The 112,232-nt window shown below is 37.2% G+C and overlaps 3 protein-coding genes and 1 long non-coding RNA gene across 5 annotated transcripts in view; 2 read left to right on the forward strand and 2 right to left on the reverse strand.

The window, feature by feature from the left end:
• Positions 1-33,571: 33,571 nt before the first annotated feature.
• LOC125263567 lies at positions 33,572-40,668 on the reverse strand. The gene is made up of 3 exons (XR_007183847.1): positions 39,756-40,668; positions 39,597-39,650; positions 33,572-34,119 (listed from the first exon to the last, which is right to left on the reverse strand). It is a non-coding gene; the product is annotated as an uncharacterized LOC125263567 (long non-coding RNA).
• A 321-nt stretch (positions 40,669-40,989) lies between these two features.
• Positions 40,990-92,430, forward strand: LOC125263272 (gastrula zinc finger protein XlCGF57.1-like). 2 transcript variants are annotated; one of them, XM_048182282.1, is made up of 6 exons: positions 40,990-41,141; positions 63,637-63,736; positions 64,235-64,397; positions 69,452-70,643; position 72,591; positions 90,351-92,430. In XM_048182282.1, exons 3-6 carry the CDS (start codon positions 64,235-64,237, stop codon positions 91,632-91,634), a joined length of 2,640 nt encoding a protein of 879 aa, XP_048038239.1. In that variant the 5' UTR covers positions 40,990-41,141; positions 63,637-63,736; the 3' UTR covers positions 91,635-92,430. The 2 variants fall into 2 exon arrangements, with proteins under 2 accessions (XP_048038239.1, XP_048038232.1); XM_048182275.1 differs by lacking the exons at positions 40,990-41,141; positions 63,637-63,736; positions 64,235-64,397; positions 69,452-70,643; position 72,591 and adding an exon at positions 80,529-81,154 and having other exon boundaries at positions 90,187-92,430.
• On the reverse strand, positions 44,462-56,812 carry LOC125263429 (gastrula zinc finger protein XlCGF8.2DB-like). Its single transcript, XM_048182429.1, has 4 exons — positions 56,757-56,812; positions 52,625-53,458; positions 50,240-51,952; positions 44,462-47,398 (listed from the first exon to the last, which is right to left on the reverse strand). Exons 2-3 carry the CDS (start codon positions 53,451-53,453, stop codon positions 51,903-51,905), a joined length of 879 nt encoding a protein of 292 aa, XP_048038386.1. The 5' UTR covers positions 53,454-53,458; positions 56,757-56,812; the 3' UTR covers positions 44,462-47,398; positions 50,240-51,902.
• Positions 92,431-108,742: 16,312 nt separating the features above from the next.
• LOC125272074 (gastrula zinc finger protein XlCGF7.1-like) overlaps positions 108,743-112,232 on the forward strand; it is a 4,808-nt gene continuing 1,318 nt past the window's right edge. Inside the window, exons 1-2 of the mRNA XM_048197051.1 lie at positions 108,743-109,251; positions 111,613-112,229. Coding sequence (XP_048053008.1) covers positions 108,978-109,251; positions 111,613-112,229 — 891 coding nt within the window. The 5' untranslated portion in view covers positions 108,743-108,977. The remainder of the gene's footprint in view (positions 109,252-111,612; positions 112,230-112,232) is intronic.

A 112,232-nucleotide genomic window follows, 5' to 3' on the forward strand; every position in this document is an offset into this window, starting at 1 on the left:
TCAGATAATGTCAGATTCGAGAATGAATCATTCTTGGTCAAACGGCTTTTAAAAACTGTCCATAATTCAGTTTTGGCGAGTGTGACAGAAGTTTGATGCTGTCGTGGAACAAACAACGGCAGCCTCATCTTCTTAATCTCCTCACATAAATGATTACATTTCGATGACTTACGTTTTTTCCCCACTGCAGAAACCACCACATGTTCATCAATGCCGTCAAAATGATTAATTTTTATGTTTTTGTTGATCACAAAGCAAATAAGGAAAACTAGGATTCCGGGGGCTTGTTTCAGAAAGGAGGTTAAGTGAAAACTCTGAGTATGTTAACCCTGAAATGAGGGAAACTCTGGGTTTTCTGTATAACATCAGAGATGCAAAGCACATTAGTAAGGCCACTGTGTGCAGAACAGTCAGGAAAGTGTGCCTCGCTCTCAAGTGCTTTCTGTGAATTTTTGTGGTGTTTCCTGGGCACAAACCCATGAGAGCCATAAAAGAGGAGTTTCACAGGATATAGTGGTGTAGAAATCGGTTTAAATGAGGCTAATCTTAAAAATGATGATCAGTTAATAACATGTTGTTGTGACCTCTGTAAATTAATAATCAGAATTCCCTTTAGGATTTCCAAATGTGGTTGGATGCATTGATGGCACACATGTTCCCATCATTGCACCTTCTGAAAATGTCAACAGGAAGTCCATCCACAGTATTAATGTGCAGGTACACTGACTAGCCCATTCCAATGGTCAAATACTACATCACAATAACTTATATGTGTAATTCTTTGCACTGTCAAGACCATATGTGATGCTGCACATATCATCACGAATGTGGAGGCCATTTTATGAAGGCACTCGTTTGTGGTTAGATATTGGACGCCTGCCAAGTACTGAAGCGATGATGTTTTCAAAATTAGTTGCTCATTTGGACTTGATGTACCTTTATATCAAAATATGTCCGTTTCCATTTCTTTAGAAATGTGATAATGCAAAATTCCCTAAAGGGTGTCAAAACAACTCATTTTGTATCTATTTTCATCTATTTGTTGACATTTGACCAGTCACTCTGACCTAGCCGTTACACCAACTATGACATCTGTTTGACCTTTTCTTATTAGACCAAAACATGAGTTTGAGTGGGATGTAAGTTTTCCTATGCTTATGGTATAAAACGGACTGGGTCTTTGATAATTTAGCTTATTCTTTGCTTTTTCCTTTGCTCTTTTTGCTTCTCGCATCTCTTCTGCGTCTTCTACTTCTGGCCGCTTTTGCTTCTTCTCTTCTATCATTTCATTCTGCGAATTAAATGCGTAGGCTATTCTTGGACCTCATTATTGAATTGATTTTGAAACACAAAATAATAAAGTCTCAAACACCAAAAGCAGCCCATACTAGCTACTTCTCTTTAATTGAAAATTATACATTTTCCATTTATTTATATAAAATTGTTTTATACAAAATTATGTTCAAAGATGTTCAATTATTGTGCTTTAATATTTTATGCCATAAATGTAGGCCTATCTTCCTGACAACTTTTTTTTAAATAAAGTTTATGGTTTTGAATAATGGTTATTTAATATTTTTCGGTGTAGCTCTATATGGGGTAAAATTCCACAATTTGAACATAGAGCCATATCTATGGGACTGAATCATATTATAGGGCCTTTAAAATGAAGATTACGAAATTAAAGTTTATTAAGAATGAGAATATAGATGGATATTGAGATATCTTTAATACTTTTAGAATTACAGGCACACAAACTTTGGAAAAAAATGTTTAATTTTGTTTTGTGTTGATAGAAAAACAAAAGATATTTCGACATTATTTGTTCTTCAGAAAAATGTGCGACCATTGAAAATGTGTAACAATTTAGTTACGGAGGTGCATTGAGATCCATATCTCTGGAAATTAACCATATTGGGCCTTAAACTTTTCTTAATTTTTAAGAATTAGAATCTTGTCATGAATCTAGTCTATTAACTTCTGTTCACCCACCACCAGAGGTCACCCGCTTACCACATGGACTCTTGCACCACACTAACTTTTGTATTTCACCCCGGACTACAGTTCCCATGATCCACTGCACTGATGACACACTGCTGAATGCACTGATTACACAGCTGATTCCCATCAGACATGCTACATAACCATGAACTTCCTCTTTCTTACTGCCAAGTATTGTCTGGACATATCACTACGTTAGGGATAGCAATGTTTTGGAGCCCTCTCCTAGTTTTTGTGTAAAGTTCCTAGTTCTAGTTTCGATGTATTGCCTTGTTGACTGTTTTCCTGTTTGCCTTTGATTCTCTTGCCTTGTCGCTTGCTCCTTGCCCAGACTGCTCTCTGGATACTGTGTGCTGATCTGTAATATGCGTTACAGAAATGCAAACGTTGGGTGAAAAACTTATGTTGGCATAAACAGCAACAAAGATGGCTAACATCAACAGATTTAACTAACAGGCCTAACAATCTCTGTGTAAAAATAAAATGACGTTGTTCTAAAGTCATTTTACCCCCCTGTAAACCGACTCTCTGTTAAATGGAAGCAAAGATAAGTCATGCAATTGTGATTCTAAGTGATGTATTCTTTTTAATCCTAAAAGGGTACAGTACAATAATGTTATATAAACAAAAAGGAAGTACAACAGGAAGTTCAAAGGACAAAAGGAAAATTTTAAAGATGTACACATTAACTACTGACTCAAAAAGACAGTGTGCCACTACTCATCCATACTGCCTGCCATCACAGACTAAACATTCTGCTGAGTATTAACCCTCAAAGTCCTTCAGAGAGTAAATCCCACAAAGGATTCATCTTCATCCATCTCCAACATAACCTGGTGGTTATTCTTTGAAAATATCTCCACACCATCCACAATATCTGAGATGATGCAACACTGAAAGGCTTCATAATGGAGCAGTATTCCTTCAGAAATTCCATGTCATTCATACATTTAATCTGAAGCTGTGTGCATAGATTGTTAATGTCAGTTAGTGGCATGCTACATAACACCCTTATTCCTCGTCTGGTATCGTTTAAAGCCCTTTGAAGCTGCACTGAAACTGTAATTTTGACCTTCAACCATTTGGTGCCCATTGAAGTCCACTATAAGGAGAAAAATCCTGGAATGTTTTCATCAAAAACCTTAATTTCTTTTCGACTGAAGAAAGAAGGACATGAACATCTTGGATGACATGGGGGTGAGTAAATTATCAGGAAAATTTTATTTCAAAGTGAACTAATCCTTTAAGGTGGTTAATTTGCCGCCCTGATTGTACTCGCTATGTACAATTACACTGCAGGCTCATTGTCGCTTTTTATATGCTCACATTGTTCGGATAGTTGAGATGTGACTTGACTGCGTTTTAAATATGCACAATAATCTCCCGTCCTCAGTTGTGCCGATTAACCATAAGTTTCCAGATATTTTGTCAAAAGCATCAGCTGTGGTTGTCAAGAGGATTCAGCGTTTCAAATTTATATATTAAAGGTGCCCTAGAATTGAAAATTGAATTTACCTCGGCATAGTTGAATAACAAGAGTTCAGTACATGGAAATGACATACAGTGAGTCTCAAACTCCATTGTTTCCTCCTTCTTATGTAAATAAGAAGACAAAAGACCTCTGAAGAACAGGTGAATCTCAACATAACACAGACTGTTACATAACAGTCGGGATCATTAATATGTACGCCCCCAATATTTGCATATGCCAGCCCATGTTCAAGGCATTAGACAAGGGCAGCCAGTATTAACGTCTGGATCTGTGCACAGCTGAATCAACAGACTAGGTAAGCAAGCAAGAACAACAGCGAAAATGGCAGATGGAGCAATAATAACTGACATGATCCATGATATCATGATATTTTTAGTGATATTTGTAAATTGTCTTTCGAAATGTTTCGTTAGCATGTTGCTAATGTACTGTTAAATGTGGTTAAAGTTACCATCGTTTCTTACTGTATTCACGGACACCAGAGCCATGTTGTTATTTTCATTTTCACTTGCAGTCTGTATAAACGCATCTTCATTGTTTATAAATCTCTCCAACAGTGTAGCGTTAGCCATGGAGCATAGCCTACTATCAAACTCATTCAGAATCAAATGTAAACATCCAAATAAATAATTACCATACTTACATGTTCTGATATGCTGCATCAAACACTTTGTAAAGATCCATTTTGAGGGAGCTGTGTGAATTTATTCTATTGTTAATAAAATGTATTATGGAGTTGCGACTCTTGCCAGCTTGGGGGCGGGGAACGTGAGCATTTAAAGGGGACACGCACTGAATCGGCGCATATTTAATTACGCCCCAAAATAGGCAGTTAAAACATTGTATAATAAAAAATCTATGGTGTATTTTGAGCTGAAACTTCACAGACACATTCAGGGGACACCTTAGACTTATATTTCATCTTGTGAAATAGTGTTCTAGGGCACCTTTAAATAATAGTAATTATTATTATTATTAGGGTAGGCCTACTTTTATTATTACAAGATAGTAGAGTTTTCTTTCAAGCATACATGTTTCACAATAACAATACATTTGATTGTGGTGCATGAAAAATACCTTTTTCTTCTTGATGCGTGACCCTCCAAGTGAGTCAAGCAGAATGTTTTTTTTGTTGGGATGGGTAAATAGGTTGTTTGCAATCATGTGGTTTTGGTAACACGCAAAATATGGTGGAGGGCAAGCAGTGAAAATTAGAATGGAAGAGATGGGGAAAAGTCCGTACTGTGCTGGTTTAGAAAGGTATAAACAGAAAATCACAACATATGTTGGACGCGATCCTTGTGTTATGAAGAGGAGCGACTTTTCCACTGAATTGAAAGACTTGCTTGCCACCGAGGAGGTAGATATAGAGAATAAAGCTGCTGTCACGCCGCATTCAGTTCTAGTCTGGTTTGTTTATATCGCGCTGCCTTTCTGCTAGTGAAGTTAGGGCAGTATTTTGATTTTCTGTCGTGATTGTGAAAAATGTCGCCATTGTAGGTCATTTATGCTGAATCGAGAATTGGAACAGGAGCTCACGTCATCGTTCAGGAAAAAAATTGGACAATGTAATACAATTTTCACCTTTTCTACGTGTAAAAACATTAAGGGAAGTAGGCTGAGGAGGTGACGGGAAGACGCCGTATAGCAAATGTAGTTATAATGTCACTGATTGAACCCACTCCCTATCACTCAATAAAATAATCACATTATTGAAGATTTTGTGTTTTGTTTTGATGTAATTAACATTACATTTGCGAGTATGACTCTCATTCAGCTTGTGAATGATTATAACTTGCACACAGCCACTTCAAAACTGTTCATGGGCTTCTATGGGTTTGATTTTGGTTGTCATTTGTTGAAATAAATACAAAAATACAGTGTGTCCATTGTGTGTCGTTGTCTGTCCGCTGAATGTGACTCCGATTCTCCTCCATGGTCATATGTGAATATTTACAAAGACAGCATTAAAACTACAGTTACATTTATACCCTTCCAAAAAAGAAATGGATCGACTTCTGTAAGCTTGTTGAACTTTTTTATTTTGACATTTTCAACAAAACATACGAATATTGAGTTTTTGTTGGGATTCCTATAAAAATCACTCCTTGCCCTCCAGCCGGAATCACGCTGCAGCTATGTCATATGCAAACAACCTTATAGCCTAGGTTATATGGAAAAATATCCAGACAACACGATAGGGGAAGATTGTGGAAATCAAGGGGAAGATTTTAGTGCAAATCAACATTAAGGGAAGAAGGTAAAACTTCTTCTGTTCTATACCACAAATACTTACAACTAGGAACCAGTGGTTTTGCTCATTTACAATGCCCACTATTACCTCATAGTTTCCTGGGTGCAACTGAAAACTACAACAACAAAAAAAGAACACCACACCATTATGATCTATACCTTGCTAATGAAAACCTTGAGAATGCACCAACAACACAAATTAATTTACACACAGCCAGAACAAAATAGGCATTAGCACAAGTAATAAAATGCAAAATAACAGAGCATTAAAATCTGCAGGACACCTTGAGCTTCTCATGTTTTCCCTTCCACATGTGTGTCATGGCAAATGTGTCCATGTGGTATGCTTTGCCCGGAGAGGTGATATTGTGCTGCCTCACCTTCAGTGACAGATATGCATTTATAACCTTGACAAACAGCAGAATTAAACATTAATACAGATTATTAATAAAGCAGTTGAAAGGCTTGTTTCAACATCAATAAAATGTGTAATCCAACTCCTTCCCAGGCCTGATCTGCATTTCTTTGAAAAATAATTTATAGGGTCCCACTCTGGACAGCAGTACATAACTGTCGTCTCCATCCCAGCCACTTTTGATTTCTACAGAGGATGACCAAAAACAGCATTGCACTTACCGTCGCACAAATATATTAGGATTCAGACTAATATTGATATATTATAAGATCTGACTTTACATCAACACTTACAACCAGGGCTTAAAAATGAAAAAAATTATCAATCGTTTCACTTCGAGCAGAATCAATATTTTAACGTTTCCATTTTGTGTTCCTCATTGAACATTGCCGTCCCGAAAACGTTTTGTTTAGAAAAAATACTGGTTAATAATGTTATTTTAATTAAGGCTATACTTTAAACCAGTGGTTCCCAACCACATTCCTGGAGTACCCCCAACACTGCACATTTTGCATGTCTCCTTGATCAAGCACACCTGAATCAAGTCATCAATTCATTAGCAGAGACTCCAAGACCAGAAATGGGTGTGTCAGACAAAGGAGACATGGAAAATGTGCAGTGTTGGGGGTACTCCAGGAATGTGGTTGGGAACCACTGCTTTAAACAAATGTATGCATACAGACTCCTTTTCACTCAAAAATCACATAACACATGATAATTAAACTTGAACATTTAATGCATAACATTGTTAAAACCACAACAGAAATACCCGCATTAATTTAAAGTATGAACAGCTGAAAAAAAAAAGACTCATTTTACTGGACCATTAGACAATCGAAAGTGGCCATTTTATGCCCAGTTCTTTTCAGAAGAGGGATAACATTTTCTGTACATAACTTTTTTTTTGCAACACAACTTGTTTTAAGAAATTACATGAATAAAAAATAAACCAGATAACCATTGCTCTTTTAATGCACCGTCAACTGCTAAATTCAAAGCAAACACTGTATTTCTTTGAATATTGCACTCCCACAAAGCAACCCATTAATGGAGGTTCACCTCTGAAAGGTTCCATTAAGTTTTTCTACAAGCCCGTTTGTTTGTGGATGGTATGGTGCACAGAGGCTTCTCTCCACATTGAGGAATGCAGAGTTCTTCATTGATCTGTTTGCAAAACATGCATTAATATGAATCTACAAAGAATCATAAATGTTGTGTGCATATCAGAATCCAACAAATCTTTTGCGCACATGAAATTACTCATGCATACTGAATTTGATACATTCAAACTACAAACCTGGTTCACAAACTCAGTGCCTTGGTCAGTGAGTATTCTCTTTGGTGCCCCAAACCTGTAGAAAAAGTTAACGATGCAGCGCAAGTAATGTTCAAAAGGAATGATTTAGTATTTACCCATTTGTCAATGTCCAGGCCAGTAGAACATAGCTGAAATGGCAAGCGTTGTTTTTTCTGTCCCAAAGTGGGCTCCGTAGGGACTGTCATGAAATTCTGAGAATACTTGGTTGGCCTCTTTTTGTCCAACAACCACTTTTCTTCTCAAACCCATACTATTTCTTGAGGAGATGTAGTAAAGTTTGCCATCTATTGAAATAGCTTTGTTAGTAGAATCTAAACAATAACCTGCAAGGATGTTCTGAAGGCCCAGTGAAAGAAACAGGCTCATTTAAACTGAAATTGGACAACAGGTTATTTTTAATGTTCTAGTTGCTGGCAAGTCAATCATATTGTTCATTGACTAGTTCATATGGTACTTTTTCTTGGTGCATCACTATAACTCACTCCTGTCTGTGGAGTTATCTTCAGTGTCTAAAAAATAATTTTGAATAATTTCTTACCATCAGCTTAGAATTTGGAGCAAAATTATCTGCGAATGATATATTTATCCTCTTTTTTTTTTTTATGCCAATTGGGTATGTGCTCTGAGTTTTATAACTCATTATTTTCTCAAACATTTTCGGATTCATTGTTGAAATGTGCCAGCAAGAATAGATATTCTGGTGACAATGTTGTCTTCCAATTTATAACACCATTTATTAACCTAATTGACTGATTGATTAATTTCATTAGTGCCCTTTGAAATTCTACTTTAATTATGATAAAAATGTTATATTGTATCCTTGCATTTTGCATGTGAAAAATATTAAAAAAGAAGGCAATGATGACAACATATAGTTTTATTCATATATATTTATTCATTTTTATTTCATATAACGAACAAAATGCATACATACACAATGAGTTTCCCTTGAGACAATAATTTGAGGAACTCAGATTTTATCATGTGTACTTTGGTGACAGTGAACATTGTTAAAGGGGACCTATTACGCCCCATTTTACAAGATGTAAAATAAGTCTCTGATGTCCCCATAGCGTGTATGTTAAGTTTTAGCTCAAAATACCCCACAGATATTTTTTTAAAGCATGTTAAAATTGCCACTTTTAGTGGTTGAGCAAAAACGTGCCGTTTCAGTGCAGTCCCTTTAAATGCAAATGAGCTGCTGCACTTGGCCTAAGAGGGCGGAGCTTCAAGAGTTCGTTCTCCGGTGTCAGGATTCAGTCAGGACGCACTATAAAGTCAGAAACTGCGAATATATGCTGCATGGAGAACAGGTATCCTTTAGTTAAATTACAGTTATAACTTATATTGTCTTCTTGTTTTTAATCTACTATATTAGTACAGGCCTGTTGTACCGTCCGAATGATGGCCAAAACTATACAGATGAGTTTTATGACGTTTATTGTACTTCACACAAAAGATGAAGCATCTGTTTTAACTCTAGAAAATTACTGTAAGAGCTTAATAAAACACTGCAAGTGTGCATTAAAATATTATCCATAAACTCTCTCTTTCCCTTAACAGTAAACAAATATATAAAGACTTTATGCCTTTCGGGTGGTGCTTAATAAACTGATGCATTTTATATCTGTAAATCAACTCCGATGAACTGTAATAAAGTGCTCTCACCTTCATTACTGCAGTATCCAGTATCACTCTGGAGGCTGTAAGCTGGATCACGAACAGTTTTTACTTGTATATCCTTGAGTAGCACATTTTTAGCACAGTCTCTGTTTTTATTGTCCCTTTGTATTGATATTCGTTCACTAAGCAGTCCGGTGGGAAATGATTAGGTGTGATGATGATCAGACATAAACGAATTTTGGCAGAATTGTCCTGGAAAACCAAGTTAATGCACCTCATTTTCAGCGGCTCAGATTTCAGGAGTAAATGGAGAGAGCTATGTGGATTAATCCATCCAGCTACAGAACTCCTAAAACGCTTGGGAGACATTCTCGTCAGTGCAGCAATGGCGGACTCGCCGTGAACGCACTCAGGGCAGTTCTATGTTCTGTTTTATGGTGTGTAACTTTTACCTTAACACCTTTAACCTTATTGTTTATTATTCTCAGGTTAGGTTGAGTAAGTCAAATCTGACCTAAATCATAAGCATTCAAACAGTACTTACAATTTGTTCAGAAGACTTCTCTGTGGTCTGTTCGTGCTCAAGTGTTTAGTAATAAAAATATCGGTAGACAGTTATTTGCAATTAATGTAGTAATAGTTTTAATTACAATTTAACAAAAGTAAAGGCAAACAAAGGTTATTAACAAAGTTAACAAAACAAAACAAAGTTTCAATCAAAGGTGTAATAAGCTGGGTTTCTCGTTTCGAGAGACAATGCTCAGTCAGTATCTACCTAGCCTAGTCTTCTCATCAGTCTTTTATACTCAAACAGTTCACTGCCGATGTTAAATTCTCTTCTGCTGTCATCAGTCCACAATCCTTTTAAGGTGTTTCTGACGTAGCCTGCGTTTTCTCCTGTTAGCTCTCCTCTTGGCTCTTCTCCTCCGTGTCCGTCTCCTTTTTGTCTGTAAAATATGCCTTATCTACAGCATTACAATTCCCTTGTATCTAATACATAAATGTTCTCTACTCTGTTACTTTAATATAAATTTCATATTATACACTACAGTTTAATATTTCCTTTTAACATAAACATATACTGGAAGTAAAGTAGTCATATACAAATTACTTTAAAGGTGCCCTAGAACATGTTTTCACAAGATGTAATATAAGTCTAAGGTGTCCCCTGAATGTTTTTTTTTTTAATTGCTTTAAACAACAAAATACAACAACATATATTTTGGAGCCAGGGGAGCAAAGAGAACACAATACAGGAAGGAAAAAAAAAAAAAAAACATTCACAGAAAAACAAGACCTTTATATCATTCAAAAAGTTTGAAGATATTACACAGATAAACAGTCTTTATAGCTTTTCCATTATTACTATTCTGAATAGTGGACAAGTACTTTTCAAATTCTTTAAGAACTACTGAGAAAAGGGGCTTTTTGTTAGAAAACTTACACTTATGAATGTGAAATTTGACTAATAAAATTAACAGATTAATTACAAAAGCTTCCTTATTCACCCTGCTATCATACTTCGTAAATCCAAAAACTACATTTTCAAAATGCAAAACAAAAGTAAAGAGTACCTTTTTCTTAATAAACAGAGATACATCATACCAAAGTTTTTTCACATGACTACAATTCCAAAAAATGTGGGGCACCGTTTCTAAATGCAAAGAGCAAAATGAACAGTTAACATCAATATCTTTCTTAAACTTACTAAGGAAATGTTTGACAGGGTAGAATTTGTGTATTCTCTTAAAAGAAATTTCTTTTACCTTGTTTGTAATAAAAAACTTATGAGGTAATAACCAAACACTTACCCAATCAATGTCCTGGACAAATTTAGTCCAATAAACAGTAGAACAAGACTTAGTAACAGCCTCCATTAGAAATAGAGAACGAATAGATTTGTTTTTGCTTTTGGACTGTGAAAAACAGATTTTACCACATACTGTATCAGTTGGGTCAATTACGGGCATATCAACCGGTGACAACACATCTCTACATAAAGAAATGATACCAGAATTGATTGCAGAGAATACAAGGGAGTATTCTTTGGGAGTCACAGGAAAATTGAAATGCACAAGAAACTCGTCATATGTCATAAGATATCCCTGAGTGTTAAACAACTGACAAACTAAAATAATACCCTTATCAAACCAACTTTAAAAAAAAACACTTTTGTGCTTATACAAAATACAACGATTATTCCAAACAAAGTAATGTTGTGGAGAGAAGTTGTGCTTGTAGATCGATTTCCAAGCCAACAAAGCTTGCGCATGAAAGGCAGATAGTTTCACAGGCAACTTGTCAATCTTGTAATCACACATTAGTAAAAAAGAAAGACCCCCAAGATGGTCAAAAATAAAATTTGGAATAAAATTCCATAAAGAAGGTTGTTTTAGACAAAATTTTAACCAATTAATTTTGAGGGTTTTATTTAACGTAGAGAAATCTAGAAAATCAAGGCCACCATATTTAATTGAATTCATAACAACAGATTTGCGAATATAGTGTACACGATTCTTCCATAGAAAATTAAATAAAATCTGATCAATAGTTTTGATAGTTTTATTGTCTAAATGTATAGATGAAGCAATATAGGTTAGTCTAGAAATTCCTTCTGCCTTCGACAAAAGAACTCTTCCTCTAAGGGAAAGGTCTCTTAACAACCATAGATTAAATTTGCTTTTAATCTTTTTACAGGCAGGATCATAATTCAGAGAAACTCTGTCTTTTTCATTCTTTGAGACTGCTACACCTAATTAATTAACAGTATCTTTAACAGGGATACCATCCACAGACACAGTGGAGGAGTTTTTCAAGGCTAATATTTCACATTTTTTTAATATTCAAAAACAAACCTGAAGCATTTGAAAACAACTGAATATTTTTAATTGCCTGATGAACCTGGCTAGAATTTTTTAAAAATAAGGCTGTGTCATCCGCAAGTTGACTAATTAAAATGCTTCTACCAGCAATATGAATTCCTTCTAGCTGACTATCTTTAATAAAATGACAGAAGACCTGTGCAACAATCAGAAAGAGATACACAGAGACTGGACAGCCTTGCCGAATCCCTCTTTCTAGAAAAAATCTTTCTGTTGTACCATGTGCTAATTTCACAGAGCTATTTCCCCCAGTATACAGAGTTTTCATAGCGTTACAAAAATAGGGCCCAAAACCAAAACGCTCTAGACAAAAAAAAGATAAATGGATGCTCAATAGTATCAAAGGCTTTGAAGAAGTCTAAAAAAAGAATCAAGCTGTCATCCTCAATAAGATCTGAGTAATCAATGAGGTCAAAGACAAGTCTAATATTATTAAAAATATGGCGGTTTTTCATAAAACCTGACTGATTCTCATCAATAATGGAGCTCAAAATCAACTTAAAACGCCTTGAGAAAATTAGGGCAAACAGCTTATAATCATTATTAAGAAGGCTGATTGGTCTCCAATTATCTAAAAAAAGAGTATCCTTTTTAGGTTTAGGTACTAAACATATGACACCCTGCTTCATACTAGCTGTAAGCTCAGAGCAATTTAAGATTTCTGTATAGACTTCAAGAAGAAAAGGGGATAGAAGTTCAGAGTGAAACTTATAAAATTCGGCCGTTATTCCATCATTACCAGGCGACTTGTTATTTTTTAATTGAGAAATTGCTTCCTTAACCTCATCAACAGTAATAGGCAAAATTTTTTTTTTTTCATCTAGATTTATAGCATTGACATAACCAAGATGCCTACAAAAAGAATCTAAATTAGCTTGATTAAATTTAGATTTATACAAATTTGAATAAAAGTTATAGCAAAATTGGGAAATTTCTTTAGGATTTTCTGAAACAGAACTACCAATATTTAATTGAGAAATAGAATTGTATTTCGCCCTATTTTTCTCAAGTTTAAAAAAATAAGACGACATCTGTTCTCCATATTCTAGCCACCTTTGCCTTGACCTAATGAAAGCACCATTCGCTCTTAATTTATACAAATCATCTAACTTAATTTGTAAATCAACTAAATACGCTTTCTGACTATCCGTCAAATTTTGGTGTCCCCTGAATGTGTCTGTGAAGTTTCAGCTCAAAATACCCCATAGATTTTTTTTTTATTAATTTTTTTAACTGCCTATTTTGGGGCATCATTATAAATGCACCGATTCAGGCTGCTTCCCCTTTAAATGTTTGCACTCCCCGCCCCCAAGCTCGCGACTGCCTTAAACAGCATAAACATCACATAGCTAATATAAATAACACACAGCATAAAGTTCACACAGCTAATATAACCCTCAAAATGGATCTTTACAAAGTGTTTGTCATGCAGCATATCAGATCATGTAAGTATAGTATTTATTTGGATGTTTACATTTGATTCTGAATGAGTTTGATAGTGCTCCGTGGCTAAAGCTAACGATACACACTGTTGGAGAGATTTATAAAGAATGAAGTTGTGTTTATGAATTATACAGACTGCAAGTGTTTAATAATGAAAATAGTGACGGCTCTCTTGTCTCCGTGAATACAGTAAGAAACGATGGTAACTTTAACCACATTTAACAGTACATTAGCAACATGCTAACGAAACATTTAGAAAGACAGTTTACAAATATCACTAAAAATATCATGATATCATGGATCATGTCAGTTATTATTGCTCCATCTGCCATTTTTCGCTATTGTTCTTGCTTGCTTACCTAGTCTGATGATTCAGCTGTGCACAGATCCAGACGTTAATTCTGCCTTGTGTCTTGAACATGGGCTGGCATATGCAAATATTGGGGGCGTACATATTAATGATCCAGACTGTTGCGTCACAGTCAGTGTTATGTTGAGATTCGCCTGTTCTTCAGAGGTCTTTTAAACAAATGAGATTTATATAAGAAGGAGGAAACAATGGTGTTTGAGACTCACTGTATGTCATTTCCATGTACTGAACTCTTGTTACTCAACTATGCCAAGGTAAATTCAAATTTCCATTCGATGGCACCTTTAACATGGTTAAGTATACATTCATACATAATAGCAATTAATATCATTCTTAGACATAGTTTGCTTTTCTACATTCCATCATTTCAATACATTTTAATGCATCATCACTAATTGGGTTACATAAAACTACTACAAAGCAAAAACAATTTTAAACAAAATAAAATAATTGCATAATCATCATGTTCATCAACAGTTCAAACTTCAGTGTCTGTCAACATGGGCGGGGCCTGTGGCTTTTGTGACGTCACACTGCCAGGGATCTGAAAAACAGCTTGTTCTGAGACTGCTTATGATTTATGGGGATTTAAAAAAAGGAGTGGGTGGATTTTTATCATTATAGAGTGGTTGTGTACCAACACACATTTATGTCCAAACACCATGCAAAAGTGAATTTTGCATAATAGGTCCCCTTTAATACATTTTGTATACTGTATACAAAGTTATATATCATAAACATGTCATCTCTGTATTTTTGCAATAACAATAATAATGCTAAAATATTTCTACAAGCAGCAAGGGCGGGCCCAAGCCCGGTGGGACTGCCACCCCGGTGCCGTCAGGGCAACTGTGCTTGGCAGAAAATGGGCATTTAAAATGGTTAAACATAAAAGGTCAATGTCAAATTCACACCACAGAGAGAGTGAAGCAGAGTGAGATTCAAGAACCAGTTGAAGATGATTCAGTAACATTTTAACCAATAGGAATAAAATCTATACTGTGACAGAAATTAGTCTTTGGTAATCTCTTATTATATACATTCAAATGTTATACTAACTAAAGGCATTTATAGCAAAGTTATCATTAAGCAGTTAAAAATGTTAGACATCCAGATGAATCTTAAGGTCTTTTATTATTAACTAAATTATTAAACTATTTATATAAAACTACATAGTCAGTGCACTACAAATGAACTTGTTCTATGCCTTTATTTTGTCACACAAATTTATAGAAGAGAAGGCCTAAGAGATTCCCTATCCTATAATGCAGTCAAAAGGACACGGCAATGAAAGGGTTAAACCTGCAAGACTCTAAAACACACAGACGGAGAGACACACACACACACACACACACACACGCACACACGTTTTTATACTGTACAAACTGTATTTACTATTCCCCTACACTACCCTTACCCCTAAACCTAACCATAACAGGAAACTGTGCACACTTTTACTCTCTCTAGGTAGTCCGAGAAGTCGTCAAATCGCCCGAATCCCCATTACATAAAGGGTCCTCGGGCGTGTTTTTTTTTTTTATGGATGAAACCAACTGTACCATGCTTGGTGCACTCTGTCGGATGCATTCCACTAAGTTTCAGGTGATTTGGGGCTTTCTCGTACAAATGGGACCCGGGAACAAAAAAACATCCCATTTCCCGATTATGTAGTGGCTGCCAAATAATGGGTTCCTGGAAACAGTGTTTATTGATGCTCTTTACATTTTATATAAAGGTTTATGGACTAAGGCCCTTTAACTGTACTAAGCACACTCAACCTAACAGATTTATCTGGTTTCCAAGTCATTTGAATGCTTGACTGGCATAGAAAAGGCAGTGTCCGCGGACCCGTTTTTTTTTTGGCCACTACATAATTGGCAAGTGGGATGCTTTTGTTGTGTGGGCTCTAGCTCCCGAACCCCAAGGCCCCCGACCTCGTGGTTGGGCTCGTTCGACAGGGGCCCCCGAGACCTTTCCAACGAGACCCTCCACCAGCTACGGGGCCACTGAGTTCTGAATTTTTAAATAAAATAGATATGAATTTTTAAAGTTTCGACAGGAAAAAAGACCATAACTCTGGAACCCAAAAAGCTATCCAAGCACCACCAGTCTCATTTGAACCGTCTAATCGAGGTCTACACACGGTTTCAGATTTCAGAACGATCCGCTGCGTTTCCACTGAGATATTTGACCAAAACAATCCAGCACTTTTCAAAATGGCGGCCCCCATAGAAAAGCGCTATTCTCGGCCAACTTTTGCTCATAACTCGGGAACGCAAAGCTTCAGAACGCTAAAACTTTGGTCAAAAACTCCCCTCTGGCTAATGACCTGAACACATCCATCGCGGGTCCTAACAGATCCGCAGGGGTCCCTAACTTTGTGTTAGGGACCCCTGTGTTTTGAAACTTGCAAAGTATGAGCTGGGAAATAAGGTGAAAAAACACGAGCGACCCCAGCCATCAGAAGCAGAGCAGGCAGAGTTAATGCAAGCGAACAGTGATCATCGAGTTTTCCTATTCCTATTGTGTGCAACAGTAATGCAAACAAACTTTAAATCTACGTTTAAATAACGTCAGCAGCCATGTCACTGCCCTTTTGAACTAATAACGATTGCTTGTTCAAACAGTCAAAGTTATTTTATAATAATTATTACATTATTTTCCCAATAATGTAATGGCTGCTAATTAATGGGTTCCTGGACACAGTGTTTATAGATGATGTTTCATATTTTGAATAAAGTTTTATGGATTAAAACCCTATAACTGTACTAAGCACACTCAGTCGGATGCATTCCACTAACATTTAAGTCATTTGGGACCTTAAGGTACGAACGGGAGCTGGGAACACAAAGACATCCCACTTACCAATTATGAAGTGGCTGCCAAATAATGGGTTCCTGGACACAGTGTTTACATAAAATATGAAATATCACCTATAAAGTTTTATGGATTAAAACCCTTTAACTAACCACGCTCAGTCGGGTGCATTCCATTACCTTTCAAGTCATTTGGGACCTTTTAAATGTCAAATGGGGTTTTTTAAATTAAATGTGTATAAGAAATGTGTTTTGCATCAAAAAAAGACATAACAGTAGGAACGTTTAAAAACATTTATTGAACAACAAAAAACAATAAACAGAACAATAAAAGAACAACCGGTCAATAAAAAATTTGAAAAAGATGGTCTGTTTCCGGGCCCTCTTGGCAACCTTCAGTAACATCATCCACTTTAAGGGGGACAGCTGCGTCCGAGGGAATCCCTTCCTCGGCATGGCCACTTTGCGCCGCTTGGACGGCGTAGTTGGCTCCTGAAAAAAACGAGCAAAGAGTCAGCAAACACACCTACTCGTCGCACAAACGGATTAAACAAGCCCCCCGTGAGAAGACGGACTTACGGAAGCGGATTCCCTCGGGTCGTGGTCCCCCGATGGGCTGCCAGAGGGCGAGGAGCTGGAGGAGGTCTGCAGGCTGGCGGCGGGTGCCGGCTTTGTCCGTCCTTTGGCGGACCTCTTGCCGGCCTTCGGGGGCCCCGGGGCTGTGTCCTCACCCTCAGCCGTGGAGGTGTCGTGGCACATGAACTGCGCCACCTTCTGCCGATCCCCGGGGGTGTGCGAGTTCTTGGCCTGTGCGGAGAGAGAAAAGCGTAGTTAGAAACGACAAACGCACGCACGTCAGAAACTGGCGGAAAGCCGCAGGGGAACGCTTACGTGAGTGGTGATGGAGGTCCGGATATCGGTAAAGGTGGGACTCCCCGGGAGGCCCATCCCAGCCCATGCTTCCTGAAAGTATCGGTTCAGGTTCTTGCATGAGCTGGGTTTGGAGGTGAAAAATAAGCAGTGCGTGGATTCACCTCCCACCAAGTAGGGCCTCATCTCCAGGAAGTCCGTCAGCCACCTGTACTCCTCGCCACTCAAGGCCAGCTGGGCCGCCCCAAAGGCCTGGTTCGTCTTGTGAGATGAGATCTGCGGAAACAGAGACAAGCGTGCAGCGTGAGATGGCGAACCGTGCAGAGAGAGAGATGGAGAGACAGAGAGAAATAAAACAAAACTCACGTTGATGACGAAGCACCCCTCCTTGGATCCGGCCTGGGCCGCCTCCACCTCCCCAGTGGTCATGTTTTGGAACATCCCACCGCGATGGCCGTATATGCAGGCCAGGTACACGGTGAGGTGTCCGTAGAACGACCATTGGACCGCCCTGTTGGCCGTCTCTCGGAGACGGGCTGCGAGAAAAGAGAGAGAAGCGTTAAGTGTCGAGGTATGCGCGAGGTCGGAGAGGAGGCAAAAACTCACCCAGAATGTCAGGGATGACGGCCTTGACGGAGGCGATGCACTTGCGGAGAGGGGCCTTGGCGATGAGGCGGCCCTCCTTGGCCTGCTTCACCTTCACCTTGTGCATCACCACTCTCCGCTGCACAGACCGGATCATGGTCTTGATCTCCTGGTTCAGTCCGACCATGACTGTCCAGGAGAGTTGGCAGGTGGGCGGCGGGGTCTCTGCCACGTAGGCCAGGAACTGGGCGACGTTCTTGAGGTAATGGTGAACCATCAGCTCCGCGATCTTGGCCTGGTTGAGGCTGTTGAGCCAAGACCGCATCCTCGCCGTGTGATTCAGGAAGCCCAGGCTGGCCAGGTCGGTCTGCCCCGCCGCCATGTAGCCGATGAAATGCCCCCTCCTGATGGCCCTGGTACTCCTTGAGGAGGATGTCTACGAAAAGAAAACACACAAGAACAACGGGGTCAGAACAGAGAGAGAAACTGTGGCCACAGAGCAAAACATGGAGAAGCAACTGAGTGCGGTACTCACTCAGGGCCGCCACGTGGTCCGGGAAGGGGTGCTTCTCTTGGTCCTGCTGCTGCTGTTGTCGAGAGGAGGAGGTCGACGTCTTGGCCAGCGGCTGGGGGGCAGGGGCCTGGGGACCCGGGTCCTGGCAGGTCGGATCCTCCAAGGGGAGGGCCAGGGGCTCATCTTCCTCCAAGGGGGAGCGCAGGGACGACAGCAGTCTGCCGGTCACCCAGGCGAGCTGGCTGGAGGGGGCGCCCCGCGACCTCCTCTGCAGCAGGCGGCAGCGGCGAGTCACCTTCCTGAGTGCCTCGCTCAGCGTATCCACCTGCTTCCGGAGGTCGTCTCGCTCCTCCTTGCAGCTTGGGTTGTTGCAGGCCCTCTCCGGCTCCCCCGCCGCCACCTCCTCCGCAGCAGCAAAGGTGGGGTCCTCCAGGTGCTCCATACCTAGCAAGTCCAGGCTGGAGGCCATGGCCACAGCCGGGTTGCTGGCCTGCAGCTTAGTGAGACCCTCCACAATCCTCTTCCTTTTGAGGGTCTCTATGGCATGCCAGCGGACTGCGGCCGTGACCTCGGTGTGGGCGGCCAGGTGGCGGTCCATCCGGGAGGTGAACTTGCCGCAGGCGGGCAGGGGGCAGGTGCCCTTGCAGACGTCCACCCTCCTGGAAGGAATAGCAAGCAGCAGCCTCCTCTTCTCCTTGTTGCGCACACCGTGGCTCACGCCTAGATGCTGGCTCAGCTGGCTGTAGCCACGGTGGCACAATGGGCAGTCGCTGGTCGGCATTGCCGTATGCGTATGTAGATGATAATAAGTGTATAATAAAATATAAATATAGATATATTTATAGATAAATATAGATAATAAAATATATAACGATAACAAAAGCAAAAATATATAATAATAACAGCAGTGCAAAAGAGCAGACGTGCAAAAGCAAAGAGCAAAACAAAAGTGCGGAAGGCGTCAACAACCGTGGTGCAGTGAGTGAGCGTGTAGGGTGATAAAGTGTGGTGCAGGTGAAAAAAAGTGGAAATGAATGACAAAGATTGTCGGGGCAGAAGCCTTTTATACCCTTTCAGGGTCCAACCTCAGTTCAAAGGGATAAGAAAGAGGATCAAGGAAAAGGCCAACCAATCAGGGATGGGGCACATCGAGACCTCTCTGTTAGTTCCTGGAATGTCACATGGTATGCCTGTTCTTCATTAGGAGTAATTTGTGGACTAAAGGTGCACAGAGCGCCCTCCGGCTGCAAGTATGAATTGAAAACACAGTATCCAGCGCTCATAGTGATGACAATAAATAATGAATAAATATTACTCCTCTGTATAGAAAATTGACATAAACATATGAGAATCCATCAATATTTTTCCAAATGTGCATGCTTTTAAGCATATTAAGCAATATAAGATTTTAATATAAGATTTTAGGAGTAAAACAGAGGTCAAAATGTGAAGATTGAGTTTTAGATCTTTTTAATGATGTATAGTTTGTCAACTGCACATTAACATTTAGGCTATATAATATAACAAATATAGTAGCCTATATGAAATGCCATAGAGGTAGGAATGTTCAGATGCTTTGTATCACAGAAATACATTATATTTTAAAGTGTATTAAAATAGAAATCCTTTATTTGGTTTTTAACTTAAGACTTCTTTTAAAAACATTAGTAATGCGTCCAAATCTTTTGACTGGTACTGTAATTTACTGTAATTTTGTAATTCTGATAAGACCAATAGCAAGAGTTTCGATATTTTTCCTATTTAAAACGTGACTCTTCTGTAGTTACATCGTGTACGAACACCGACGGAGAAAGAAAAGTTGTGATTTTCTAGGGTGATATGGCTAGGAACTATATTCTCATTCCGGTGTAATAATCAAGGAAACTTGGCTGCCATACCATGGGTGCAGCAGGCGCAATGATATTACGCAGCGTCTCTCACAAATGTCTCCATGGTTGCAAGGCACGCTCCCTGTGCAAGCAGGGGGTTACAACCGCTGCGTAATATCATTGCGGCAACGGCAGCAAAGTTCCTTGATTATTACGCCTCATCAGATTCAATGAACTACACTAAGCTATGCTAAAAGTGGTACCCCCAGACCCAGAGATCGGCTGAATGGATTTGAAAATGGTAAAACTCAACTTTTTAACTCAAGGGGAGTTGGAAAATGAGTGTTCCTTTAAGTAATGTATATAATAATAATAATAATATAAAAAACTTCAAGTAGTATTTTAGAGAAATTCTAATAGATGTGGGTTTTTTTTTGTTTGTTTGTTTAAATCATTTCATTTCAGGGAGTGTAGAGCTGTAATGTATGCTGAATGATTACCCTAGAGGGTTGTGTCGTTGCAAAAATTCTGAGAATAGCAACAATGTTTGCTTTATTCTATGTATTCAACCTACAGTATCCTGAGGAGGCACATGGCACGTTGGAATTCTTTCAAAGGTATTTTATCACCTTTTATAGTACTCTTTTATTTGCTTTATTTTCTTTTATTGATCCCTAATTTAGCAAATCTATATTTAATGCAATATTTAAATTGATAATAGGTAAGTTTTGTAAGTTTTCTCTTACAAGTGTGTGTGTGTGTATGTGTGTATATATATATATATATTATTATCTTTAGATGATTCGTCGGGATAATCTCTGTAAGAGGTTCAAAGACCAGCCGAGGCAAGGTGGATTCAAAGAAGACTGGAAGAATTGTCAACAAGAAATCTACCACTGTCAACCCCAAAGTTGCTTCTCTGCTAAGGAACCTCATGGATTTCTAATGGGATTTTGTCTAAGTAACTAAACTTAAATGCCTACTGACACTCACATTGGTGCAAGAAAGTGTGTGAACCCGTTAAACTGCCCACTGTTCTTCAGAAAAACCTGCACATTCTTTGGTTTTCCAGCATATTCTGCACAATTGAACCCTTTACAATAGTTGATTATTAATTTTAATAATATTAATGATTTAAGATCCATCTTTTCACAATAAGAACTACTGATGGACTCCCACATATTTTTGATGAAATCTGAGGGTTTCTGATCCACACATAGGGAGCTACGTCATTGCTCATTTTGACATCCAGAAACGTAGTTGAAAACATGGTTAAAATAGCCAACGTGACTACAGTGGTTCAACCTTAATGTAATGAAGTGCCAAGAATACTTTTTGTGCGCAAAAAACGCCCCAAAAACAAATGACTTTATTCAACAATTTGAACCGTTGTCATACATAGTGAAGTCAGTGCAGGCTTACTTGTGTACATCCATATGCCAACTCAGCAAATTATAATTGCATAAATTATGTTAAGAGATTAATGTTTTTAATGTTAAAAATGTAATGAAATGACTGAAAAAATTAAACGTCTACTTTTTAACTATGAAACTAACACTGCCAGTAGGTGGTGGTAAGCCTCTAACTTAATGAGAGAGTTGAATCCTTTATTCAAACGAGTCGTTCAAAAATCCTAATTAATTTAACCTAGCAAACGACTCTGGGTAGCCTACTTGAATCATTTACTCGTCTGACTCTGTCAAAAATGCAGATATTTTGAGGATCAAAACGCGTGTTGCTCGGAGACGCAGCGGTTCTGCTGTTTGTTCTGTTTTCTTGGATGGAGCAAAAACAATGTAGCCTATCTATAAAAGTTACTCAGTAACTTTATTGAACTGTTCTATAAATGTCACATATGCGATTGTGCAGATGTTCAAACAGCACTCTTGCTGGTGTGATAACTTGCATAACATAGGCTTGTGTTGTAGCTAAGGCCCCATTTACACTGCACGGTTCAAGTGACACAATTCCAATTTTTTCCTCCCATGTGGCACAGATCGGATATGAGTCACGACCGTGTAAGCAGGAAAAAAGCGCATGGATTCCGATTTTCACAGATCGGATTCAGGCCTCACTCATATGTGGTAATAAATCCGATATGATTCGGATACGTGCATTTGCGTCTGCCATGTAAGCGGTCAAATCGGATATTCCCCAGTAAATGCGCGTCGTACGCAATTGAAAAAGGGACGGAGGCGAATGACGTCAACTCAGGTGGACACGAACTGCGATCACATGACACTAATGGCGCGAAGGAAGATGAAAGCACGACACAGTGGAGTAATGCGGAGGTTTCTTGTCTTTTAAGCCTTTGGGGCGAAGACACTGTACAGGGAAAAACGCAGGGTTGTTATAGGAACAAATCTGTGTTTGAAGATATTGCAGGCGAGATGGTGAGACGTGGATTTAAGCGCTCGTGGCTTCAGTGCCAACGAAAGATCAAAAGCCTAAAATCCAAGTACAAAACGGTGAAAGACCACAATAACAAAAGTGGCAATGGCCGTATTACTTTTCCATTTTATGATCAAATGGACGCCATATTAGGGGACAAGCCGAGCTGCCAACCACCTGAAATACTGGATAGTTTCAGAGAAGATGATGTCGCGTCATCATTGGACTTTGAAGAGCCGGAGAACATTAACGTTACAGGTAAGGATATACTTTTTTTTTTTTCTTATATATTAGCAAAAGTAGTTTCAGCAGTCGTCAAATTAGAAAAGTTTATGTATTATTTTAGGATACAGCATTCGAAGGGTGTAATGATATGAGTGGCTACCTAGCTATAATCATTACAAAGAATGATACCTAACATGACTTTCTAATTTGATGAATGCTACAATAGTGTAGATAATATGCTAGTACTTCAGTTGTCTATAATATATTACATTGTTTATCATACACTGACTTAACTGTTAGTAATACAACTAAGTAATTTCTAATATCTTTAGTTCATAACAGCCACAATTTTTATTACATGTCAACATTTGTCCTTAAACAGATGATCCCCCTGACACGCCACAGACCGCCTTGAGTGAGAGCAGTGGTTCATCCAACACTTCATTCAGTGTGAGCACCACAGAAGTCTCTACAAGGGCCTCAACACCAACACCTGGCTCAAACCAACAGGAGCGAATTAAAGATGATGACAATGTTTACACAGTTTCTTGCAGGAAGACAACCATACCAGCCACACCCTCACCCAGGCCATGCCACCGGGTCAAGCTATTACCCAGATCAGGTTAACCCACCTAGGTTTGGTCAAGATTATTCCCACCCTGGTCCCTTTACCCAGGATCACACACACACACGCCCACCCAAGCTTCTCCCAAAATGATGGCCACCCCTGTCCCCCCTTTTACCAGGATTATGTCTCTGCTGGTCCCCTTCACTATTCCTACCCTCCATTCTTTTCAACCGATCGTACACCTGTCCTTCCTCCTGATACCCCAACTCCAAAAACCTTCACTAGCCTTCAACCTCCACCCTCTCAACAGGGCCGCATCAGCTCTAAGCCAGTCAGTTCACCCCAGCCAACTCAAAACATTCCCGAATTACAATTTTCATCACCCCCACCATTAGAGGATGACTAGTCATTGTCTCATGTTTTTTTAGTTTTTTCAGGGTTACATTGTTTTGTATTACATGTTTGTGATGTTCAGTCACATTTAAGTACAGTGTAAAAAAAAAAAAAAAGCCTGTTTTTGAAAGGCTGGATTGGATATTTATGTTCAGAATATATTTTTTTATATATACACTGGGAAATGTTATATGTTTGAATACAGTTAAAATAAATACAATTACAGCATTAGGTATGTTGTCTTATCTTTTATTACATTGTTTATAATTATTATTCAGCAAAATATTGGGTCAGTGCCTCACGGATTCGTAGTGGCTGGGTGTCTGCTGCACTGCTCAACGGGTCAACAGCCTCTGCTGGTACATCAGGAGGTCCAGCTGCACTAGAATCTTCACTGTAGGCCTCATTGTGTTTTTCACAGATGTTATGCAGCGTGCAGCATGTGGAGATAATTGTGGGGACCAGTGATATGTCCACATCTAGACGTTTTGCCAGGCACCTCCACCGACCTTTTAATCTTCCGAAAGCACACTCCACCGTCATTCTAGCCCCGCTTAGTCTTTTGTTAAAATGTCGCTGGTCTTCGGTCAGATTTCCAGTCTCTGGGTACCCCTTCATTAGCCAGGACCTAAGTGGGTAAGCTGGATCCCCCAACAGCATGATGGGCACTGGATCTCCTCAGTGGTCTTTGGTCATGAAAAAAACAAATTACTGCTCTTACTGAAGAGAAATTCTGTGATAATGACATTACTAAGCAAATCAAAGGTTTTCAGTTAAATAATTGCACATCAATATGTATATGTAATCACAACTTTATTAGCATGATTAATGCATATGATTGCATAAAGCTGAGATAGGTATTTATGGTATGTTAGGTATGTACATATGTGGAACTCTCTATACTATAAATATTGTATGAACACCTTGTAGGCTGAATTTAAATTTACAACAAAAAATAACTCACTTTTGGAAAGAGGACTCCTCTTTCTGCCTTCTCGTAGAGGATAGAATTCCGAAGAACTCTGGAGTCGTGGACACTTCCTGGCCATCCTATGTTGATGTTTGTGAAACTGTTGGTGTGGAGGTATTATTTGTACATTATTTGAGAGAAAAACACGATACACAAGTAAAGACAGTGAAAAAACAAATGAGGCAAAACGCAAGTTAATACACACACACACACACACACACACACATCAGTCCTTACCAGTATTTGTGGTCCACAACTGCTTGTAAGATCACTGAATGCCACCCCTTCCGATTGAAATAATCTGAGTGGTTCTCAGGTGGAGCGATGATCGGGATATGACTCCCGTCAATAGCACCGGCACACTGAGGGAAGCCCCAGCGATTCTTGAATCCAAGAAGGATGGTTTGGAGCTCCTCACTTTCTGGCAGCTTGCTGTACTCTCGCATCATTTCATCTCGAACGGCATGTGAAAATTCCCGAACTATTAGGCATACTGATGCGTCACTTATGCCAAACAGATGTGCCAGTGTTCTATAACCAGCTCCTGTCGCAAGCCACCATAATCCAACTCCAACGCGCTTCTGCACTGAGATTGCCTGGCGAAAAGTTGTGTCCTCATGAGAAAGCCTCGGCGACAACCGCTCACACAACATATCAAAGGTTTCTCGTTTCATACGGAAATTGCTGACCCACTATTCCTGGCCCCAGGTTCCAACAACTCGATCCCACCAATCTTGAGTCCTTTGCCACATCCACACATCCCTCTGAACCGATGTTGCAGCGATAATCGCAAAATTTGCCCAGGCTGCAACAAGGGCTCTCCTCTTTTTTTCTCCGCCTTGCGAGAGCATTCAGAGCAATGTTTTGCTGACCTTTAAGGATAGTGCGGAAAGCAAAACATTGAATAATCATTTCATATGCATCCATTGCATCCACTGCATATCGCGCCATTTAATTCCTTTTCCGGTTCAGAACGTCTTGGGCTGTTTCGCCAGTGTGTAGTGTAAATGCAAATATCGGATACGGGTCGCTTTTAAAAAATGATGTAAGCAGGTCGTCAAAAAAATCGGATATAGTCACTAAATCGGAATTGTGCATTAAGACTTGCAGTGTAAATGCGGCCTAAATAAATAAAACGGAACTCGTTAGGCCTAAATGTTTTTTTTTTTTTTTCATTTTGATTTATACCTATTCCTATTGTGATGGCAGTGGAGAGAGCGCTGAAAACTCTCGAGAGCACATAATTTAGTGAACAAATTTATAGAAATGATCATTCTCTGTAAAGCAATGAGACGTGAACATATGAGAATTTATCAAGGTTTTTCTAAATGTGCACTCTTTTGGACTAAGCCTGATTGAAGCGGTTTAAAGTAGCCGATCGCAATGGAGTTGATGCGCTCAAGTCACTACTTTGGGCTGATTATAGCCCTCGCTCGCACATGGCCAGACAGTGGAAATACGGCATACAAGTTAGCCTCATTGTTCTGAGCTTATACATCTTGAATTCGATCGAGTACTAAAAATCATCATTGCTGGATGATGAATAAATAAGCAGATGAAACATAGTAGCCTATACCGTTTATCACAGATTACTTTGGGCCAAATTTACCAAGGACATTTGTTTAGAAACCAAAGTAACACCTGTTTGGGTCAAAAGTGAGAGATTTTTTCTGTCACTTTGGAAAAAGAGAGAGACTCTGAGAAATTGTTCGCGTAGTAGGCGTGAAAAAAGCAGGGTAATATTTGAAACATAGCCTATTAAAAATAATAAAATGATCTATGGAAAGGAGTGCCATGTCCTTTTGGTACATGATAAAGTTTCTGCATTCAGGAAAAAGTTGGACCTGTGTTGGGCCAGGGAGGCGCTGGCGCGAACACTTGCATTTTCCTATCAACAGTGGAAACAACTTAAAATACTCTATAACTTCTGGTCATACAGAAAATAATAATACATTATTTGCAACTACTTTTATTTGTGTAAACTCAACAAGAAAACGTTGTGCTTTTGTAAAATAATCATGATCTCCGTGAACTGAAGCACGAGAACTGAAACAAAATAGCCTATGTGGGCTAAAGCTTGAAATGTCCACTTTAAAACGAACAAATTTGAATCGAAATCTAATACCTTCTGATTGTGTAATCCGTATTTTTCTCTAAAGGCGCATTCGCTTAACAGCAGAGATGGAGATATATTTTTAGCCGACCCTGATTTAGAAAACAATAGTTTATTAATAAACAATTAAATTAAAATGCCTCGTTATTTTTTCAGACACATTTATTATCATTAGCCTATAACTCATCTATAAATCACCTTTCTGTAAGCTGTGGTTCCAGAGACATATAGCCTATGGCTCTTCTCATTCAGCACTGCGGGAAAAATATAATTTCCAGGTTATAGTTTGGCCTTAGAACACCAGTAAAATCTAAATTTTTTTCCATATTAATTTGTGAATATTTTAAATGTTTAATAAAGGGGCAAAAAGTCATAAACAAAAGTCTGAAAAATCGTCGATAGGCCTATTTATTTTTTTGTGCAGCATTTGGTGTAGTAAAATGGTGTTCAACTTTACGTTTTAAAAATAGGCCAAGAACAACCATTCATTTTTCGTTTTGCAAATACGGGTTAAAAAAACAAAATCGAATGGACACAAAAGTACACCGTTTAGACAGAATACGAGACAGAGTTCTTTATTAAATTCATAAAAGAAACAATAATTATAGGAATACTGGATTCTAACCTCAAAGAAATGCCACAATCAAGACCTCGGAGCAGAAATGAGGGAGAAACAACCAGAAACTTTATAAAAAATATATTATTCATAAGAATTAATAAAAACATCTAAAACAAAGAATAAATTTATTATTTAAATTTGCATGATGACAACTGTCAATGCGTGACCATGTTTACATTTAGGCTATTTCAATAGATTTTTTTCAGTCAGTGAAGCCAAATAATTGGGTGACAAATAGCATATATAGACTATTAATTTTACAGGCTAAAAAATACAGTGTTGGGAAAACTCTTATTTTGAAAAACAATGACCAATCAGATTTAGCACCACCCACAGGACCCAATCGAAATATCAAGTGTTTTTTCTGATTTCCATGCAAGAACGGGAAAACCAAAAATCAAGTCATAATTTCATTTTTCTAAAAAAAACGAAAAAAGGAGTTGTTTTCTCATTTTTTCGTTTTCCTATGTGAAAGCAAAAACAAATGAACGAATGATACCTGGACCGAATACATACACACTTATAATATACAGACACTCAATCACACTCCTTTCCGGTTATCTGGAAAGCACAATCACTTACTTTTACACACAGCTAAACTGTCTGGTCTTGTCTTGACCCCTGCTTCTGTTAGTATTTTTTCTTCTATGCTATAACAAACATACACCCTTTTTGCTCTCTAAGATTATAGTAGTAAGTTCATTAACATACTCTGCAAAAACTTTTAAATGAGACAGAAAATGAACATATGATCACTAGCTTTTGTCATGTGCTATATTTTGCCACTAACATTTTCTTAATTTTTTTCTTTTCAGACCTGGACTTCCTCTTACCAGAGCTCAAAAGCTGCATGGGATGTGTTTTGGCTGTTTTTTGCCTCTTTGAAAGTTTTTTTCACACATTGGTTCTCAATGTTTTCCTCTCAGACATGGATTTTCTCCCAGGCATCAAAAGCGTATGTTACATGTTGGCTATTTTTGACTCTTGTAAGGTGTTTTCCTGTCATGTTATTATGTATTTTCAAATGTTTTCTCTGACATTTTTTTTTTTCTTAACTGTTAACTTAATGTTAAGATTTTTATTTGTGAACTTACTGATTATATTTCTTCTGAAAATCAGTTTGTCATTTTAAAAATGCCTATTTTTTCAGTTTTAATAAATGGCAAACAATATACTGTAATTTCTCCTTTGAGCAAAAAAGTCCGTTTGCAATGTCTGTAAACATTATATGCTACATATATTAGGTATGTTAATATATCAGACAATAGAGTAAATAGAAAACAGTATTTGTATTCTAAATTTTTTATATTGTAGAATTATAGCTGGACCCTATGCTGCCATTACTTTTAGCACAGCCATGAAATGGAAAACAGTATTAAAACTGTAGGATTGCGGTAAATGGCTGGAACCACAGCTGCCAGAATTTTACCGTAAATTTACGGGGAAATTTTTTTTACAGTGTAGCCATTCTTTGGCATGCACTGCCCTCAAGCATGGCGCCATGGATATATCATTCCCCAAAGTGTGTCAAATGTAGTCTTGAGTTCCCTTTCGAAAGGGAACGTCTTAGGTTACATATTTAACCATGGTTCCCTGAGAACAGGGAACGAGACATTGTTTTCTAGCCATGCATCAGGGCTGCCTGCTGAACAGTCCCTTCAGAAAATAAGGTACTGACTGCTTCTCTAGGCACTCCATTTATATTTCTGGGTCTCCGGCCAATAGGATTAGCATGATTTGATAATTGTTTTCAGAGGCATTTCCCAAAGTGTGTCAAACGCAGTGTCTCGTTCCCTGTTCTCAGGGAACCATGGTTACATACGTAACCTGAGACGATTTCTTTGCTGGCCAAAATATTGAGCAGTTAAATCCTTTTACCTCACATTTTTCCTTGAAATTTTCAGGTCATGGATTCCATATGTAGCAAGTTAGGTGTAATTTTATCAGAAATAAAAGAGGATACATAACAAAATAAAATAATTAAATCTTAATAATATGCAAAGGAATGTAATTTGTAAACTGTACTGTTAGGCTTCATGGGAAACATGTTTATTTCTTTAACTTCAGGGATATTTTGTTCGTCTACCTTAAATCAGGATCGCCCAAGGGTTGTGCATGTCAATTCCCAGGTACTGACAAAAATACTGGATTGATCTAAAAGGGCAAAGAGCCACTATTTTTTCAAGGTATGATGCAATGGTTCTGTTACTTTATTTATTTATTTATGTATGTATGTATGTATTATGTTGGGTATGAAGAATAGCTGATAGGCTTCAGTGAGCTAAATTAAACCACATTCTGATTCTGTAGATGATTGTCGAATGCACTTCTATTTCTCTGAATTACAGAACAACAATCACTGGAGCTTTTTTGTGACTCAAACCTTTTTAAGAATAAAACATTTTCACACATGGGTTTCTGTTTATTCAAGTCACCTTTATATATAAAGCACTTTTTACAATGCAGATTGTGTCAACGCAGCTTAACAGTTGTAGCAAATTAGCTCAAAATAAATATGAATAATTAATCATAACTAGTTATAATTAATTATTAATATTTTAATCAGTTAATAAAATTAACTTAATGTAATAAAATTAATATTACAATCAATTAACCTGTTGTTCAATGAACACACAGTGTTAATTGTTTATTAATTCTAAGAAATGTTCATTTCCAGGTTACGGGAAATAACAATCTTATTCTACTAAAAGCCTGTAGTCAGGACCGACATGAATAGGGACTCCCGTATATGAGCACAAAACACGGACAACCTTACGTGTGACATGAACAAGACTTTATTAACTAGACTAAACACTTAAACTACTCTAACATTCACACACACATACATGCATACAGTTTACCAAGAGAGAGAGAGAAAAGCAGAGTACAGAAAGCAAGAAGTTACAGCATTGTTTGACATTCAGCAGATCAACAGCCTTGAGCAAACCATCAGTTTAGTTTTAACAGGCCCTTCTTTCAAAGGGGTAAGGATACTCAATGTATCCGATAATGAGACTAAGTTTGATACTTGCATGTCTCTCCAAGTTGAATTAAAACTGTCCTGATGCAATTTGTGGAGGCTCCCGTTGAATCTTTGCTGATATTGTCTTGATGAAAGAGAACCAGTTGGATTCAGAGGATCTTTGGTGAATGGAAGGTCTAGGCCGAGGCCTGGCACAAGCTTGGGGTTCCTTAGAAGCTTCTAGCTTCTTAAAGCATCATCTTGACGTCAGCATTTGTCAGTAAAAAAAGAAGAAGAGGAGGACGAGCAGGAAGAGAGGGGGTTCCTTGTGATCAGTGAATATAAGGGGTGAAGATGTCACACCCTCTTGAGGTGTCTGAGCCAATAAGGAGTTCCCCTTTCAGAGAGAAGTTTTACGAGTCTTTGTTCTGTAGCAAGATATTAGCATAAGACACTGGATTGGATGTTTGAGAGAAGAACCCTCTAGATTCCTATAATACTAACATGTCACAGAGTTAGTAACATGTAACATAAATTACCAAATAGGAAATGAAAGTTGGAGTCCGTAGATACCAAACATGCTGCCAATGTGATCTCAGTTAACTATACATTTGCAACTATGGAACATTAATACCAAAATAGTTCAAAAGAGAGAATTAATACATAGAATAAAGCCTATAAAAGGAAAGTCATGAGATGGGAAACTTGGATACATGTTTATACATTTCCCAAGTGGTTATATAGAGAATACATAAAATTAAGAGAGTTTATTTGTCCTTCTCAGGAAGGATGAGTCACTAGTCTCTCCAGAATTCTTCTGGATCATAAAAGTACCATATAACTGTAACAGGACACCTAGGTTGGCCTGTGTGCTAGCTAACCTTGGGATGTTGGTTGCAGTTTTAGGGGGATGAGTTCAGAGAACTTTGATAGTGAGAGTGAGTTTATGGGTAATTCATTAAATACCATGAATAATTGTGTGGCTGATTGGTCCAGACGCTACACAGTGGTAACAGGTACATATTTTTGGCAGCTCTTAAAGAAAATGGTGTCATTGTCCAGCTTAAGTAAATTCTGTATTGATTCATTCTGTTGTAAAATCAATAGTTATTAATTTAGTTAATTTATCTATATCAGCACTGGAGTAAACAGTGATGTCATCGTCCATCTCAGTTCAGTTCACATACAATGGTGTCAATGCAGGCAGATCAAAAACATTATTGAATATCAAGTGTCCCCAACTAAGCAAGCCAAAGGTGACAGGAGCAAGGAGCCCAAATTCCATTAGGTGACAATGACAATTTATTTATACAGCACAATTAATTTTAACTTCTGTCGATCAATGTGCTTTCCAATAAGTAACTAAAAACTAAAAAAACACACACAAACAGACAGTAAAGTTATAAAATCATACAGCTATCCCGTCAACAATAAGCTTTAGAAAATAAAAAAATGTATTTAGCCTGAACTTAAAAATATTAACAGAAGAAAAAATCTTTAAAAGAAAGAAAAGGCTTTGCTTTAGTAAGCAAACGCAGCTGAAAAAAAGCAGGCTTTAACTACCAAATTTATTTGACGGTCAAACTTTAAGACATCAAAAATGAAACCCAGGTTTTTTACCCATGATTTCAGACACAGAGACATCTCACCCAAGTCCAATTTCGGGGAATCTGAAAATTCAGAAGGGCTAAAAATAATAATTTTGGTTTTCTTTTCATTAAAAATTTAAAAAATTTTAACGAAAGCCAAGCCTTCACATGCCATAAGAGACACCCACAGAATTTCATTTAACAGGCAGATAAACCTGAGTGTCATCTGCATAACAGTGAAATGACAGCCCATGTTTTCTAAAAATTGAGTCAAGAGGGAGCATATAGAGAGAAAAAAGCAAAGGAGCCAAAATAGAACCCTGGGGAACCCCATAGGGCAAAAACGCATTACTCCAGTAATGTTCACCCATCTTGACTGAAAAACTCCTATTTGCAAAATACGATTTAAACCAATCTAGAGCTACACATCTTAAGCCAATGCAATGTTCTAATCGATCAATAAGAATAGCATTGTTGACTGTATCGAAAGCGGCCATCAAATCTATAGCACTCACCGTTGTGAGCTGTATAATAGAGTTGATTGGTCGTCATTATCAACACGCAGGTACCTTTTTATTTATAAATCTATCTTGGACCAGTTGCCTCCATATCTTTGCTCCCTCACCCAAAAATAAATCTTTTGGGGCTTATTCTTTGCATTCACAAGATTTGTACATCCTTTCAATCCCATCTATACGAACTGAATGTGGAAAACAAGCCTTTCGGTACGCGGCACCCAATGATTGGAACTTCTTACAAAATGATTTGAAATTACAGACCCCGGTGTCGATGAAAACTTTTAATTCTTTTATTAGTGAGCTGTTAAAGGAAGAAATGATTTGTAAATGTTTTTGATTTGTACTGATGATGTGTCTTTATTGTGTTTGAAGTGTTTTTTTTTAAGAATGCTGTGCTGCTCATCTTGGCCAGGTCACTTCTGTAAAAGAGATTTTTAATATCAGAAAGTTTTTATCTGGTTAAATAAAGGAAAGAAAGAAAGAAAGAAAGAAAAATCTAAGTGCACAAAGACCGCAAAATCCCCAGAATCACATGATATTAACCTCTTAGAACCTTCAAAAGCGCAGTCTCTGTGGAATGGCTTTTACGAAAACCTGACTGAAATGTTTCAAACATTCACTGTAAAAAAAATTCCATTGTTTTTACAAAAAAAAAATTGGCAGCTGTGGTTGCCAGAATAATTTTGTAAAAATTAGTCAATGTAAAAAGAAAATCCAGTAAAATTTACAGGGATTTACATTTAAAGTGTATTCATACAGAAAAAATACATTAAAATTGTAAACAACTTTACACTGCATAAAAACATCCATTTTCTGCTGAATTGAAATTAAAAACTCAGAAAACCTGTCTTGTGAAGAATTTATTAAACAAAGCAGTTAACAAAACTGTCATTTCTCAACATACTGTACAAGTTTGTAATATGTAGTGTACTTCTTTTACATACAATACAATAAGAGCATATGACAGATTAATGATCATCTTATTGGAACTGAAAGAGGAAAGATGGAGGGAAAGAGATGGAAGGAAACAGATGAGAGAGTGTAAAAAAATAGAGAAAGAGAGGGCAAGAAAGAGGAAAATGCTTTCTCTTTTAAACTCTGTAACAGTTGTATACAAACTCATCTGTTACAATTTTGTCTGAAAAATTATCTTGCCTCCTAATCTTGAAGAACCTAACATAGGAGCTAAAACAAATCTTTAAGCTGGTAGTGTGGCACTAAATCCTACTGACCATATCTAGAGTTTCAGACATCACGCCACTCATGATCTGAAAGTTCCTGAATCAAGGTAAGGACTCTTGGGTTCACGTAAAGTTCACGGGATGTGTTTGTCGTCTTCAGGTTGATGTAGAAAAAACACCTTGGAAAAGAAAAACACAACTGTATCAATTATAAAATAGCTTCATTAACAGAAACAATAACATCACAATCTTCTTTATTCAAGTTATAAATAATTATATATTTGAAGTATTAAAAGGGGTCAAGATTAGACTTTTAGTCACTGGACTAAAAATAACATTACCTTCCAAAGGATCCTAAAGCTTATGTTTTTGTTTGGTAAAATCAGCCGCAATTTCAGGGCAGAGATTTTGCAAACCGAAGACAGTAATGACACAACATGTAAGTAACCATGTTAATTATAAGGCCTAATCTGCAATTAGTCATTTTTGATATGTAATGATTCACCGTGTGCAGAATTATTAGGCGAATTGATTTTCTGATCATGTATTTTTTCCAAGAACATTTGCAGAAGCAGAAGCTGACTTCATCCTGGCCCAGCTGAAATATATGCCTGAAACATCTGGGGCCGTATTCACAAAACATTTTATCTTACCACTAAGAGTTCTCCTAAATAGCAGTAAAAGTTCTTAGCTAAGAGTTTTCTCTTAACACCTATTCACAAACCTGCTGAGACCAACTTGAAGTCTTAAGCTAAGAGTAAGGGCGGGGTTGACCTCGTTGCTATGGAGTATACACACAGTGATTGGCTGATAGGGGAGGAGTCAGCGATTTAATCATAGAAATATTGTAGAATGAGGTGTCATGTTTCCATATTAAAATAAAGGTTTAAAAATACAAATGTTGCCCTATTCAAAATAAAATGTTGCCATATTGTTGCCATAAAGGTTTTAAAATATAGGCTAAGTGTCACTAATTAAACTAGTATATACATTAAAAAAAAAAATAATATATATATATATATATATATATATATTTATGTATGTATGTGTGTTTTTTTTTTTTTTTTTTTACTCTATTCGATCATTTGTAAGTGTGAACTAATGAAAATCACTGGCACAGGTAATCAGACAATCTTTATTTATTTGTTAAAGATTTTTTTTGGCGTCTCATCGTAGATTTAAATCTATAAATCAAAATGTATTGCATTTATGAAGAAAAGGTTCAGCACCTAAGGCTCTGTTGCTATTGCCTCAATGGTGTTCAGTGTCTTTGGGTGGATTAGGACTGTTTGTGATTTGGTCTTACCCACGTAGAAGGCAACGTTCTCAGGACCTTACGCAATGTTCCCTAAAAGTTCTCAAAAGGTGATGAAATTTCTGAACCTTTACAGAACATTCGGGGCGTTCCTAAAACGTCCTCTTTTGGTAATGAAAGTGCTGCAGTTCAAGGTTCCTTATATGACTTTAGGAGGACGTTCCATTTTGGTTAGTTTATGGTCAAAAAAAGAACGTTACAAAGAGGACATTTGGGACATTAACAGAACGTTCCCACACGGTCCTCTGTTGATCATTTAATAACGTTCCCGATATGAGTTTAGGGGAACTTCCCATTTTGGTTATTTTATGGTCATGCAAGAACGTTACAAAGAGGACATTTGGGAAGTTATCAGAACCTATAGTAATAGTACCCTCAACATTCCCAGAACGTCCTGAATGTTCCCTGAAGGTCCACCAAATAACGTTCCCCAAACCTTAAAAGAACTCCACATCGTGACCGTCTCTGAACGTTCTGGGAACGTTACTAGGTGACAGGTTGTCCTGCTAAAAATTTTACGTTCCCAGAACATTCTCAGAATGTCCACTGGTATTAAGAACGTTGTCTAGTAACGTTCCCAGAACATTCAGAGACGGTCACGATGTGGAGTTCTTTTAAGGTTTGGGGAATGTTATTTGGTGGACCTTCAGGGAACATTCAGGACGTTCTGGGAATGTTTAGGGGACTATCACTATAGGACGTTCTGTTAACTTCCCAAATGTCCTCTTTGTAACGTTCTTGCGCGACCATAAAATAACCAAAATAGAACGTTCCCCTAAACTCATATCGGGAACGTTATTAGATGACCAACAGAAGACTATGTAGCAACGTTCAGTTTAATTTCCTAAATATCCTCATTGTAACGTTCTTATGTGACCATAAAATAAACCAAATTGGAATGTCCCCCTAAAGTCATATAAAGAACCTTGAACTGCAGCACTTTCATTACCAAAAGAGGACGTTTCATGTCCCAAATGTACTGTAAAATTTCAGAATTTTTGTCACTTTTAGACAAAGTTGCACAAGAACTTCCCCTTCTGTGTGTGTGTTTTATAGAAAATAATAAAGTTTGAAGTCGCCGTTATAGAGGAGAGCGTTTGCTTTAGATGGGCTCTTGATTTTTGCAATTTAATTATTAGATTTTCTTTGGCTGCTTTAACTTTTCAAAACACGTTTGTTATAGCAAAAGATGCAGGAGAAAGTCTGATCGGATGAATTTGGTTGTTTAGTGCTGGTCTTCTCCAGAGTCTAAACTATGAGTGTGTTAAATGTCAGTTTTGCATCAACTTTTTTTCTCTCCTTTTTATTATTATTATTTTTTTTAAATATTATATACAGAGTTTTGAGCAGTGTCTTTTAGACTCACACAGACATCATGAATCAGCATATGATCCTCAACAATGGTGACACTAGCTTGTTTTGTGATGTTCAGAGTTAATCTGTTTATCTGAAAATTTTGTCACCATTGTTGAGGATCATACGCAGAATCTTGATGTCTGTGTGAATCTGAATAATTTCTGCATAAGAACAAAAACTTTCAAAGAAGGACAAGATCTTATGCATTATCATATGTCTACATAAAGAAAAACACAACATTCGAAGATCAGTGAATAAGGTCACTGTATGATGATCAAATCAACATCAATGACTAAGCATCCAAACCCAATTTATCATATTTGCTTTCTCACAATATTTTATAGTAACAAATGCTTTAGAAAAACACAGTTACAACAATTGGGGAAAAAATAAAGCCAAATTGTTAAGGGTCAGGAGCCCAACTACAGCAAGTGCTTACCTCCGTAACGGTGATATATAAATTTTGATAAAACATCAACACCTCATTAAGAAGATTTGTATGAAAGAAACACAGTCAGAGTGGTTTGTAATAAGTGAAGATGCAGATATCTAGAGAGATCTGGGGCCGTATTCACAAAACATCTTAAGGCTAAAAGTAGCTCCTAAATTGCCGATTTAGGAGAAACTCTTAAAAATAATGGGCGTGTCAGTCCTAATTTTAGGACTCCTAAATTTTTGCTCTAAGAGTATTTCACAAAGCATTTTAGCGCTAAAACTAGCTCCTAAATCTGCAAAACGTTAGGAGTAGTCAAGAGGACTCCTAAGTCACTAAGACCAAATCACAAACAGTCCTAATCCACCCAAAACACTGAACACCATTGAGACAATAGTGATAGAGCCTTGGGTGCTGAACCTTTTCTTCATAAATGCAATAAAATGCAATGCAATAAAAAAAATTTGATTTATAAATTTGAATCTATGATGAGATGCCAAAAATGAATCTTTAACAAATAAATAAATATTGTCTGATTACCTGTGGCAGTGGTTTTCATGGGTTCACACTTACAAATAATTTATATATATATCGTCTGTGTATTTATTCCTCTTCTCGTGCTGATTAGAAAGACCGTTTGAATGTGTTTCTCCCAAACTTTGTTTATAAAACATAATTTGTCGGTTGAATTCTGCATTGTCTTGAGATGCAGACATCCAAGAGGTGGACAATTAACTTTATAGTTTAATTAGTGACACTTCGCCTACATTTTAAAACCTTTATGGCAACAATATGTCAACATTTTATTTTGACTGTGGGAACATTTTTATTAAAAATATTTATTTGAATAGGGCAACATTTGTATTTTAAAACCTTTATTTTAATATGGAAACATGACACCTCATTCTACAATATTTCTGTGATTAAATCACTGACTCCTCCCCCATCAGCCAATCACTGTGTGTTTACTCCATAGCAACGAGGTCAACCCCGCCCTTACTCTTAGCTTAAGACTTCAGTCTATTCCTTAGTAAAAGTTTGTCTCAGCAGCTTTGTGAATAGGTTTTAAGAGAAAACTCTTAGCTAAGAACTTTTACTGCTATTTAGGAGAACTCTTAGTTGTAAGATAAAATGTTTTGTGAATATGGCCCCTGTTATTGTTTAATGTTGTTTGTGTTATCTGTTTTTTATGTGTCACCATTGTGCTGAAGGGTAGCTCCTGTGCTTCAGTCAGTGATGATCCAGAAGCACTGATGTTCTGCTGCATGTTGCTTTATTTAAAGACAGTAACTGTGTAGTTGCTGGTGCAGTGATACAGCAGTTACATTAGTTCATGTGTGTGTTTTTGTCAGCTAATGACTTACTGCAAGAGATTTGCAATTTAAAGAAAAGGTTTCATAATATTAATCCAGGAAATACCTGTAGAGAGCTTTAAATGAAAATAGTTTTTGTTTGAACAGCCACTTTTATTAGTCAATTTTTTGATAAGGGCAGCGGGGACGTTCTGAGAACATTTCCAAATAAAGTATGGTTCCCTAAACGTTCAGAGAATGTCTTGAATGTTCCCTGAAGGTCCACCAAATAACGTCCCCCAAACCTTAAAAGAACTCCACATCGTGACCGTCTGTGAACATAATGGGAACGTTACTCAACACCAGTGGGGACGTCCTGAGAATGTTCTGGGAACGTAAAATTTCTAGCGGGGTAGTGACTTAGGAGTCCTCTTGACTACTCCTAACGTTTCACAGGTTTAGGAGCTAGTTTTAACGCTAAAATGCTTTGTGAAATACTCTTAGAGCAAAAATTTAGGAGTCCTAAAATTAGGACTGACACGCCCATTATTTTTAAGAGTTTCTCCTAAATCGGCAAGTTAGGAGCTACTTTTAGCCTTAAGATGTTTTGTGAATACGGCCCCTGATGTCTTTCAGATAAAGTTAGGCAGATGTTTTTGAAGTTTTTCAAATGCCTGGTGCATCTCTTGAAGTAGCTGTGTTTGCTTTCGAAACGGATCGTCCATAATCGAATCAAGGGCCCAAATTTAAAAATGAGTGCTGGATAGTGAAGCAAGTAATGATGTTTTGGTTTTAGTGGACTCTCAGGAAATAAAGACTTTCTTGATTCCAAATATTCTTGTATTAGAAAGTCAAGATAGGCTACCTGTGCTGATGAAAACTTTTGCGCACAAATCATATCAACAATATCTTTAAGCTGGAGAGTTAACTGCCACACATCATCTTCTGGATTTTGCACTTTGTCACCAATTAATACAGGAAGCAATCTTAAGAAATTCAGATTCTGAATGGCTTGGCCTGAAAGCTTGGGCACCTCAGAATTGACAACACATGGCTTTGTGAGAGCATCAGCTCCTTTGTACTTGAACTGCTTGATGCGCCGGTTCAAAATTGAATATGTAAGCCATTGCTTACTCTTAATTAAATACTTTAAGTACAATGCAACATCATTGGACAAGACACCCTCAAATATGCCATGGCCTAAACAAGGTGGGAGACCAGAACATGAAAAGATTTCAAAGTATTGAAAACAGAGTTTACCTTTATGCCTTTATTGTCTTCGCTGTCCGCAGAATTGTAAATGTCAGGGGTGCGCTGTGGACCACAAACATTTGGGTCATCATTTTGAAACACATTTCACGTGATTTCACAATACCTGCAGAAGTACTTAGAACGACATGAAATTTTTGGTAAACCCACCAATGCTGTGTGACTAACACTAACGACCCTTGAAGTTTGTCAAAATGGCTGCTTCCATGATAATCCGAAATCTGCTGATATTCAAATGCAGACATTCATTTACACAGGAATGTAAATTTTACATGGACAAAAGGCATTATAAATATTACTAAATGAATTTATTCTGTAAATAAAAAAAAAAAATAAAAAAATTTATTTACATCTTATTAACAATCAATTCATTTTTCTATAATATTGTACTAACCCTTAACTTTCCATTTGGAAAACAGATAAAAATTTATGCAATTTCTGATTTTGTTAGGCCTTTAACAGACCCATTGCCTATTTTACACCCCTCACAGGCCTTTTAACAATTTTTGAACTTGAACATATTATCATCTGTAAAGTATAGCTAACATGAATTTATAAATAGTATGTATTATGTATAGTCTATTGAAAATCTGCATGACAAAAAACTTTAACACTCATGTTGTCATTTTAATTGCAATGTATTGCTTTTTTGTATATTAGTTTTTTCTGTTTAAATTGCAGTAATCTGTAAATTCTGTAAATAAATATAATTATTTTAACATTCTTACTGTAAAATTAACTGTTTTGTTTGGTTCACTGTTTTACAACAGTATTTTTAGTTTTTTTTCCAAAATATTACTGTAAATTCAATTGTTTTTCTATTTACAAAATTTTGATGTCATGAATTTGCAGAATTTTACAGTTAATTTTACAGACATTTTATATCCCCAGTCCCGCTGCATTTACATCTTTATCCATCAATCCAGTGTCAAGAGAAATGGAGTGTTCTCTTCCAAACTATTTGATAAAGACTTTAAAAGATAGCAGAAAAAGCAGAAAATTGCTGAACTTGGAGAATCTCTGGGGTCTATGAAGTTTTCATAAACGAGACATTCAAAAACATGCTGTGGGCTTGAGTGAAGTGAATACCACATCCTGTAAGATGACAAATGTTGCATTATGTGTGTAGGTGAACATGGGTTCAGTTAGGAAATAAATGTCTAGTAAGGTAGAAATCTGATAAAAATGTATAATAAAAATGTGTGCATTGCTTAAGCCATTGACACAAATAGGAAATGCATTGACGCAAGTAAAAAAGGTGATGGACAAGTAACATAGCAATTGACGCATGCAGGAAATATGTTAACGCAAGTAGAAACCACATGTGCGTAAATGAAAAGATAACGTGCGTCAAAAGAGAATATAAATACAGGGGCCTTTATAGCTCTCGGAGTAGTAGTTGTGTAGTTTTGCTGAAGAAAGAAAAAGCATACAAGCAAGCAGCAAGAGGAAGCCTTCGCCAGACCACAGCCCTCAGAAGATCAAAGACGACACCTGATTTTCTTAGAGAAGAACATATACTGAATAGAGAAGAGGGTAAGCTTTAAAATTTAATTATTTATCTGGCCCATGGAGCTTCCAGCTTAGCTGGCATAGAGTGGTGTATTTAGCTTTTGCCTTTGCAAGAAATAATAAAATGAGAATGAGGACTGCCCTCAAACTCTGATAGTATTGTCTCAGTCTGTTTATTGTTGTAGAGTGCGAATCCATTTGGGGTATCAGAAGCTGACTGTCTGAAAAAGATAGATTTTTATAAAGATATCCCGATGGACTTTACAAAGTCAGTCAAGGTTGCCAACCAGTCGCAACAGAGTGGGCCGTGGGAGTGCATTAGCAGGCATAGCTGTCCTCTGAGGGCGAAGAGCCAGCTGTGGTGCACTGAACGGGAGGCTAACCCACCCCACCCAGGTAGGCTTGGTTGAACCGTAGGCCTAGGAGGTACGGTAGGGATCAGAAGTAGACCCTGAGATAATATAATCTAAAGCCCTATTCGGATGGGATTAGTTTGACATGGGGAGGTGGGGGTAAAGTAATTATTACCAGAGCTTCTCTGTGATTTTAGTCCCGTCCGAATGTGCCATCTCGGTAATCATTACGGACAATGTCAGTAAAGTGTGAAAGAGACTCAAAATACTCCATTAATGTTGCACATACAATTAAGAGTTATACACCATTTTAATCTGTGGAATATCTTCTTTCATTTGTGTACACTCAGAGTAAAAACAAAATGTTGTGCTTTTTGTAAAATAAAGAAAACTAACATGATGCGTGATCTCTCGTCTCCCTCTGAAGGAAGTCCAATCTGATAGTTCTCAGAAAATGAACTGTAACTTAGTGAATACTAATCACAAAAAAATTAGACTTATGTCTAAAAAAACGTTGAAATGTCAGGTTTTAAATCGTGTAAGTCAAATCGAAAACAAACATTCTGTGTTTATGTAATCTGTATGAAAAGAGAGCCATGTCAGAAATCCGTGATTCAGCTCATTATCCGCTAATGCGGCCACGCCCACGGAGCCAGCGCTATTCAGACGCAAATTCAGTCAATACATGCATTCATCGTCTCAATCGTGTATTTATTGTCTTGAAAAGTGTTTTGAATAGCCATAGTTAGCGATCTCTGGCCTCTGTTAGTTCGGTTAGTTCCTGGATTGCCTATTCTTCTTTAGCAGGCATTTGTGGACTAAAGGTGCACAGAGCGCCCTCCGGCTGCAAGTATGAATTGAAAACACAGTATCCAGCACTCATAGTGATGACAATAAATCCTGAATAATTATTACTCTTCTGTATAGAAAATTGACAAACATATGAGAATCCATCAATATTTCTCCAAATGTGCATGCTTTTAAGCTAAAAGCCTATATGAAATGCCACAGAGGTAACATAATTGTTCAGACACTTTGCATCACAGAAATACATTATATTTTAAAGTATATAATAGAATACCATTATTTTATATTGTAATAATATTTCACAGTATTGCTGTTTTTTCTGTATGTTTGATTTACACCATGATGAGATTTGAATCATGATCACAGATGGTTTTTTCACAGCCTACCTGACTGAAAGGCCTCATTAATATGCAAGTCATTTCAGGTCATTATTATGTAATTCTTTTGTCTTCTCAGGTGAGAATCACCCATTATACATGAGGATTCACGTCTCCACGCATACTGTGTTTCTTGACCAAAGATGTTTTAGAAAATTTAAATCTCTCTATTGTTTTATATGAACAAGCAGGCAGCATAATTTTTACCTCATTTTGAAGCAAAAACTCTAGTCTACATCCTCAAATACCCAGAAGTCTTGTGAACAAAGATTTAATATGTATTTTTTGGCTTTATTTCAGTGACATAAGTTTTTTGTTTTTTCAATAACCACGCATAAACGTTATTCCTTCAAAAACACAAACATGTACATACATGTTCCTTACATATTATTGTAGCCTAGTTTGTGCTGAATTCAGTGTAATGACACTTTTTTTCATTAATATGTTTATGAACAACTGAAAAAAGCACAAATGTCAGGGCATGTCAAAACTTCTCCAGGGTCCCAAAAATCCTCAGACCCCTGAGGGTTAATATTACTCTTCAGCTGATGCTTTATGCCAATGCTCCACCAAAGACAATCTTCAGAAATGGCCATTTGTGGGATATAGATGTACAACATTTTGATGATGATGGCTGGTACCTCAATTTCAGGATGCCAAAAACAGCATTTCATCAACTTTGCAATGACCTTACACCTCTCATTCACCCACAAATAACTGCAATGAAAAGTCCTGTATCCCTGGAAAAGAGAATGGCCATCACTCTCTATAAATTGCAAGCTATCATTGATGGCTTTGAAAGAAAGAGTGGATTCCCGATGTGTGGGGGTGCCCTAGATGGCACACACATCCCCATCATTGCACCTTCAGCGTACCACACTGACTACCACAACCGTAAAGGTTGGTACAGTGTACTGCTTCAAGGCCTTGTAGACAGCAATTACAAGTTCCTTGACTTTGATGTTGGCTATTTATATCCAAAAGTAACAAGAAAGATTAACGGGGTTGATATACCTGTAGTGACTGTGGCCGACTCTGCATACAGTCTTAACAAGAATGTTATGAAGCCTTTCCCTGAAGGCACAGCAACTGCTTCACAGCGCAGCTTCAGCGAGCACCTGAGTCGGGCACGCATCCATGTGGAGCACGCATTTGGACGCCTTAAGGGCAGATGGCGGACTCTGATGAAAATACATTGTCACAGCATGTATTGTGCTACACAACTTCTGTGAGAACTAGGGGTGGGACATATTGACAAAAATGAATATCTCGATATATTTTTTTCAATATCTTGATATCGATATTCAGAAGATATTTTTGCAATCCTTCAAAGAAATGTGTGCAAACTGGCAAAGAAGGTCCAAGTTGGTCTTTTGACTTGCTGCATTTGACCTATTATTGTATAGAATTACTAGTACATAAAGATATGAGACATTATTGATTTAAACATGAACCAAGTTACTGTACTAAATATTTATTTTAATACAAGAACAGTGCTTTTTCAGTACAATATATGTACGTAATAAATTAACTTTGTGCTTTGCAAACAGTACTCTATTAGTAATAGACTAACAACAATGTGACTACCTCTTTAAACTGTTAACTGTCACGGGCCCATTTTGAAATGGCGATGAACATGAAAAATCATTAAAGACTGGTTGAAACATGTTTGTTTTCATGCCAAGAGTTCAAAAGATAACATTCATTCAATTTTTTGAGAAAAAAAGGTCTGAAAATGTTTTTAATAGTATCATTGTGGTGGCAATCTATAACCCACCTACATGTTGTTTTTATGTTTATTAGAGGCTGAATTCATATCAAATTCTGCCAAACTTCCCATACTACTTCTATATAGGATGTCTACTTCATACATTGTATGAAAATGATGGAAATATATGGTTCAGATCACTCAAACCATATATGGAAATGGAGGCGCCTTTATATGGTCAGTAATGGAGCTCGGATGTCATCTAGTGAAAAAGCGTGGTACTGCACCCCAACACAATCTTACTGAAAGCTCATTTTTTGAGGTATCAACCTGAAATTTGGAACACAACTTGTTCAGATATTTGGCTTTGATTTCCTTGCAGTTTTAGAGTAAAACTTGTTTTGTAAAATATATATTTTATATAAAATATAAAATATTATATTTTTTACATTTTCATAAACAAACTTCTATAACTTTTTTTCTGTTTGACTTACATAAGTTATTTCACATCTACAATAATCTGCCAAATTTCATCTTTAAAACAAGACCAGCCTTATGTCTATACTCCAAAGTATTCTTGAATTACAACCATTTAAGTTTGGATAGTGCATTTTCTTGTCTAAAACAAAAAGTGGGGGTGACAGTTAACAGGTTAAAAAAAGTTGTGTTTTGCAAAATGTAAACATTAGAACACAACGCAATATAACATTTTTGCACATTATATTAATATAAAAGATGAGGCTAAAAAAAAAAAAGACAAAAGGAACAAAATAAATAACACAGACACTGCTCTGCAGGTAAAATGTGCAATAAAGCAAACATGCTTTTGAAATTACAAAACACTTCTTTGGTAAACACCAGTGTAAACTGTAAGTGTAAACATGCAGTACTGTAGAGGTGGTCAGTAACAGTAACAAAGTAAATTTACTTGAGATTTTTTTTTTTTTTGAGAACTGATTACTTTTATGCCTCTATATTTGAAAGATTAATATAATACTTTCTACTCTCCTACATTTTTCCAAAGGTTCCAAAGTAAAAAGCATGAAAGTATTTTCTACAGCAAGTAGAACTAGTTGTACTTTTACTCAAGTATTAAATTATGTACTTTAATCAACACTGGTAATAAGTTTAGTTATACTGCACTGTCTGTAACATAATATGAACATAAAGACCAAAATGTAGATGTCTATAATATAAATATAAATCTTAACCTTTTACTTTTAAACTTCAAGTATTATAAACTTCCACACAAAAAACTAAAGCAGCCAACTGTTTCTTTGACTTACATTTTCTTCATGTTGTGGGACAAAAACACCAGCCTGTGGCTTCAGAGAAGCTCTCTGACATGTAACTACATTTCCACCTGTGCTAAATGCCCTCTCTGAAGGGCTGCTTGAAGCAAGGATGCACAGATACTTCCTGGCTAATTTCCCAATTCTAGGGAAATTTACCTCTTGAGTTTTCCACCAGCTTAATGGATCTGTGTCACTGTCTATCTCCGGTATCATGAGGTAGCTCTGCATTTCCTTTTCAACTGCACTTTGGAGAGACTCCTCTACCCTGTTGGCTTGCTGTCTTTTTTTAAAATAACTTCCAAAAGATTTCTTTGTCTTTTTTGCAGACTCCTACCTAAGGCTCTGTCAATGCGGGGATCTCGCATGCTCCGCTCTGCGGGGGATAAAACAAAAACACTTAACTTTTTTAAAATAATAAAATATTATTCAATAAAGTCTTTATTGCTCTTTTATATTTTTAACCTTCTAAGCTTCAAACCCACTTTTGAAAAATCCACAGAAATGGCATACCCAAACTAAAGCAGATACAGTTCATGAACCCTTGGTACTAAAAGCACAAGTATGATCTCATTTGAAAGCTGACACTTTGCAGTTTGTTGTAAATTTAGAATAAATTATTGCCATAATGAAAAAAATAGTTATAAATATCTTCAAATTTTTTGAAGATATGGCAATAATGGCAATTCACACTGTGATAATCACTAATTTCTTTTGTCAAAGTGCTCGCTTCACAGTTGAAACTGTATCAACTGAAAACTAAAAAAGAAACATTTCAGTAAACATCGCTATTATTTTTTCTTAAATATAAAAATTACAGCTAACTTAGGTGGCAGATGCATCTGAGGGCTAGGTAGCATGTTAGCTTAGCACACATCAATACACGACAATTTATGAGATTAAAACCATGTTTTTGCTCCAAACTTACTTTATAACGCAAGTCGAGTGTTTTAAATAACCTTCTGTGATCTGATTTGGCTTCGGATAAAAACATTTGTCTGAAAATATATTATTTTATAGTATTCTGCACAATGATAACGTTAATATCAATTAACATTACATTATAAATATAATCTATAAATATTATATAAAAACAATTATATAAATATATTATATAAATATAATATAATTATACATCTCAACAACAATAAAATGTAACTCAAATATCAATAATTGGATATAGTCCATTTCAAATTTAAATACTTATGTGTAGTCTGTGGCCAAAACATGGAAGTCGCTGACTCATCATTATACAACGCAATTTTCTAATGATGCAATCACGAAGCTCACCACTTAAGGACGCCACAGACTTTTAAGAAAAACTTTTTAACTTCAGACTTCAGTTTTCCGCAAACAACGCATATTTTGCCTTTTCTAGCAGCTATTTTATTAATCGTACATCGGCTTTACTCTTTACGTTTTTGGATTGTTGCTTCAACCTAAGAAACGTCATAACACACTGGTAAGAACTCCGTAGTTGTATTGCAAATTAGTAGCAGCTTACTCTCGTGCAATTGAGGAACGATCGTGATTTTGTTTAAATAAAACAGCTTGTTCTTAAAGTTTTGTGCAAATACTTAATAAAAAAAATATATATATACTGTTGGATCTGGCCCTGGTGATGGTTGTGGACATCTTGCTGGAATTGTGCTGGGTCCTGTAACATCCTCTTGATTGTCAGGTAAAGATTCTGTTGTGCTAGATGTAGAATCTTGCTCGAGATGGTCAGAAGGAGTGCTAGGCGCTGTGAAGACAAGAAAATATACTTGCAATTATTGATCTCTAAACAAGAGTAGCAGACAACTACGAGTGTCTTTTTTATAGACCTTAAGTAGAACAATGACCATTTGTTTATATTTAACTATACTATACCTATAATGTTATTTCATGTTATCAACAGCTTCCTACCCATACGCAAAAAAAAATTTAAAAAAATTTTGCAAAGTATATGCTGTAAACAGTGAAGCTCAATGAAATATGTATTTTGAAATAGAAAATGTGTAGTTTCAACCTTCATATACCGAAATATATTTCATGTTCCTTGCTAAATTTTCTACAATTGTTAATGATAAGAATATTTTGTTGTACTTAAATATATAGCACAAAATATATTTTGCAATGTTTTTTAAAAACATTTTCAAAAATATATATTTACACATCTTGAAGAACACACACACACACATATATACGGAAGAGGATTAGGGCCAAGCTATAATAAAAAAAATAAATTTCGAGAAAAAACTCGTTAAATTTCGAGAAAAAAGTTGAGATAAAATGTTGAGAATAAAGTCATTAAATTAAGGAATTTATTCTCGTAATTTAACTACTTTTTTCTCTTAATTTAATGAGTTTATTCTCATAATTTAATGACTTTATTCTCAACATTTTATCTCGACTTTTTTCTTGAAATTTAACGAGTTTGTTCTCGTAATTTAATGAGTTTGTTCTCGTAATTTAATGAGTTTATTCTCATAATTTAATGAGTTTATTCTCGTAATTTAATGACTTTATTCTCGTAATTTAATGACTTTATTCTCGTAATTTAATAACTTTATTCTCAACATTTTATCTCGACTTTTTTCTCGAAATTTAACGAGTTTGTTCTCGTAATTTAATGACTTTATTCTCAACATTTTATCTCGACTTTTTTCTCGAAATTTAACGAGTTTTTTCTCGTAATTTAACTAGTTTATTGTCAACATTTTATTTAGACTTTTTTCTCGAAATTTAACGAGTTTGTTCTCGTAATTTAATGACTTTATTCTCAACATTTTATCTCAACTTTTTTCTCGAAATTTAACGAGTTTTTTCTCATAATTTAAGGAATTTGTTCTCGTAATTTAACTACTTTTTTCTCGTAATTTAATGACTTTTTTCTCTTAATTTAATGAGTTTATTCTCGTAATTTACTGACTTTATTCTCGTAATTTAATAACTTTATTCTCAACATTTTATCTCAACTTTTTTCTCGAAATTTAACGAGTTTTTTCTTATAATTTAAGGAATTTGTTCTCGTAATTTAACTACTTTTTTCTCGTAATTTAATGACTTTTTTCTCTTAATTTAATGAGTTTATTCTCGTAATTTAATAACTTTATTCTCAACATTTTATCTCGACTTTTTTCTCGAAATTTAACGAGTTTGTTCTCGTAATTTAATGAGTTTATTCTCGTAATTTAATGAGTTTATTCTCGTAATTTAAAGAGTTTATTCTCGTAATTTACTGACTTTATTCTCGTAATTTAATAACTTTATTCTCAACATTTTATCTCGACTTTTTTCTCGAAATTTAACGAGTTTGTTCTCGTAATTTAATGAGTTTATTCTCGTAATTTAATGAGTTTATTCTCGTAATTTATTCTCGTAATTTACTGACTTTATTCTCGTAATTTAATAACTTTATTCTCAACATTTTATCTCGACTTTTTTCTCGTAATTTAACTACTTTTTTCTTGTAATTTAACGACTTTTTTCTCTTAATTTAATGAGTTTATTCTCGTAATTTAATGACTTTATTCTCGTAATTTACTGACTTTATTCTCGTAATTTAATAACTTTATTCTCAACATTTTATCTCGACTTTTTTCTCGAAATTTAACGAGTTTTTTCTCGTAATTTAACTAGTTTATTCTCAACATTTTATTTCGACTTTTTTCTCGAAATTTAACGAGTTTGTTCTCGTAATTTAATGACTTTATTCTCAACATTTTATCTCGAGTTTTTTCTCGTAATTTAACTAGTTTATTCTCAACATTTTATTTAGACTTTTCTCAAAATTTAACGAGTTTGTTCTCGTAATTTAATGACTTTATTCTCAACATTATCTCAACTTTTTTCTCGAAATTTAAGGAATTTGTTCTCGTAATTTAACTACTTTTTCTCGTAATTTAACGACTTTTTTCTCTTAATTTAATGAGTTTATTCTCGTAATTTAATGAGTTTATTCTCGTAATTTACTGACTTTATTCTCGTAATTTAATAACTTTATTCTCACCATTTTATCTCGACTTTTTTCTCGAAATTTAACGAGTTTGTTCTCGTAATTTAATGACTTTATTCTCGTAATTTAATGACTTTATTCTCAACATTTTATCTTGACTTTTTTCTCGAAATTTAACGAGTTTGTTCTCATAATTTAACAACTTTTTTCTCGTAATTTAACGAGTTTATTCTCAACATTTTATCTCGAGTTTTTTCTCGTAATTTAACTAGTTTATTCTCAACATTTTATTTTGATTTTTTTTCTCGTAATTTAACAACTTTAATCTCGAGATGGTTTTATTTTTTTTTTTATTGCTTGGCCCTAATCCTCTTCTGTACATTTTATATATATATATATATATACATATATATATATATATATATATATATATACATACACATACGCATACATATATATACACATTATATATATATACACATATTATATATATATATATATATATATATATATATATATATATATATATATAAAACATTGTTTTGCTGTATGGTTAACTTGGCCAATTATTGAAATCATCAATGCCAACAGCATATACCAGTTGATAGAAATTAGGCAAAATAAATAACTAAATAGTACGCCTACCTACGAGTTCAGACTGGCGCTCATCCTCCAAACTTCAATTATCCATATGATCCTCGCCCCGGGTCTGTTATTGGTCGGCAACCTAAAGGAGAGAAAAGTTTACTCAGATAATGTTGTAGGAAGCTAATGGCTACCAGAGAAATTAACTGATAACAAATTATTCTAACCCAAGACTGCATCCATTTCTTCAAAATATGGGGACTTCCTCGGATCAGTGCCAGTCCGTCTGTTGTGCTTAATGCACTCTCTATACCTTTTTTTCAGGTAGTCGATTCTATCCTTCAGTTTTCCCCACTCTCCAAAATCTTCCTCAACTTTGGGACATTTACTTACAACTTCTGTTCCCAAATAGTGTGGTTATGCACCATGGCCATTAATATTACAGACGTCCTGAGGTAAAATTACTTTACCCCACCTCCCCATGTCAAACTAATCCCATCCGAATAGGGCTTAAGAAGAAAATATTATACGCCTACCTGACTCCTCCTGAGTAATATGAATAGAGGAAGTGGCTCGTGACCAAGATGGTGTTACGTGGTCGCGGTAGAAACCACCCAGGGGGTGACGCAGCACACCAGTACTGCTATTCTCCTCTAGTCTACATAAAGACAGTAAGTCAGGATAGCTTTCATCTGACTGTTGGTCTTTTGAGTCACTTTTGTTTGATGCTTTGTTACGACCCAACTTCTCGAGAGTGCAACTGTTTGTTCTGCTCTTCTAACTTAGCAATACGTTGGATTTGTTCTTGTGCAATGGATAGAGTAAATTCTCTGTGGCAGCAGATAATGCCTTCCATATATTTCTTAAGCACCAAGTACTTTTTTGCATTCTTCAATAGACCAAACTTTTCCTGGATGAATCCCAAATTTCTTTGTCAAATCCAATCTGACTGACTCAGTCACTATTGAGTCTATGTGCTTTCCTAACAATGGTTTAAACTCACTATCTGTCCATAAAGGGGGGTAGATAATGTAATGTCTTTCTGGCACAACAATACACTTTCAACACTTCCCTGACAGAGCAGAGGATAACCTAGTTAATACACATCGTAATGTATTCAACCATCTCTAGCGAGCAGAGTAGAACCAACTTGCTCACACACTGTAACATCGCGGATGACGTCATTACGTCGGAGCGTAAAAGAACCGGTGAACCGGTTTATTGAATCGGACTGTCCAAAAGAACCGGTTTGCAGAAAAGAATTGTACTTCCCATCACTATAACGTAGAGGATAACCAATATCTTCTCTGAAAAAGCAGAGGATAACAAATATTAGCAGGTAATGCTAATCTTCCCTGCCTGAACAAAGGATAATCAATTCTTCCCTGCCGAAACAGAGAATAACCAATATTAGCATGTGATGCTAATCTTCCTGTCTGAACAGAGGATAGGCAATTCTTCCATGCCGAAACAGAGGAAGACCAATATTACATGTGATGCTAATCTTCCCTGCCTGAACAGAGGATAACCTTCATCTCTAAAAGAACATTTTTTAGAGGATAACTTCACATCTGTCGGTTAACTCTTTTCTGATGGCACAGAGGATAACACATTTGTACTGGTCTTAAAGGTTCTTTTGGATTGAGTAGCACTCACCAAACCTTGGTTATACAAAAAAAAAAAAAAGTCTGGAATGAAGTCAGATCTTTGTTTCAATCAGGATTCAGGTAAGGAGCTCTATCCGGGTCACGGCACCAAAACTGTTGGAAATCTCTGAAACGAAGACCAGGAGACTTGGATGTATCTTCAGCAGGATTCTTTATTGAGAACACATGCTGTCGGTAGCTGCAGTCATCAAGTTTAACTAAGGCAGTGTACATTGAAGTTTATATACATTTTAGGGGGCAGTGCTTAGGGATAGAGACAAAGCACCTGGGAGACAACCTTAAACAAAGCATGCAAATTAAGTTTTCAGGTATAGGAACCCGCCCCAGACTCTAGAGTGTTGCATGTCCTAATTCAATCAGCATACCTATTCAAAGAATGGGAGAGGGGCTCCAAGAGCCATTAACAACAAAAGGTGAGCCTCTCAGTAATCTAAATCATTAGTCATACAATAGGGCGAACAGGTACTGGCACAAAACTCTTGCTGGAAACTTTGCTAAACAGAATCATTCATCTTTACCTTAAAAAGCTAAATACAATGTACTTCACATTAGAATTTCATGTGATGTTATGTCAGGATGTAGGATCATCAGATCTTAAAGAGATTCTTAAATTTGTAATCCCACAGTGACTTGTAACGGAATCATTTTCGCTGTAAGTTATCTATACTTTTACTCAAGTATGGTTTTCAGGTACTCTTTACACCTCTGCTCTTTCCACATTGACGACTTCTAAAACAGTTCTCTTTCGAGTGAATCCTCATGTGGACCTTAAGGTTACCTTTATATCCGAAACTCTTTCCACACTGACCACATGTAAATGGCTTCTCTGCAGTGTGAATCTTCTTGTGTTGCATAAGGCTTCGTTCCTGTATAAAGCTTTTGCCGCACCGAGTGCAGGTGTAAGGCTTTTTTCTAGTGTGAGTGCTCATGTGGGCTGTAAGGCCTCCTTTTTGACTGAAACTCTTTCCACACTGTTGGCAGGTGAAAGGTTTCTCTCCAGTGTGAATTCTCATGTGGATTTCAAGCGTTCCTTTGTCTCTGAAACACTTTCCACACTGTTGGCAGCCAAATTGGCTCTCTGTTTTGGCTCCAGTGTGAATTCTCACGTGGACTATAAGGTTTGCTTTTTGACGGAAACTCTGCCCACATTGTTGGCAGATGTAAGGCTTTTCTCCAGTATGAATTCTCATGTGGACTTCAAGGTTTCCTTTTTGACTGAAACTCTTTCCACACTGTTGGCAGGTGTAAGCCTTCTCTCGATTGTGAATTCTCATGTGAACTGAAAGGTTTCCTTTTACAGTAAAACTCTGTCCACACTGTTGGCAGGCGTAAGGCTTTTCTCCAGTATGAATTCTCATGTGGACTTCAAGGTTTCCTATATGTCTGAAACTCTTTCCACATTGTTTGCAGGTGTAAGGCTTTTCTCCAGTATGAATTCTCATGTGGACTTCTAGGCTTCCTTTATGTGTGAAACTCTTTCCACACTGTTGGCAGGTGAAACAACTTTTAGTTCCTGTCTTTTGAGCACTGTTTTGTGATAAAGTCCTTTTAGCCTGTGTCGATCTTTCCCCAGTCAAGAAATCATGACTCGCTGCTTTCAGTGTCATTAGGTCTAGGGCAAAAATAGACAAGACAATTAATGCATAAAAACCAACAACATGCTCTTTAACAGGGGTGTCCAAACTCAGTCCTGGGTGGCCACTGTCCTGTAAAGTTTAGCTATAACTTGCCTCAACACACCTGACTGTAAGTTTCTAGTATGCCTAGTAGACCTTGATTAGCTGGTTTAGGTGTGTTTAATTAGGGTTGGAACTAAAGTCTGCAGGATGGTGGCCCTCCAGGAGTAGGATTAAACACCCCTGCTCTACAATCGATCCTATCCTATGGATCAAGGATGGGCAGCTTTGGTCCTGGAGGGCAACTGTCTTGTAGAGTTAAGTTTTATCCATAATAAAATACACCTACCTGAATTTAAGCAGTCCTGATAACTTTGGGTTTAATTTTGGGGTTTGGTTAAATTTTGTAGGTGTGTTTGATCAAGGATGGAGCTAAATTCTGCAGAATAGTGTCCCTCCAGGACCAGAGTTGCCCATCCCATCTATAGATCTTCATGTACTTACTTTAGGGTTAAGGTTAGGATGACGGTTTGGTTTAGGGTAAATTGCATGTAATTATGCATAATTCATATGTGTTACTACAGTAACTACATGTAATGTGTAACAATGACAGTAAAATAAAGCGTTACCCCAAACTCTAACCCTAGCTCTATAGTAAATAAATGCAGTTATGTTACTCAGTACTTTTTTTAGTAATTGCAGTGTAACGATCATCAAAATAAAGTGTAACCAATCTAATTACTGTTTGTGTTTGACCCGTAGGTGGCACTAATTGATGTGGTCAGCGTGGCATAACAATGACAAATTTCCGTGTCGATATGCAAAAACATAGCAAAGTTACAGCTTCAGGTTGTTGTTTTTTTTGTCATTTTGAAGTTAAAATAGCGGCCTTTTTTAAGGTACAATGGTACTGTAGTAAGAGCAAATTTCAAGTTTTGTTCAATTATAGCACCACCAAGTGGCACAGTCCCACTGCTTTTTTTTGTGTGTCCTCAGTCAAGCTTGGTAAAAATATCTAATTTCATTTAGGAGTTACAGACATTTACATTTTTGACCACATGTCCAGAAAACTACCTATGTCCGATTTTATTTTTACACTTACAATCAAAATTTTGACTTTTGGCTTGTAATAAAAATCTACTCACCATTATGTTTTTCCAAACCTGTACAAGTTTCTTTCTTCTGTTAAACACAAATTTTGAAGAATTTTGGTAACCAGATAGCTGACAGTTGCAACTGACATCCATAGTACTTTCATCCTATTGAGGAAGTCAATGGGGGCCGTCAACTGTGTGGTCAAGATTCTTCAAAGTACACTATATTGCCAAAAAGTATTGGAACCCCTCCAAATCATTGAATTTAGGTGATTTAGGTAATTCCAATCACTTCCATGGACACAGGTGTATAAAATCAAGCACCTAGGCATGCAGACTGCTTCTAAAAACATTTGTGAAAGAATGGGTCGCTCTCAGGAGCTCAGTGAATTCAAGAGTGGTACCGTGATAGGTTGTCACCTGTGCAATAAGTCCATTCGCGAAATTTCCTCACTACTAAATATTCCACGGTCAACTGTTAGTGGTATTATAACAAAGTGGAAGCAATTAGGAACAACAGCAACTCAGCCATGAAGTGGTAGATCACGTAAAATCACACAGCGGGGTCAGTGCATGCTGAGGCTCACAGAGCGCAGAAGTCACCAACTTTCTGCAGAGTCAATAGCTACAGACCTCCAAACTTCATGTGGCCTTCAGATTAGCTCAAGAACAGTGCGTAAAGAGCTTCATGGAATGGGTTTCCATGGCCGAGCAGCTGCATCCAAGCCTTACATCACCAAGTGCAATGCAAAGAGTCGGATGCAGTGGTGTAAAGCATGCCGTCACTGGACTCTAGAGCAGTGGAGACGTGTTTTCTGGAGTGACCAATCACGCTTCTCTGTCTGGCAATCCGATGGACGAGTCTGGGTTTGGCGGTTCCAGGAGAACGGTACTTGCCTGACTGCATTGTGCCAAGTGAAAAGTTTGGTGGAGGGGGATTATGGTGTGGGGTTGTTTTTCAAGGGTTGGGCTTCACCCCTTGGTTCCAGTGAAAGGAACTCTTAATGCTTCAGCATACCAAGACATTTTGGACAATTTCATGCTCCCAACTTTGTGGGAACAGTTTGGGGATGGCCCCTTCCTGTTCCAACATGACTTAGCATCGGCAAGGTGACTGTGCACAAAGCAAAGTCCATAAAGACATGAATGAGCGAGTTTGGTGTGGAGGAACTTGACTGGCCTGCACAGAGTCCTGACCTCAACCCGACAGAACACCTTTGGGATGAATTAGAGCGGAGACTGTGAGCCAGACCTTCTCACCAACATCACTGCCAGACCTCACAAATGTGCTTCTAGAAGAATGGTAAAAAATTCCCATAAACACACTCCTAAACCTTGTGGAAAGCCTTCCCAGAAGAGTTGAAGCCGTTATAGCTGCAAAGGGTGGGCCAACTCCATATTAAATCCTAAAAAAAGTTTATGTGCGCGTAAAGGCAGGCATCCCAATAATTTTTGGTCATATATAGTGTATCTTATTATGTGTTCAGCAAAAGAAAAACTCAAAGGTTTGGGACGACATTAGGGCGAGTAAACGATGACAGAATTTTAATTTTTCGGTGAACTATCCCTTTAATGTTTATTGACTCATAAAATCCATGCTAATTTACTTAGTTTAACACAAAATTTTCTGAATTTATTTTAGTTTGTATCAGTACTTTTTAATCATTTACAGAATATTAACAAAACATGTAAATGACAATTTCATACAATTTCACCTCTAGCCTCAATATTATTAATTTCTAACCTGCACCTGTACCACAAATGACAAGGTAAATATTTTTCACTGGTTTCATCAAATATTAGCAGTTCACTCGGTTCTACTTCAAAATGTTTTACACACTTCCACTGCTGACTTTCCTCCATATGGCACACACACATGAAATGGTTGATATAGGGACTATGTTCAAAATATTTCAATTAGGACTTATTTATTGCTTGATTTAATGTTGAGTTCCTGCTATTTATGTTCAGGTATGTTAAAATGTTAGTAAAGCACTTTTGAGCATGAACAGAAAAAAATATTTTCCATTGTTCTCTATTCAGAAGTAGATATTGGGTTTAATGTTGCAGAAAATAATTGTTTTGTTTTGGCTACTTCTGTAATGTTTTCTGTAAGATTATACTTCAGTATATTCTCTATTTCTGTAGAGCTGGACATTTTAATAATGATCAAAAGTTCAGCTGTGAGAATAAAACCAACCTGTTTGTTCCTCAATATCTTCATGTTTCAGACTGAATGTTTCTTCAATCCTTATGTCTTCAGTCTCATCTTTAATAAACGCCATCTTTAAGAAGAGATTAATGAACAGTATATATAACAACAGTATATATATATATATATATATATATATATATATATATATATATATATATATATATATATATATAGTTTTTACAGGCTGACAGCGCATAGGACAGATTTTTATTGCTAGCATGATTTCACTATGGTTATAATAATATTAATAATAATAAATGTTAAGAAATGGCCGGTCCAGTACCTAGATGGGCCAACTGCCTTTAGTGACTGTTGCTACGTATAGTCTATGTGTATATCCAACAAGACATGGCGCTCTCAAGTAGGGCTGTGAGGGTAGGCATGATGTTAATCCACAACGTTAATATAACTGCTTTGTCGGACATAAATGTGGATACAGTGTTATGACTGGTTAGATCGCCTGTCAATCAAACTCAGTCAAAATCAAGCACGTCATCAGAGAGAGAGCGCAACACAAGCAAATGGTCTGTAAAAGTTTGAAAAAAAAGGAAAGGCGGTGCAGAAAATGTTCGAGAAAGCAAAAAAAGGCTCTTAAGTCCAACGCTGCCAACTGCCTAAAATTAACCAAACTCTTTTGGGTTTAAATTCGGCTGCTGCAGCGGAGGACAGTGCTGTAGAGGTAAGAAAAAAAACAGAATAGCTAGCTCAAGTCATTTTCGTGCAATTCACGCTACTTTGCTCCAGTGTTTTTTGTTGTTGTTTTGTTTTGTATTAAACAGTTGTAAGCTTAACATACAACGCGTGTATATTTTAAAATGTCATTGCTTCGTGATAATTGGTTACAAGTGTTAGCTAGCCTGTTACTGAATTACATGACTGAAATATCAGCAGATTAGGTGGGATTTAGGGTAAACAGACTGCTGTACGCTACTTGCAATATAGTCAAAAATACTTCAAAAACGTATAGCAATCCAGGTGAAAAAAAGTACACTTCCATAATGTACTTAAAGTGCTGTATTTTCGCGCACTAATTTTGTACTTCATAGATTGTTCTTAATTTTGTACTTCCATAATATATATGTATATATATATTTATTTAATTCTTTAGTATTTCTTAAGATCATCTTAAGAACATCTAAGTGTACTCAACTGTGCTATTTTGAGACGCCATGAATTAGAACTAAAATGTGCTTTTAACATACACTCTCTGTATTTGTAGTTTTATGGGTTCAGGTGTACTACAAGTGGTAACTAAATGGTGTCTCAAAATAGCACAGTTGAGTACACTAAGATGTTCTTAACATTATCTTAAGAAGTACTAAAGAAGAATTTTTAGTATAATAAAGTACAAAATTAGTGTGTGAAAATAGGGCACTTTAAGTTCATTATGGAAGTGTACTTTTTTTCACCTGGGAATGTGCATGTCCATGGGTGTGGTAATGTGGGCTGGTGTGGCTACAGTGCACTTGGGTAAAGTTGGTTTTATATTCACACATTCGGACTTCTGATAAATTCAAATGTGCAATAAATTAATGTTTGCGAATTTTAAGCAGCGACATGATATTGCCAACCAACGATTGTCAACTTAGAACATTTTTCACAGTCGATCAAAATAGGCAAGTATTGTTTTAATGGCATATTTACTTGTGAATGTCCACTGAATGTCCAATGTAGTGTGATTAACAAGGCTATTGAATACGGATGTCCGAATGTGCAAATATAAAACAAACTTTACCCAAGTCTACAGTGCCAGGGCTGAATTTTTGTCCCAGTCTGCCCCTGTAAGGGTTCCTTGACCGGAAAAATGTTGAAGACCCCTGGTTTATAGCATTAGCAGAGATTTTTAGTTGTAATTTAATGTATTTAAAGACAAAAACACAATTTGTTCAGTAAACTAGGCCTACTGATGATATATAGAGAGAGAAATGAGACGCAGGTTTACTGTTTCTCTTTAGTGGATATGAGTTTTACTCACACAAATATCCTTCATTACAGTTAGATAAAGCATTACAATGTTACATTAAATAGTAAATAAACTCATTTTACGTCGCTTGTTTAAAACAAAACACACAACTATAAATCACTGAACTGTTTCTATCGATTAAAACAGCTTAAATTCTTAAAACAAACCTTTCTTCAGCAGAATCACAACAGATGCAGGAACGCGGCGCAGTCTTATGACGTCATGCCGTCACTCCAAAATAAAAGTCCTGTTCAGACGCTGCATTGTCTGGCTGCAGAGAGACCTGACAATTCATGGGAGAGTCCTGCTGCTGACTGATGCTCCTAGTTTATTCTGCTCTTTCACTATATATAATAAAACTATTAAATCTATTGACTCTCTGTTGAATATGTTCAGAGGAATTTCCTTATTCAATTTTCTGCTTCACTCATAAAAATGTCACAATAGTAAATTTTTGTTTGTTTGTTTGTTTGTTTTTTCTTTGGTGTTTTATTACAATTAGCATCCAAATGGAAATATCTCCCCATCATCTAGTGTCTGTATGGTTTGTACCTGATCTCAGACCAGTTTTATTAACATTTTAATTACATGTTTGTATAATAAAAAAAGAAGTGCTGTAGTTAATAGTCTCTTATTGGCCTGAAGCTCTCCATAAAACAAACAAAACAAGCCCTGGAAATGAATAAAGAACACATATTATACAGTTTACACAGTTTTGACCAGCAGGCGTCGCCTATGTGTGTCGTTTCTAGTGATTCACTGAATCATTTAGTGAAGCATTGGTTCCACTGATTCAAATTTTTGTTTCTTTCATCAATACGTAACGCTAGTTTTCTAAAGAATTATGACATTTAATTTCGTCTTTAAACATGGATTTTGGATTTATCTATTTTTGGAGTTTCCAATTATAATAAAATGCTGTTTTGAAGTGATTCAAGCTACATCCACATGATGCCGGAGCTTACCCTATACAATCTTTTTTTTTTCCTCGTCTCAAGAAATATCTGCGTACACACGAAACCACTGAAACAACTCAAAACTATGTAGTATACATGCCAGATTAGTATGTGGCGCTGTAATTCCGCAATAGAGATACACTTAAAACAAAGAATAAGACTTGGAGCATGTGCATAAACCTTGTGCGCTGTATACAAACTATAGTAAAGCTGCGAAATAAAGCTTTGTAGCTTCTGCAGCACGAACACAAGCATGTAGTACGCTATTATTGTTGCTGTTTTGTGCTGTTAGCGGCATCCGACTTGGGTGGACACGTGGGGTGATTACATCATTGTTTCACAGCATATTTGTGGTGCATTTGAAAAGTAGCCAATTGAGACATCAGAAATGCCAACAGCAATACTATAGAAGCCCCCCTGACTCATAACTGTCAGTTCATGTTAAGTTTTGGTGTTTGTTTTGGTAGCCTAGGCTAAATAGTTTACCAATTTACATAATGTTCTTGAAAACAATTATACCGAGTAGCCACCCCCTATATTTATGATTAACAATCAAATGATTAATTGGTTAAAAACTAGTTGCTATGAATACAGGTGCCATCAGTTGTCTTCTTATGAAGGACTTGTTTGTCATTGAGTCAGCTGTTGCTGATGCAAAGTAGGCCCTTTGTTACCAAACACCAAGTAACTAAATTACGATACAATTATGAGTCATTTGCAAACATTACACTGTTGGTTACTTTAAAACTAACCTTCATCTGGGAGATTAGAGGGATATGTGAATCTGTTGATCTTCGCTTCCGGTCATGTGCACGTAGGGTAAAGCAGCACTGTTTATCATATTAGATACATTTGTGTGTTGAAAGTTGTTATAGTGCTGCTATGAGACACTTGTTGCACACTGCAGTAAGCTAGATCGATATTAGTCATGGTAAAACATGGTACTCGCTGTAAATCAAGAAAACAAGAATCAAACAAAAAGACATAATCACTAACTAATTTTCTCCATAGGGAATTTAAACAAACAACAACTTATAAATTGTTTTTATATATAAGTCAGACAGTCCTAGTGTATCTAACTATAAGAGGATGTTAATCAATGGTCTGTGCGTTTGTTAAAGTCATCAGTTTGCATAATTTCAACTTATTTTTTTAAAGAATAATGATATTTTTATTGATTATAGCCTACTTATATTTATTATAATTACAATTTACTTTTTATTTATAATAATCTGCTAATACTAATTATGTTATACGTATTTTTATTTATTAAATTAAAAAGTACTTCTGGTATACATTAAAATTGACGCCATTATGTTTCTTATTTGTCGTGTCTGATTTAGATCTGTGTTCTAAACTGATACGTTTAAAGGTGAAGTATGTCTGTGACACTAGGGACACTTAGCGGAAATACAGCATATTTAGGCACGTCTCAACAGGTAAATATAGGCTACTCTCGATAAAAGGTCCAACATATACTTTTTGTTGTATTTGTCATGAGCAAGCAAATGAGTAAACCAACACTGTTTAGAAAGAACATAAGCATCTTTTTTATTAGCTATAAACCCATTAAGTGTTTTTATATGACGCCACATCCAGCATACCCGGTTAAAAAAGTCACCGCTCACCACTGATTTTTACATATTAAAAAAATCAAGTTGTATAACATTTATATTATTTTTAATAAAATAAAAATCTTGCGCAAGGAAAATTTGCTTGTATCTGTTAATTCTATACTTAAGAAAAGTAAGACACCACATTTTTTATATTTGGAAGCATGTGAGAGAACCAAATGTCTCTCTTAAGAGCATCTACATTGCAGAATTTGACTCACTACATAGGCAGCAACTCACACAAATGACCTTTGACATTGAAGACTTTAATTACAAATATGTGAAAAATTACATTTTTAATTTGACTGAACCTTTTAGCAATCATTTTTTGGTATTGAATGAATTACATTTAAGTTTAATTGCTTCTTTTACTTATACTAATTCTTGAAAGATAACTTTTTACACATTTTATACCCATTGTGTTATGTTGGGGGTCAATTTGACCCGTTTAGATTTTCTAGTTGTTGGAAATACTGGTTAACCTATGTTTTTTTTCTTGATATTTTTTTCTCATTTATCATCATGAACATGCATGCAAAGTTTCAACATGCTGGTGTTTTTTGACATATACAAACAAAATTACTATTACGTTCGTGATGTTCGCGGGTCAATTTGACCCGCATATTTTAACGCTCTAAGGCAACTGTACTGACCCAAAATAATAACATTTCTTGGTTATATTTTGTTATTTTATTTTTTTACTACCTTATGAAGCTAAAAAATTAGGTTTTCCACACTTATTTCAATACAGAAAAATATTTTGTCAGCCACAGATGGTAAAAATTACCTATCATTTATTTTTTCAAGCTACCTGATATAATATTAAACCTTTGTTTTTTTTCTTGAAATTTTGTGACTTTTTCTCATTTAGGGTCATGAACATGCATGCAAAGTTTCAACACACTGATGTGTTGTGAAATGTGCATACAGAAATTTTATACGTTCGTACTGTTCGTGGGTCAATTTGACCCCCATAGGCAACCATTCAAAATCGACTACAGACCCTAAATTCAAAACACTTCTGTGTTGTACGTCAGAACTCCTCAACTCTAGTACTGATGTGTCAGTGTCTTAATGAGTTTAACTGCTTTTTATTTTCAAAGTTTGTGGAAATATAAAGTTGTTTTACCTGTTAATTATCTATCCCACTTTTTGAGCATAGATATTAAAATGACTTTTCTAACTTAAATTTTGAATACTTCAGAGCACAGACTTAAGTTTGGTATCTTTTTAAAGGGAAAACTTCACAGATTATTGTAGAAGTAAAAAGTAAAAAAAAAAAAGTTGTAAAAGTAAAGTTTAAAAAAGTTTATGAAAATTTATAAAATATATATTTTACAAAACATTTTCAACTCTAAAACAACAAGAAAATCAAAGTTAAATATCTGAACAAGTTCTGTGCTGAATTTTAGGTTGATATCTCAAAAAAAAAACAAGTTTTAGTAAGACTTTTTGTGCGCAGTACCAAACTTTTTCACTAGATGACATCAAGACTCCACTGGTAACTCTTCGATTTCCATATATGGTTTGAGTGATCTGAACCATATTTTCCATACTTTTCAAAATATTTATGAAGTAGACATCCTATTCATTAGAAGTTTGGGGAGTAATATTAATATTTGATTTGAATTCTATCCCTAAAACACATAAAAAAAACATAAGGAAAGAATCAGAGCGTGTTATAGTTTGGCACCGCATCACAAATGAAGAATCTATCGCTATTTATGTATTGTTCTGTCATTTATTTTGAAAATCAGTCACCAAATATGAAAACTAGAGTCTGAAAGCTTTCAAACAATATATAGTTTGTCAAGATTACTTTAGGTTTAGACTAAGATATTATTGTTATAAATGTATAATGGTAAATGTCCCACAGGTCGGGGGAGGGGCATCTTAAAAATAGTGGTTAAAAATATTTTTATTAATCATAAATTCAGATATTTATTCTTTGTAATGTGTGAAAAATATTGATATAAAAAAAAAAAAGTTAATTATTTAAACATGATTGTATGTTTTTTTTTATAGTGTGATTTTTGTGGAATTGTATAGAATCCAATTAGGGTCAATTTGACCCAGACCATAATGAGTGTACACAGAAATCGAACAGTGCACGAGGGTTAAACTAAAAATAACTTGTCCACATTTTTTATTTTGGTAAAACACTGACTTTAAATGTTTCAATTCAGACAGACGAATGAACTCTGCTTTATGAACTCATACAATCTTTGTAACATTTGTGTCTGTATCATATTTGTCACTGTTTGAATTTTAATACCAAGATTATCTGGTAAAAAAAAATACTTTTTTTCTCTCTATGCATTCTGTGATTGTAGACAATGCTGTGTGTGAACAGGACCTTTATTTTGAAGTGAGGATATGACATCATAAGACTGCGCCAAGCTCCTGTATCTGCTGTGATTCTGCTGAAGAAAGGTTATGAATTTAAGTTGTTTAATTTGAAAGAGTTCAAGGTTTTAATAGTTTAAATAAATCACAAGCGATGTGAAATGAGTTTATTTACTATTTAATGTAACATTGTGATTCTTTATCTAACTGTAATGAAGGATATTTGTGTGAGTAAAACTCATATCCACTGATGAAAAACAGTAAACCTGCGTCTCATTTCTCTCTCTATATATATCATAAATCAGTTTATCATGAACACGAGTTCAGTCTCTGATGGAGAAACTGAACTTTTCAACTCCCAGTCAATTGAATCAAATACTTTGAGAAATGATTCAGTGAATCACGACATGTTTTCATCAAAGAGTAATCATTTAAATATAATAATTAAATAATTCATTAAATACTAAATGTAGATCAAAAAGTCTAAATATTAAGTTTATTAACTTACAGCATTAGTTTTGAGTGTTTTTTATCTAACCAGGTCATTGAAGACTTTTAACTATGTTAATTATTCTCTTCTTACAGATGGCATTTATTAAAGAGGAGACTGAAGATATGAAGATTGAGTTTATGGAGTTTAAAGTGGAGACTGAAGATATAAAGATTGAGTTTATTAAAGAGGAGAGTGAAGACATGAAGATTGAAGAAACATTCAGAGTGAAACATGAATATATTGAGGAACAAACAGGTTGGTTTTATTCTCACACCTGAACTGAATGTCCGCACTGGCGTTTGTTCATTGAAGTCTGTGAAGTCTGTTGTCAGAAAATGCACACTCATAGGATTTTCTAACATTTACAGGTAAGAGTATAACTGCAAAATGTAAGTTTTGTGCTGAGGAAAGCACATCTCATAAGAATTAATTGTTTCCCTATCAGTTTTTTTTTAGTTGCCAGCCACCACCAGCATTTTTGATGATTTTCACACTTCAGTGACCCCAGAATATTCTTTATATGAATAGCTGAACATGCAATATGTCAAATTAAGGAACACAGCATCTGATTTTAAAAAACAAAATAAAGCGAAAAAACAAACAAACATTTTATTCAATCTTCATGCATTCTTTTATTTAACACTATGATGTTAATAAAAAGAATCAAGCTTTTTTTTTTTTTTTTAAATATCATGTCGGATCAGATTCATAGATCACGTCAATCAACGTCCATCAGATCGTTATGAAAAATATGAAATTAAACGCATTTACAAAGCAGGAATAATCACGGATGCAGTCAAAGTTTGAGAAGGCAGCTGAAAGAAAATATCTGACTATATCAATGCATGTGAATCAAAGAAATATGCCTAATAATTAATATAGTTTCACAAAGAGCTCAAAAGAATACATGTCAGCTTAATCTATTTAAAAGCTTTATATATTATGCATGTATTATATTTATTTAAATTTAAAAGCAAAGTTTAATATTGTCAATTAATTTAATAGGCCTAATTATATTAATATGTCATGAATTATTCATAATTCAAATGTATTTAATGTAATATAATGAATAATTAACAGCAAATGTTGAGCAAGTTTGTCTCTAAAATGTTTTCACTATAAATTGATTTAATTTGGAGTGAGAGATACAGGAAGGAGGAGTGTGCAACAGGAGCAACAGGTGCAATCACTTCCTTGAATGAGCACGGATTTCCAACGTATTTACTTGAACTCATAAGATAGGCTAATGTCTATGGTTTGATCCATTCCAGAGGCGGCCAAAATCAGAATTTATAATGGACTGAATATCTCTCTCAGATCTTGACGTGCGATTCCACACCGACTGACATATATGCACATGAATCACGGTCACATGCACACGCCCAGAGCAATGTTGTTTTAGCTATGTTTTATAGTATTAAAATATTTTGAAGGTCAAAACATGAACTTTATTGACTTTACTTCAAATCAGCTGTCACTTTAGCTACTTTACTGTTAATATGCACTCACACACTTGCGACGGTTCTGTCGGACACATAACAGTAATTAACGTTAATAGCCTTTTGCTTGACTACGTCATCAAACGGCTAATAAGAAGAAGTGAGTACACCCCTCACATTTTTGTAAAGTAGAGAGTGTACAGCTTGCATAACAGTGTAAATTTGCTGTCTCCTCAAAATAACTCAACACACAGCCATAAATGTCTAAACCGCTGGCCACAAAAGTGAGTACAGCCCTAAGTGAAAACATTCAAATTGGGCCCAAAGTGTCAATATTTTATGTGGCCACCATTATTTTCCATTATTGGAGTTCACCAGAGATTCACAGGTTGCCACTGGAGTCCTCTTCCACTCCTCCATGACAGCATCACAGAGCTGGTGGATGTTAGAGACCTTGCGCTCCTCTACCTTCCGTTTGAGGATACCCCACAGATGCTCAATAGGGTTTAGGTCTGGAGACATGCTTGGCCAGTCCATCACCTTTACCCTCAGCTTCTTTAGCAAGGCAGTGGTCATCTTGGAGGTGTGTTTGGGGTCGTTATCATGTTGGAATACTACCCTGCGGCCCAGTCTCCGAAGGGAGAGGATCATGCTCTGCTCTTTCATGGTTCCCTCAATGATCTGTAGCTCCCCAGTGCCGGCAGCTCTCATGCAGCCCCAGACCATGACACTCCCACCACCATACTTGACTGTAGGCAGGACACACTTGTCTTTGTACTCCTCACCTGGTTGCCGCCACACACCATCTGAACCAAATAAGTTATCTTGGTCTCATCAGACCATAGGACATGGTTCCAGTAAGTCTGCTTGTCTTCAGCAAACTGTTTGCGGGCTTTCTTGTGCATCATCTTTAGAAGAGGCTTCCTTCTGGGACGACAGCCATGCAGACCAATTTGTTGCAGTGTGCAGCGTATGGTCTGAGCACTGACAGGCTGACCCCCCACCCCTTCAACCTCTGCAGCAATGCTGGCAGCACTCATTCGTCTATTTCCCAAACACAACCTCTGGATATGAGTCTGAGCAGGTGCACTCAACTTCTTTGGTCAACCATGGCAAGGCTTGTTCTGAGTGGAACCTGTCCTGTTAAACCACTGTATGGTCTTGGCCACTGTCCTGCAGCTCAGTTTCAGGGTCTTGGCAATCTTCTTATAGCCTACGCCATCTTTATGTAGAACAACAGTTCTTTTTTTTTCAGATGCTCAGAGGGTTCTTTGCCATGAGGTGCCATGCTGAACTTCCAGTGACCAGTATGAGAGAGTGAGAGCAATAACACCAAATTTAACACACCTGCTCCCCATTCACACCTGAGAACTTATAACACTAAAGAGTCACATGACACCTGGGAGAGAGAATGGCTAATTTGGCCCAATTTTGACATTTTTACTTTGTATTCACTTTTGTGGCCAGTGTGTTGAAATCAGCCACACCCTGCTTCATTAGGAAATGCAACTTTTCTAAGCTAGTTGTACCTCTTCTGCTTATAAAGAATAATAATGAGAATAACAGAGATTTAAGAAGAAAAAACATTTATTGAGAAGTGATTTACAAAGAATAATAATGAGAACACAACTGAAATTTGGGAAGAAAAAAACATTTATTGAGATTGAGGTGATTTATGGGAGTAATGATTACCGTTGAAGGATGTCTTGATGACGAAGCGCAGGACACAGCAGAGGAGAAGAGTCCGAGAACAAAGAGACAAGGCCTTTATATATAGACTCAGATGAGGGGAATTCCAAAGAAGATGACCTCCAGAGGTCAGATAGTCTATAAAAGGCTGAAACGAGAAGAGAACAGGGGGGGCTGCTTCACACCTGAGACAGCTTCTCCAACACCAGAACCAACGCTGATGATGCCTCCATCACTGATATTGCCTTGACTGAATAACTCTTTGATACTTATACTTTATTTAATTACTTGTATAGAATGTTTGTAGAATATATGAAATGCTAGAAATACTAATGTAATAAATAAATGAACTTATATCTTTATAACTAAACTCGGCCTCATGTGGCATTAATTTAAGCCGTTGAGCCTGATCAGACCAGACCAGATCAGAAGTCTTCTGTCTGATAGTAAGTATCTTAAAATGCTTATGAATTAGATCAGATTTGACTTACTTACCTAACCTGAGAATTATAAAAAAAAGGGAAAACGTGTTTAGAGACGCACCATAAAACAAGTGGTTTAGACGTTAATGGCTGTGTGTTGAGTTATTTTGAGGGGACAGCAAATTTACACTGTTATACAAGCTGTACACTCACTACTTTACATTGTACCAAAGTGTCATTTCTTAGTGTTGTCACATGAAAAGATGTAATAAAATATTTACAAAAATTTGAGGTGTGTACTCACTTCTGTGAGATACTGTACAATGTTGACCACAACGCAGCCCTGAAGTATCAGCAGAGATCGAGTCAACTGGATCATCCATTGTGAAGGCCTCATTGACACGACAGCCAGTGCCACAGTTCCTCAACAGACCGTCCATACCGGCGTGATGAATACGATCCTCAACTGGATGGAACTGAAATAAATACTTTGATTGCTGCGATCCTATCAGACTTATGATAGCAACCTGATTGTAACAAAGCACTGTTCGCCAGAGGAGAACTGGCCCCCCGACTAAGCCTGGTTTCTCCCAAGGTTTTTTTTTTTCTCCATCTTAACACCTATTTGCCACCTGATGTCACCTGATGGAGTTTGGGTTCCTTGCCGCTGTCGCCTTTGGCTTGCTTAGTTGGGGACACTTGACATTTGATATTCAATAGTATTCTTGACATTTATTCAACAGTGCTTTGATCTGCCTGCATTGACACTATTATTTAAGAGCTGCTGTGCAGCCAAATTATGTACCAGTTATCAATGTAAAGCTGCTTTGACACAATCTGCATTGTAAAAAGCGCTATATAAATAAAGGTGACTTGACTTGACTTGACTGTACTCATACTGACAGTCTTAAGGTTTTTTTCTTGCAACCCATGTTTCACTAAGGGTACTCTTAACCTTATAACAAAGTTTTCTTACCTTAAGGGCTTTCATGCAGCCAGGCCCAGGAATAGTGGTGGGTCCCTTTGGACCAGATTTTAAAACCACTGGTGTAATGAGTTTAAGGCAGGGATGGGCAACTCTGGTCCTGTAGGGCCAGTGTCCTGCAGAGTTTATCTCCATCCCTGATAAAAACGCACTTGCCTATAACTTTCTACTAATCCTAAAGACCTTGATTAGCTGGTTCAGGTGTGTTTGATTAGGGTTGGAGCTAAACTCTGCTGGGCTGTGGCCCTCCAGGACTGAAGTTGCCCATCCCTGGTATAAGGTCTATAGATGGGATGGGCAACTCTGGTCCTGGAGCAACACTATTCGGCAGAGTTTAGCTTCATCCCTGATCAAACACACCTGCAAAATTTAACCCAACCCCCACCTTTAACCCTAATTCTTCAGGACTGCTTGAAAATTACAGGCAGGTGTATCTGATTAGGGCTGAAACCTTACTCTGCTAGACAGGACCAAAGCTGCCCATTCCTGATCCATAGGATCGGATAGGGTATAGATCAGGGGTGCCCAATCCTGTTCCTGGAGATCTATCTTCCTACAGAGTTCAGCTCCAGCCCAGCTCAACACACCTGTCTGTAATTACGAAGTGCTCCTGAAGATCTTAATTAACTGATTCAGGTGTGTTTTATCAGGGTTGGAGCTAAACTTTGCAGGTAGGTAGCAATCCAGGAACAGGATTGGGCACCCCTGGTATAGATCATACATGTTTTTGATACATTAAATGTCTAAATTGTTTTATGTCTGATTTTGCCCTAGACCTAATGGCACTGAAAGAGGCGAGTCATGAACGCAATGAAAGGGAAGAAGAGAAAGAACATTATGAAAAACATCACAATTTCATGACTGGGGAAAGATCGACACAGGTTAAAAAGTCTTCCTCACAAAAAAGAGCTCAAAAGTCAGAAACTAAAAGTTATTTCACCTGCCAACAGTGTGGACAGAGTTTCAGTCAAAAAGGACATCTTAAAGTCCACATGAGAGTACACACTGGAGAAAAGCCTTACACCTGCCAACAATGTGGAAAGAGTTTCAGTCAAAAAGGAAACCTTGAAATCCACATGAGAGTACACACTCGAGAGAAGGCTTACACCTGCCAACAGTGTGGAAAGGGTTTCGCACATAAAGGAAGCCTTAAAGTCCACATGATAATTCATACTGGAGAAAAGCCTTACACCTGCCAACAGTGTGGAAAGAGTTTCACACATAAAGGGAACCTTATAGTCCACATGAGAATTCATACTGGAGAAAAGCCTTACACCTGCCAACAGTGTGGACAGAGTTTCAGTAATAAAGGAACCCTTACAGCCCACATGAGAATTCACACTGGACTGAGTCAATTCACCTGCCAACAATGTGGACAGAGTTTCACTGTAAAAAGAAACCTCAAAGACCACATGAGAGTTCACACTGGAGATAAACCTTTCACCTGCCAGCAATGTGGAAAGAGTTTCAGTCAAATAGGAAGCCTTAAAGACCACATGAGAATTCATACTGGAGAAAAGCCTTACATCTGCCAACAGTGTGGACAGAGTTTCAGTAAGAAAGGAAACCTTATAGTCCACATGAGAATTCACACTGGAGAAAAGCCTTACACATGCAAAGAATGTGGACAGAGTTACAGTCAAAAAGGAAACCTTATAATCCACATGAGAATTCATACTGGAGAGAGCCCATTCACCTGCCAACAATGTGGACAGAGTTTCACTGTAAAAAGAAACCTTAAAGACCACATGAGAATTCACACCGGAGAGAAACCTTTTACCTGCCAGCAATGTGGAAAGAGTTTCACACATATAGGAAGCCTTAAAGTCCACATGAGAATTCATACTGGAGAAAAGCCTTACACCTGCCAACAGTGTGGACAGAGTTTCAATAAGAAAGGAAACCTTACAGTCCACATGAGAATTCACAATGGAGAAAAGCCTTACACCTGCCAACAGTGTGGAAAGTTTTTCTGTCAAAAAGGAAACCTTAAAGACCATATGACAACTCACACTGGAGAAAAGCCTTAAACCTGCACTGTGTGGGAATGGCTTCCTTTGTGGAAAAAAAAGTGCACTAAAGTGTACTTTTTAAAAGTGTACTTATTGTTCAAATAATATACTTCTGATAAACATACTTAAGTGTGAATTAAATGTAATGATTTCACTGCTTAAGTGCATTTTATATGTATTTAATTTCAGTTATATCACAAATTAACATTAAATACAATTATTTGAACTTTTGAGTGATTTTTTTAACAACTTAATCGCAAATCGGGGGCGGGGAGCACAAGGATTTAAAGGGGAAGCAAGCTGAATCGGCGCATTTATAATGATGCCCCAAAATAGGCAGTTAAAAAAATTTACAAAAAATTAAGATAAAAACCTATGGGATATTTTGAGCTGAAACTTCACAGACACATTCAGGGGACACCTTAGACTTATATCACATCTTGTGAAAAAGCATTCTATGGCACCTTTAAATGAACTACCCCTTTGGTAGGTCTCTTCAGTCTACATAAAGGTCAGTTGATTCTCATTACATTTAACCACACCACTTTTTTTTAGCATTGCTCTCATTGTTACACTTCTGCCTAAGCAGAGCCCTGACTTGGGATGGAGTAGTCCCTTGAAAACGAGCAATAAAGGCTCAGGACGCATGCATTACTTATATTAACAGGAAACATTACTTAGGCACAGAACATGAGCACTAGCTCATCACAGTAACATCCACATAGTCAAAATACCCATATCTAATTGGCAGATAGAAGAACCAATAGGAATAAGGCATATATCAATTCAGACATGTGATTGGCTTTTACTTAAACATAAGAACACTACATCCCACTTTTTTTTGAAAGAATGTAATGTAAAGAGAACTGCGTTCATACTGACTAAAGGGAACGTTAGTAGACTGCTAACAATAATACAAACTAACTGTATAGTCACAAATTCAGAAACTCTCACATATACGAAACACATGAATTACATTGAACATTGTGTGTTTGAAAGGGCAGCGATCCACCTACACCCTTATACAATCACAGATCCAGAACTAGAAAATAAAGTTTGAAATCAAACTTTGATGTTGGCTTGGCAAAGCCTTGACGGGCAGCCCAGCGATACGTCAAGCCTCTTTACAGATGTCACACATCATTAACACAGTCAAGTCACAAACAAAGAAGCTATTTGATGCGTTCTTGTGCTTGCTTGAATGAGATTTGCCATGTATTTTGAACAGAATAGAGAGAGAACGTTTTGCTCTGAGCACTCGAGTTTAGAGACGGGCAAAGATCGTGGCTCGTTACGTCATCAAAACAGCGTGCATTTACTAAAAGTAAATCTTTAATGTGTTTAAAGTCTCTATTTATCACACATCTTTGAAGCTCTAAAAGTATCATGTTTTTCATTGCTTGTATATTAATACAGTCGCTAGAATTGTTTCAAACTGGCAAGCTTTAAAACACGAACTGACGAAACCAAAAGTGAATGCATGAGCCAATGATTTATTGTGTTGGCGCGACCTCTGTTGGGTGGAACTGCTCCTCTGGAAGCGCAATTTAATGAAACCAATGCATTTCAATGGGGAAAATATGAACTTTGATCTCTTAGAAAAGATATAGCAACTAACTAGACCTTTGGACCCAGGTATGTGGACAGTTTTGGGGCTTGTAGCATTGAAGCCCTAGGAGGAGTAGCAGTCAGAAAATTAGGTCAGAAGAAAAGTAATAATAAGATAATGATTAAGTAGAATATCAGTATTTTGGCTTTGCCAAGCCAACATAACTAGAAAATAAAGTTTGAAATCAAACTTAGATGTTGGCTTGGCAAAGCCTTGATGGGCAGCCCGAGGAAAACGAGCCAAACGCACATGTCTGTTCTGAAGGTGGCCCTGCCACAATGGCCACTTTAAGAGTCATGGCCGCTTTAAGGATTTATTGTATTTAGAGCTGTAACAAACAATTGTTTTGATGATCAATGGATCTGTTGATTCTTCTATTGATTAATGTATTGAGTATTTATAGGCTGTATTGAAACATTTTGTCATAATAATTAGGGGGAAAAAAATCATGGGAAAATAATGTGCCAATATCTGAATAAGTCTTACCTTTTTATGCAGTGTTTTTGTAATAACAGTGAAGCTGTGGGTTGTAGTTATTTGAAAGTCAGAAAGAAATAAATGTTAGAAGCTTTAAGTTTCTAAGGTAGTTTATTGATACATAGGGGAAAATGATCAGTGGGGTTCATTGGAATACAAAGATAAGTGTAAATCAATATTAGTGGAATGTGTAATGCAGTGTTAAAAGAAAAAAAATGTTGAAGTGTAAACAAATGGTAAAAAAAGTAGGTATGAAGTAAAGACTGGATGTATATGTAAATTGTTAAGCTTATATGTATTCTGTAGGAGTGTGAAAACAGTTACAATGTTAACGAATGGCAATGAAAGTGGTTATAATAAAATATAGGCTATGTACAGTGGCTGCAAGATGACAGAAAATGTCAGAGTACAGAAAAAAATGAGTATGCAAAATGAATAGAAAGAGCCATTAGCATAAATAATAAAAAGGAAGGTAAAAAAAAGGTTTAGATTGAGGTTATAAAATGTGTCTGATGCTGAGGATTCTGTTGCTCTTATGTTGTACAAGAACTTTCATGGGTAGGTTGTTGCTGAAAGTCACAAGGTCTCCAGAGAAGAAGTCTGCTGGGACAGTGTAGATCACGTAAGAAGAGTGCAGGTGTCATCTGAATCTGTTACTCAGAGAATTTCAATTTCTTGTTCAATAGTTGCAGTCTCTTGAATCTGGAATGTAACAAGAGAAATATGATTAGGCAAATATATATAGGCATGTGTATTTGTGTCTGTTGGCAGAATGATTCTAACATTTGTGTAATGAGAAGTGCAGTGTCGCTATGCAGATGTGTGATTTGTACGTTGTCTTCAATGTGTAGATCACTGAGGGCTTCATCTCTCCACAGGGAGATTAGGTTGGGACCACACTGTAGTTTCAGATTCAGGATAGGAATCTGGGCACGAGTCATCCTCAACTTTTGCAGCTGTGAAAATATAGAGCAGTGGTTTTAAAAAAAAATGTCACAGGTAAAGACAATATAATTAAGGGATCTAACATGTTGTCTGTACATGATATGGTGAAAGATTTGTAAAATGTTCAAGATAAAGAAGTACAACATGAAAAGTACTTACATGTTTCACCTGCCCCTGGAGAGTTATATATTTGTGTCTAGAATATATGTCGACTTTTTTGCGAGTTTATGGTGTAGAAGGTGAACATGGTGCATCTCTTGCATCCTTCTCTGCAGCAGCTGTTATAGTGTGTAGGCTACTGGATAAGTGTGCCATGTTTGCACTGTTCATTGAATATATGGCAAAATATGGCATTTTTGTCATTATATCTGCATAAATGTTTAATGACCTTTGATATAAGAAGGATAAATTATATTTTTACTGAAAGAAGATAAATAAATGTTGTTTTGTAATAATTGACTCACCTGTGTAACAGATCAGCTAGCGGATCTATAGGCTACTGTATAGGTAGCGTTAGAATGGGTCCTAATATTGGCGCTGAAGATTTGCATGTAGAAATAATTGTACTGTGAGAATTAAGGAAAATGTTGTAGGATTAATGAATGAAAATAAAGAATACCTAAGGTAGTTGCTAAATTTGGGTAAGAGTGTATTATTTGTAGCCATTGTGTAAATAAAGGAATATAGCGGTTGGCTAATGAGTTTAGGCCTATATGAAGTTTGAATGTTCTGGCATTGAACGGTACACCTATTTTACTGGTAAACGCCATCAACTGGATATACGAGGTAAGTTCAGGAAATCTTTGGGGGAAAAAGATAGTGGATTAAAAAAAGAATTAGACACATTTAGAAATAATGAGATTATGTTTTATATGTCGTGTAGTTTAAAGAATGAATGTATATAATGGTTATGTATTTTATACCGAACACATTAAAGTAAGGCTAGATATTCAAAAGACATGTATCCCAATATGTTGGCTAAGTTTTGCTATGTTTTAACCTTGAAACAGTTATAGTGTTATTATTTGGGTCAGTGATGTAAAAGTAAAGTAAAAACTTTAGATGATCACCAAGCTGCTGTTCTGATTGTGCTCTTTTATGTGGCAAACGTGGGAGTCATAGAGCAAAAAAAAATAGACAAACACCAATTAAGTTTTCGTGTATTATATTAAAAGTCATTCGAACAGAACGTATTTTAATGTGACATTATTATAAATATAATTGTTTACATTTATATATAAATATATATGTAATCTAAATAATTTTAATTATATAAGAATACAAATAGTAATTTTAAACATTTTATTAACATGTATATTTTATAAAATTACTGTGCAATTGTTTTTTGGAAAGAAAGAAAGAAACAAACAAACATTTGTAAGAAAAGTTAGTTGGATGCCAATTTTTTGTAAAGGTATAAGATAAAAAATTTATTCTTAAGTATGTATCATGAATCAAGCCCATATTATTGAATGGTAGGTGTAGTGACCTGTTTAGTGGTAAAGTGATATCTGAGGTTATTTATCTGGTAGTATTATAAAAAATAAGTCATTATGTACTTACCGTATAAAGTGTGTTGTTGTCCACATGAAGGCAAAAAATGATGATTTTCAGCAGTCTTCAAAATTGGAGGTTGAAGTGAAGTGTGGCATGAAATCATTGTTCTCAAGGTATCTGATAATGTTTGAGACAATAGCTCAACATTGATCTTGTACTAGTTTGTATTTTACAGATTGTCTAATCCTGGTTAGCATTTCTTATTGCCAATTTAGGATTATTGTTGTCATCATTATCAGGTAAACATTTCATTGTTTACATCAATAAAATGGCCAAACCAAACCATTTTTACATTACACTTTTGAACCCAAAGGTTGCATTTGTCCATATTTGCCGGGGTGTTTCCTGACTCCAAAGTGTCCATATATGGAGCTTACAAAACTTAGTTTTACTACATAACCTCATCTGCATACATTATATTTCCATCCACGTGACACCATGTTTAACACCATCAAAGGCACGAGACATTGGAAAATATTAAATACAGACTCTAAATGCCATTTGTTCCCCACATTACAATGCTAAAAAATCATCCAACATCCTTGTTTGGGTTCCTGCATGGCGGTTGCATCAGAGTCAGAGTCATAAAGTGGTGGGGCTGTGTTCGGATCAGGAATTTTTATTTATTTTTTCAGGTCCTCCTTCAGAGCATCAATCATGTGTATGGCTGCCTGTTTTCTTAGAGTCTTAGCACAGAAAACAATCCAAAGGTCAAGATTTCAAGGCAACGTATCACTAAAAATAAAGAATTATGTGACTCCATTCATTATAAGAATACTTCACACAGAAATGCAAAAGCTGTCATACTTCTGTATCCTTTTTCATTTTTAACTTAAAGCTCTATCTACAGCTATTTTATTGAAAGGAATAACTATGATGCTTAGTACAAATTACTTAATCTGCATCATTGTGACATGACCACCAGTCTGGTTTCAAGAGTGGTCACTCAACCGAGACTGCCTTGCTCTCAGTCACTGAAGCCCTGAGACTGGCACGAGCGACTTCAAAATCATCAGTACTCATCTTGCTAGATCTGTCTGCTGCTTTTGACACCGTTAACCACCAGATCCTCCTGTCAACACTCAAGTCGAAGGGCATCTCGGGAACTGCACTCCAGTGGTTCAAGTCTTACCTCTCTGGTAGGTCCTTCAGGGTATCTTGGAGAGGTGAGGTGTCCAAGCCACATCATCTTGCTACTGGGGTACCTCACGGCTCAGTGCTTGGACCACTTCTCTTCTCCATCTACATGTCATCACTAGGATCTGTCATTCAGGATCATGGTTTCTCCTATCACTGTTATGCTGATGACACACAACTCTACCTCTCATTCCAACCAGATGATCCAACGGTTGCTGGTCGTATTGCAGGCTGCCTGACAGCCATTTCTGCCTGGATGAAGGACCACCACCACCACCAAAAACGGAACTGCTGGTGGTCGGTGCCAACCCAACACTTCGTCATAACCTTTCAATTCAACTTGGGTTGTCAACCATCACTCCCTCCAGGACAGCCAGGAACCTTGGAGTGGTGATGGATGATTGTTTAAGCTTCACAGATCATGTTGCTACAACGGCCCGGTCCTGCAGATTTGCCTTGTACAACATCAGGAAGATTAGACCCTTCCTATCGGAGCATTCCACACAAATTCTTGTCCAAGCTCTTGTTCTATCCAGACTGGACTATTGTAATGCTCTTTTGGCTGGACTTCCAGCATGCACTGTCAAGCATTGTGGTGCCATCACAAAGGGGCACAAAATCACTCTCACGAACCTTCTCCGGGTCTGTTCCTGGCTGGTGGAATGACCTGCCATGCTCTATCCGTGCAGCTGAATCTTTAGCCACTTTCAAAAAAATGCAAAAGACGTATCTTTTTCGTCAGCACTTGACCCAGTAATAGTAGCACTTACCTTGATTTCTATTTTCATTCCATCTTTTTGTGTATTTAAAAAAAAAAAAAAAAAAAAAAAAAATCCTTGCTACGAGCACTTTACTGTCATAACTGTGACTTCACACAGCACTTACATACTGTTGTTCTCATGTTGATTTGACTGATTCTACTGTTCTCATTTGTAAGTCGCTTTGGATAAAAGCGTCTGCTAAATGACTAAATGTAAATGTAAATGTAAATAACCCTGTGATATACAGTGGTGTGAAAAAGTGCTTGTCCCCTTCCTGATATTTAATTTTTTTGCACGTTTGTCACACTTTAATGTTTCAGATCATCAGACAAATTTAAATATGAATCAAAGATGACACAATAAACAACATGCAGTTTTTAAATGAACAAAAACAAAATCCAAACCCACATGGCCCTGTGTGAAAAAGTGCTTGCCCCTTAAACCTAATAACTGGTTGGGCCACCCTTAGCAGCAACAACTGCAATCAAGCATTTGCGATAACTTGCAATGAGTCTGTTACAGCGCTGTGGATGAGTTTTGGCCCACTCATCTTTGCAGAATTGTTGTAATTCAGCCACATTGGAGGGTTTTCGAGCATGAACCGCCTTTTTAAGGTCATGCCACAGCATCTCAATAGGATTGAGGTCAGGGCTTTGGCTAGGCCACTCCAAAGTCTTCATTTTGTTTTTCTTCAGCCATTCAGAGGTGGACTTGCTGGTGTGTTTTGGATCATTGTCCTGCTGCAGAACCCAAGTTCACTTCAGCTTGAGGTCACAAACAGATGGCCGGACATTGTCCTTCAGGATTTTTTGGTAGACAGCAGAATTCATGGTTCCATGGTCTTCCAGGTCCTGAAGCAGCAAAACAGCCCCAGACCATCACACTATCACCACCATATTTTACTGTTGGTACGATGTTCTTTTTCTGAAATGCTGTGTTACTTTTATGCCAGACGTAATGGGACACACACCTTCCAAAAAGTATTTTCCCCAAAGTCTTGGGGATGATCATCAAGATGAAGTGCGATTCACAGCGGTGTGAGGAGGCCTGGCGTAATTCGAGAGCGATTTCAAATGCACCCTCTCTGTTTCCCCGTGGATTGAAGCCAAAGAATATACCAAAGCCACTGGAAGGCAAGCCTGCAACATTTAGCCAAAAAAACGTAACGGCTAATGCTAACGCTCCACCCCTGGCGGTACACAGGGAATGAGACCAGAGGCTGTTTTTTGAATGGATGTCAATGGATGAGAGGCTTCAATATGCTGATTAAGCAGCTTTTGTGGGGAAATAGCTAATAATGTAATTAATCCACAGCCTGTTTGTTAATCTTCAGCATGTTTTACACTAAACAATACTTTCTTTGGGAATTATATGTAGATTTTAGCTTGATAAAAATGTATTTTTTCAAGAGAAGGCAGACTAGGGAATGTTGCGACTGACGTCACTGCCATTACACGATAGGCTGAGAGGTGAGCATGTGATTAAGTTAGCCGTTACGCTTTCTCCAATGGGAAGAGATACAGACCCTCTTATATCCCCATTATATAAAATCTCTGGAATACACACTAACAAGAAGCGACACTCAATAGGACGTTCCATTGAAACACCGGCGCCCAGCAGCAGCCCTGCGTTTCTGCCATTTTGGGGTGAAAGCGAGTCAGCGGTCCACTAGTTTCTATGGCAATATCAGCTGCTTTGTTAAAACAAAACGTACATTAAAGCTGAAATCCAACCTGAATGATGATGACACAGAATAAAACACTATCACTAGTGATCACCAAATCCTTTTAACAGTTTATTTTACACACTTTGTGTTTAAATCTTCCACTTTTTTCACAAAACCTCTCAGTCAGTTTGGGTTAAAATTCTTTAAAAGGCTTATAAACACTGAATTATTACCAACATATGAAATTAAATTAAGGACATGCATCAGAAAAATTGGGAATGTTGGACAATAAATATATGAATATAACAGCTTGATTTTGCACTGTTGTCTAATGTCTGTTAAAGCAAAAGTGTCCAAAAGTGTGAATTATGGGATAACGGACACAGCAATGCATCATGTGTTATAAGATCATTATGTTTGTAGCGTGATCCATTAAAACGTACAATATAGCCTATTTCAATTCACTCCTAGATATTACTATTACTCCACTAGGTCTGAAATATATTGTTCGCTGCAAACATGATTGTCTTAAATGTATTAATTTACTATTAATAAATGTGTAAAGTTGCATAAAATGGAAATACTCAGTAAAGTAGGCTAACTATGTTACCTCAGATGGATGAATGGTTGGATTCCACAACTGGAATCCAACTGGGGCTTGTTTTGTTTGTTTTATGGAGAGCTTCAGGCCAATAAGAGACTATTAACTACTGCGCTTCTTATTTATTATACAAACATGTAATTAAAATGTTAATAAAACTGGTCTGAGATCAGGTACAAACCATAAAGACACTAGATGATGGAAGGATTCCCATTTTGGATGTTAATTGTGGTAAAACACCAAAGAAGAAAAACAAACTACTACTGTGACATTTTTATAAGTGAAGCAGAAAATTGAATAAGGAAATTCCTCTGAACATATTCAACAGAGAGTCAATAGATTTAATAGTTCTATTATCAATATATAGTGAAAGAGCAGAATAAACTAGGAGCCTTAGTCAGCAGGTCTCTCTGCAGCCAGACAATGCAGTGTGTGAACAGGACTTTTATTTTGGAGTGACGACGTGACGTCATAAGACTGCGCCGAACTTCTGCATCTGTTGTGATTCTGCTGAAGAAAGGTTTGTTTTAAGAATTTAAGCTGTTTTAAGAAATAGATACTGTTTTAATAGTTTTTAATATTTTTTACAAACGATGTGAAATGAGTTTATTTACTATTTAATGTAACATTGTAATGTTTTATCTAACTGTTAATGAAGTATATTTGTGTGAGTAAAGCTCATCCACTGATGAGAAACAGTAAACCTGCGTCTCATTTCTCTCTATATATCATAAATCAGTTTATCATGAACACGAGTTCAGTGTCTGGAGAGTAATAATGGAGAAACTGAACTTTTCAACTCCGAGTCAATTGAATCAAACACTTTGAGAAATGATTCACTGAATCACGACACGTGCTGCTCAAACAGTGAACATGAACGAGAACAACAAACACTAACAAACTAACTAAACATGTTTTCATCAAAGTGTAAACTTTTAAATATAATCTATAATTCATTAAATACTAAATGTAGATTATAAATGCCTAAAAATTTATAATTTAAGTTTATAGCGATAGTTTTGATTTTTTTTTTTTTTTTTTTTTTTTTTTTTGTCTAACCAAGTCATTGAAGACCATTAATTAAGGGTGTAACGGTACACAAAACCCACAGTTCAGTACATAGTCACGGTTCAGTACGGTTTTCTGTACAGCAGGTATATGTGATATGTGTGTGTTTTTTATTAAACAGTAGTTTACTGAACAAATTGAGTTTTTGTCTTTAAATACATTAAATTATAACTAAAAGTTCATTTCTCTGGTGAACTAACAAGCTGTGGACACTGAATGGCTTTTCTGAGGTAAATGCTACATGACATATTGTTTACTATCTGATTTATTGACGTCTTTGAAACACTGACTGAGCGATTACATGAGATATGGCAGTTTCAGTAAGTTGTACTGTATCTTTTCTACATACCTTCATCTGTTTTTTCATGTTTAATTCTGTAACATTAAAGAGGAAGAGATGCTCGTGCTGCCAGTTTTAACAGTGATCTGTACCGAAATTGTTCAGTATGAATATGTGTACGTTACACCTCAACTGTTCATTATTCTCTTCTTAAAGATGGCGTTTATTAAAGAGGAGACTGAAGACATGAAGATTGAGTTTATTAAAGAGGAGACTGAAGAAATTATGATTAAAGATGAGACTGAAGACATGAAGATTGAAGAAACATTCAGAGTGAAACATGAAGATACTGAGGAACAAACAGGTTGGTTTTATTCTCAAAGCTGAACTTTTGATCATTATTAAAATGTCCAGCTCTACAGAAATAGAGAATATACAGAAGTATAATCTTACAATATCAATCCCAATATCTACTTATGGATAGACATAGATGTTGGAACATAGACCCCCCCCCCCCCGTTCCAACGTCTATGTTTGCGAGTATGACTCACTATATATAATATATATATACAGAATCTGAATTAAAATGTGTTTGATCTAAGCCTACATTTCAACATTTTGTGTCATAAAATTATATCGCGCATACAGCAACTAACGCGATCGTTATAAAGGTGTTTAAACAACAATACACTTCCACTTGCATGTATTTGACAATCGGAATATCAGATATTTCATGCCATAGCTAACACATTTGTGAATATTCTGAATAAAAAAGGAAAAATGACATAAAAGCAGATCATCTATTTAATTACCTTTTGTTCATTTCATTCAGTCCCAAAAGCCCGCGTAAGAAGCATAACACGTACAGACTCTATGTAGGCCTATGATTCGCTCTTTTGTTGTTCTGTTTTCTTTCAGGATCAAAAATACAACAAATGAAAGCGTTTATCTGTATTTCCGACTGATGAGAACTATGCATATACATTCCTAAATCAATTTTGTATTTTATTATGAGATATTTTATTCTAATGTGATCAGTGACTCAAGCACTGATGGACCAAAGAGCGCGCATTTCGACATTTGCAGTAAAAACTTGAAATATAAATTCTCAGAAAATGCATTTAATACCAATATATTAAAACGTCTGTTTATATGCTCCATTAATAAAGGAGTCCAGACACTGGAAAAATATAAGTCCACATGTGTTTTATATTTAATATGAGGGAAATAGACATGCATGCATGTGTGACACAAAAAATCTTTAACTTTTAGGTAGCAAAATATTTTTTAGTAATTCTGTCAATTACACTAAGGTTATTACATTGTCTGCTATATATTTGCTTCTTATTTATTAAATACGGGCAATTGATTGATAAAACATTGATCAAAATTAAGATACAATTTATACAAAACGAATATCTTTTAAAAAGAGTTTTCTATAAAACAAAACTTAATGAAGTCGTCAAAATCATGTTTTACCAAAAACAGCGCCGTTGCTAGGAGGGCGCCAGCGCCTCTGCCTTTCAGCGCCTATGCCTCGCGAGTGGATGATAGCCCTGAAGACGCCTAGCAATGATATACCTTTAGTGGTAGTATACCTTTAGTTAAGTTATACCTTAAGAGTCTTCGTAGCGCGCTAAGAGACAATGTTATCGGGAAACGCAGCCCAGGTATGATGCATTTCATGCGTAATGGAGATGCCAAAGCGCTCTTCTTTGGTCAAAACCACGGAGAGCGATCGCAGGTAGGTCTGTCCTATGCACCGAAACTTTTAACAATGCAACAAAATATTTAAAGAGCATCAAGCTATTAAAATCTATATTATGTATGTACGCTAGTGCTGTAGTACTCGAGTCCGGACTTGGACTCGAGTCCGGACTCGAGACGTTTTTCTGTTGTCTCGGACTTGTCTCGGACTCGGTGATATTTGCACTCGGACTTGTCTCGGACTTGGTCATTGCACTCGGACTTGTCTCGCCACTCGGTGATATTTGCACTCGGACTTGTCTCGGACTTGGTCATTGGTCTCGCCACAAGTCCTAGTTGGTCTCGACCGAGTCCAGCTTTTCAGTCTCACTTCTTACCGATTCCGAGCCGATCTTTTTTGTTACCAGCGGCACAGGCAGTAACGTCAGCTGCGCATTCTCGCTCTCTTCTCTCACGGTGAAGTGGCATACACTCGTGCGGGCGCCTCCGCGCGCGCTCTCTCTCTCGCTCTCTCTCTCTCTAGTCTCATTTGCTCCGGTTCCCGCAGGTTTCACGCTCACACCAAAAGCGCGCGCACCACTGATCAGTGGAGCGAATAAGCCACGCTCAGTCTCAAACAGAGACAGAAGTCAAACAGAGTCACAATTACCAAAATCAGTTGCTTACTGCGCTTAAAATATCAAATACATACAAAATTATGACAAAATGCTCGTCTTGGCAATTATTCAGATAAACACAGTCAGTTTTGGATCGTTAAATAGCTAAGAGAACGCATGTTGTGTAACAGTATTGGGTCATAAACTCTTAAAGGGACAGCAGTCCAATATTCCTGCTGCTGTCTGTCATGTTATTTAAAGAACAAAAGACAAAGAAAATTTAATGGTAACTTTAATGGTAAGAATAAGTCTGTATTTAATATTTACAATAAAAAATACAGAAATTAAGGTAACCAACGTGGATGTGTTATTTTACATTTGAATACTTTAATTTCTGTAGTATTTCTTATCTAAATTGAAACCTACTTAAACTGAAAAAACTTAGTTTCATAGCTCTCTATTCTATTGCATTTATTTGCTGTTTGGAGTTTTTTTTTATTTGTTCTTATTTTATTACTGAGTTTTACTTTTTTATGAAAATAAAACTTTGCGTTGAAGAAAGGTAGATTTTTGTTTGTATATGCTGTCAATTATAGTTCTTAGAAAGAAAATCATAATTGGCAAAAATAGGTATCGGCAGATCACACTATCCAAAAATTGGAAATCGGAATCGGCCAAGAAAATTGAAATCAGCGCGATGAAAGCCACAGCAGAACACAGCATATCAATGTTTTGTGAACGAATCTGTGGCTGTGTAAAAACCATGAGAGTCAATGATTCAATTACCCTTTCAAAAATACATCCTTGCGTCCTTACTGAATGAATGAATGAATTGAATGACTCGATGACTCACTCATTCACCACCTACTGGCGGTTTTAGTTCAATTTAAAGGTCCCGTTCTTCGTGATCCCATGTTTCAAACTTTAGTTAGTGTGTAATGTTGTTGTTAGAGTATAAATAAAATCTGTAAAATTTTAAAGCTCAAAGTTCAATGCCAAGCGAGATATTTTATTTAACAGAAGTCGCCTACATCGAACGGCCAGTTTGGACTACATCCCTCTACTTCCTTCTTTAATGACCTCACTAAAACAGTTTTTTGACTAACCTCCTCCCACAGGAATACACAAAAAAGGGGGCGTGGTCTTGTTGCGCTCCCACGGAGAAGAGCAAGAGTTGCGTTTGTAGAGTGTTTGTCGCCATGTCGTCGAAACGCTGTTATTTTCATCCCGCAGTCCAATCACCTTTGTTTGGCCTTCCCAGGGACGCTGTACTTAGAGATCAATGGTTACAATTTATGTTTAACTCGGTTCCCGAAAATTATAATCCACATGTAAAACTATGTTTACAATAACACTAAGCGTATGCATCTCCACGTTATGGTAAGAGGCGTGACCTTTCTGGGCAAGATGCGCTAAGCTGCTGTCGAATCACAACACAGGAACCGCTGGCACAATCAGAACTCGTTACGTATTTCTGAAGGAGGGACTTCATAGAACAAGGAAGTCATCAGCCCGTTTTTATGACAGTGGAAACAGCGGTATACAGATAAGTAAATTATGTGAAAAATACTTTGTTTTTTTACACGCGAAACATGAACACGTGTTATATTGCACACTATAAACACAATCAAAGCTTCAAAAAACCACGAAAAACGGGACCTTTAAAAGTATCACACGTTATAACATCATTGCTTATTTCTCTTTTGGACATTTTTAATTTAAAACATTTATTTATTTTATAAAGGTATTTATAGAGGTAAAAAAAGCACTGTAATGCACAATCAGTTTAAAGGGGAAAATATTGTCCCTTAATGGAAAAGGTGTGGACTGCAGCAGTCTAAGTGGAAGAGGGGGTATGCAGAAGAATGTTAAATGCCACAGGGTGTATGCGACTGTAAAATGTTTGGGAACCACAGTTGTAGAGAATTTAAAAACATGTAATAATGCAAAAAATAATAATGCAAAATTATTATTTTATAATCTAAGATATGCTGTCTCTCACATCACATAAATTATCAATAGTTATGTACGAAGGTCTTGAAGAGGATTCTTTTTTTCTGTCTCTGTCTTGACTGTCTCATTTGGACTCGGACTTGACTTGGACTCGAACCTTTTGGACTTGGACTTGACTTGGACTTGAACCTCTTTGGACTTGGACTTGACTTGGACTTGAACCTCTTTGGACTCGGTCTTGACTTGGACTCGAACCTTTTGGACTTGGACTTGACTTGGACTCGACAAAGGTGGACTTGACTACAGCCCTAATGTACGCACAGATAATATAACAGTAGGCTATATTAGTCAATATTTTTTTATTAGGTTAAGCAGTGATTGGATAACGTTTTTTTTTTTTTTTATTTAACATTTTTAATTTAAGGCCCACCCACAATTGGTCTGGCCCATCCTGGAACTGGAATCCAAAACAGATTTAACTAATCATAAAGTCAATCAGGATACATAACACAGCCTACTGTAGGCCTACACTAACACCCCCCCCCCCCCTCCAAAAAAAAAAAATCCCACCCCCCCCTCACAATATAGTTCCCACGTCCCTGTGGATAGAGAACAATGAAGGTATTTTTTTTCTGTTCATGCTCAAAAGTGTTGTATCAACATTTAAACATACCTGAACATAATTAGCAGTAATTGAACATTAAATCAAGTCCTAATTTAAATATTTTACATCAATAATCATTTAATGTGTGCGTGCCATATGGAGGAAAGTCAGCAGTGGAAGTGTATAAAACATTTTGAAGTAGAACCGAGTGAACTGATAATATTTGTTGAAACCAGTGAAAAATATTTACCTTGTCATTTGTGATACAGATGCAGGTTAGAAATTAATAAGCAGATTGAGGCTAGAGGTGAAATTGTATGAAATTGTCATTTACATGTTTTGTTAATATTCTGTAAATGATTAAAAATTACTGATACAAACTAAAATAAGTTCAGAAAATTTTGTGTTAAACTAAGTAAATTAGCATGGATTTTATGAGTCAATAAACATTAAAGGAGTAGTTCACCGAAAAATTAAAATTCTGTCATCGTTTACTCGCCCTGATTCTGTCACAAACCTTTGAGTTTTTCTTTTGCTGAACACATAATAAGATACACTATATGACCAAATATTTCTGGGATGCCTGTCTTTACGTGCACATGAACTTTAATGACATCCCATTCTTAATCCGTAAGGTTTAATATGGAGTTGGCCCACCCTTTGCAGCTATAACGGTTTCAACTCTTCTGGGAAGGCTTTCCACAAGGTTTAGGAGTGTGTAATGTGAACTATTCTTCTAGAAGCACATTTGTGAGGTCAGGCAGTGATGTTGGCGAAAAGGTCTGGCTCACAGTCTCTGCTCTAATTCATCCCAAAGGTGTTCAATCGGGTTGAGGTCAGGACTCTGTGCAGGCCAGTCAAGTTCCTCCACACCAAACTCACTCATCCATGTCTTTATGGACCTTGCTTTGTGCACTGGTGCGCAGTCATGCTGGAACATCCCCAAACTGTTCCCTCAAAGTTGGGAGCATGAAATTGTCCAAAATGTCTTGGTATGCTGAAGCATTAAGAGTTCCTTTCACTGGAACTAAGGGTTCAAGCCCAACCCCTGAAAAACAACCCCACACCATAATCCCCCTCCACCAAACTTTACACTTGGCACAATGCAGTCAGGCAAGTACCGTTCTCCTGGCAACCGCCAAACCCAGACTCCCAAACCCAGATGGTGATTGGTCACTCCAGAGAACACGTCTCCACTGCACTAGAGTCCAGTGACGGAGTGCTTTACACCACTGCATCCGATGCTTTGCATTGCACTTGGTGATGTAAGGCTTGGATGCAGCTGCTCAGCCATGGAAACCCAATCCATGAAGCTCTCTACGCACTGTTCTTGAGCTAATCTGAAGGCCACATGAAGTTTGGAGGTCTGTAGCTATTGACTCTGCAGAAAGTTGGCGACTTCTGCGCTCTGTGAGCCTCAGCATGTGCTGACCCCGCTCTGTGATTTTACGCGGCCTACCACTTCATGGCTGAGTTGCTGTTGTTCCCAATTGCTTCCACTTTGTTATGATACCACTGATAGTTGACAGTATTTAGTAGTGAAGAAATTTCACGAATGGACTTATTGCACAGGTGCCAACCTATCATGGTACCACGCTTGAATTCACTGAGCTCCTGAGAGCGACCCATTCTTTCACAAATGTTTGTAGAAGCAGTCTGCATGCCTAGGTGCCTGATTTTATACACCTGTGACCATGGAAGTGATTGGAACACCTGAATTCAATGATTTGGAGGGGTGTCCCAATACTTTTGCCAATATAGTGTACTTTGAAGAATCTTGACCAAACAGTTGACGGCCCTCATTGACTTCCTCAATAGGACTAAAGTACTATGGATGTCAATTGCTACTGTCAGCTATCTGGTTACCAAAATTCTTCAAATTTTGTTTAACAGAAGAAAGAAACTTTTATAGGTTTGGAAAAACATAATGAGTAGATGACAGAATTTTTATTTAATAAGCCAAAAGTCAAAATTTTGATTGTAAGCGTAAATATAAAATCGGACATAGGTAGTTTTCTGGACATGTGCTCAAAAATTTAAATGTCTGGAACTCATAAATGAAATTAGATATTTTTACCAAGCTTGACTGTAAAAAAAAAAAAAAAAAAAAAAAAAAAAGAAAAAGCGGTGGGACTGTTTCACTCAGTGGTGCCAAAACTTGAAATTTTCTCTTATTACAGTACCGTTGTACCTTGAAAAATGTTATTTAAAAGAACACTTTTTTTCATTTTCCAACTCCCCTAGAGTTAAACAGTTGAGTTTTACCATTTTTTAATCCATTCTTGAGTTTTACCATCTTTGAATCCATTCTGAATCCATTTGAATCTCCGGGTCTGACGGTTCCACTTTTAGCATTGCTTAGCATAGTTCATTGAATCTGATGAGACCGTTAGCATCTCGCTCAAAAAATGTATTTCCTATTTTAAACTTGACTCTTCTGTAGTTACATCGTTTACTGAGATCGATGTAAAATGAAATGTCGCGATTTTCTAGGCCGATATGACTAGGTATACTGATACTGATATTGATACTCTCATTTCGGTATAATAATCAAGGAACTTTGCTGCCGTATCATTGGTGCAGCAGGCGCAATGATATTACGCTGCGTCTCTCACAAATGTCTCCTTGGTTGCAAGGCACGCTCCCTGTGCAAGCAGGGGGTCACAGGCAGTGCGTAATATCATTGCTCCTGCTGCACCAATGATACGGCATCTTTATTGCTGTATCAAATTGAGCCTGAATCAGACTCAGATGAAGAGGGTCAAGCAGAACCTCTGCAAGCACGGCTTTCTAAAGGACGTTTATGAATGGTATTTCATTTAGTATTTGTGTCACAGTGTTTAGATGCTGACACTGCTGTTTGTTAGCTTTCAATATACAGTTTTATCCTGATTAAAGCTTTACAGTAGCCGAATACATGACTGAGTAGCAGCATTTTTGTGAAGGTAGCGTTTATAGCATGAACAACTGAACAGACATTTGTTGGTGTTTGTTGGCGTTTGTTGGAGAAGTACGCACTAGAATACACCTAACTGGCTAGCGAAGCAAAAACGCGTTGGTCCTTGTTTACTTCCTTGATGCAACAAGCCTCTTCCAAAAAGCAACAGAACTATACGTTTAAAAGACATGTACAAACAACAAAACTGTAACGATCTTTAGCGATATTACAAGTATTTAATCAGTTAGCTCAAATCATGGGCGAAATATATATAATAAATCATAAAGCCTTATGATTAATTATGATATATATATATCGACCCAAGAGGGAATAATGCACATATATTGTGAATTAATTACAATGGATTATAATCAATTATATATATGATTAGTTTTAGTTTAATAGTTGTTTTAAAAAAACTATCCAAACCATCAGTTTTCTCATAGACTATTATAAAACGAAATTTTATTCTCTGGCCACGAGAATAAATTCCTATTATAGCATCAAAGCGTAAAGCAGTATTGCAGAAACGAAACGTAGAAGTGACTTGGTTTTCTGAATGAGCAGCAGAACAATCGAACATGAATATAATGTATTTAATATATGAAAGTCACAAGGGAGATGTTCAGGAATCTATCAAAATAGCCATAAAACGTGTCCAGTGAGCTGTTAGTGTCCGCCAGGCCGGAGCCAATGTGAGATTTACAAACAAAAGTTCAATGAGTTAAGGCTTAAACACAGTTTTTGGTTGGCCTGCTAATTTTTGATCCTGTGCAGACCTTACAAAACGTACTTACAGTTTGGGGCCCATAAACAGCTTCTGCTTTTAAAGTGGGAACTGCTTCATCTTTCAGTAAAAGCCTTTGTGTAAATCCAGCATTGAACTCCTGTAGATTCTGGAAACTGTCTTCAGCGCCGCATCCAGTGTAGAAAATATCACTGATTATAACGGGTTATATATCTTTTGACGTGCTGCTCACATCTGGTGTACACAACTCTTCCGCTTCCATTATGCTGCGCCACATGACCTCGCCCACTTTGTTGCGTGTTCCCGGGGGTGTGTTTTGCAGGGTTTATGATGTCACCAACCCGGGAAGAAGCTCGTTGTAGTCCAAACCAGTCGTTTTTGTAAGCATTAAACTGCTATGACTTTAAAAGACAATATCTACGTTTGCATTGGACTCTCAGCGTTATAACTTTGCAGATACTGTTTATGCTCAAGCAGCAACATTACACACTAACTAAAGTTAAAAAAGTGAAATCACAATGAACCACCCTTTAATATACTAAAAAGTCTTCTTTAGTATTTCTTAACATAATCTTAAGAACATCTAAATGTACTCAACTGTGCTATTTTGAGACGCCATGAAATATGAACTGAGATATGCTTTTAGTATACTATCTCTGTTTTTAGAAAATGTATTTAGATACTACTTATAGTACATTTGAACCCATAGTTTACTACAAGTGGTAACTAAATATATTTTTAAATACAGAGATAGTATATTAAAAGCACATTTTAGTTCACCGTGGTAAAGAGCATGTGGTTGGTTTTTATGCATTAAATGTCTAAATTGTTTTGTCTATTTTTGTCCTAGACCTAATGACACTGAAAGAGGCGAGTCATGAACTTAATGAAAGGGAAGAAGAGAATAAACATCATGATTTCATGACTGGAGAAAGATCGACACAGGCTAAAAAGTCTTCCTTACAAAAAAGAGCTCAAAAGACAGGAAGTAAAAGTTATTTCACCTGCCAACAGAGTTTTAAACAACATAGAAACCTTCAAGTCCACTTGAGAGTTCACACTGGAGAAAAGCCTTACACATGCCAACAATGTGGACAGAGTTTTACTGTAAATGGAAACCTTAAAGTCCACATGAGAATTCACACTGGAGAGAAACCTTACACCTGCCAACAGTGTGGAAAGAGTTTCAGACATAAAGAAAGCCTTAAAGTCCACAAGAGAACTCACACTGGAGAAAAGCCTTACATCTGCAAACAATGTGGACAGAGTTTCAGTCAAAAAGGAAGCCTTACAGCCCACATGAGAACACACACTGGAGAGAAGCCTTACACCTGCCAACAGTGTGGAAAGAGTTTCAGTGGAAAAGGAAGACTTACGGTCCACATGAGAGTTCACACTGGAGAAAAGGCTTACACCTGCCAACAATGTGGAAAGAGTTTCACACACAAAGGAAGCCTTGAAGTCCACAAGAGAATTCACACTGGAGAAAAGCCTTACATCTGCAAACAATGTGGACAGAGTTTCAGTCAAAAAGGAAGCCTTACAGCCCACATTAGGGTTCACACTGGAGAAAAGCCTTACACCTGCCAACAGTGTGGAAAGAGTTTTCATGGAAAAGGAAAGCTTGACATCCACATGAGAATTCACACTGGAGAAAAGCCTCACACCTGCCAACAGTGTGGAAAGAGTTTCACATACAAAGGAAGCCTTGAAGTCCACAAGAGAACTCACACTGGAGAAAAGCCTTACATCTGCCAACAATGTGGAAAGAGTTTCAGTCAAAAAGGAAGCCTTGAAGTCCACATGAGAATTCACACTGGAGAAAAGCCTTACACCTGCCAACAGTGTGGAAAGAGTTTCCATGGAAAAGGAAAGCTTGACCTCCACATGAGAATTCACACTGGAGAAAAGCCTTACACCTGCCAACAATGTGGAAAGAGTTTCACATACAAAGGAAGCCTTGAAGTCCACAAGAGAATTCACACTGGAGAAAAGCCTTACACCTGCCAACAATGTGGAAAGAGTTTCAGTGAGAAAGGAAACCTTATAGTTCACATGAGAATTCACACTGGAGAAAAGCCTTACACCTGCCAACAGTGTGGAAAGAGTTTCACATGTAAAAAAACCCTTAAAGTCCACATGAGAACTCACACTGGAGAGAAGACATTTACATGTGATCAGTGTGGAAAGAGTTTCAGATTTAAAGGTGACCTTAAGGGCCACATGAAAATTCACTCGAAAGAGAACTCTTTTAGAAGTCGTCACTGTGGAAAAAACAGAGGTGTAAAGAGTACCTGAAAACCATACTTGTGTAAAAGTACAGATACCTTACAGCAAAAATGACTCCATTACAAGTTACAAGTCACCAATCTAATACAACTTGGGTAAAGGTCTTGTTATGAGCAGAAGTTATTTATTCATTTATCCCATCCTGTTGTCCTGTGTTTGTCTTGTGTATTTTTTTTTTCTCTCTATGTATGTGCCTGCATGTTTGTATTACAGATGGGTGTGGCTTGTGATAACCTGTTGGAGGCTGCAATTGGTTCTCCTCCTCACCTGATCTGGATATAAAGACCGCCCCAAACACACTGAAGAGGCCATCATTGTGCCATTGCGTCGTTGATCGTATCCTATCTCATCATTACTTCGTATCGTTTGTTAGTCTAGAGTGTCATGCCAGAGAGATTGATTGTGAGTGATTATTTGGAGTTTGTATTTGTGAGTGTGACTGACTGTAGTATTTTGTTTGTTGTTATTTCTTGTTTATTTGACTCACGCCTGTTTGACTATCGATTACTGGATTCTGATTCTGCTTTGTTCGCTACGGACTTCTGTAAATATTACCTGTAAATACTTTTGTATATATCTTTGCCCAATCGAGGGATGTAGGGGGTTTGACGCCATTTTATTTTGTACACATTTTCATATTGTTTTTGGTTAGGGAGATAGGTAAGTTTAAACTGTATTTTGTTTTCTTTATTTTCAATTAGGAATTGTAGAGGTTTAAAAAAAAGGATTCTTTTGTTTATTATTTTGGCCTTGTCTGCCCCTGACGCTAAACCCTCTGTAAGAAATAAAATCTTTCTTATTGGAATCTCTCTGGTAGTGAGACTCATTTCTTCCTCTTCCTGTTGCGGCCGACCCCTAGACGGTCGTAACAGTCTTAACTGTACTTAAAGCTGCTGTCTAACTTTTTGTGTTCAAAATGTACAGAAATTATATAATGAGAATGTACAACATGAATCCATTTTCCAAACTGTGTTTTTGTCTAATACCGAATCATTATGGTATACTTATAATAAGTGTTTATATTCAGACTATTTTAGACCAGTCTGGTAGAAACCACTAGTAACTGCGTGAACCGCCATAGATATAAACGGAAAGAAGTAGCTCCGGCTACAATGTTCCTCCACAGGATGCATGCTGTTTTGTTTATTAACTGCTAGAACGCCAAAGGTGAAGGATTGCAGCTTTAAAAGATTAGTTTACTTTCAAATGAAAATTAGCCCAAGCTTTACTCGCCCTCACGTTATTAGTATATGACTAAATTCTTTCTGATGAACATAATTGAAGAACTATTAATAAATATCCTGTTGCATCTGAGCTTTATAATGGCAGTGAGCAGGACCCAAGAGTATGAGTTGAAGAAGTGTTAGATCTGTAATGTGAATAGGGAAGGTATAGGACATACAGCGCAAGCTTTTTGAAGAATAAGGAAGGTGGAAGCACTTGCAAGGTGATCATTTGTGTTTATAAAGCGTATACATTTAAAATTTTTTAGAAAATGACCAATCATTTCACTAGATAAGACCCTTATTCCTCATCTGATATTGTTTAAACCCCTTTGAAGCTGCAGGTTATAAAACCTGATGAACGTATGTTGAGAGCACCACCCAGCCACATCACATATATCATGGAAGGGAACCCCCGAGGTTAAAGCCTTTGAGGCAGCCATACCCCTAGTAGAATGTGCCCTGACAGCCAAAGGAGAAGGCTGTCCAGTAGATTCATAAACAAGTGGTTTTTGGGGACCTTAGGTATACAACCAGGTCTAGGATGAAGAAAAGCCTTAAACATACCAGGCGCAAGTTCCAGACATGAAGGAGCAACCGAAAGTGCTTGAAGATCTCCAATTCTTTTGAGAGATGAGATAGTTAGCAGGAAGATGCTAGTTTTTAAGGTAAGAAACTTTTCCAAAGCTTCCTCTAGAGGTTCAAAGGGAGCTAATGCTAACCCTTCCAAAACAACAGTCAGGTCCCAGGCCTGAGTCCTTATACGTAGTGAAGGCCTAAGCCTCAGAGTACCACAAAGAAAGCGCATTACTAAGGTATCTCTTTCCACTGGAGACCCAAAGGTGCATGATAGGCGGATATAGACGCTACATAAACTTTTAAGGTGAAAGGAGACAAACCATCCGAGAACTTTTCTTGAAGAAATTGCAGCACTAAGCTGACAGAACAATAGACAGGGTGTAACTGACGTTGTCTACACTAGGTAGAAAACAACTTCTATTTATAGGCATACAACTTCCTTGTGGAGGGAGCTCTGGAGTGGAGTATGGTCTCCACAACTTCAGTTGAGAGACCGGATTCTATGAGCCTAGCCCCCTCAGAGGCCAGGCCCACAGTTTCCACAACTCTCTGGGTGGGGGTGAAGTATCGTGCTGCCCGCTTGAGACAGGAGGTCCTGTCTGACGGGGATCTCCAGAGAAGAGCGTCGAGAAGAGACACAAGGTCCGCAAACCAGACTCGGGTTGGCCAGAACGAGGCAACCAATATGAGATGGATCCTGTCCCAGTGAACCCAGAACTCCTGGGAGCAGAGCAATCGGGGGAAAATCATGACATCCAGACCCTCTGGATGAGTGAGAGAGAACCACATAGAGGGCAATGAGAGTTTCTTTTGAAGCAAACAGGTCAACTTCTGCTCGACCAAAGTTTTTCCATATGAGCTCCACTCACCTTCTTTAAGCACAAAGTGCTTAAAGAAGAACAAAATAGATAATAATAAAAATGGAATGCATAAGAAATAGAGATAACAGTAAAAACAGAGAATTCTGCTATCTGGATGGAAGAGTTAGGAAGTTTCAGGGAGTTTTTTTGTTGTACATCAGAGCAGATCTAAAAGGATCTATCCATCAGAGCAGATCTAAATGGATCTTCCTCACATTTAATTCTCCCAGAGCCTAGCTCTACCTGTTAAGGCACTTTGAACTGACACACACAGTTTCAATCTCCTCTATTGCCAAGACACCTCAAACTGCGCCACACAGCCCCAATCCCCCTTTCGGAGATATCTTAACTATGCAACGCAGGACAAATTTCCCCTATGGAAAGTGTCCTGACTGTAATCCAGAAATATCTTAACTATGCACCACAGCACAAATTTCCTCTTCGGAAACTTCCCCTTTGGAAAGTGCCCCAACCAATGTGTTTTGATTTCCAGAATGTGTTAATCACGTTGCCTTTGCAAGTGATCTCAATTCCCCTTAGAAAGCCCTTTTACGTACCACAGAGTCAGATAGCCTAACCATCATGGTTTGTCCCCTTATCCAAATTTGCCAAATTTTAACCTGATCACTTACTTCCTAATTCTCCCAGCTCTTTCAACCAGACAGCAAGATTTAAAATGCATTAAAAGTCAGAAATAAAAAGATGATACGTAAAAGATATAAAATGCATTAAAAAAGAAATGCAAGAAAAATAATTAAAAGAATAAAAAGACAATACATGTAAAATAAAGTGCAAAACAGTTCGGACATAGCACAGTGCTCAATCAGCAAATGCATAGATAAAAAGATGTGTTTCAAGTCTGGATTTGAAAGTGGCTACTGTTGGAGCACATCTGATCTCTTCTGGAAGTTGGTTCCAGCTGCGGCTGGCGTAACAGCTAAAAGCAGACTCTCCTTGCTTTGAGTGAACCCTTGGTATTTGGGACTTAATCCTGATGATCTGAGTGATCTGTTAGGTTTATGTTCTATGAGCGTATCTGCAATGTATTGAGGTCATTGGCCATTGAGTGATTTATAAACAAGTAACAGTACTTTAAAATAAATTCTAAATGCAACTAAAAACCAAGTGCAAGGACATGAGGACTGGTGTGATGTGTTCATATTTTCTGGTTCTGCTCAGAATCCTGGCAGCAGGCTTCTGTACGAGCTGCAGCTGTCTTATGGTCTTTTTGGGAAGGCCAGTGAGGAGTCCATTACAATAATCCACCCTGCTGGTGATCAAAGCATTAACAAGTTTCTTGACTGGAGACAAAGCATCTAATTCTTGCAATATTTTAAAGATGATAATATGCTGATTTACTTATTGTCTTTACATGGCTACTGAAACTCAGGTCTGACAAAATCACACCAAGATTCCTGACTTGATTTTTAGTTGTTTGACCCATAGAGTGAAGTTATGTGTTACGTGCTTAAAGATGTTAAATGGAATGAACGCAAAATTTAGGTGAGATGCAGCTGTTGCAGTGTGAGGGAGGACAAACTAGACAACAAGGGATGCAGAAATAACCCAATGTTTATTGACACGGGGAGAATTTAGACAATACAAGAAAAACATGAACTCAATAAAAGTAAGAAAAAACGAGGGTGTCACCAAACAAAAGAAATAATCAAAACAAAACCCATTAACTAGTGCCCATGCCCCTAAACTACCAAAAATATATATACTATATAATATATACTATATAAATAACCAAAATACAATGGAGGCGAACACCCACACACTAACTAACATAGAGTACTAGCTACCAGTTTGAGCCGTCACGCACTACAGAATTAACAATTGTCAGTGAGGTTGAGATTACCACTGAGTAGGGCTGTACATAACAAAGGGATCATTATTTGCCAATCAAGACCGGATCAAGTGGGTAACAGATAACGACTTCACACCAGCATACAAATGCGCACATACAATGAAAATGTGAAACTTGAATCATGCTCTAACTCCATCAGGTTAACTGTTACATGAGTGCATCAAACAAATCACAGAAATGCCGTCTCAGTAAACCACAGACCAAATGAACAGTTCAAAGACTAGGTTGGGTGGCTGCTTCTGGCTCGACAAAGGTGAGTGAGGTCTGAAGCCCAAACCCTCACTGCAGGTGGAACACCGACAAAGCCCTTTAAACAATCAGCCACCCGCAGATTGGCAGAACGCTGGTCATGACGTCAGAACATCATGATATCACCAGGATGATTGCTGGTTTTCCCGTCCAATAAGATCTACCTAAATAACTCGATAGATAGATAACAAAAGAGAGGGAGGAAAAGAACAAAAAATACAAAACATACGTGGAATGTAACAGTATGTGTTCACTTTGAGATCTTAATTTTTTTTCTAAATGCAATGACTTCAGTTTTGTCTTTGTTTAATTGAAAGAAGTTTAGGCACATCCAATTTTTAATTTTATCAATGCATTGGCACAGGGAGTCCAATGGGGGTGTAGTCATTAGGTGATAGGGCTAGATAAATCTGGGTGTGATCTGCATAGGTGTGATATGCTATTTGGTTCTTTCTCATTATTTGACTCAGTGGCAGCATATATAGGTTGAACAGGAGGGGTGCAAATATTGAACCTTGAGGGACTCTGCATGTCATGGATGTCCACTCAGACTTACGGTCACCGATACTCACATAATAACCTCTCCCTTCTAAGTATGACCTGAAACATTTAAGGACCATCCTAGAAAGTCCAACCCAGTTTTCTAGCCTGTCAAGAAGTATGTTGTGATCGACAGTGTCAAACGCAACACTGAGATCGAGTAGAACCAGCACTGATAATTTACCTGCATCTGTGTTTAGGCGAATATCATTTATTATCTTTATGAGCGCTGTGATGCGGTCGGAAACCAGATTGAAAGTTGTCAAAGTATCCATTCAAGCTTAAGAATTTGTTCAGCTGATTGAAAACTTTTTCAATGAACTTGCCTATGAAAGGAAGATTTGAGATTGGTCTGTAGTTGCTCAATATGGTGTTATTTAGATTGCCCCTTTTCAGGAGGGGCTTAACAACTGCAGTTTTCAGGGATTTTGGAAAAGTCCCAGAGAGAAGTGAGGCATTTACCACTTCTAGGAGATCTGCTTCTAAACAGTTAAACACACTTTTGAAAAAAGATGTAGGAAGTGTGTCAAGGACGCAGGTTGATGTTTTAAGGTGCTGTACTGTTTCTTCAAAAATTTTACCATCAATTGCTGCGAAATCAGACATAATAGCTACTTTCTGAAGTTGTGATCTGATCTGTTTTACCCCAGTGCAGCTCAAGGATGTGCTGATCGCCTTTCTGATATTATTGATTTTCTCAGAGAAGAAAGAAGCAAACACACAAGATATGCTTGGTGTTAAAGATATAGCCTTCATAAACAGTACACTAGTATTCTCATTTAAGCATTGCTTTTTGACTTGAGATAAATCTAGCTTCAACAGTTGAAGAGATCTATATATCAAAGAAAATACAGAAATTATTATCAGTGTGACATCCTTAATGACAATGGATGAAATGTTTAGACCCTTACTAATAATTAAATCTAGAGTGTGTCCACGATTGTGTGTAAGTCCATGTACATGCTGAGTCAGATCAAAAGTATTCAAAACCGTTATGATTTCTTTTGCCATATTGAATTCTGCATTATATATGTGGATGTTAAAGTCCCCAGTAATAGCAAAACAGTCAAACTCTGAGGAGATTGCTAATAACAGTTCTGTAAAGTCCTCCACAAAGGCTGGAGAGTATTTTGGAGGCCTGTAAATAACTATAAGTAGAATGTGAGGAGCAACTTTTAACACAATACCCAAATATTTGAATGACAAGTAATCACCAAATGACACTTGCTTGTATAGATAGACATCTTTAAATAGAGCAGTTACACCTCCACCTCTCCTAACAGCTCTACAGACACTCATAAAAGTAAAGTTAGGTGGGGCTGTTTCATTCAGGGTTTTTGCACTGCAACTGTCTTCTAGCCATGTTTCATTTAGGAGCATAAAATCTAGGTTGTTTGTGGTTATTAAGTCATTGACTAGTAGTGATTTATTTTTAAGTGAGTGGATGTTTAAAAGTGATAACAGTTTTACTTTCTGTCTCCACAGTAATCTTTGTTTGGCATGTAATAGGCAGCAGATTAAATGGGTTTGCCAAACGGTTTAAGAAGGCCTTAGGCTTTCTATAATGTATTAAAACAGAAATAGAGAAAGCAACAGACATACTGGGTTCACGCTTGTTCTGTAAACATTTGACAGACACACATTACTGAGAGCTGTTATCAGATGTTTTTGGTTCACCTAGAACAGATGGAAGAGGATGTGGGCCCTGGCGTTGTGGGCCCAAAGAGCTCTCACAGGAGGAGGGGGAGGCCGAGCTGGGCCCACAGGCTTTGGTGGTTGCGGGGCTCTAAGCTTTTTTGTTGATATCTGGGGGCTCGCAGCAAAAGAGTGGGAGAGTTTGGTTCCAGCATACACCAGTTCCTCCATTTTCTCTGAGAAGCACAAAAGAGGAGATGCTGGAGAGAGGGATAACGTGTCCGGTGAGAGAGGCTGTTGCTCTGGTATTACCGGAGGCTGTAATATGTTATCCTTGCTTCCCTGGCTGTTTTCCCAAAAGTCGTCCTTGGCTGCTGAATCTTGGAGCAGTTCTAACACATCACTGTCTATCGGTGAGCTCTGTGGGCAGGGCTCAGTCAGGATTGTGTCCGTGAGCAGTGGTTGTTGTGGCTGCATGGTGTTATCATTGTCTTATCATTGTCTTTGTGGAATGTGTCAACCGCATGTCCATTCAGGTGCTAAAATGAAGTCCTGTGGTCAGATGTACTCTGTGCAGGTGTGTTTGTGTCATTCAGATTGAGTGGATTTGCACACACTGGTGAAGAATGCTGGAGGGAGTAGATATTGTCCTTTAGCACTCTTGAGACCAGTTTGTTTCAGTGTAGGCCATCAAGTGTGAACATTTGTCTCTGACTCCAGAAAAGATTGAAGTTGTCGATGAAATTCAGTCCCTTTATGTTGCAGGTTTTTTGCAGCCATGTGTTAAGCCCAAGTGACCTTGAACATTTATTTGTTACTCTTGCTGGGGGTGGTTCACTGATAAAAGAAAATTAATTTAAAAAAAATTTAATTAAAATCCCTTTTAAGGAGTTCTGACTGCTGTTTCTGAATAACATTCTTCCCCACATGAATGATTAGTCGATTTGCAGTCTTATATTTCATCAGAATGCTCTTAAGTTCCCTGTTTACATCAGAAACTGTTGCTTGTGGAAGGCAACATGTAGTTGTATCCCTGCTGCTAATGTTTCTGATTATGGAGATGACTCCACTATCAGAGTCCTGGGCTCGGCTGCTCTATGAGCTGAGTGCCGCTATCTGCTCGACCTTGAGCGGCAGTCAGCATAGTTTGTGCAGCAGGTAAATTCTTCAACCAGAATAACCTCCTTTTAGATGTAGGCAGCTGTGTTTTCCCTTCTCTGGAATGTAAGCTGATGGCTGTTGTCAGTGGGAGGCTGGTTGGATAAAAATTCCCCTTTTTTTAACAATCTTACTGTTAAAAACTTTGTTGGCGCCAAGATTTGTCGTTTGAGCACTGTGCTGGTCTGCTGTAGGAGATAAAATATAAAAGCAATAGAGCAAAGCGCGGAGCTGTAAGCAAGAGCATCCAAACAGTAGCAAAGCAGGAAGCAGTAGCTCTCGGGAAGAGGAGCTTCCCCTGGGCCCACAGGAGGATCCGATGGGCCAAACTGCACAGGTGGTGAGACCTTAGACCCCCCCGATGGTTGATGTAGGAGACCACCAACATGTTGTCTGTGTGGACCAACACATGATGTTCCAATTTATGTGTCAGGAAAGTAGATGGCCTCCCAGAGACCCTGAGCCGAGCGACCACTCATGATCGCCCCTCAACCTGTGAGGGATCCATTCGTCGTTAACATTACACAATGACAAGGAGCTCCCAACACAGGCCCTTGGGACAGGAACCCCCTGTATCTCCAGAGGCGCCTGTATCTCCAGTGTCCCTTGTGTTTCCCGTTCAGCCTCCCTCTCCCGCCTCCTCATCCAAACAGTTCCTCAGCCCCAACATCGCTGCTGTCAGTAGTTTGAGCTGGAAGAAGTACACTCTTCTTGGCATTGAGTCTCAGCCCTAACCTTCTTATGTGAGACAGAACAACATCTCGATGTTGAACTGCCATGCGCTTGGATTGAGCTAAAATCAACCAATCCTCAATATACTTCAATACGTGAATGCCCTGGAGTCTAAGAGGATCCAGAGCTGCATCTACTCATTTTGTAAAAGTGTGGGATGAAACTGCTAGGCCAAAACTCCCTGTGCTGAGGATGGATGGATACATGAAAGTAAGCGTCTTTCATATGTACTGTCACAAACCAGTCCTCGGACCTGATCTGTGGGATGATCTGTTTGAGTGTAACATCATCTTGAACTTGAGCTTCTGAACAGAGCGATTTAATGCGCATAAATCTAGAATGGGACGCAACCCTCCATCCTTCTTTGGAACAATGAAGTAACGGCTGTAAAACCCTGACAGCAGCATCATCATCATCATCATCAAGCAGTGGGAGGTTCCGACCTTTGCAAATATTGTGCAAAATGCACAAGGATTGGTATTTTGTCAACAGTTCAGTCCAGAATACCTGTTATAATTGAGCTGCTGTTCCCCTTGTGGTCTTCTTTAAGGGGTGAGAAGCCAGCATTTTAAAGGGTAACCCGAGTCACCCAGCAAATGACATCCAGGGCGAACATAATTTTGTTCCACTCTGGGAAAGAACCCGAGCATCATGTGTTGACCCTGGCCATTTTGGCACGAGATCGAGAATCTTGTAATTGGCATCAAATACAACTTGAACATTGATGCTGTGGAATCCTTTTCGATTGACGTATGTTTCCTCATTTACAGTTGGAGCAATGATGTGAACCTGTGTGCCATCGATGGCTCCAACAACTCTAGGGAAGCCTGCAATCCTCATAAAATCTGCTTGCTAGCTAGCAGGTGGGTTAGTATCAACGGCTAAAATCATGCAAAGTGTTTTACAACTAACCAGATTGTCCGATTTCTTCACTTATCCTCTCCCAGGCAAGGTCCTTTTTATTCCTGTCGCAATAAAAATATGATGACACATCATAGAGCTCAGGGTGGCCACTCACAGCTACTATTATCTTTGTTCTGATCTTCACCGCTGATTACGTCATAAACACGTTACTACCAAAGCAGAGTCCCTGATTGGTTAACGCGCCGCGAATTTTCGCCAAAGTTCAGATTTTTCAACTCGGGCGTCAGACGCTCAATTCGCGCGTCAGGCGCGTGAACGCTCAATTAGTGCCACGCCATTCGTGCGTCAACGGCCGATTCGCGCCACACTAGACACTTGATTCGTGCCGCAGGATGTCTAGACACGCGTTTACATTGACTTAACATGTAAATTGGACGCCCCAGACATGTTTGGTGTAAACGTAGTAATTACAGTACAAACAGTGAAAGCGTAAATGTGAATCTTGTCCAGTCTCTTGCAATCAAACTCACACAAACACTAAGGTGTAACCTACAATTTACAATAATTGTCATCAAAACTGTAGCCATAGAACATCCCTCCAGAGTACACAATTATATTGACAACATGACTGAGCAATTTGACTTTATTATCCATACACAGTGACACAAGGACTTGTCATTCTGATGGCACTGACATGTTCATTAAAGAATCAAAATATTCAGGTAAATGTGCACATCCCAAAAAAAAAAAAAACTGGGCTCAGGTGCAGGACAACAACAACAACAACAACAACAAAAACTAATGAGAAAAAGAAATGTGAAGTCTGCACACTGAAAATAACTGCTCCAATAAATAATTTATTAAATAATGCAGCGTTTCGACCAACAGGTCTTCATCAAGCACAAACATGTGGCATACACTCAACTCTTTATGTTGAACACCTGATGTCTATCTGTAATCAACCTGAATCATGAAACAGGTGACACCCAAAGGCTCATGTGGGAATAATATATATATATATAAAGGGTTTAATATTAAAATCCTCATTAAGTCCTGATGGTGACAAGGTGTTTATTGTGTAAATCCAAAACCATTCTCTTTGTAACAACTTCCTCTTGTAATCACCCCCTCTCAATGGTTTTGTAACCTTCTCAAGACCAATGTATTGTAACACACTAACATTATGGCCAACTTTTTAAAATGAGACAATATAGGATTACGCATATCTCCGGTCCTAATGTTGCTACGATGTTCACAAATTCGAGTACGCAATGATATGGAGGTTTTTCCGGATAAGGTAGATAACATGAGTAGAAGAACAGGTAATAGTACAGTGTATCCGTATATTGCGACCAGTGTGTGGATGACTAAAAGAGTTACATTTGTATGTAAATGCACACTGGGCACAATTGCCAAACCTATAATTACCAGAAGGATGATTCGGAATGGTTTTTATGAGAAGAAAAATCTGATTTCACAAGCAAGTCACAAAGTTTATTTTGTCATTTAAAAATTAATTTTCGGGGAAACACGTGATATTTTGAGATCACTAGAGATGATATGCCAATGCTTATTTAAAACATTTCAAAACGCCGCACCTAATGCTGAGTATTTAACCATACACATGGTAGAATTTGAGTGTTGCCTTTTATTGTTTTTAGCACGTAAACATTAAATCTGAGATAAATCATCAAATTTCTTTTTGGCATCATCGATCCATTCGTTATGGTAGCCACAATTAAAAATTTTTTTGGTTAAATCAGTAGATTGCTGAGAATAAGCTTCATTTGTGCTGCAAACTCTACGCTAATTGACTGATAGGTAAACTCTTAATTAGAGATCTAGGATGAAAACTGTCACCCCTTAAGATGGTATTGCAATCCGTTGGCTTACGATACAAATCAGAAGCTTTAGATCACTAATGTATACTCTAACATCAAGAAAACTGATACTAGATGTGTCACATTCCATAGTAAAATTAACATGCTCATTCCTAGAATTAAGATAATTCAAAAACGCCAACATCTCTACAGGAGTGGCCTTTGTTATCATAAAAACATCAATACACAATTTGTAAAGCAGAATCTTAGAGAAAAAAGGATTAGACTCATTTAGAATAAAGTCATTTTCAAAAACTCCCATGGCATAATTAGGTGCTATTTTGCTACCCATAGCAGTACCTTTTAATTGCAGATAAAAATCATCCTGAAAGCGAAAAAAAGTTATTAGCCAAAACAATACTTGCAAGATCCAATAAACATGCTGTACTTGGTTGTAACTCCACAGATCTTCGTTTGAAAAAATGTTCTAGAGCCAGTAAGCCATCAAACTCTGAACATCAAAAGAGCTTTCATCCATGAAAAAAACCTGACTTGAAAAATTTCGGCAGTGTGAGTAAAGAAGAAATGGGAAAACTAGAAGCAAAAATATAAAGTAAGTAAATGCGATGTTGCATTTTGACATGTTTTGGCATAAATATGAATAATTAGTTTATATTCAATATTTAACTAATTGTGAGTCTTTTTTCCCTACAAATGTTATAGGATCTTAAGTATCCACAGTCAGGGGTCAGCACGGGGGGGGGGAGGTGACAGCAGCAGCATCTAGGAAGTGGTGATGGATGCTGCATGAGGTTCTAAGCCATCCATCACCCCACCAGTGCTAATACAATCTGGCAACCAAGATGGCCCTTCTGATGTTGCTGGCGGAAAAAGAAAGAGGGTCAGGAGAGAGTGATCTTTTAATCTATCTGAGAGAAATCTGAGAGAAGAGAGAGGAGAAAAGAAAAAGATAGAAAAGAGAGCGGAAGAAGTTAGAAGGAGAGAAGAAGAGTTTAGGGTGAGAATGGAGCTGAGGGATGAAGAAATGAGAAGAGGTTGTAGCTCCTTACTTTAATGGAGGTCCTTGCCAAAACTTTAATGAAAAAATAATTGTAATGAATAATAATACTAAAAATAATAACAACAATAATAATAAATGAAAAATCAAAATGGAAAATAACACAATATTTGGTGTGATTGATAGTATTTTTTTTTTTTTTTTTAGGAGAACCAGTGAGGACAGGAGGAGGTAATGATTATTTTGTGTTTTGCAATAATTTCTTTTTAAAGGTCCCATTTTTCGTGTTTTTTTGAAGCTTTGATTGTGTTTATAGTGTGCAATATAACATGTGTTCATGTTTCGCGTGTAAAAAAAACCAGTATTTTTCACATAATTTACTTATCTGTATACCGCTGTTTCCACTGTCATAAAAACGGGCTGATGACTTCCTTGTTCTATGAAGTCCCTTCAGAAATACGTAACGAGTTCTGATTGTGCCAGCGGTTCCTGTGTTGTGATTCGACAGCAGCTTAGCGCATCTTGCCCGGAAAGGTCACGCCTCTTACCATAACGTGGAGATGCACGCGCTCAGTGTTATTGTAAACATGTCTTTAATTTTACCCTATCAATTTGAGCCGGAATCAGACCCGGTGATTGGACTGCGGGATGAAAATAACAGCGTTTCGACGACATGGCGACAAACACACTCTACAAACGCAACTCTTGTGTATTCCTGTGGGCGGAGGTTAGTCAAAAAACTGTTTTAGGGACGTCATTAAAGAAGGAAGTAGAGGGATGTAGTCCAAACTGGCCGTTCGATGTAGGCGACTTCTGTTAAATAAAATATCTCGCTTGGCATTGAACTTTGAGCTTTAAAATTTTACAGATTTTATTTATACTCTAACAACAACATTACACACTAACTAAAGTTTGAAACATGGGATCACGAAGAACGGGACCTTTAAATACAGTCCTCCCACTTCCATAGGATTTCGTGTTTCTGTCCTCAGCCATAATTTTGCAAATTTTAGAGCTATAACCAGATGTAAACCAGTGTTACTATGATATAATGAAAACCCATGACAAATTGCATGTTGATTAGGATATTTTTAATAATACCAGCAAAAAAATCGTTATAATTACTATGACCATTAGTTAATTTATTATTAATTTGTTTAACTGGGTGTGTGATTTATATTAGAACAGAACATTTATAGAACTTTGTAACAATGTTGAGTTGAGATACACGACTCTAAACATAATCTGGTGCCAAAACTGCTGCTGCCAGACGGTTCCTCAAGGTATCCACACACACTACTTCTCTGGCTTCGCCGTTGTCCTCTTTGACATCATCGTCATCCACTTCTGCATCATGTCACCGGTCGCAAAGCACATGTTGTGTAGAATTACACAACATGTAATGACAATGGTGGTGAAATCTGGGCTCACCTCTAGAGCTTTAAAGGTGACCTATTATGCTAAATTCACTTCTGCGTGGTGTTTGGACATAAATGTGTGTTGGCAGTGTGTGTACACACCCACTCCTTTTTTTAAATCCCCATAAATCATAAGCATTTATTAAAAATATTAAGCAACTGTTTCCACTTTCCAACTTTGAAAATTAATCAGCATATTAGAATGATTGCTGAAGGATCATGTGACACTGAAGACTGGAGTAATGATGCTGAAAATTCAGCTTTGCATCAGAAATAAATTATATTTTAAAGTACATTCAAATAGAAAACCATTATTTTAAATTGTAATAATATTTTTAAAATATATATTGCTGTTTTTGATTAGATAAATGCAGGCTTGATAAGCTTAAGATACTTATTTCATAATGCCACATACACTAATAATTAATCAAAAACCAATCACCAATGGTAATATTGCCAATCAAAAATGGTAATATTCACATCACCATTTCGCCGGCCTACACATAATATAGTGTTGTCACGGTACCAAAATTGCAGTAGTCGGTACCGATACCTTGAAAATTTTACGGTTCCCGGTACCAATTTCGGTACCAAAGCAAAATCTGTTGGAGCTATTTTATTATTTTAAATATGATTTGGAGTGTGTGTGTTTGTGTGTGTATATATAGGCTGCCTCAATTAAATATATATAAAAAAAATAAAATAAATGCTCAAACATCCATTTTGTACTTTTGAAAAAAACAGGATATGCTGGTAAGGTAGGTTTTAAAGCTGGTATGCTGGTTTGAGCTGGTTTATGCTGGTCAAGGTCTGGTCCTATGCTGGTCCATGCTGGTCCTAAACTAGTCCTGGACCAGCATAAACCAGCTCAAACCAGCATACCAGCTTCAAAACCTACCTTACCAGCATATCCTGTTTTTTTCAACAGAGGTAACAGATGTGCGTGTTTATTTTACCTATTCCGTCAGTGAAACAACACACTACAGCCTGTAAAACTATGAAATAAGCGGTAACCTAAACAGTAACCTAAATAATAAGAAAGCTAAATATTAAAAAAAAACATTAGTTTTTTATTTCCACACAAAGATGCGTCATAGGCTGCGTTTACACTTGGCATTAACATGCGACCTGTATCTGGATGTTGTCCGCATACGCATTGAAAAGACAAGTGTAAACGCATTTGTGATCGGAATGTTATCCGATCAACGTGTCCTGGTTCGGAGGTAGTTGAGGACGCATTGTGATCGGATCTTAGTATAATGTAAACGCGATCCAGCCGTGTTGTCTGCATTCACAGGTTGATGTCACACAAAACCCTGCCCACCTCTTCTCCTCTCTCCTGAACTGTCAGTAAAGATGGAGGACAGTAGGCCGTGGAGCGCTAGTGAAACTCGGATCTTTGTGGAGCGATGCGAGTATTCAAGCTAAGCTTGAAAGTAGTTATAGAAATAAAACAATATAGTTTTGAGTGCATGTGGCATGGGCAGCTTACACATCTGGAAAGGCACCATCAATGCTGAAAGGTATATCCAAGTCCTAGAACAACATATGCTCCCATCCAGACGTCGTCTCTTTCAGGGAAGACCTTGCATTTTCCAACATGACAATGCCAGACCACATACTGCATCAATTACAACATCATGGCTGCGTAGAAGAAGGATCCGGGTACTGAAATGGCCAGCCTGCAGTCCAGATCTTTCACCCATAGAAAACATTTAGCGCATCATAAAGAGGAAGATGCGACAAAGAAGACCTAAGGCAGTTGAGCAACTAGAAGCCTGTATTAGACAAGAATTAGACAGAATTCCTATTCCTAAACTTGAGCAACTTGTCTCCTCAGTCCCCAGACGTTTACAGACTGTTATAAAAAGAAGAGGGGATGCCACACAGTGGTAAACATGGCCTTGTCCCAACTTTTTTGAGATGTGCTGATGCCATGAAATTTAAAATCATCTTATTTTTCCCTTAAAATGATACATTTTCTCAGTTTAAACATTTGAGATGTCATCTATGTTGTATTCTGAATAAAATATGGAAATTTGAAACTTCCACATCATTGCATTCTGTTTTTATCCACAATTTGTACAGTGTCCCAACTTTTTTGGAATTGGGTTTGTATATAATATATATATTATGTAATATGTTGCCTTAATCAAAATGTTCATGAACTTTGTGATACTATTTTAAAGTGATTTCCATCATTTTCACAGATAATAAATTGTATTTACCTGTGAAAACAAACCTGGAAAGAGACATGAGGCTCTGAGGAGAAAAACGAGAGATTCTCCATGCATTCCAGTGAATTATTAATGGGATATATCGTAAATTATATTGGGAGAACAGACCACAAATGTGCAGTATATATACAAAGGGACAAAATAAAATAATCACAAGGATAGAAGGCAGTGACTGAAAAGAGCTCTTGCCATAGATATTCTTGTTATAACATGTTACATTAAAATACCAAGTGTTACGTTATCCTCATGATGTCTGACAATAAAACTTGAAAGAAAAATTGACAGCTCATTCAGTCAAACTTACGGATAAGCTTTATTTGTAGGGAAACCTTATGATTTGAAACGATTCGTTTGTCTTTTTAAATGGAAGTTCCCCAAACAGGAAGTGCAACCCATAATTCGAAATGGGTTGGGCTAGTCATCCTGTTGATATGGCGGATAAATGACGTCAGATTCATATTCTCTATAATATATATATATATATATATATATATAAATGAATATGACTTTGAACTTTAATGTGTTTCAATTCGGACACATGAATGAACTCTGCTTTATGAACTCATACAACCTTTTTACCATGTTTGTTTGTATCATAATTGCCACTGTTTTAATTTTAATACAAAGATTATCTGGTAAAAGTAATTATTTTGGGACTTTTATTTTGGAGTGACGACATGACGTCATAAGACTGCGCCGCAATCCTGTATCTGCTGTGATTCTGCTGAAGAAAGGTTTGTTTTAAAAATGTAATCTGTTTAAATAGAAACAGTTAAATGCTTAATAGTTGTGTGTTTTGTTTTAAACAAGCGATGTGAAATGAGTTTATTTAATATTTATTGTAACATTGTGATTCTTTATCTCTGGCGAGTAATAATGGAGAAACTGAACTTTTCAACTCCGAGTCAATTGAATCAAACACTGAGAAATGATTCAGTGAATCACGACACGTGCTGCACAAACAGTGAACATGAACGAGAACAACAAACACTAACAAACTAACTAATCATGTTTTCATCAGTCATAAATACCTAAATATGAAGTCTATTAATTTGCAGCGTTAGTTTTTAGTGTGGGGTTTGTTTGTTTTTTGGTCTAACCGGGTCATTAGACCAATAGGCCTAACTGTTAATTATTCTCTTCTTAAAGATGGCGTTTAAAAAAGAGGAGGAGAGTGAAGATATGAAGATGGAGTTTATTAAAGAGGAGACTGAAGACATGAAGATGGAGTTTATTAAAGAGGAGGAGAGTGAAGATATAAAGAGTGAGTTTATTAAAGAGGAGACTGAAGACATGAAGATGGAGTTTATTAAAGAGGAGGAGACTGAAGATATAAAGATTGAGCTTATTAAAGAGGAGAGTGAAGACATGAAGATTGAAGAAACATTCAGTGTGAAACATGAAGATACTGAGGAACAAACAGGTTGGTTTTATTCTCAAAGCTGAATTTGATCATTATTAAAATGTCCAGCTCTACAGAAATATACAGTATAATCTTACAGAAAAGTGTCCAAATTCACTCAGTCGGTTCATTCACTTCTTCAAGTGGACTTACTATAGAGCTAGAGTTAGTGTTTGGTTACTTGTAATTAAGCATTATTAACTCATTACTATAGAGAGTAAATGTAGCAATGTGTAACTACATCACTTTAAAATTCAGTGTTTCCATTAAATCTGATCCTGAACCACAAAACCAGTCATAAGTCGCACGGGTATATTTGTATATTTGGGGGGCACCACTACTATTTTAATTATGAAAAAAATTATATATAAACATTAAGCAAAAACTAATTCATTTAAAGCTAAACTGAAACAGAAACTGGCGTTATAGCCTATAATTTGGCACAAATCCGAATGTTTCCATATTCACGATTTGAAGGCTAAACTATATTATTTAAAACACTTTCATTGTACACATACTACTATAACTTTATATATTTGGTTGAATGTATGTTATTTTTACAATTAACAGGTTGCGATGTCAAGTTACTAAAACTGATATATGTTGTGTGTACGCGAGGCGCCGGCGCGATCACTTTAATTTTCTTATAAAAGTGGAAACAACTCTAAAATAGGCTACTTAGATGTAACACCAGTCGAATCTGTGAAGGGTTAAAGGTGCAATATGTAATATTTTTGCAGTAAAATAACCAAAAACCACTAGGCCAGTGTTATATATTTTGTTCATTTGAGTACTTAGAATATCCCAAATGTTTCCAACTATTTGTAAATCGTGAGAAAATTGCAATTTTACCCAAGGCTCCGGGACGTGTGAGGAGTCGCCTGTCAATGGCGTCATACCCACGTTACCCTCGGTTTCTGGTTTTATTTTGTAGAAACCATGGAAACACCAAAGACGCTTTAATATTTACATGTTTTAATAGACAAGGGAACAACTGTTCTGATATATTTATAGACAGAAATCTAATTATTGTTTTATAGCTCAACACGTTTAGTCTTATTGTTTAAATCTAATTTTCTTGATTTTTTGCGAGTACCATGCTTTACCACGCCTCAGAGAAAAACACTATTTTGTGAAGTAGCTAACATAGCATAATCAGATGCAGCTTTATGTTTAGTAACAGTAATACAGCATTTTCTCCATCATACAATACGTTTTAAAATTAATTGCATGCCATTTATCAACACAATCATCCAGCATTTAATGATATTGTAAAATCGATCTATCTTACTGCAGTGTGTAACAGTGTCTCACAGCAGCCGCCGAGCGAATGCACAGAGTAACGTTATAACATCATTTTCAACACTCTCAAATGTCTCTAATATGATAAACAGAGCTGTGTTACCTCATACTCATGACCGGAAAAGCGGGATAATTACTATTAGCAGATAATTACTATTATCTTTTTTTTTACATAAACACTGAATGACAAACAATATCTTAAGCACCACCACCAGTTCTGCTTAGTTAAAATGACAAATATGCATTCATGGTTACCAAGTTTTAGTTCTCGTTAATAAAGTTGCTAGACAGATTCTGCCAGTGTTGGTTCAGTGTAAACAATGATGTACATCTGAGTCCTTAATATGGAGGGAAGTTAGCAAGGGAAGGGCATAAAAATCCAAACTTGAGCACAGCCCTGGAGTACCTCAACAGGACACTTTGTAGATGTATTTGAAATATCCATCAGTCTCAGATCAGAGTATCAGAGCTGATGAGTTGAACCTAGAGCAGGAATGACCAAACCTGTTCCTGGAGATCTACATAGATGCAGAGTTCAGATCCAACCCTGATCGATCACACCTGCCCCTGAAGATCTTAGTTCACTGCTTCAGGTGTGTTTGATCAGAGTTGGATCTGAACTCTGCTGGAAATGTAGATCCAAAGCCACTGGAAGGCAAGCCTGCAACCTTTAGCCAAAAAAAACATAACTGCTAATGCTAACGCTCTGCCCCTGGCGGTATGCAGGGAAGAAGACCAGAGGCTGTTTTTTGAATGGATGTCAATGGATGAGAGGCTTCACTATGCTAATTAAACAGCTTTTGTGGGGAAATAGCAAATCATTTTAATTAATTGACTCACAGCCTACGCCGTACCTACGCCGTACACACGACGCAGAAGTATAAATCAGCCTCAAGTCTTCAGGAATGCTTGAAAATTACAGGCGGGTGTATTTGATTAGGGATAAAACTTAACTCTGCCAGGACCAAAGCTGCCCATCCCTGATCCATAAGATAGAATAGGGAATAGATCAAACATGTTTTTGGTTTTGATGCTTTAAATGTCTAAATTGTTTTTTTTTTTTGTCTATTTTTGCTCTAGACCTAATGGCACTGAGAGAGATGACTCATGAACTTAATGAAAGGGAAGATAATTTAATGACTGGAGAAAAATCAACAAAGGTTTCCTTACAAAAAGGAGCTCAAAGTTATTTAACCTGCCAACAGTGTGGAAAGACTTTTGATCAACATAGAAACCTTCAAGTCCACTTGAGAGTTCACACTAGAGAGAGAGCCTTCACTTGCCAACAATGTGGAAAGAGTTTCATACATAAAAAACACCTTAAAGTTCACATGAGAACTCACACTGGAGAGAAACCATTCACCTGCCAGCAGTGTGGAAAGAGTTTCAGTCGAAAAGAAAACCTTAAGGGCCACATGATGATTCACACTGGAGAGAAGCCTCACACCTGCACTCTGTGCGGGAATGGCTTCACACGGGAACGAAGCCTCAGGCAACACATGAGAACTCACACTGGAGAGAGCCCGTTCACCTGCCAACAGTGTGGAAAGAGTTTCATTAGAAATGAAAACCTTAAAGTCCACATGAGAATTCACACTGGAGAAAAGCCTTTCACCTGCCAACAGTGTGGAAAGAGTTTCAGTCAAAAAGGAAACCTTAAAGACCATATGACAATTCACACTGGAGAAAAGCCTCAAGCT

This window comes from Megalobrama amblycephala, linkage group LG1 (genome assembly GCF_018812025.1).
Source record: "Megalobrama amblycephala isolate DHTTF-2021 linkage group LG1, ASM1881202v1, whole genome shotgun sequence".
Classification (NCBI taxonomy): Eukaryota; Metazoa; Chordata; class Actinopteri; order Cypriniformes; family Xenocyprididae; genus Megalobrama; species Megalobrama amblycephala.

Bases quoted from the DNA above. Each gene is read 5' to 3' on its own strand.
- LOC125263429 (XM_048182429.1), bottom strand. From the start codon at position 53,453: ATGACACTGAAAGCAGCGAGTCATGATTTCTTGACTGGGGAAAGATCG. The intron at 51,953-52,624 runs GTAACCTTAAGG...TCTTCGTTTCAG, and splicing joins AAAGAGTTTCGGATATAAAG to AGATTTCCAACAGTTTTGGT.
- LOC125263272 (XM_048182282.1), top strand. From the start codon at position 64,235: ATGGCATTTATTAAAGAGGAGACTGAAGATATGAAGATTGAGTTTATG. The intron at 64,398-69,451 runs GTTGGTTTTATT...ATTTTGCCCTAG, and splicing joins ATATATTGAGGAACAAACAG to ACCTAATGGCACTGAAAGAG.